The sequence below is a fragment of the Phodopus roborovskii genome, unplaced genomic scaffold (genome assembly GCF_943737965.1).
Source record: "Phodopus roborovskii unplaced genomic scaffold, PHOROB, whole genome shotgun sequence".
NCBI classification, from domain to species: Eukaryota; Metazoa; Chordata; class Mammalia; order Rodentia; family Cricetidae; genus Phodopus; species Phodopus roborovskii.
The window spans coordinates 9,102,207-9,210,565 of record NW_026126424.1 but is presented as its reverse complement, the minus strand read 5'-3'; the positions used below and the strand labels follow the sequence as shown (position 1 = coordinate 9,210,565).

Sequence of the window (108,359 nt, the reverse complement as noted above, 5' to 3'; positions counted from 1 at the left end):
GAAGTTCCAGAACATGGATAAATAGTTGTGCCAGTCAATGAGATTACTGTTGGGACAGGTACTGTTGTGATGTAAGAATGGCCTCCATGCTTAATAGATTTGAATACTGTTACTAGGGAATGGTACTACTTGGAAAGGATTAGGAAATAAGGCTTTGTGGGAGGAAGTGTATCACTGGTGGCAGTGTGGTGTGGGGGGCTTTGAGGTTTCAAAAGCCCAGCAAGGCCCAGTTTCTCTCTCTTCCTCTCCCTGTCCATCTTCTCTCCCTTGTAGAGGGCTCACAGTAATCACTGGAGAAACCAGGAATGTAAATCACATACAGCTGTCTCTCCAATGCAGGAGACATATACCTGTTTCCACCCAGAAGTCTGGATATTGTAATGATCTGGTGACCTTCACTGTCTGCAGGGCCAGGCCCCACCCAAGTTCCCCATAATGTTTATCCCAACTCTCCCTCTCTAGACCTTTTGCTCTGTTTCTCAGGCAATAGAACACATCCTTAGGGTAGCTATAACATGCATGTTATTGCCTGCTGACCTCTATGCTACCTCACAGACTACACCAGATTCTAGACCCTTATGCTAGGAGTCCATCTTCACGGTAGTGATCACAGGTATTTTTTGTTTTGTTGTTCTTGTTTTGCTTATTATTATTATTACTGTTTGTGTGTGTGCTCGCTCACATGCACTGGTGGGGATCATGTAGGAGTCTTTTCTCTCCTTCCACCACGTGAGTCCTGAGGATTGAAAGCAAGTCATCAAATTTGGCATCAAATGCCTTTACTATTTATGCCATGTTGACCTTCCTATCGTTTTGGTTTCTAAATTAAACCTTTAACCAATGGGCAGAATTTCATAGCTCTGTGACAGAGTCTAAAGCTCCATTGATGTTCTCAATCAGCTTTTCTAATTAGCTGCATGACCATTGCCTCTGTCTGTTATGTCTTTGTAGATATTTCTTGACATACTATAAGTAGAGAGGATTTACAGAAGTCAAAGGAGGGGAATAATTAAGGGTTAGAGATGTAAACGGGTGGTAAACACTTGATGAGAAATCTGGACACTAGTTTTGATTCTAAGAATTATCCAAAAGGGTCCCTGTAAGGGAGGACCGAATTGGTATATATTAATAGTTAGCACTTGGGTAAACCTTAGAAAATATCCCCCCTAAGAATGACAAATCAGTTGCATCAGACCCTGTGGTTTTATTATATTACAATGTTTTAAAAGAGATTGAAAAAAATATATTTGGGCAGGATTATTTTAGGTATAACAGGATACAACAAAATATAATTGAGTAAAAATTAAATATTAAACACCTTCCATTTTCAAGGCACTGTTTGAGGAATTGTAGATGGTGCCAAAATGGTAAATCCACCATCTCCCCATTGAAGAGCAGTCCTTATCTAAAAGGGAGGACAACTGACATAAAATGGATGTAAACCAGGCACTCCTGAATTCTTAGTACTCAGAAGGTTAAGGCAGGAATGTTACTGAAAAGGGTCTTGAGCATATTCTGCAACATGGTATCTGAAAGGGACCCCAAAAAAGTGGGACTTCCTCCTGGACCCCAGGTTAGGCACAAACAACAACCAGACACCTGTTTTCAGAGAGATACTTTATTAAGCAGGGAAGAAAGTTAAATCGGATGCTTTCTTACTCAGAAAACAGCAGCAAATGACTTTAACAGGTGCCATTATTAAGAAGGAAAAATGGATGTCAGTGTTAGAATGGGCTAGGATGCTGTGGTGAAGGAGATAGGGCATGGGGGGAGGGGGAAGGGAACAAGGTAAAGGGGGAAGGGGTATTTGGCCTGGAGGAACAGTCTCTGGACTGAGGGGAGACAGATGTGGCCCATAAGCAAATGGCAGTTTATAAAGGTAAAGGGGAAAATCCTGTGTTAGGATGATGTGTTTAATTTTAACTCGGCATGTTAATTAGGTGAACCAAAGGTGGCTTTTGATTGCTGGGCTTCAACACTTCAGTAGTTATCCTCAGGTGGATGTGATCAAGTAAAGGAATAAACCTCGGTGGCTAGCTTTAGGAATGTAATCTAATGGTTTTTAGCATGGCAGAGGAAATGGGAGAGAAGGGTAAGGCCTGCCAGAGCCACATGTTTGAGTGGGGCTAGTGTCCCTTCAATATCCAGGTTCTGTGGCTTGTGAACAAAGTATAGAACAAGACATAGAGTAGGGCTGCTAAGACATTTTAGCCAGGAAAGATGCTTGCCTCCCATGCATGGCAATCTAAGTTAGAGCTCTAGGATCTGTACAAAGAGGAAGGAAATAACTGATTCCACAAAGTTGTCTGTTATCTCCACACACGTGATGTGTCACGTACCCCTGCTATACATAGATGAATGAAATGTGGTAGTAGTATTAATAGTGGAAAAGTACATTTTTTAAATGCATAGTATCCACTCTACACAATAGGAGTAGACTCAAGCAGGCATGTATCTTAAGAGCCATCTTGTGCCTCCTAGTCCTAGGACTCTTTATAAAAGAGAAGGGAAGTTTCCCAGAAAGGGATGGACCTTCCTTGGCTGTTGTAGGTGGCTGGGTTTCTTTGTTTGTTGGCTGGGACAGTACAATGGATGACCTTTCTTCATTGTTGGCTCTCAGGTTTAACACACCTAGTCATGAGAGACTGAACCTGTGTTCCTGTCTAAAGAGGACAGGGGAATTCGAGGCCAGCCTAACTACATAGCAAAACTCTATTAAAAAAACAAACAAACAAAAACAAAAAACAGAACTAACAATACACATACATGAACAAGCAAGCAAATAACAAAATAAAAAAGAAAAACCAAACTGGCAAAAATCAAATCAATGTGTCAGACAAAAATATTAAGAATTTTTCAGTTTGAGTTAGATATAGAGAAACCTGCACACACACACACACACACACACACACACAATCAATCCAATATACTTTCACAAGTGGTTATTATAGAAATCAAAAGAATATTTAAAAAAGATAAGGGTGGGGGGAAAATCTATGCAAATCCCTCATTTCAACACCTTCTTTCCAAGAAAATCATGGCGTAGGAAGCACCTACAGATGAGTTAGTGTGAAGACTTTGTTTGCAGATGGCATGTTAGGCAAGATCAGTGTGAACTGCATCGAGGGAAACTATGAGGCACTTAAACTGGGTCCCAAAGGATGGGTAGGATTTAGACAGGAAATGGGAATCATTGCAGTTTAAATGAATGGGGTGCACTGAATTGAAGAGGCCCTGGGGCCAAGGCAGCTGACTGGGTTGGGGCTGAGTAGGAGAAGTTTAAAATAAATTGGTGGGTCCAGGAGGGGTAGAAGCGATTTGGGGGAAGCTTTTCTATAGACCAAGATGTTACCTGAGCTTTTGGTTGGTAGAGCCCAAGGGGCTGCTAATAGACCCCAATGGGTTTTTATTTATTAGTAACAGGATACTGTGATACAGAGGTCAGAGGCTTATTACATATACTCCCATGAAACACCTATGTAATTCTCACGCTTTACCTTCTCTGATCCTTTTGAAAATCCATGGTTGTAATTACAATGTCCACCCACTGTTTCAAAGATTAGAGCAAACAGCCCAGGATTATACAAAACCACCCACGCAACCATTCCTAATGCATAATAAGAAGGCTTACAGGCACTGGAGAGAGAATCCTACCGGAGCTGTCCAACCTTTTGACATTGCCACACAGCACTGTCGTCTAGAAAGTTCACACTGGAGAATCTCACGACCCGTTTAAAAAAAAAATCCCCACGAATGCTCATGTTTATTACAGACTATGAATTTTGCTGTGGGCACAGCTGGAACCAATTGATGGCCCTTCCTGAAGTTCACGGGAAAGCATCGTGACAATTCTCTTTCTAGCAACCGGAAAAACCGGTTCTGCACTCTGTGTGGCCGGGCAAGCTACGTGAGACATCGCACCTTCGCCCCACGAGCTCCGAGAGGCCCAACCAGGAAGCGCGGGCCGGGCACAGGGCGCCTGCGCGAGGTTTCGTATCGGGCCTCGGGAGTCCGCGCGTGTTCCCGGGGAAACGGAACGGGGCGGCGCGCGCGCGAGTTCCTAGGAGGGTGGGGCGCCTGCGCGTGGTGGGCGGGGCGGGGCAGGGCGCCTGCGCGGGGCCCGGGAGGCAGGGCGGGGCGCCTGAGGGGTAGGCGTGGCCGGCCGGAGTTGGTTGCTACACTGATGGGCGCTGGGTCTGAGAGTTAGTGTTTTCCTAGAGCCGCCATAGTGCAAGTGCGGAGGAGCCGAGCGGCTCTCAGTCCCTCGATCTGCAGCGCGAAGGAGATGGAGGTGAAGCAGGCGGCGAGCGGGACCGACGGTGTCCGCGAGCGGGGAGGCTCTTCCGGAGCTGCGAGGAGGGATCAGAGCCGAGAGGAGCGGCCTCAGTCCGGGACGAACGGGCTCCCGAAACACTCCTACTGGATGGATCTCTGGCTCTTCCTCCTTTTCGACCTGGTGCTGTTCATCTTCGTGTACCTCCTGCCCTGGTGAGTATCTCGAGGGCAGAATTGAAGTGCTCAGGCCCGGGCTGCCCCAGTCTCCCCGGGGAGGGGGCACAGCTGGAGTTGGGTGGCGGAGCCGGGTGAAAGCCTCCATGGTCTTCCTTTGCCCTCTTGCTGTCTTGAGTTCCTGAACCACCACGAAGGAACTAAAAGTTAACTTCTAGAAACTTTTATCTATTATTAGAATCCACGGTAAATAATTAGTAGGGTGTGACAGATTAGGTGTGACTATCTAGAAGTGATTTGGGTATTGTGTACGTGCTTAAAACACGTTTGGCTAAAAGGAGGCCATGTAAACGTAACATGCCCAAACATTGCCATAAAATTTATGCAGATACGTTTATTATCTTCCAAAGTATCCCCACTCCTACATCTGTCAAAGAATGGAGTATCAATAAGCTTCTTTGACCCTCTTTCTCTTTTTTCCCGACTTTGTGGCAGATTAGAAGGCAGATAGAAAGGGTTGGTGGTAAGGATGATAGCGTGGTCAAAGGACAGGATTTTTCTTTCTTTCTTTCTTTCTTTCTTTCTTTTTTTGACAACTTTTATTCAGCTATTTTTGGTAGATAGACACAGGCATTTCAAGAACAGCAATTTATTTCGTTCTGATTGTCACCTCTGGATACAAAATCCAAGACTTCATGGTCTAGGCCTTTCGTTTTTCCATATCCATGTAAATTATGTAGGGATGGGCATATTGTTAGCAATCAGTTTGGCATTAAATGTCAAAATAAGCAGATGAAGGAAATGTTAACCACTGTTTGGTTTTCACAGACTTTATTGCCCAGGCATCAAGAATGTGGCTTATGGAGTGAATCCTGAATACTACAGACTTGAATAAAGAGGATTTCCAGCAGCTGAATTTCAGATCTCTAACCTTTCCTTAAGCCCCGACCTCCCTAAAATAGTACCACGTATTCCAAGCCTGTTTTTAATGCTTGAATTAATGATTGTAGCTAAATTATATATATAATATATATACATATATGTATGTGTATATATATATTTAATAATGCCCTTCACTTAAATACTTAAGGGAAATTTATGTGGGATTTATTCATCCAGCAGGTATTGGGCCCCTCACCATTAACCAGCCAACATTTCGGACACAGTGGTCAGCAAAACAACATTCCTTTGTGAAGCTTACTTTCATGAATATTGTTGCTTTAAAATATGCTGTTTAAAAAGACTTATCGCCTATATTGGGTAGGTAGCATTTATTCAGAAAGGCCACAGCCCCAAAGTAGCCGCTATAAGTACTTTGTAAGCTGTTCCTTTTTGTTGGGTAATTAGAAATTGGTTACTGTTGGTTTTAGTGCTATTCAGTATATGAAAATTGCTTAAGATTTTTTTTGGGGGAGGGGTGCTTCTCCCTTATAATTAAGTCACAATATTCGGTAAACTGTTAGTCTTCAGGATATTGCTGCATTTGCCTGGATAATTTTTTGTAATTGAATCATCTGTATTAGAACACAGAATGGCACTGAGTTTACCAGACTGTGTGACCGGATTTGTACCACGTACTAACTTTCTCTAATAAATGTTTAGTTCTGTTATTGAATTTATTTTCACTGTCAGATTCTGTGGTGATAGAGAGGTTGATAGTCCTGACATAGCTTGCTGTGAGGTTACACATGTACTTCATTCTCTTGAGCCCTAAGCCAGCCCACTACAGCTATCAGATACTCTGAAAATTTATAATACAGAGACCTTAGTGTGGTTAATTTGGGGGTCACTTAGGGCTAAAGGATCCATGACAGTTGGTAAAACATTATTCCTGGGCATGCTTCTATTTCTGGAAGATAAACTAATATGCTGGAAAAATAGTAGATACTCTCCCATCCAGAACTTTTAGGACCTGAATGAAAAGAGAAGGCAGGTCCTCTCTGCTGTAACGTTTATGTGGATGCCATCCTGGGATGAATGAAGGCATTTAGATCTAGCACTCAGCACAGCTCTTCTCTAAGCAGGATGGGCCCCCGCTGTGACTGCTGAGCACTGAGTCTGTGACACTGAACTACCGCCTTTGAGATACTTTCTCTTGACTGTCGTGTTCACTGTAGCTGTACAGCTGTATTTAAACTCTTTCATGTTTTTTCTATAACGCCCCATCAGCCTGTCATTACTTCCCAGGCATGTGACCGTGTGCAAGGACATCAGCACGTATGCTCAGGCTTTCAGGCTCTGGCCAGTCTCCCTGCTCCTCTGTCCCTAAGGTTTGAACTTGTACTCAAGCTTTCCTAGGCTTCAAGCCTACAATGGGTAGATGACACTAATCATTTGAGCCAGTTTCTCACACTAAATTAATTACTATCTATCATCTGTCATACTCTTCAAGAACTCTGCCTGTAGCTGGCACATAAGAACAGCATGAAGGCTGAATCTCTTATAGATAAATTTTTTAGTAAACTATGATACTCACACTTTGGAAATTACTAGAAACTTGTAAATGGAATTTAAAAGGCATACTGCAAGTTTATTCAAGTTCCTTTGTAAATTCACACTTGGGTTTCTAAATATGAAATAGCTTCTGACAGTTCCACTTGAAGTAGCTTAAGACTTGGAAGAAGGTTTTAGGGAGATGCTAACCTCAAGTTATAAGATATAAAGACCTCCAAGAACCAGGCCACAAACACAAGAATACATTGGAGTTCTGTGACAATGTAGATCCTGTGCACCAGACCAAATATTTTCTATAAGGCTTCTTAGCAAAGAATGTATTTTGCTAATACATTTTGTTTTCAGAGACAAGGTCTCACCATGCAGCCCTATATACTGGACTAGCCTGGAGCTAGATTTGAAGGCCAGGCTTGTTTTGAATTCAGATTGATCCACCCACATCTTCCTCCTCAGTGCTAGGATTAAAGGTGTGGGCCAATATGCCTGGCTGATTTTTTTTTTTTTTTTAACACAATTTGAAGTAATTGGAAAACAAAATAATTTCATGACACATGAAAAATCACATGCAGTCTAGATTTGATATTGATAAAAGTTTATTGAAAAACAGCCACACTCATCCATTACAAATTGTTGACTGTTTTCAATCCAAAAAGCTGTGTAGTTGTTACAGAGAGTTATTGTCCACAGTCTAAATAATTTACATCTTGCCATCTATGAACAGCTGCCAATTTCTGTAGGAGCTGTGGTTCAGACTTTTCTGGTATTTAAATCTTAAGAACATTCTGGGCTTCTATTTTAGGATCTTTATTTTTTTATGTTTCCCAAAAAATGTGTAATGTGCAGAAGGGGATGCAGTTCATAAATGCAAAACAAAACAAAAATAAAAACTAGCTATATTAACTTAAAATTGAGTCTCTTAATTTTTTTTGAGCCAGAAGAAATTCATTTCACACGAAAATACCATATTCTGTAGATAACTATTTGAAACATGATTGCATTATTTAAGAAGTTACAACCTTATAACATGGAAACATTGATTAAAATAGGCATCAGAGAAGAAGAAATGCATACAATTGGCCAATGTGTACTGAATCTATTCTGTGTTGAATCAACAAATGGCTAGTTTAGTTTCTACTTCAGTCAGTATTATATAATGCAGAGGGTCTTAACTGAGTAAAGTGAGAAACGACATAACTGTTTGCAAACTCAACTGAGTTGAAAAGGCACATCTATGAAACTGCTGTAAAATACAGAAATTAGTTTAATGTTTCAAACAATACATTCCCAACAGGGAATATGGACTAAATAGAAAAATCTTAAACTTAAAAATCTGTTATAAGCTATTAAAAATAACTGAAGCTCTTTTCTAGGATTTCACAATGTTATAAAAGCAAGAATTATAAACATTGACATTTCAAATACAATTTTACAAACTTTACATTATTTACAAACACTTCATACCAAAAGCTGTTTTAAAAACAAGCTTTAAGGATCAATTTTATCTTGATATTCAAGTGTTTCTTAAGAAATACAAAGTAATGACCACCAACTATAACAGCTAGAAAAGAACAAAACAAAAACAAAATTTGGTGAAGAATTGATAACAGTGTGAATTGATAACAGACTTTTATAAGCAACTTTGAGTTTATCTAAAAGTACTTTTCTTAAACACGCTTTGGATTTAACTTATGGGACTCAGTGAACTACTGAGTTTATCAGTTTACTGAGTTTTAAAGTAATGATTACAAAACTTACCCGTTTAGACATAAAGACAAGTCATTTTGTAGTTCTCAATTCCCTGGAGTAGGCATTATGAAACTATTCTAAAGCCCAATTAGTTTATTGGTCTGTTACAAAATGAAATCATAATAATATAATTCAATTAACTTACTTTCAACATAATAATGAAAATTCCTTTCAATAAAACTCTACATGGTGGTAGTGCAGATAAAATTACTATTGAAGAGGAAAAATGAATAACATTTCATCAAGATTAAACCCTTATATAAAAGGCAAAAATTTAACCTAAGCACTGACAATCCTTAGCAATGTTTAAATAATAAAGCAGCAGTTCAGTTACAATAAGAAAGCCCAATGTTAATTTGTAACACTGGTCATTAGCAGCCCAAAGTAAATCAAACCAAAGGGAAGACCTTTCACATTTCATACAGAGCTAGAAAACAATTTAACAAGATAAAGAATATACTGCAATACTTTTACCTTTAACTTAGATGACCAAAATATTCTTTAGTACAAATTATAAGGACTAATTTATGTTAAATAGATATTCTAAAAAGTTCTAGGAATAAAGTTTTACATGACCTTGAGATTTTAATTAAAAAAAGTTGATCATTAAGGCAAATGCTTTCCAGATGATAACATAACAAATCCATGGTTATTTTAAGACACTTGAAGGATCACACGTTCTAGACTATCACAGAAGTCAAAAGCATGTGGGTATAGCCATCTTTGGTTACCCACTACAAAGTGCTCTGCAAAAAGCAAATACTGCTTTCCCTAGACAAACTGCATTTCTTAACTGGCAAAATGCAACAACCTACATATTAATACATGTTAGTATAATACTTACACATCTACCTGCTGCATAACAGGAGACATGGTGTTTGCTCAACTGTTATATACAGCAAATGAATTGTATACTCCCTTTCTTACTTTTCAAGGTATACCAAGACCACTCACAGGCAGTTTCTAAGATATTTAGTCAACTGGTCATCACAAAGTATGTAAGGTTAACCTAGTTAAAATTTTTCAAAATACCAGTTTTTCATATATCATTAGGTTTTGGTTAATCTGTATATTTTAAAAGGCCAGCTCATTTATCTTAAAATTGGTATCTTAAAATTTATATCTTTGTTTAGGAGGGCAGTGTGAACGAAGATGACCACTATGTAATGGATCCTTCTAAGTGCTCAGTCTGAGATAGTGGATTATTACAATGGCCACTGCTCTCTGGAAAACAAAGCTTGGGTCTTTGATGATATTTCAATCTGTATGTATCAGTCATACAACTATCAACTGAAAAATAGGTAGTTAATGAAATTGCTTCATTTGGGCACACGGAACTAGAGTATTGATCTGCTTGGCAAGGGGCACCAATTACGGCTTTTGAGTTCGCCTGAAAATGATCAGTTGCATAACTGGATGGGTAGTTGGTGGTGTGCTGCTTCACTTGAATAGTTTCCTTATCTCTTTCATGGACCATGTACAAGCGCCCTTCTAAGCCTGGTCCTGATGTGGTACTCAGACTGTGTTTTGGAAGATTGGAGAAATTAGCTGTAAGTCTGACATCAGGTGTAAATTCAGCTCTCTCTAACTGTGGCACACTGGTCATAGAATATTTCTTTGGCGGCAAAGGGGGTGGTGAACTGTGGCAATGAAGTTTTGGCACCCGAAAGCTATTAGCATTGCAGGCTGACTGAAGCGTATGTTCTCTGGATAGAGAGTTCTCAGAGTAATACTGTTCCATGAGGTTCTGCTGTGGCCAAAATAGGAGGGGTCCAGTTTCTGTCTTTAACTCCACAGGTCTCACATGTGAAGGCAATGAGGATGTTGAGACTGTTGCATTACTGCTGACTCTCTTTCCAGGCACAGAACCGTCATCAGTGTGAAGTGGCAAACCTGTTCCTTCAGAAATGTCTATATGACGCCACTCAGAAAACTTGGTCCCATCAGGTTTTTCTACTTTCTGTTCATTTGTCTGGTAGACATGCTCTCTTGCAATATGGTCCTTAAGTGTTTGGGGGTTGGCTGAAGGAAATGACCTGTCATTGGTTTCACCGATATGTGACCTGAAATTTGAAAATAAAAAAATAAAGCCAAATAACCACATAGGAAATCTATATATTTGTATTGTAGTTTAATTTTCCCAATTTGGTTTATAGTTTTACAACATAGCAGTAGAAATGGGGGCTATTTTGTAGTCATGAACATTTCAGTTTCTTTGATCCTGGATCTAGATGCCAGAGTTGTACATACGTGACTACCAGAAACATCTGTCACTTTAAGAACTACTGTCTTCATTTTGTATGACAGGGTTGTGGTGGTGGAGAGATTGAGCCCAGGGTCTGTACATGCTATCCATGCACTCTACCATAGCATTATATATCCAATCCACAAATCACATTCCTAGTAATTAGAAATATGATCTTAAAAACTCATTTCAAATTAAAAACACTGAAATTATATTAAATTACGATAAAATATACAGTATTAAGGGAAATAGTCCAAGCAAACAACTCCATACTTTGAAACATTTTCTACCAATATTATAGTGCTTATGGGCAGCAGAGGTAGAGATACTTAAATCATGATATAAGGCAGGGACATTGTACTAATCTTAACTTAATAAAGACTGTCTCGAGGTCATCAGCGATTTTAAAGTAAAGAGAAGTAACTTTCTATTGTAAAGGCATTTTTCTAGATCATTTGGGACTGAAACAGCAGAACGGCATGGCTCAGTAGATCAGCTATGATGAAGTCTCAGTCCCACTGCCTTGCGTACGGCATTTATCTAATTAGCAAATTTTGTGGTTTTGTTTTGTTGGTAAACACAGTATGTTACGATAAAGCATGAGGGAACCTTGTGTGGGGGACCTTGGCAGATTCCATGGCAGGCAAGGTTGACTAAGGTGGACAGACAAACATACCAGGCAGACAGAGCTTAGTGAGTTTTATTAGAAAGGGAAAGGTTGGGGGAGGGGGGGAGAGAAAAGAGGTAAAGAGACACAGTGACAGACAGAGGACAGAAGAAAAGAGGGAGACAGGGAAAGTCCTGTCCGTCTCAAGGAACAGGAACGGCAGGAAGAGAGAGGGGAAGAGAACGGGAAAGAGAAGAGAGCATAAGTGGCTGGGGATGGGGCAGGGGTCTGTCTTTTAAAGGGGCCCTTTGCAACTGCTTGGAACACTGGGCTGACCAGAGTCCTGCCTGAGTGCATTCTGCCAGGTGACAGGGGCAGGCCAGCATAATGCCTGAGTCCCTTACACAGTAGACCCTCCTTATTTATGGCTTTAGTTATCCAAGGTGAATCATTACATGAAAATTTCCTGCAATTATCAAGTCTGTTTTAGATTGTTTAAAACTCTGAGTAGCATGCCATTTAGGATATGCACCATCCTTTGTGCAGTCCACCCATGCTGTTTCTGAGTCCTAACCACTCCCCTAGAGCTATCAGATTGATGACTGTTGTATCCTATGCAGTGTGTGCTCACCTAATCCTGGTCTCTAAGTGCAAGCATAGTACAGATAGCAGCTCTGAGATGCCAAAGGAGGCACTTTCTTTAAGTTCTAGACTTAGGGAACCAGAGAATAGACTACTGTTTTAATATCAACAACAAGAACCCAACACCATAAGAAAGGAAAATGAAAGTCGGGCTGGTTTTGTTTATACTTCAAACTGCAAAAATTCAGTGTCTCAGGGTAAGTAACTTAGTGGAGTTGGAAAAGACATTAAGCATCTCAAGGTAAATATAAGACAAAGCAAAGGACATTGATACTACATATGTAGTAAAATAATAAGTATTGCAATGAACAGTTTGTAGACATTCTACCTTAGGTCTACATGATATTTAATAATACCAATAAAATAAGCATTGTAATGCCTTCAGATTAGAAATATACCTGTATGTCCTTCTGCCAGAGTTCCAATTACATGTGAATTTAGGAAATGAAATTCTCCTATTTCTAAATATCTATGGTTACCTTTTTATGAAATGGCTTTTTATTTGCAGATGTGATTCTGGGTGGAGCTCATGACATCTATCGCCTGCTTCCAAGTCTTGGGATTTTTTTCTAAAACCTGGGGTAGGAGTGGAGGGGGGCATAAAATTACTTAAATGATCTTATAAAACTCTATCCCATTCATGTTTATATTATGTAAGCTAAGAATATGCAATTATTTTACAAGAAAAAAAGTGCATTCTTCAAGACTTAAAATAAGACACTATCTGCTATGCACACATACACACACTTTTTTTTTTCCGTTTGTTTAGTGCATCCTTTTATACAAGACTACTTGTTGTTAGTATGCAGCAATCCCAGAGCAGTGTCATGTGTACTTGACCACTGCATGTCTTCTACTGAGAGATGTTACAGGGGAAATAACCTGCATCCGAAGACATGGTAATTCTAGGCAGGCCTACTGACATTTACAACTGCCTCCTTTATGCCATGAGATCAGAAGCAACTTTACTTACCCCATAGGAATGTTTACGGACATCAATTCAGTCAATATGGTGGTATGGTATTAAAACAGCACAAAGACAAACTCCTATTTGTCAAGGTATGCAGATCTATCTACTAAATTATTATCATCTTCGTGTAGAAAATAGACTTTACAAGGATACATAACTTGCTCAAGATTCTTTCGGTAGCAAATGCAAACCTAGACCTGTATAATTCAAGTCTATGCTTTTCTTATCCAGTGCTGGGGAGGCAAGCATTCTACCACATTCTTAAATCATGGTTCATATTTTGTCCTGTGTGACTTGACTTACCCTCAATGCTAACAATGACTCAAGTATTCTTGAATGTTAAAAGGCCTAAGAAAAATAACAATCTGATTTGTTATTTTTAAGTAACACTGTAAATTCCAAATTCATATGTTCCTGTTTAAAAAATATTTAGTATCTGGAAGCCAATATTGTAGCATGTTTAGAGTAAAGCATCTGGGTACCTTTTTATAGACTCACTGAAAAAAGCTCTTAATAGTTTCCACCCCTCTATCCAACTGACAGCTAAAAATTAGAAAGTGTGCGGTGAAAAGAGATAACACACCTACACTATTATAGCAGTTCCTCTAAGAACATCCTGGTTTCTGGTACAAACATTTGATGAACCAGAGAAGCTGAACACCAAGTGACTTTTCTTTTACTAAACACAGGAGATCTGAGGTGGATAGGAAAACACCAGTAAAATCACGAGGACAAAATTATAACCAAAACACAGAAGCAACTTTGGAATTTAATAAACTGCTCTGTGAGTCCCCTAACATCAACAGCTGGAACCTGTGCTGATAGCATGTTGTTCATTGCCTTGCACTTGTGGTTTTTAACAATTTTCAATGACGCACCGGAAGCTAGCTCAAGGTGACCTTGACTTCAAGTCTGAGGACGACTTTAGTCCCTGGGACCCACTTGGCAGAAGAAGAGAACTACCTCCCTCCCGGAAGCTCTCTGTGACTGCCACACGTGGCCAAGATGTGCATGCGTGCACACGTGCGTACACACACACACACACACCCCGCACGCATGCACACACATGCATACACACAGCACGCACACATACACACACACAATCACACACACGCAATCACATACTGGTAACATTTAATTAAGCTTTTAAATAAGATTTTGGAAAACTTGTATTTACTATGATCTTTTGTGTAACTTTGTAATATTCATGTTCATGGTGATATTAAAAAAGTTATATCAATATCTTAAAGATTTGATTAACTTAGCAAAGCATGTCACCCCCCCCACACACACACACACATAAATTGTAGAAATTACACTATCAGGCTCAAATAAAATACCCCTTGAGGGCTGGGCATTTCTAGAACAAACAACAAAATCTGACATTTTCCAACTTGGTATCTGTGTGAAGCTGGATTTTCTTTATTCAGGAAGAGACCATTAATATAACAGTCTGAGTGCAAACTCTGTAAGAACGCAGCTAGGCATTATTACAACCCACCTCCCTTTCACTGTCTGTTTTCAGAAGCACTCTTTTAAAAATCAAACGCTCCCCCACCCCATTATCTATGTTTGCTCTCATTCATCTTTCTGATGCTTGATCTTCTGCTCCAAAGAATTCTTGTTTACATTAGCATGTACTAGATTTTTCTCTAAGTGAATAAGTATTTTTACATTTCATTTCTCCACCATCAGCATAGGAAATGAAGAAATGTTGATATGATCCTTAGAAACAAAATCCTGTTGCAGATCAATCCTTTTTTTTAAGGTTATAAAGGTGCTATGAAACACAAAATATGCTACATTTCCTTTCCTGGTGGATTAAAAGGCCAGCCGTAACTATTCTGCAAACAATCCCCTTTCATACTGAAGAGATGAAGAGTTAGGGACTTAACCAATGCTATCACAAGCTTGCAGGAGAAGCACTGTCAGCAGACAGCCACCACTCTCCTCACTCCATGTGAGCTTGCATCTGTATATACATTAATATCTAAACCCAATCACCTCTCATGCTGATGAAACCAAGGCATTAGCTTAAACACCACAGAACATGACCATTCCTGATTGTTTGTTTGTTTGTTTGTAAGGTACAGCTTAGGCAGGCTTAGAACTCATGATGCTCCTGCCCCTGACTTCTCAACATACCCTGCCAGTATATGCCACACAATATTCTTAAAGAAGGTAATGCCACAGAAAATACCCAAATACCCAGGGTCACCAGTTCACTGTACAATTGAAAATTCTTGGGTTTTCTGTACTTTAGTTGATTTCTCCACCCATTGATCTGTTCCCCTTTATTCCCTGTTCTAATTTATTTGTACAACAGACCTATGAATTGAAGGCCACAAAGAAAGCAAAAGAAAACTGGAACTTAAGTTTACAAAATACTTTTAATCCCTAAATAGAACTTCTTGGTATATTATAAAACAAACCAACTTGATCATTCTAAAATCAACCGCAAAGTATAGTTAAGATAAATTTTAAAAAGATCAATACTTATGATCAGAAAGTTAAATTCTGAAAGTGACTTAAAGCTGTAGATCAGCATGATTTAATCATTTCACACTGATTAAAATTCATTTCACTTTGTGCCCAAGAAATACAAATATAATTTGTAAATATATATAATTCTATCCTTGTGCTAATTATTCACGCACTAAGCAGCAGGAGGCAGCAGAGGGCTTATAAACATATCTGAAAATTTAATATCACTGTGGCAAGCATTCAACCTAGTGGTTTGAGTTCAGAATTCCAACTAACTTAAAAATAGATGTGTTATTTCTCTCTGCTGCTGACACAGACATCCTCGTGTCTTTACAGGGAATTCTGGCTCCATGTTTTTCATAAGTCTGACAGTTCAATTTAACACCTGACACAGAAGAAACCTCAGTACTAAGGCAAGAGGCTTTAACTAATGTTAACTAATTCTGTAAGAACTCCACAACACAATATTCCAGCAGTTGAAATATACGCTTTGTCTGAAAAGATGGTTCGTGTTTAGAACAGATTCATGGAAAAATACACTTAAATAAGCCAAGACAGTACAATCTTCACACAATGTAGTGAGATTTAAAGACAAATAGTTCTCAAGTTACATACTTATTTCAACTTATAATTACAAATGCTAAGCATGCAAGAACAGGAATCTAAACATTGACTTATTTACAAATAAAATGTAATTAAATATTTCAGAAGAGTCAAGAAACTTTTAACTGTTTAAAAATATTTCTACCATATACTACAAAGATATTAAGATAAGTTAGTATCCTGCAAGCTGTGCTATGTGTACCTAAAATTTGTGATGTTATAAACTAAAACGGTAGAAGTCAGCACGTTCCTTTTTTACTGAGATTACATTTTAAAGGAAAAACAAATACTGTTATTTTGTTATAAATGAATTACAACACTAAAAGTTTTTTAAAATGCATAGATTATGTTTTCAAAGTTCAGGAAAGATTAAAAATTAAAAGTGGCACAAAGAATATACAAATGTGCGGTGATATCTTGTTTATACTCTAACAAATAAAGCTTGCCTGAAGAGCAGAAGGCAGAACCAGCCACTAACTAACTATAGAGTTCTGGAGGTCTGTACAGACAGAAGTGAGGTGACTGGGCGGGGAGAGGAATATAGGTGGGATGAGATAGAACTCTCCAGTCTGAAGTTTTCATAGAGGTAAGAACTCTGGTGGCTGGCTGTTCTGCTTCTCTGATCTTTTCAGTTTTCGCCCTTTAATGTCAGGCTCTGAGATTTTATTATTAAGACCTATTAGAATTTGATTAACACAAGTGCCCCTCAAATAATCTAATATTAACATTTAACACTCCTTTAAGCTCACAAAAATAAGTTACATATATTATGGTCATTTACTGCTAAATACCTCAATGCTATCCCCATCACACCACCGTTTCTATTACTCCTTTATCGCCTAACTAGTGACTCCTTGCAAAACCAAGCTGGGATTTGACGTTCTGTTTCTCTGTTCTCAAGCCCTCCATCTCTCTGGTCCTCTGTGCAGTGCCCTCTCTTTTCTTTTCTACTTTCTCAGCTACTGGGGATTGGACCTTTCAGCAGCTGCTCCATCCTGAGGCTTTGACTCCCACTATTTCTCTTACCCAGCTTCTTTGTTTTTGCTTTTTTTTTTTTTTTTTTTTGTATATTCTTGTTTTGCAGTTTCTAATTTTCCTGAATGATCTGTCCAAACATAAGTTACTCAATCCCATAAGTGATGATTACAAACCACAAAATTTTTCATGATTTCTAGACTTGGTTCTTCACTGAACAAGAAAACCTATTCATCAAGGTGATGAGCTCAACAAATTAAAAATTAACATTGTACCTCTTCCTTCACTTCCCCTCTTATTTTCCCATTTTAGTAAATGGTGTGTCTAGTTACGTTAAGCCCAAACATGCCTAAGTCATCTTCCTGGATATGGATAATAGTTAGTTCATGACTTTATATTTGTCTTTTAGGTTAAGGTAAAATGCCAATAATTTTCTCAGTGCTCGAAACTCACCCTCTACACTGCTACAAAAGAGCACAAAGCTGCAACCTGACTTAGGGCCTATTAATTCCTCTTGCAGTCATCTTAAATTTCTTTCATTCTTCATGTATGATCATTTCTTCTGACATCATACTTTTTGAATGTATTTCCTCTTACTGTATTGGAAAGAATTTGAAATCCCACTAGGAATTCAGAAGAGAAGCTAAAAATTTAAAATATCACCATGGCAACTTAAAGAATATCCTGTATTTGCAGCAGAACCCATCATATGGAGATATGACTACATAAAATCACTAGTAATAAAAAGCTGATGTCCTCTACTGGTCTTGATAGGCTCCCACACACATGTGGCAGATACAGACACACACAGGAACACATAAAAATAAATTAAAGAAAAGGAAAAGAAAAAAAAAGTGAACTGCCACAGGATTAGGCAATTGTCCTCTGGATATGCACTAAAAAAAGAACCTCGAGGATGTTCACAGCAACAGAGTTTACAATAGGTAAAGGGAGCAACAACTCAAATGTTCATCAACAGATGAATGGATAAGCGTCAAGAAAGTGAAGGTCTTGGACAGCAACACCAGGCATGCCGTCATGTATGGGGAAAACCCAGAAGGCCTCCGTCCTACACAAAAAAGTGCAGGCAACTCTGGAGTGCTGACAAGCAGGACAAAGAGTCTTGCCCAAGGAAGAGCACACCAGTTGGTTATCCAATACCAAACGGTCAGCTCTGAAAACATGCAAATAACATTCTAGACTCAACGGGCTGTATTTAAGTACTTAGGGATATATACATGAATACACACATACGTTTGTAAGAACAATTAATGAAAAAAAAAAGAGTCCATGAATTTGAAAAAGAACAGAGAAGGACACATGTGAGGGCTTGGAAGAAGGAGAGGGAAATGGGAAATGAAGCAGTTATATTATTATCTCAAAAAATCAAGAAAATGAAGTGTGTTACAACATGGATAACCCTTGGGGTCATTGTGATTAAAATAACCCAGACACAAAAGGATAAATGTATGCCTACCTACAAGAGGCACCAAGAACAGTCCAACTTGGTGACAAAACAAATAAAACCAGAATGACGATGAGCAGTTTAGCTTCCTGAGGGGAAAGGGAAGAGCTGTTTAGTGCATCAAAAGCTTAGGTTCTGATTAAAGTGGGTCGGGAGATGGAGGTAGTGATAGTTAGTGACAGAAACATAAGTTAGAATGGTAAGTTTTGTTAAGCACTCTCTACTGAAATAAAAGAAAAAAGTAATGTAACACACACTCATATTGAATGTGTAAACTCACTGCAAACAATGAAGTCTTCATCATCAAAATCTATGACCTTGTGTTTTTATAACCAGCAGGAAGCAAGGAGCATTTACTGAACTTGCAGTTATTGTTCATTTCACTGACTTCTGCTGTGATTTCTGGCCAACCTTTCACTGCTTCCTGTAATACTTGGTTAGCCTTTTAACAGATATTTAAAACAAGCCAGGCATTTTACTATGGGAAAGGAAAGTTACTTCCTCAATATAAAGTGTTTCCTCCTGATAGCATACATTTGATGAAAATAAAACAAATTAACAAATAATCATATTCAAGGCCTGTAACCTGGAAAATAATCTCTACAAAAACCTTAAGGAGGATAAGGGCTACAATGTTTTAACTGTGAAAAGTTACACCACTTTCTCTGAATTCTAAGACTTGAAAATATTTTCTTGTATCTCAAGAATGCAACCCCTTTTCTGCCCCCACATACCCTCAGGTTTGTTTGGCTTACAATCTATATATTTTTAGCAAATCGCCTGTAATAATGCCACACCATTAAATATTATTTCCAAGCTGAACCTTTTCGATGACAAGCATTAAGAAATACTTGTCAGTATTTCTTAGTTCCTATGGTATGATAACACCCACCGAACCCAGCGCTAGGCAGTGGTACATCTCCACTCTCCTCCATGCTCTCCCTGCAGGTATTTCACAGACCTAACTCAGCTCCAGGCAGGTATAAAACTCACATTCCCATTCCTAAAACTATGCCTGCTAATGAGGCCCCTTAGACAATGGGTGTGAGAGGAAATACATGGGCCACATCTAGTGTGACATTTGGAGAGCCCAAAGATGACTTTCCACGCTGTATGTTCCTTTCACTCCTACAATTACAATGCTGCTTGTATGAGGCCTTGACTGACACCTAGGAAACATCCCATATTGGCCTTCACTGCACAGGTATGAACAAGGTATAAACTTGTGACAAGACACTGAAATCCTGAAGCTATTACACTGTGAAAGTGTGATAGCGAATACTGGCACACTGACAGACTGGAATCACTTAGGAAATACATCTCTGGACACGAACACAAAGACTGGTGAGCTGAGGTGGGGAGCACCATTCCATGAAGTGCAGCCCTAGACTCAATATGAGCATCCATCTTTCGCTGCTTCCTGCCTGCAGATGCACTGTGCCTCAGCCACCTCAAGTGCCTGTGGTCGTGCCACCCTCGCCAGTATTATAGTTGGGAAGCTATAATACTCTCAAACTGTAAGCCAAGATAACTCATGTAGCTTTGTCAGGCATAACACACGAGTGTTAACGAGTGTTAAGGAACACAGTAAGCTAGAGCATCTGTCAGGACTGATGCTTCCCCTTTCTCACTGCCTGACGTAGCTATCCCATCCTTTAAAGGCCTGTGAGCATGAACTTCCCTTAGGGGAGGCAGCCCAGCTCTGCTTTGCCATTGGTGAGGCTCTCTGGTATCTTGGTCTCAGTTGTGGGTCACAATTTAAAGCAGGGGAACCCATCTACACTCTGGCCTCAGTTTTGCCATCTGAAGTTAGGGAGTGCAGACTTCAGCCCCCACCCTAGGTCATCCAACAAGGTCAGATAATCAGCAGAGAATCCAGTCCCCAACAGTACTCAGTACCCTCTACAGCTCTTTCTTATTTATACACTACATAGTCAACTGTGCCAGGCCACACTGGATCCTCACTGTTCATTTCCTCCATATTCCAACTGTCTCCTCCAAAAATTACAAGGCCCAGTGAAATGACCTAGATAAAATTCCTGACACAAATTCAAATGAACAATTTAAAATATGTTCATATAACTCAGATATATGAGTGGATAAACTGGATAAAATGAGGAAGTCAATTAAGAATATAAAAATAAAAATCAATAAGGAGATAGAAATACTGAAGTAAAAAAACTGAAATGATAGAAATGAAAAATACAATAGGTCAAATAAAAGGTTGGTAGAAGGCCTAGCCAATAGAACAGATCACATGGAAGACAGAACTTGAAGGCAAAAGATAAAAATAGGATCACTCAGTCAAAGTCAATGCTAAATTTTAAGAAAAAATATATAATTTATACATATATAATTATATATACATGTATATATTAGATAAACAGAAAATCTTTGGGATACCAGGAAAGGCAAAACTGATAAATTATGGGTATGGAAAGAGACTACAAAATATTTTCAATAAAATCACAAAAGAACATTTCCCAAATCTTGGGAAAGAGATTCCTAACCAGATACAAGAACATCATATAGACAGGACAAGAAAAGAAACCCCTATGCCATATAATTAAAACCCTAAATATATAGAACAAATAAAATATACTGAAAGCTGCAAATGATAAGGGCAAGCTACATATCAATGCAAGCCTAGCAGAATAATTGCCAACTTCTCAATGGACCCTAAAAAAACCAGAAGACCTGGAAATATGTAACTCAAATTCTGAAAAAGTCACCACTGCTACCCAACTTAATATACCTAGCAAAACTATCTATCCTAAATGAAGGAGAAAGGTAAATTTACCATTACAAAGGCAAAAGGAATTTATCACCCAAAGACTAGTCCTACAGAGGACACCAGAAGGATTTATTTCAGACAGAAAGGAAAGAGGCCCACAGAGAAAAACAAGAAGATGGTGGTTATACAAGAAAACAAACAAAAACCAAAGAATCCCCAAACCTATAAAATCAGAATGAAAGGAATCAATAAGCCACTATTCAATTCAATAAGCCACTCTTAATGGTCTCAATGTTCTAGGCAAAGACAGAATGTAGTAGATTGGATTAGGAAACAAAAGATTTCCTTTTGCTGCTTTCAAGAAATATACTTTGCCATCAAAGACAGTGTCTCAGGGTGAAAGGGCAGAAGAAGTTTTTTCAAGCAATAAGGACTGAAAAACAAGCTTGTATCCCTATTATAATAGATGCAAAAATAGACTTCAAAATCAAATCTAGTCACAAGGGACAGACACTTCAAAATCTGTGAAGAAAAACCCACCAAGGATATTATGATTTTAGATGTATGCACAAAACACTGGCATACCCAATTTCATAAGTGACACAAATTTATCCCAATGTGGTAATAGTTGCTGACTTCAATATCCAACTCTCATCATTACAGAGATCAGACAAAAACAGATCCCACCCAGGAAGAATTGAAAGCTGGAAGGAAGCCTGTTGGAAAGAGGGCTGCACTGGAGGAAAGGGGTACAAAAGAGAGGGAATAGGGAGGGAAATTGCCCGAATTCAGACAGTTAAGGGCACACGCCAATGTGGCCAAAGATCCATCAAATCAAAGCCTAAAATTCAAGCTGCTCCTGGGGAAGGAGGGCCAGGATTCAAAGATTTCCTCATCTAAAATGAAAAAGTAAACTCTAAAACTACTAACCCTGCAAAAACTGAAGGCATACGAAGGGTGTATCCAGGGCTAGTGAGGTGGCTTACTCAGTCGGCAGAGATGATTAGCATGAAACCCTGAAGACCTGAGTTTGACCCCTAGAACCTATAAGGTAGAAGAAGGGAACTAGCTCTGAAGCTGTCCTCTAACCTTCACATGCATGCAGGCACACACAAAGTCAATAAATATTAAAAAGATTTTTAAAGCATGTTTTACAAGGCTACAAACTTCAAAAGCATATTCAGCTAATAAAAGTGATAAAAACGTAAAATCAGTATTGGGGAGCAAATGTGAGAAGTACAGCATCAATAGACAGTATACATAAAAGTTTGATTTCTTTTTCCTATACATTACTGACACATGCACAAAATAACAAGAAAATGCACTTATTGCTACTATAAAGTTATTGTTTTTTCCTTCTATCAGGATGACCACAAACTTATGACCCTTATACCTTACTTAACTTCCTAAGTGCTGGGATTACAGGCATAAACCACCTCACTGAAGTCAAAATAATTATTTGGCCATATAGGGCTTTCTAGGGTATGCTGAAAACCCTATGTTATGTTAACTTGACACAAGCTAAAGTCATCTGGGAGGAGGAAACCTTGATTGAGAAAATGCCTCCATAGGATCAGGCTGTAGGCAAACCTGTACATTTTCTTAATTAGTGACTGAAGGGGGAGAACACAGTCCATCCTGATTGGTGCCATTCCTGGGATGGTGCCCTGGGTTCTGTAAGATAGCAGGCTGAACAAGCCATGGGGAGCAAGCCAATAAGCAGCTCCCCTCCATGGCCTCTGCATCAGCTCCTGCCTCCAGGTCCCTGCCTGAGTTCCTGTCCCGAGTCCCGACATCTTTAGATAATGAACAGTGCTATGGAAATGTAAACCAAATAAATCCTTTCCTCTCCAAGATGCTTTGGTTGTGGTGTTTCATCACAGCAAGAGAAACACTGACCAAGACATAAGGTATATCATAACAACGAACAGTAAGACACTGCAATTCACCCTTTACTGAAACCATTAAAACATTTAAGTACAATTTTTACCTTCTAAGTGGTCTTTGCTCTGATGAGATATACACTCCACACTGTTTATATTTAGATTGCTCATCTTAATCTGCTCACTGGAAAATAAAACACACATGCCAAGCACATCAGTTATTGTGGATTATCTTAGTTTATTTTAGGAAAAGTTCATACTGAACACAAACCTGTAAAATTCAAACAATCACCAAGGAGGATGGTGAGTGCCAAGGAGGCAGCGTGGAGGAAGAATGCTTATCTTAGCATGAAAAAATCAACACAATTAAATAAAATCATACATCTCGCTTGCCTAAATTCAATCTGAAATTTACATCAATTTCAAAGCAGGAAAAATCTCTAGAAAAAGACAGAGCCTGGAGAGATGGCTCTGAGTTGGGTTTCCAGCACCCCTGTGAGGCTCAGTCCGTAACTCCAGCTCCAGAGGATCTACTTTTGGCCTCCATGTGCATACAAATACATGGTATACATTCCCAAAAGCGCGTGCGCGCATGCACACGTGCGCACACAGAGCAAAATAAAATCTAAAAACACAACAACAAAACCCAAGAATACGAGGGAGAAACTGTTGGTCTGTGTATTACCTGAAGGCTTTACCACCAGTGGTCTCCATCACTGTCCCACTCCCATCTGTAACAGGTGAGTCCAAATTAGCAGATCCATTGCTGACATGATCACTGCTTTCATACCCAGACTCTGTCCGCTGCATCTGCCAGCTGTTTCCGGGACCTCTGCTCTCTGTGGTGCTCGTATTTTTCTCTGCTCCTTTTCCATTAGCTTCAAGGGAACTTCTGCTTCCTGCCTCCTTCATTTCATCTTCATATATGGTCATTAACCCTTTCTGCTTTGGGTTTGCTTTTGTCCAATTATTAAAACTTGGATCCTTGCTATACTTAGGTCTGTTACTGATGTCTGATTTATGCCTAGGACTATGTTGCTTTTTTTCACTTTCACTGAAAACACTATCAACATTTAAAGTTTCTCTCATGGGTTTCCAGCCGCGGTGGCGGCCTTTAGCCCTGCTACTGTAGCTGCTCCCTTTGTCCCTGGAATCCTGACTACTGTCTGTGTCATATCCAGTGCCACTGTCAGTCTTAGCTTTGCCAGTTGTTTTCTCTCCAGGAACGGGAGGATTCTGGGATTTGCTTGAGCTTAACAGTTTCCCAGAAGTGTGGCTCTCATGGAGAACACGGTCATGTTTACAGGGTCCTTTGCCTTGGCTATGGTAGAGATGGGGGTTCCCCTGTTGTCTAAAGCCATCCAGGGCAGGAGGTGATCCAGACTTGAAAGATGAGACGTCTTCATCAACCAAATCTTAAAAAGAATAGTAGGTAAGACACACATCAACCACCTCTCACAGCAGCTCAGTGATCACAAGCCAAACAACTTTTTGGAAAATGTTAAAGCAATGACATCTAAATAATAAAATTAAAATATATTACTTACTGGTTTAGGATTGAAAAGGGCATTATCAGGTGTGGTGCTACATACTTGTAATCTCCGCATCTGGGAGTTTGAGGCCAGCCTGGTTTATAGCGTGAAATCCTCTATCAAAAACCCAACCATTTACTACTTATTTACAAATAAGAACTATGTATAAAATTAAATAGACTATAAAAAATCCTATAAAGTAGATCATATAAGTTTTTGTTGTAAAAGAATTAAGCATTTTGTCTTACTTATAATTAACAAAAATCATAAACATTTCTCATGTCTGATGTTTGTAAAGATTTTCAAAGTGAGTTCAAGAATGAGACACACTGTCACTTGGCTTGAGAAGTAGGTACTATCTTAGTCTTCCAGAAGGACAACAGAGGGCACCTGTCCAACTAGAAACCAATACCAATACACTCGGATGCAGCATTCACCTTAGGAATGTCATGCCACACCTACACGCCAAAAAATATGTATGTATGTATGTATGTATGTATTTCACTGTAGCAAACCCTTAATCTCATCATTAAAAATACATGGGCCAAGTTATGTTATATCCACAAAAACACCATAAAAGCAAAAAAAAAAAAAAAAAAAAAAAAAAAAGAAAGAAAGAAAGAAAGAAAAAGGTTAACTCTACTACATTAATAACAAATAGGTGGGCACTGAGAAACCCTTTGTAGCTTCCTTAACTTTCTTTTTTCTTTTCAGTGCTGAGGACCAATTACAAAGCCTTGAACACATTAGTAGGCACATGTTCTACCAATGAGCTACTTCCTCCTATATGGCCTTCCTTCTTAGTATTGCATTTGCAAGTGAAAGTACATAGAACTAAAAAATAGCAAAACATAAACAGTAGTGTGTTGTGGTGGTTTGAGTGAGAATGGCCCCCTGGGCTCATACTTTTGACTGTTACTGGAACTGTTTGGGAAGGTTTAGCAGGAGTGGTCCTGTTGGAATAGGTGTGGTGGTCTTGGTGGAATAGGTATCATTATGAGTGGGCTTTGAGATTTCAAAAGCCCATGCCAGGCCCAGTTTTTCTCTCTCTCTGCTGCCTATGGATCAGGATCTATTCAGCTACTGCTCCAGCAACCATGACTATCTGCTTATCAAGATAATCACGGACTCACCCTCTGAAAGTATATGCAAGCCCCCAGGTAAATGCTTTTATTTGCCTTTCATGGCAATAAAGCACTAATATTGCAATTAAACAATAACTGGAATTTTTTTAATCTTTTAAATTTAGTAGAGAGGCATTCAAGAAATCAAACTGAGAAACATGTAAACATATAAAACTGTAATATGTAAATATACACAGTATACTATAAAACTACACTTTAAATAACATTTTTGCTGGTTCTTTTTAAAGTGAATTCTCTAAGAACATAACTTACCCCTGTGCTGGCCTATATCTTTCCTTTGTCCCTTAGATTCTAAATCTTTCCGTTGAGAAGAAAGTGCATTTTTCTGTTCAATGGCTTTCAGAGCACATTCTCTGGAAATGTTTTTCATCTTTTCTCTCTGATCATTGTTTAACTTAACTGTAAAAGAAAATATTCTTATAATCATATGCATCATTTTTCCAAGTTGTTCAACAATCTATACTTAAAAAAGTCACGGACCAGAGAGATGGGTCAGTGAACCAGGGCATTTGTTGCCAAGACTGACAACCTGAATTCAATCCCTGGAGCTCATAAGAAGGAAAGAGAGAAATAATTCCCCAAATTTGTCCTCTGATCTTCACACACACACTGTATCATACACATGCATATGTATGTACATAATGTATTCACATATGCGCACACACACAAATGTAATTTTTAAAAAGCAAAGTACATAAACTCATTTTTATACTTAACTAAATGTCCAGCATGATTTTTCTTGACATTGAAGAACCACGTATTCGTTAAATACATTTTTATATAGTCCCTAAAGCACGTGTAAAGAAAAAAGATGAAAACTGCCATTGAATAAAGAGGCAGAAAATATTTTCCATGTTCTAAGTATTCTTATTTATTTAAATCTCTGAGGTAGGTACCATAACTATCTCCAATTCATGTGAGATATAAAGCCTCACATAATTAGAAGCTGGTCAAAGTTTACAAAGCTTGTGTGAATTCATGTTATCTTATGCCGCAGTATAGACTATCTTGAATTAGTCAGTAGGATTATAACTCTCAGAGAAATGCACTCACAAAAGGACATACATCTACCTGCTATTTCCTTTTCATGGGTAAGGCAAGGCAAGGCCGGTTAGCCTTTCTGTTCAGTTCTCACCAGGAAATATGGGTTCGGTAACCAAGTAAGAAAAGAATACTCCACTGCTTACAAACAATGTTTACTGGGCAGTGCAAAGTCATACCTGGTCCTCTCCTCCCACTTGTCTGCATTTGGCTCCGAGTAAATGATGAAACAGTATCAGCTTGAAGTTTGTGATTTTCTCTTTGTTTTGCCTGACCACTAAATCCATTTTCCTTTGAATTATCTGGTTTGTAACTGACAGGCTTTTCACACCCTTAAAAAGACAGTTAAAAAACACATCATTCCTTTCCAGACATTTTTAAATACTCTAGATAAAATAATTAACACTAAAGGGCTGCTGTTGCTCAGGGATTGTATGCTTTGCTACTTTGGACTTTCTGGTTACTAAAACAATTACGATCTCAGAGTCATTCCCCCAACTAGCTTCTTCTGTGTTATGGGTGCATCCTGCTGGGTGATTCCTAAAGGTGTTTCTGAGGCTACAGACAGGGAAAGTTTCTTTGGAAAGAGCAACAAAATATAGCAGAATTATCCTGAATTTCAATTGACTGAAATTCAATTTTAAAATATTCCCAACATTACATTCAGCATTAAATATTAATTTACTTTAACAACAGGGAAATACCAAAAATAAAAAAAAAATACTTTTTAAAAGGAATTACCCATATTTTCTGCAACTGTTTTGTAATGTGACCAGTGGATAACCTGTTTGAGTGCATCCTCAGTCGACACTGCTGTACCATCTGGGTTTGCATAAAACAGCAGAAGTGGCTGTAGGTGGCATCGTATACACTTGGAGACCACATCTTTCCACCTGGTTCCAACCTTTAAAGAAAAATTGCAATTAACAAACCAATTTCTGAAGTGTGCGACACAAATAGGTAGAAACTAAATTAATTCACATTTCAAGACTGCTCAGCAGTCCACTATCATGAGCAATTTAATAACTTGCCCAAATAAAAAAAATTTACAGATTCTTATTTTTTAAAAACAGGCAAGGGCCAATGAGATGGCTCAGTGGTAAAAGACTCTTGCTGCTAACCCTGACTTGGGTTTTATCCGCAGGACCCTATGGTGGAGAGGGAGAGCTGACTCCCAACTGGCTCTCCTCTGAGCGCACACACATGCTGTGGCATGCGTGTTCCTCCTCCCCACATATACACAGTAAATAAATGTAAAGGGACATCAACAGGCAAAATGATACTTTCTTACTAAGATTCAATTATTAAATCTTATTCATATACACATCTCAACCTATACCTACTTGAACTCATAGCAATCTTATTTCAGCTTTGCAAGTGCTGGAATTATAGGTGTGAAACACTATGTCTGACCTAATCACTAATTTTAAGCAGCCTTTCAGATACATCATTGACTGACTTTTAACAAGCATACAAGGCAATTTAATAGAGAAATATAAAGGAATTTATAAAACAAATGGTGCTGGAAGCCTGGATAGCCCAAAGAGAAGCAAGTTCCACCCAAGAGCTATAAAAATAAACATCAGCTTCACCAAACAAAAGCAGAGAAGGAAAAAAAAAATGTAAAATGGTCTTCATCAACTTAAGTAATAATAATTATCTGTCTTGGAAAGATGTATCATCAGGAAATTGAAAATAGCCAGTTATAGTGGCACATGCCTTTAATCCTGGCACTCAGCAGGCCAAGGTAGGGGATCTCTTGGAGTTCAAGGCCAGCATGGTCTATATAAACTCCAGGCCAGTCTGTGCTACTTAATGAGATTCTGTTTCACTAAGAAATTAAAAATAAACATATAAATAATAAAACACTTGTGCACAGAACAAAAAATTCCTAGATCTCAATAAGAAGATATTCCAATCTGGGAGAAAACAACAACAACAACAAAAAAACTAGCAGAACATTTGAATAGACAACACACACACACACACAAACACAGAGCCAATAACCACATGGAAAGAATGCTCACACTATTATTAACCACAAGGGAAAACATTTAAACATTACAGTGAGGTATTTTATACACAGCATTCCAAGAGCTAGAATTACTAACACTACCTATCTGGAATACAGGGGAGGGTGTGGATGAGGGATTCTCATACACTGCTGGTAGAAACAAAATCAGTACAACTATGATGAAAATTAATAGGCAATTCCTTGTAACACTTAACACACATTTGCCATGTAACCCAGAATTTTACTCTGGGTATTATCTAAGAGCAATGGAAAAATATTCACACTACGATGAATTTTTTATTTATTATTATTTTTTTTTTTTTTAATTTTTTCGAGACAGTTTCTTTGTATAGCTCTGGCTGTCCTGGAACTCACTTTGTGGACCAGGCTGACATCACACTCATAGAGATTCGCTTGCCTCTGCCTCTGAGTGCTAGGATTAAAGACACATGCCACCACCACTCAGCTACATAATGATTAAACCACCACAGGTAAATGGAAAAACTGTAGAAGAGCTATCAAATGAAACATGATAAAAACGAACTGATATGAACAGAATGGGTGAATTTTAATGACATTTTACTGAGGGAAAGAAGACAGAATAGTAAATGCTCTAAGAACCCTTTATATAAATTATAGGAAGAATAAAAATAATATAGAGAAAGGACAGTGGTGTCATGCCATGGGCCTAAAAGGGTGTGAAAAGACTGATAGCAAGCGCCATGACAGAATTTTCCAGGGTGACAAAATGTTCTTTATACACTCAGAGAAAGGACAGCTTAGTGGCAGAGCACTTGCCTAAAACATGAGGCCCCTCAGTTCAAGCCTAGCAATGCTAAAACAAACAAACAAAACAAAGCAAAAAAAAAAAAAAAAAAACATTTAGAGTTGATTACATATAGTCTGGTTATAGCCAATTTAAAGCATGCATATTTCTTGAAATTCAACTTGCATACTTCAGTACATTTTAATATTTATAAAACAAACAACCCTCAAGGCTTTCTAGTAAATGGAAGCCTGAGTTGTTCCCGTGACTTGTTTACTTTCTTACTTGGCAATGTGATAAGCATGAACCAATCTGAAAGGAAAACCTCTGATGAGTAATACCTGATATTCCTCCAAATTTTGACAAATTAAGTCATGCAGGTAGCCAGTATTAACTCCAAAATGTCAAGATGGGATTCCTTCATAATTTTCTACTAAAGAAACACTACATATGCAAACTTACAAATATCAAATGTTTTCCATCAATTTTATGGAAGTAGATTAACATGCAAAACAATTATCCATTCTCATGTGAGTCAGGGTCTTTGCCATGCACAACATCATGTAACCTTGCTCTAACTCTTTCTGTCCTTGTACCTAGAAACCATGCATCTACTTTCTACAAGTTCTTTTTGTTTGTTTTCTTCAATTTCATATAAACAGTTACAGTATGTAGTCACTACATACAGCATCATCAATTTAGCATAATGCCTTTTGAGACTCATCTGAATTATTGCACTGATAGCTTATTCCTTTTATTAATTAGCATTATATATGCCATTGTTCTATGGCTGTATCATGCGTGCTTAGCCATTCACTTGTTATTGAATACTTGATTTTATTATTGGTTTTGTCTATTAGGAAAAAAGCTAACATGAACTGTCAAAGTCTTGTGTAGACATGTTTTTACTGGAGCAGAAGTGCTGGGTTATACAAAACATATATACTCAACTAAAAACACTTAACAGGCTGTTTTCTCAAGAAAACAGTTTCATTATCCTCAGACAAGAGATCTATCTGTTCCAAATCCTTGCTAATGCACGGTATGGTTTTAGTAACTCCTTCTGAGTTTAGTCATTATAATGGGTAAAGAGGGGCCTTCTGTGAATTGTATTTGTATTTGCCAGTGATGTAAGGAATATAATAGGGAACATTCATATACTTTTGCTCATCTTTTGCTCACTTTTTAAAAGAAAATTTGCTTATCTTGTTGAGTTTTTAAGATTTTCTTTTTTACTATTTTGAATGCAGGGCTGGGGCTAAAGCTCAGGGGCAGACCATTTGCCTAGGATGCATAAGCCATACAGGACTCAATCCCTTATACTTAAAACATATCAAATCATAAAAATACATTCTGGATACAGATTATATTGCATATGTCAGACAAATGTGTCTTCTCAGATCATTTCATTCTCCTAAGAATGTCTGACTAAAGGGCAAACGTTTTATTAAGTTTTGATGAAGCCCAATTTATCAGTGGGTTTTGTTTCATGACTTAAAAGTGTTCAGTGAACATTGTTATACGTTAAGATGAAAGCACAGAAAGTTCCACACCATTTGCTTATAACAACCTAACAACTTCTAATTCTAAAATCAGCCTGCTGACTAATAGAATTTTCAAAGCTAGTGAACTCTGAGAACAGTATTCACAAGATCAACATTTTCAACTGTGCCTGGTCTAAATCTCTTGTAGAACACTTTTAAAACATCAGATACCTGGCCCTCTACTAATTAGGGAAGACTTCTAGAGTCCAGTCGAGTGTTTATTCAAAAGCTATCACTAGGTAAGCAGACAGACCAGTGAGTAAAAGTACCTGTGCCGAGCTGACAATCTGAGTTTCCATCAGGGAGACCTCATGGTTGGAGGAGAGCACCAGTTCATGTAAACTGTCCTGACCTCCCCAGCATCACCTGCACACACAAGCATACATACAGGTACACACATACACAAGCACACATGCACACCGTGGCACACACACATAAGCACACATGCACATTGCAGCACACACGTACATATATACACAACAACAATGTAATTTCTAAACTACCAGGTATGACTTGTTACACCTATAATTCCAACACTCAGGCTAAGACAGGAGAATTGCTGTGAGTTTAAGGCTAGCTTGGGCTACATAGTAAATTCTAGATTATACTGGGCTGTAGAGTGAGACACTGTCTCAAAAAAGTAAATAATTTATCAAAAGATAGAACATATATGTAACTTCTCATCATATACACAAAATTTGAAAAACAATGCCTTGATCTGTCCCTATCCCAAAACTTACTATTCTAGAAATAGACAAAACTTAAGTTGCAAAATAAATTAAAATTTAAAAAATTGCTAACAGTAGCTTATGTCTACATTCACTATTCTAATAATTATACTAATATCTTATAATTGTTATGTATTTCTGTAGTGTAAAAGGTTACAAGGATTATTACAGTTAGTGAAGGTCTCACCTCTTTCACATGTGCATCATCAAAAAACACCCACTTGGAGCTCTTGGTATGAAAAGCAAAGGCACAATAGTGTCGGCTGGTGTAACAGATCATACCAACAAGGTGAAGTTCACTGTCTGTGGCATTTTCATCAGTAACCCTATAAAAAAGCTATTTAAAAAGATTAGTGTATATTTACTGTTGTCTCTTTAGAAAGAGAAATAATGAATCACATATCTGAATTACCATGAAAATATTTCACATGCAGATTGGCCTCAATCCACCACTATTACTGAAGGCACCACTGATACTGAACTGTGAACAGGGCACTTTTAGTTAGTTCACAGAACCTTTAAGTCCCGTAAGCTGAATTCACCATGCATTCGTGCAGTAACAATTTCTCTAGCAATAGACAAATGACACTTTACCTATACCCATGTGAGATGAGTTACACATTCTTGATTAGATAACACATTTGAAGAAACATTAAAGTATTACCTAAAGTATAATTACTTAAAATTTTAATTGAAGCAATAACAACCCCAAAGTAAATTAGAAGGTAGCAATTTTTAAAAGTAAGCATGATTCAGGGAGATCAACAAACAGATTAATTTTAAACCTTAGCCCCTTCCAAGATTAGTATTTATCATATTCATGTCATGGCATCAATCATCATTCCAGGGAGAAAGACACGAGATGGTTTAGTCTGTAACTCAAAGTTACTTCTGGTCTACAGAAAAAGACATTGCACTTAGTCTGACTTAAAATTATATTCATCGATATCAGTATTTCTTTTAAAAGATTTAGATTCTGATGAACAAAACTAAGTATATCATGATAGGGAAGCAGTTGAAAGAAATTTAAAAGCGACAGGGGAAGGAATGAAAGCAGTTGTGTGATACCCCAGGAAGGTAGAGATGTGTGGCTAGACTTCGAACAACATCTTCAGTTAAGTCAGAGTGCTCAGAATCCCAGACTAATCCAATTGTAACAATCTCTGGGCAATTCATTAAAACACGGCGAATTTTTATTTTTTGGCCACAGTTACTCTAGAGAAAAACAAATACAAAGGGCAAAATTTTAAATTAACAATTGCTCTGTATAGCTCATATTATATAATGAAAATCAAAGTGTATCTGAAACTTGTTTCTTCAGTTTACTAGAAATTGACTTCTAACCAGCTATTTGTCTTTACTGATTAAGCAAGAACTTATTTTTAACACATTAGGAATTTTTAGATGTATTAAAACAAATAGTCATCCTGAAAACAACAACAAAAACAGGAAGAAAAGCCTCAAGGTTGTTAGCAGCCAGATGTGGTGTTTGGGAGGCCGAGCCAGCCTGGACTATGGCATTACACTCTGTCTAAAACCAATGAAGTCATGCAAGAAAAAAATCATTGTCACATTTACTCAAAGTAACGACGACGACAACAACAATAACTTCTCTGCAGTCACGAAGTAAATTTTAGAACTTTGGAAGAATTCAGTCAACACATACTACTTTAAATTTTTAACAGAGAGGTAGGCAGATCTCTGTGAGTTTGAGCCAGCCTGAACTACTTAGTGAGGTTCAGGCCAGCCAGGGACAAAAGTCTGCCTCAAAAACAAAACAAAACAAAATAAAAAAGCTGGCGTGGGGGAAATAGGGCCTGTAGAGTTGGCTCAGTGGTTAAAAACACTTGTTCTTACAGAGGACCTAGGCTCAATTCTCCACACATACACATGGTGGTTCACAACCATTAGTAACTCAAGTCCCCAAGGATCAAATGCTCTCTCTTTTCTCCTCAGTGGGAACCAGGTGCACACATGGCAATATACATCCATGCAGACAAAACATACATATTAAAATAATTTTTTAAAATTAACAAAGCTAAGAAGTTTTTGCTTTGTCTTTATGGTGGTTCTTCTACACTGCCCAGGATGGTCACAGGCCTGTGACCTCAAGTTATCTAGCCTCAATCTCCCAAGCAGCTGGGACTGCAGATGTAGAGACAGTTAACGGAGTTTTTAAAGTAACAGTGCTAAGGTAAATAGCTCCTGTGATATAAAGTTATCTCCAATATCATTAAACAATGAAAAAATTTTATACATGTACAATTAGCATTAAATTACATGATAATTTCGGAATGCCTATTTTCATACCCTATACTCTAACTATACTTACAGGACACTTCCGATAGTCATCTGCTGTATTTGCTGCTTGCAACAACTCTGCAAACATCTCTGGCTTAAATCGTTCATGTCTTTCCATCATTCTTTCAACTTCATTGCTGGAAAAAAAAAAAAAGGTAGGAGTCTTAATCTAGCTTGGCCTATGTACTTACAACAGATCTATAAATTACACTCGAAAAAATTGAATTTTGATATATATTACTTTTCTGTCTGAAAACATAACCATATAGTGGAAAAAATTACTAAATTTGGAAGGTATATGAAATATTAAGACAAATATAGAATCCTATGAGATTTTAATACTTACTCACTTTTTGAGATGTCATCCTATCTAGCTCAGGCTAGCCTAAACTCACTGACATTCTCCCACCTAAGCCTCCCAAACCCTTGGATTACAGGTTAAGTGTCAACATGTCTAGCTATGCTTTTGTTTAGGACTTCCTGGATGAGGATAAAAGTTCTATGTGGAAGTAATTCTAATGTAAATATTTTGTTCTAATTAATAAGTAGAAATTTGAATTTAAATTCCACCAAACAAGCACAAAACTGAAGAAAAGTTTCTTGCTTTGGCCCAAAGTTCCCAGAGACAAAGCTAACCATTTTGGCTAAGAGATTCTGATCCTACCAGCAAAGTCACTAAGTGCTACACTTGTGCCTCTCAAATGGCTTTATTGGAGCTGGGACAAACATCTTCCTACGTGACTGGGTATGACCTAATGACCCCTTACCTTTGAAAACATCAAGGCATGTAATACTTCCAAACATCTCATTAAGTATTTAAAAAAAAAAAAAAAACTGTTAAAGCTCAAACACCATCACCATGTTCCATTCTAGATGTTCAAGTTCTACTTGATGGTAATATAGCTAACTGCTTTGTATATGCTTTATAGTTCCATGTTTTTAAAAAAAACATCCACAGTACCCCCCTAACACAATGGACAAGTATATTAGAACACACTCAGAGTCTGGTAAGCACTCAAATTGCATAAGCCACTTTGGAAATCAGTATGGCGGTTCCTCAGGAAAATGGGAATCAGTCTACCTCAAGATCCAGCAATTCCACTCTTAGGCATATCCCCAAAAGATGCATATTCATACAAGGACATCTGTTCAACTATGTTCATAGCAACATTATTTGTAATAGCCAGAACCTGGAAGCAACCTAAATGCCCCTCGACTGAAGAATGGATAGAGAAAATGTGGTACATTTACACAACGGAGTACTACTCAGCAGAAAAACACAATGGAATCCTGAAATTTGCAGGCAAATGGATGGAACTAGAAAAAACCATCCTGAGTGAGGTAACCCAGTCACAAAATGACAAACATGGTATGTACTCACTCATGTATACATTTCAGATATAGAGCAAAGGATCACCAACCCGCAATTCACACTGCCAGGAAAGCTAGGAAACAAGGAGGACCCTAAGAGAGACATACATGGTCTCCCAGAGAAGGGGAAAGGAACAAGATCTTTTGAGCAAATTGGGAGCATGGAGGGAGGGGGAGAGGGAGTTAGGAGAAAGACAAAAGGAGAAGAGGAGGGGAGAGGAGAACATAAGGAACAGGAAGATTGAGACGGGAAAAGAATAGAGGAGAGCAAGAAAAGAGATACCATAATAGGGGAAGCCATTATAGGTTTAAGGAGAAACCTGGCACTAGGGAAATGTCCAGAGATCTACAAGGATGAATACAACTATCAATCTAAGCAATAGTGGAAAGGCTACCTTAAATGCCCTTCCACGATAATGAGACTGACGACTACCTTAAACGCCATCCTAGAGCCTTCATCTAGTAGCTGATGGAAGCAGAAGCAGACACCCACAGCTAAACACTAGACAAACTTCTGGAATCCAGTTACAGAAAAGGAGGAGTGATGAGTAAAGGGGTCAAAAACAAGCTGGAGAAACCCACAGAATCAGCTGACCTGAACAAGAGGGAGCTCATGCACCCCAGTCTGATACCTGGGAAACCAGCATAGGACCAATACAGACCCCCCCCCCCCTGAATGTGGATGTTATTTAGGAGAACTAGGCAGTCTATGGGGCCTCTAGTAATGGGTCAGTATTTATCCCTAGTATACAAATGAACTTTGGGAGCCCATCCCACATAGAGGGATGCTCTCTCAGCCTAGACACACATGGGAGGACCTAGGCCCTGCTTCAAATGATATGACAAACTCTGAAGACTCCCCATGGAAGGCCTCACCCTCCCTGGGGAGCAGAAAGGGGATGGGCTGGGGTTTGGAGGGAGTGATAGGGTAGGAAGGGAGGGTGAGGGAACTGGGGTTGACACGTAAAACAACCTTGTTTCAAATTTAAATAAAAAAATAAATACATAAATAAAAATTTTATTTGCTTTGAAAAAAAGATGTGGGTTCTACCCCCTCCTACCAATCAGATTTAACAAATCAAGCTCATTAAATTGATAAAAGGCTTCCAAGTAACTTTGACTGACTGATGTTACATAAAGTCTAGCATAGATTTTGCATCTTATCTAGCTGTCCCATGGAGAAGGTGAGAGAAGGAGCCGGCAGACAGGCAGGCAGTAAGAATGGCAGAATTTTAAGGTGACTGTTAAGGACTCAAATACAAGAACCTATATAAGAGTTATATCCATGTTTTCCCTTTTTTCCTTTAGCCTAGCTTTTATCACTCTAATGGAGACAATGAAAGTGGTGGGAAACAAGGCAACACAAAGGGAACGTCTTCCTAAAGGTGAAGATATAATGTGCATGCCATTCACCAATGAGTATCTCATTTCAAGCTCATTTTCACAGTTCCAAAAATCTGCTATAAATAAAACTGTATATTTTATTTAACAATGCATTTAGTCTGGAATGCTCCAAAATCTGAAAATTTTTGAGTGCTAAAATCACGTTATGAATGATAAATTCTAAACCTAAGTTAATATAACAGGTCCACTTAAGATGAAGGTTCTCTATAAATACTTCATAAATTATCATCAGGTTATGGATATATGGTACGTAGTAAATGAATTCCATCTTTAGCCTTGGGTTGCACCCCCAAGATACTACATTACATATATGCAAATGGTCCAAACCAAAATTTGAAACTTTAGTCAAGCACTTCAGGCAAGCCATATTAAGCTAACTTCTAAACCTCTCGTGTGAAAACCCCTTTGATAGTGTCTCAAGGAGAAATGCACACTATATTGTAACTTTAGAGAGTAGATGTCACTGTGCTTACACATGTCTTAGACTCTGTTAAATGTGCTGAGAGGTCTTACCACAGGGCTGTTGTAGAAATGTACCGCACAAACTCGGTAAAGGGCAGAGGGTCTGAAGATGCTCCACAGCTGCGGCACACACACTAGGGCAAAAACACATGCTTACTCATCAAGCCCGAGACAGAGGTCTATATTTAATTAGATAGTTAAGATGTTTCACCTGTTCATACAGAGTCATAGCAAACTTCTGATGAGTGACACATGATTTAGACGTGCACATGTCAGCATCCCTGCTTGGCACCAGGTGAAAATGAATCCTCGCCAATATATTTTCCTAATTAAAAAATTAAAAGAATACAAATGAAATAAATTCCTGACCTTGTAGAACACTTTACCAAATATAACTACTTTTAACTCAACATTTCCATGTGTAAATGCAAGAAATGTCATAAATAATAGCTTTTCAATTTTTCTCTATAATCACTTCAAATGTTCAAGTATTCACCTTCTACAGTATTAGTTTAAAAAGTTAACAAAAGATACATGTAAGGTCTTATCTTAAATACCAATCACAATGATTGATATCTAGAATTCAGTATCAGAAATATTTCTTATATTCCAAGCATTCTCCTATTAAGTAAAATCAGTGATAGCCAATGAGCCCTAGGGATTCTCCTGCCTCTGCCTTCTTAGCTTTGGAATTACAAGTGTGTCAGCAATTTTATATAGAACTGAGACTCAAACTCAGGCCCTTAAGCTTGTTATGTAAACCAGCTTAGCTATGTTCCCAACCCTGATCACCTTTACTTATACCATAATTCAAGCAGTGTCCTTTGCAACAAATCTATGAAATTTCAAATGTATACTTGGATCAGTAAATGACAATCTTTTTGTTGTTGTTTAAGCATAAGTCTTTTTATTTGCTACATACCTACTCTTCAGACAGGGAGCCTCAACTTGTACTATTCTTACCTACCCACCCTCAGAACCTCTGACCCATGCCTAGTAAGACAGATTAGATTCCCCATTACAACTCAACTCCATTCACTTGGGCCAACTTTATCCATGTCCACTGCAAACATCTAGTCCTTCTCTAGGCAGATGCCAGGCTCCTGCACCAACTCCACTTATCCTTACTACACAAGGACCACCCACATCTGAAGTTTGCCTGAGGATCATGTAGCCAGGACCAGCCTTCCAGACCTCTACTCTTGGCCTTCCTCTTCACATAGGGATCCTAGACAACCATCGCCAAGTCCACCAGCATCCACTACCTGAAGAAAAGTCCTGAGCACCTTTCCTAGACTACTGAAGATTGACTGAGCATCCTATAACTGTACAGGTCTGCTGCTAGGTAGAAAATACACCTGAACTCATTAGCACAGTAAAAGACTTTGTAAACAGAACATCAATAACACAGGCATTAAGACAACAATTAGCAAATGGGACCTCAGGAAACTAAAGCATTTCTGTACTGCAAAAGGCACCATCGCTTGAATAAAGAGGCAGCCTACAGACTAGGGAAAAATCTTCACTGCTTGTGTGTTTATCTCATGTAAATATTCCATCTATTGGGCACACATATAGCTGTGGCTGGTCAGAAAGACATACAGAAATAATACTAGGATATCTTTCATTATTCAGACCGACACAGGAAAGCAATAGTTTCCTCAGCCACAAAGACAACAAACTTCAAGCAGGCTGGTTGCCCCTAGAGACAAATACATGAGGTCATTTTCCCAGGTGTTTTGCTGATTCAAGGTCAGAGCCCGAAGTAACTTTAGTAGACAAAACTCTCCACAGCAATGGACTTACTGCATGTATTCCCTACCACTCATGGTCCAGCTGACTGTTAAGTCTTGAATTCCAATGTCATTTTCTGTCTGAGAACTGTAACTATTTAGGCTACATGCATGGCCAAGCTTTACTCACTGGCCAGTCAATGTTGACACCCCTAGCCTAAGAGAAACTAGGTGACTTATCATGTTACGAGAATGGGTCAGGCCCTGAAAATGTAACATATTATTGTCCAGAGTTTGGCTAGAGAGAGAGAGAGAGAGAGAGAGAGAGAGAGAGAGAGAGAGAGAGAGAGAGAGAGAGAGAAGCTGGTGAGAGCTAATTAGGGAAGATGCTGTGTAGAGCAATGAGGAGACTTTGCAGAGCTAATTAGGGAGCTATGGATAGGAGCAGAGGAGATTTTCAGAGAGGATTTTTTTCAACATAAAGAGAAAATTACCACCAGAAAGCACCTGTGTTTCCTTATTTCTCCCCTCAGATAGGAAAAGTCTAGCCTTCAGTAAGAATTTTTCCTCAGTTCTCAGAAGACAACAAATGTCCGAGAAACACTTTTTTAAAATGTTCAACATTCCTAAGCTATCAGGGAAATACAAATTAATAACTACTTTGTGATTTCATCTCTCTCTGGTCAGAAAGGCAAAAACAAATAAATGGATAATAAATAAATGGATCATTACTACCCTGGATGTGGTTAAAGAACAACACTTATTCCTGTTGGAAGCACAAACTGGTGCAGTCACTATACAAATCAGTGTGAGAATTCCTCTCAAAGCCAAAAATAGATCTACAATCCAGCAATACCACTTGTGGGTATATATACCCACAGGTCTTTATATCCTACTCTAGAGATACTGTAGGACCCTAATTCCAGGGTCCTGATGGGCTGGTGGGAGAGTCCCACGACACAAACACCAAAACCAGGAGATGCAACAAGCAAGAGGTGTTTATTGAACGAGTGCACTCGGGTGACAGCAATCTGGGGGAAAGCTGCACACCCCCAAAGGGTTCAGGCTCCTTTTTATAGAGAAGACCATAAATCAGCATACATGCATGGGGCACAAGGTGATTGATTACAAAGTATGATCTCATGTTTGAGAGACCACCAGGTATGACCTGTTCTTATTCAAAGGATAAACCATAGAATGACTTGGAAAGTCCCCAGACTGTCCATTGGCCAGGAGTGACCCAGACAGGGCTGTTCATCTGGGACCATTTGTTCCAGGGTTGGGGGCCTATTTCCTTGTTGTGGGCTAAGACCTGTGAGAAACTTTTTTCATACTCTGGCTTTCTCTTGGCTGTAACTAGCCTTATTTAACAAGATCAGTCTAGCATATAACCACTAGCCCCATCACCATAGTAACCTTTCTTGTTCTCATAATTCCTGATTTTTTCCTCCCATGTCAATGTCCACTCTTTATGATTTTCTATATTCCGCTTGCAAGGATTATTCTCATGCCCCTTTCCTACATCCTTGCTCTGCAAACTAAAATCTTTCAATATTTGCCCAATCATGTTCACTGCTGCTCTACTCATTATAGGCAGAAAATGGAAACAGCCTAGATGTAAATCAACTGATGAATGATATTAAGAATGTGATCATTTAACAATGCAATATTATTCAGCTATCAAAAAAAATCAAAGTAAGAGGTAAATGAATGAACTGGAAACATCATTCTAAGTGAGGAACCATCCAGTGGCAGAAAGACAAACATCACATTTTTCTTACATCATTTACTCGAATAATAGAATATGACAAAATCAAAATGGTATGAACCTGGAAGCTTCATCCTTACTGGCTAGCTTTCAGTGCTGATAGGTGCTTTGCAAGCTGACTAAGGAGAAAGTGAACCTCACTCATAGCCAGCTGTAAGTCCTGTAAGTTACATTAATGACTGGCCTAACAAGACATGCCCACTGGTAAAACAATGGTATGAATTAAGGGAGTAACCAAGCACTTTTTGATTGGATTTAAGGTCTGCTACACAAGAGAAAACCATACCTGGCACCATTATCAGGCCAAGAACAAATGGCATGAGAGGTCACAGGCTGAAGGAAAGGACTTAGTACTATATATTATTCTATTAAATGGATGAACTGCTAAATGACTCTGTGGTGTGAATGGCAATGGTTCCCATAGATCATAACTTCAAATCTGGTACCCTGTTAGGAAAGAATTAGGAGGTGTGACATGGCTGGAGGAGGTGTGTCACTGGGGGTAGGCTTTGCGTGGTCTTCAAAAGCCCATGCCATTACAGGTTAGATCTTTGCTTTCTGTTTGTGCAGCAAGATTGGAAAGCTCTCAGCTACTGCTCCAGTGCCATGCCTGCCCACCTGCTACTATGCTCCCATCATTAGAAGTCACGGACTCGCCTTGTGAACTGTAAGTCCCAATAAACATTGCCTTGCTCGTGGTCTCTCTTCCCAGCAATAGAAAAGCAACTAACCAAGACAGATTCTTATGAGTTATTATACCACAGATCAATAATCTCTCAACTGTCATTTGAGAGGATCCTATTTGCAGTAGGTAGTGATTGACACAGAAACACACAACTGGCCCAAGTACCGAGAATAAGAGAGTGCCAAAAGCTCAGTCCTCAGAGAGGGTGTGTGTGTGTGTGTGTATCACACACTCATTCCTAAGGCTCATGGATCATTGATAGGTTGTCAAGACTGTAAGAGCCACAAACACTGGACAGTAATTACTAGGAAACATTGTCTTTTGGACACAGCAGGGCAGTTGCGCATATGAACTCAAGAGATTTTAATAGAATACACAAAACCTTCACAAACTGAAGCCACATCAAATCTCAGCAATGGGAAGGGGAGATGTGCACAGAAGTATCCTTACCCTGTAGCTTTCAGCAAGTAGCAGCTGCTAGGAGAGGGAGAGACAGTTTCCTCCAAGAGTGTAAAAGAACTACATACACAAATTGGTCTTGAAAGATTAAAAGCAAAATAGGACACAAACTTGGGTGGTTGATATATGCTAATGTAATATAAAATATTCTACATATAGTTTTATAAACTAACATGCAATAAAAAACATGTAATATACAATATCAAACGAAGAATGATTTAAATACAATCTTGAAGATGAACAACATATACATAGGCACTGACTAGCTCTGATATTTTTCACTTTATAATTTTTTAACTTCACATTCTATCTAAGCTCCTAACATTTGTCAGAGATACTTACAAAGCACTCAGCAGCGTCATCCATGAGGCCGAGCTGAAACCTCTGCTCATCCTTAAAGCTTTCCGCAAGAGCATGCCGGATATTATCCGAAGGCAGCGCTTTTTCTCGACTGTGTTGAAACTGGGCAAATATTGTCTAGAAATCAAAAGGACAGCAGTTGTCTAATGCCAACAACTTCACAAATACTTTCATGATTTCACAACATAGAGAAATTCAAAGCAACATATCCATGAATGAATACAGAACAGTTAAGTCCTGAAATTCCATACAAAGTTAATTATTCAGGAAGTGAGGAGATGGCTCAGTAAGCAGAACACCAGAAATCTGAGTGGGCATAGATGGCCTGCAAGCTATTTCAGTAAGCAGAAGGCAGAGATAGGGAGTCCCTGGAGAAAGCTGGCGAGCCTGACTCCCCAAAACAGAGCTCCACGTTCAGCTAGAAACCCTGCCTCAAGACAACATGGAGAGAGATGAAGGAAAACACCGGGCACCCAAAGTAACACTCTTCACCTCCATCTCCCAGCCGGGATTATAGGGAAATCCAAATTCAAGTCCTCATGCTAACACAACAAACTGGGCCACCCTCCCCTCCATAACAGACCTACTGTGAAGCCACCACAGCTCCCCTTACCTCTGAGGCCCATCTCTCACTGCTCCCAATGCTTCTGGTGCCCAGACTTCTTCGGAGTGCACTGAACATTTTCAACTTGCTTCTATGTCTACCTGGATCGTTCTTCTCCCACAGGCCCTTTACCAAACTCCAAAACCTCTTCTAAGTCTCAAGTCAAACCTCTTGGTGAGGTTTTTCAGGCTCCTTAATACTCGCAGCTCTTTCTCTGGTTAGTATTTCCTCCTCGGCCATTCATGTCCTTTTTATCACCTAACATACTCTCCATTTGGCATGCACATTGTTTCCTGCTCCATAAAAGGCTATAAAGGCTCCATGAGAATGGGGTTTTGTTGTTGTTTATGTTAACAGGATCTCACTATGTAGCTCAGGGCAGCCTTGAACTTGAAATTTACCTGCTTCCATATCCCAAGGGTGGGAAGAGCAGGGATTGTTACAAATTATGCTCACTGAACTAACCCAGGTTATGCTGACTGCATTAACCCAGTAATGAGAGCATCACCAAAAACTCAGTAATAGTAGAAAACACATTCATTAAAATGAATAAACAATGATTACAATACACAAATATTCTTCACAGTTTCATTACTCAAAATATTAATTTTTAATTATCCAACACAAAACTCAGAGATAAAATCTTGTTATATTTTAAGTATTCATCTTCAAAATTGTAAGTCACTTGACAATGAACTTCAGTCACAACCAAATTAAGCAGCCATCAAAATTAAAATTTTGGAGTAACAATAGTAATTGCTAAATAGTTACCTTCAATGCACAAAATATACAGGCATCTCCCTGACAAATATGTCCAGTCAGAACTCTCAAGCTTCTTCGGAATATATCTAATTGCCATAAAACCTAGAAAACAGATCTGAATGAAAAACAAACTAAGATTGTTCTCACTATGAAAAAAAATAAAACATTTTTGACATTTTAAAAGCAGCAAAATAGTAAATTACTTCTTCTTTAATCCCTATACATAAGTGGAACTTGCATAATCAAAGGAACAATGGGAAACAACTCTACACAGAAGAAATTCCTATTGATTCACATGAAAAGCCACAGCGGGCACAGAGCACAAAAAACAAAGTTCTCAGTTAAGGGTCTGGACAGACAGGAAGCATGGGACACTATGTGGGGAACTTGGCAGAGACATGAAAGAGGAAGAGGTTATAATACTCAGGAGCACCGGAAATCTGGGAAGGAAGTATAATTAGACTTTAAAGCGAGGATGTACTAAATAGTGGTCAGTGCGTCCTGCCAAGAAAAATGGTTGCTCAGGTATGTGTGTGGTCACACTAAATGAAGGAGTCCTATGGTAATTAGACATGGTAAAGTGGAAAGCAGGCACTTGCTACTAAGAGAAAGGCAGAGAGCCAAGTAGTCAATCCACTACCTAAAAGACAGTTTGTAAAACCTGAATGCTACACAGTGACATAAATAATACTACTTGCTTCACAGTTCTTGTAATGATTAAATATACAAAATATAAAGGGCATAGAGCAGGCCCTTGGTATACAAGCCATTATAGTGAAAAAGTTCATCAAGATTCCCTGTATCTTTCAGTAATTTTTTCAAGTAAAACCTAATTAAAACATCTAAATTCTCTTTAATAAAAATAAGATATTAGCAAAAGATTAGTAAAAACAAAATTAGTGCTTTGTGAAATACTTGGAAGCATTTAACTTTCTTACTTATTATCTCTTACATATCATAAAGTACAAGATTGATATCCATTTTCAAAGGACTCAACAAAGACAATGAAGATTAATGATAGCAAATTGTCTAATAACACAAGCTCTGAAGGCAAATGGCCTGAGTTCTGGCTCTGGCCCTACTGTTGAACAGCTCTTGAACTGTTTACTGGAGCATCTATCTCTGAGCATTGTAAAAGTTAACAAAATGGTGTATGTAATAGTCAGACAAGGACCTAATACATAGTAAGTACACAGCAAATGTTAGCTATTAAATAAACTTCACTTCTAACTCAAAGAATTTACCAGCACACTAACATGCCAACCATGTTTTAACTATGTTTTCTTGTCACATGAAAGTTTTAGATCAGTTAACAGGATACCTTCTAGACTCTGTTCAGAAAACCAATAATGTCTTTCAAGTTTTTTGGTTTTTTGTTTTGTTTTTAAGGAGTTTGAAAAGAAGTACCCTCAATGGATGGGCCTCCAACACTGTTGACAGAAGAGATTAATTAATGCCAATTTCAGTGCTGGACATAGATATCTCCCTACCACCAACTGGTCAGAGAACCCCTAGAGGCACCCTAAAACACATAGGCATAATGTCATTGCTTTTGGTTGCCTACCATAACTAGATAATAAGGCATTAACTGCTGAAGACACCACTCACTTCTACTGCAGGACACAGAGAAATCAACCTGACAGACTAGGAAACCCTCTCCCTCTTGGCTACCTTTCATAGTGCTGGAAGGTACTATGTAGGCTAAGGAGAGAAGAAAAGACATCAGATGTCTTACTGGACCCTTCTAGTTATGATATTGACCTGCCTGCCACATTGAGTGTACGGCATGACAGCTGTGAGAGTAACCAACTGTTTTCTGATTGTATACAAGGTCTGTTCTATTTCACGTCTGGTTCTGTAACATGTCAAAAGGCCATGACTAGGGATATCATAGGCCCTAGAGGAAGGAAAACTCATATTAAATGGTTACATTGTCAAATTAACTTCCAATATCTAAGTTTGTACCCAGAGATTAGTGTTGCTCCCAGAGAAGTGTCTTTTTTGCAGTGGGTAACAATTAATGCAGAGACTCATTATCTGGTCAGTGTACCAACTATAAACAGCCAATGCTATGCTGCCAGATGAAGAGAACTGTGAAATGCAGACTTCTACATATGACATGGTTTCTGCAAATCTCATCTCATAGTACCTGGGATTATCTGAAAGAACATCTACAAGATCAAGCTAATAAAAACTGTAGCATGAATAGAGAAAGAGCTACTGGAATCACACACCCCTGGCAAAGGAGCTATTGACAGCTGATGGCTATTGAGGAAGAATCACTTTTTGGGGGGGAAAAAGTGGCCTCTATTAGGTTGCTCATACCACAGTGAATGGCCCGAATCTATGTGCACATGGTCAGTACTATTTGAAGTAAGGGAGAGAGAGGGAGTGTATGATGATGATGATTGACGACATCAAACTGGGAGGGTGACGAGCTACAGGGTCCCAGAGAAACTGGAGGGGATGGGTATAATAAGAATACATTGTATACATACACAAAAATTTCAAAAAATATTAATTTTTTCTGTATTCAACAGTAGTAGAAAGCCTTTAAAAATCTTTATCATAAAATAATTTTAATTATAATTCACTCTTATCCTCATTCATAAAATTATGTCCTATCACCTTCTACAAAATCAGTCTCAGCTAACTGTTGAACTAGTTTTTAGTGGTATATACTCCTTTTTAATTTCTTACATGAAGTTATTTAACATGAATCCCAAAAAATTTATGCATTTTACATTTATGCAAACACCTTACATAACCCCAAAGTCCAAGTATATAATCATATAAGTTTAACAAAAGAATATACATTTTAAACATATTCCTCACTTTAAAACGCTATAAAAATACAATGAAAACTGAGAAATGGTGTATAAACTCATTCTCTGCCTTACACCGGACCCATTATGTTTTCATAGGTGCTTTTAAAATTGGTATGGCCTCACAAGATATATTCCTCAATTTATTTCTGAGAAAACTTTAAAAATAATCATGAAATTGATGATTAACAAGACATTTTCTGATAGAAAGTCTACTTGAGTAGTAGTTTTGTCATTGAGAACTGGCTTTGCAAATTAGCATGTAGCAACATGTGAGCACTGAGGCTGCTCAGAGCAAGAAGAGCAGAGTGATGCAGAGCCCTCACCAGGGATAATGTGAAACACCCAAATTAGAAGAAATCATCTCAGAGCTCATGGAAGGCCAGGATGACACCAGCTACCAGCGCCTATCCACCAACTGTCAAAGTAGAACTTAAAGTCACAAAGCGCTGGCTGAAGAAAAGAAGTGTCTGAAAATAAATTAATGTTAAGAGTAAACAAAATTCTCCCAGTCCAAGAAACCCAACCACCAAAATGATTAGACTGTTTTCAACTAAATTAATCTTGCCCCACAATAAAGTTCAAAATTATCTTTAGGAATCTTAAAATATCTATTAACTCCATAAAGTGAAACTTCTGTGACATCCAATAAAAATTAGTGGGCATTAAAGCAAAGCAAAAACAGAAAGAGGGAACAAAACCACACATAAAACAGAACTTCAAAATCAGTACACAAGCACAGGAAAACAATTTGTAGGCTAGAGGTTAAGACTGAACACATGATGATGAGACATGAAGACACATATCAAAAAATGTGCGACCAGGAAGATTGAGCCTGGTTAGGAATAGAAGATAGGAAAGAGGGAGAGAGAGAGAGAGAGAGAGAGATAGAACATAAAAGAGGGAGCCAATATTGGTTTAAAGATAAAATTGAACACAAAGAAAGGTCTAGAGAACTACAAGACTGCTCCCAACTAACAATTTGAGCTTCCGTGGAAAGGCTATCATAAATGCCCTTCCCGGAGAGTGAGATCAACAACTAACTTCTCCATGGAGCCCTCAAATAATGCCTGTTGGAAACAGGATCAAACACCCATACATAAACACTGAGTCGAACTAGAACTCAGATGCAGATGGAGATGACAAGACCAGGCAGCAGAAACACATAGAGACAACTTACATGAACAAGGAGGAGCTAACGGGCCACCAGACTGATAGCTAGGAAGCCAGCATGGGACTGATTCAGGCCCCCCTGAATATGGGTCTCAGCCAGAAGGACTGAGCAGTCTAAGGGACCTCAGACAGTGGAGCCAGGATATATCCCTGGTGCACAAAAGGACTTTGCAAACATATCCCCCATGGAGGGATAACTGCCTTAATCTAGAGACAGGAGAGAAGCCCTAGTCCCTACTTCACATGACCTGTCAGATCTACATGACCCCAACTGGATGGCATTCCCCTACATATGGAATTGGGGTGGGGGGATGGGAAGGGAGGGTGGTTAGAGTGCATGTGAGAGGGCAGAGAGGGTAAAAGGGAGGGAAGGAGGGAGGGAAGGAAAGAGGGAGGGAGGGATGGAGGGAGAGGGAACTGGGATCAACATGTAAAATAATAAATTAAATTTAAAAAAAAAATGCTTTGACTCCAAAATTTAAGTTCAAGGAGAAGTTACTGGGGAAAAGGATTTCTATTTTTGTTTCCAGAGAAAATGAAAAGATGTGGATTCCTTCCAGACTAATGTGGTTTGATCACGCCAGATCGCCTGAAACAGAGTACCAGGTGATCCTACATTCAAAACAGCTGGACAAAGCAGCCTTACAGACTACAGCCAGGATTTCTGCATCTTCTTCGAATCCCCCATGACAGCTCCCCTTACCAGCAGGAAGTAGTTTGGAAAGAACAACGCCCAAATTCCCAAATATTGTCTATAAATGTTTGTTTTCATTTAATTGGACTTTGTTATATAAAAAACAAATTACTTACTAATGAAAATCAATGTCTAAGAGAAAAAAATGCATATTAGACGCTACAACGACAAAGAACTTGCAGATACAGAAAGAGAAATCATACAGAGGAAGAAAAACCATGAAGAGCCCATGCTCGAGCTGTGTGTCACTCCCAACAACCATAGATGTAACTGGAAGCCTCCAAAGGAGGGGAGACAAGACAACTGCCTGAGTCAATAATAGCAAATGAGTTCCAAACTTACAAACTGACTGTTTCAAGAGACTCGGCAAACTCAATCACAAATGGCATAAGAAAACTATAGAGACACAATGTTTTAAACCAGGGATAAGAAAAACATCTTAAGATCGGCCAAAGGGAAGGGCACATGACATACAGAAAAGCAAAGATCAGAACAACTGGTTTTCAACAGAGACAATGAGCATACAGAAATAAACCTATCAGGAGGCCCTGGGAGGTCCATCTCACCTCCCCCAATTTGTGATACACTTAAGGCTGGTCTTGGAGTCCTTATCTTCCTGTCTCCACCTCAAACGAACTGAGATTAAAAGGCATGCACCACCACACCCATCTTCAATCTGTTAATCTTTCAAACAACGAAGTAGTTTTTTTTCAAACACACGAAAACTAAAATAATACATTACTAAAAGAATGTAAAAGTCCTTAAAGCAAAAAAAAAAAAAAAAAAAAAAAAAAAAAAATTCTACATTGAAAGGTGGTTCCATATCACTAGCAGGAAGTACCATAACCAAACACTATATAGAAAAATAGTCTTTATGGCAAAGCTCCATGGATGTCCATTTAAAAAGAAAATGTTACCAAGAGAATATTTCTACTTTTCTTGACTATGAACATTTCCATACTTGGAATTTGTTGCTGGAACATGTTTTTGTCTCTCTAACCCCCGCTCCATTACTCCCCACACACACATATTGTGGGAACTAAAGAAAAGGAAAAATGTAAAGTGGAAAACAGGAAAAGACCTGAATTGTCAGTTGGACCCAATGAAATCATCTGGTGCTTGGATTTCCTCAGAAATCCTGCCATTCAATAAGCATTTTCTTTTCTCTTAACAATACCAGCAGGACCTCTGAGCTAAGCGGAACACTACTGTGTAAGGTCCAAAGTGAACTAGAATCAATGCTTTCCTAATGCCTCTGGTTCCCTTTCCTGGGGGAGACATCTGCTCCAGGTGGAGAGCAACTGAGAACAGGGTGATTCAGAGGCTGGAGCAAGTGGCATATCACAGGTGTGTACATTCATTAAACAAACTGGATATGGCTCCATCTATCAATAGTGTTTAGAAGAAAACATCTGGAACTGATAAAAAGGCAAAACATTATGCAGAAGAAAGTGTTTAAAATAGCAAACTTTACACATTTATTGAAATAATTTAAAAAGGTATGAAATGGGGGTAATGGGATAGGAGGGGGATGGGAGGGAGAGGGAACTGGGATAGAAATATAAGAAAAAACAATAAATATATAAAAATAACAAATAAACAAATGATATTTTAAAAGGTATGAAATTATCTTTAGTTAATCTAAAACAGTGATATTCAAATTATAATTCTAGAGGCACTCTAAGGGTCACTGTGAGGTCAAGAGAGCTGAACTACTGAAGTAAAACAAATCTGCATTATTCCAACCTAAGAAGTTTGTTTCGTTTTATCCCATCTACTGGGACCTACACTAGACTTCTTTTTAAAAGAAGATACAGGGGAGTGTCAGCTAATTAAAACAAAAATGTCCATTTCAAATATTCTTAATAAGCATTATGAATAAAAATGTTCTTTATATCAGAACAAAACTATCATTCTTTGAAGAAATATTATTTCCAATTATTAGAAAACCCAAATGTTCAGTGACATTAGCTTGTGTCACATTAAAAGTGACATGAAGGTATTCCGAGACTGAGCAGCTCAGCTGGGAAAGTGCTTGTCATGAACACCTGATGATCTGAGTTCGGATCCCCTGGACTCATGCAGAAACCAGCTATGGTAGCATGTATGGAAGCCCAGTGCGGGGGGGGGGGGGGGGGGGAACACGTCGACGGACAGGCAGCTCCCTGAAGCGCAATCCATTCAGCCTAGCTGCAGTTCAGCGAGCGACCTTGCTTCAAAAACTGAAGCAAAGCAGAAAGCAGCTGAGGAATGACCCCGGATGCTAACTTCTGACCTTTATGCATGTACACACGTGTACCTGCATGCTCATGGATATATGAACTGGTATATACACCCCCAACACACACAGAGATCATTCCCATCAATGTGGAATTAAAAAAACCATTAAGCAATAGAGTCCCTTAAATGTGCTTTAAAGGCTGAGTAAGTAATTAGTGGTCTCACCTGTATAGCACTATTAAGAAAGCAGCTGTTTTGTCCTGGTTCATTTAACAAGCCTACAGTAGGGGCTAGGGACAGCAAACTTCCTGCCTGATAGGCTTTTCCAAGATTACCACTAGGCTTCCGTAAGAATTTTACCCAGGCCATTTTCATGCAACTTCTTTTGCATTAAAGCTAAGGAATATGCTTATGTGGTATTTTGAACAACAAAATGGGTGATATCTTGAGTTGTCCACTTAAATCCACTGCAATCCACGATAAAACTATATGCTTCCAAGTCCATATCTTCCCTGATGTTCTACATTTCTGAGAACTTTCAAAGTAAAAACAAAGTAAAATTTGAAGTTCTGAGTGCTAAAAAGCAAGTTATTTTAAACAAGGCCTTATAGGTTTTATAACTCTTAAATTTTATAAGTGGTACACATTGGTGAAAAATAATTTTAACTGCTAAAAATAATATGATGAATAGAGCATGTTCTTGAATGTGTAAGCCATTAATTCTGATGGGCTAGAAATATATACAGAAAGGTGCAGAGCTGGCATCTGCAGGGTTGCTCTGGGCATCTGTTTCCTTTGTGTTTCTCTATTAAAGCAGCTTTTCTCTCATCCAGGTGAATTTATCAAAGGTGACTCCTCATTTCATCAGCGTGACCTCAAAGAAAGTCTACAAAAAAAAGAGAAGAAATGTTCAAATAAAAGCTGATCAAAACTTTCTCACTCATTATTTCACACAATCACCAAATATAGAATAACGACTCATCATTGAAAGGATTAGGATAGCATTCTGAAATATGAAAACGAAAACATGTCATTCAGATTTTTTTAAGTTAGTAAGACATCAATTACTACCTTTCCCAAGACTGCAAGGCTCAGAGAAAGTTTCATAAGAAAAATATTCTTTAGAAAATAAATTATAACTGAGATGGCATTCTGTATTTGCCAGCAATACATTATTATATTAAACAAATATGTGTCTTATAAACAGACTTTTTCTAAGAAAGTTAGAGTTTATTGATACCATATCTTACAAACTAGGTAAACAAAATTTTCTAGTGTTCTTTTTTTCACAAATGTGTGCTCCTGTTTTAATGAATTTTTATATAAATTTTTATTTAAATTAGAAGCAATCTTATTTTACATATCAATCCCAGTTCCCTCTCCCTTCTATCCTCCCATTTCCCCCACAAACCCCCCATCCACCCCTCAGGGAGGGTGAGGCCTTCCATGGGGGATCATCAAAGTCTGTCACATCATCTGTGGTAGGGCCTATGCCCTCCACCTGTGTGTCTAGGCTGAGAGAGGGTCCCCCCATGAGGAATATGCTCCCGAAGTTCTTTAATGGACTTTAAAGGCTCAACTCCTGAATTAAAAACAAGTCCTCACTATCAACACTATCAACAAGAGTTCCTTCTTGCACTCCTTCATTTAACAAATACTTACCAAGTCGAGTACTGTACTGAGCACTGAACTAGCACAATGAAGAAGTTCAGACAATGCTTCATACAATGACAACACAGTGATTATAGAGTGCACTAGAAGAGCTATGTGTTAAGCATTAACTGGGGAGGGGTAAGAAGGCTTAAAATGTGTACCTAACATTTTAAGCAAGATGGTGAGAAATGACTAAGAAGCTCATGTCTACATCATGATTTGAATGAGAGGAAGCCACTTGAGGGGAAGACCCCATTTAATGTGGACAGCAACTTCAGGTGCTGAGCCTGGGTCATATCTGGTCTGGTGGACAAAGCAGCCCAAAGCGGCAGGAAAAATGCTAGAGAGGAACGCATGTGCAAAAGGACGATAAAGCGACCACATAGGATCTTAACAAATGCCGTGTTAAACCAGGTGAGAGTCACTGGATTCCGTCTTCACAGCACTTAGAAGACGGGAGATTAGGTCAGTATATGATCACTGATCAAATACCCATCCCGGTAACAAAGCACTAGAGAGTAAAGAAGAAAGACGGGAGTATGTAAAGAATTGGTCAACAGACCTTGTTTCCAGACCAGCTTATCAGCTGCCTGGTCTCAGATACCGTTTTCCCATCCCAGAGTCCAGGCTTGCTCACCTCACAGACGGGGCAACAGTAACTGTCCTGCTTAATGAGATTGAATATTTTTACAATTATAAACTATGTTAGATGTTTCCTCTATTTAACTCCATAGTTTTAACCTCCTCTTAAAGAGACCTAAATCACCCTGAAACATATCATGATACTGTTTTGTAATAAACTCAGCCATGTTTTCACAGCATTAAGGGAGCTCTTCATTGGTAGCTGTGGGAACTAAATGAGAATGGCCCCTACAGACTCACATGTTCAAATACTTGGTCCCCAGCTGGTAAAACTTCTTCCAATGGGGAAGAAGTAGGAGGTGTGGACTTGTTGAGAGAGATGTGTCACTGTGGGTGGCCTCTGAGGTTTCAAATGCCCATGTCATCCCCAGCTGCTCTCTCTGCCTCCTGCTAGTAGATCAAGGTGGGACCTCTCCCGGCTGTCCTGTCATGCCTGCCTATTCACACCCATGTGCCATCATGAAAGTGATGAACTCCCACCCTCTGGAACTATAAGCCCCAAATAAACCCCTCCTTCTATAAGCTGCACTGGTCGTGGTGTTTTATCACAGCAATAGAAAGTAACTAGTAAAGTGTGTGCACGCATTCGCATACCACTGTATAGGCAGAGGTCAATGGACAACCACTCGTCTTGGTCCGTGCTTTCTACCTTGCTCAAGACAGTCCCGTCATTGTTTTCCTGCTATGTAGGCCAGACTAGCTGGCCTGTGAGTGTCTGGGGATTCCCGTCTCTGCCTCTCAGCCTTCTGCAGGAGTGTGAGGATTAGACACTTGTGCTACATGTTCAACTTTTATGTAGGTTCTAGAGATTCAAACATGGATCCACACACTTGTACTGAAAGCAATTTTATCACTAAGCCATCTCTCCAGCCCATAAACGTCTGTTTTTAATGGAAAATCCTTTGAAAATTATATTTTTTCAACAAGCTTAATTGACACCAATTCTATACCATGAAGTAAGACATGTTTAAACATTATTCCCTTTTAAGAACTCAGGTTTGCGAATGGTACAAACACAGATTCTTTAAAATACTGTGATTTCCATTGCTATGTAAGATGTCAAACATGGCCAGTCCTCTCTGACTCAGTGGTTCTCAACCTGTGGGTCGTGACCCCTTTGGGAGTCAAATGACTCTTTCACAGGGGTCATCTAAGACCATTGGAAGACACAGATATTTACATTATGATTCATAATAGTACCCTAATTACAGTTCTGAAGTAACAATGAAATAATTTTATGTTTGGGGGGGATCACCACAATATATTAAAGGGTTGCAGCATTATGAAGGTTGAGAACCACTGGTCTAACCTATCCCTAAAGAATAGACAAAATTTAGTCACACTAATGAAAAACAGGGAGAAAGTCTGGAAATACCAAAAGTGACTGGCTCCTATAGAAGGAAGGAGACACAGCTAAGAGATGGAGAGAACCAAATACTACAGATCAACAATGACATCCAAGTTGTAATCTTCTTATTCCAGAGAATTCTGAACCCACACAATACAAAGAAAGGAAAGTATAGCAAGCCAGTGCCATCTGGAGGGTAAGGGAGATTTTACACCAACACAGTATTACAGCAAGGTCTGTTAGTGAAGTGGCAGTAAGAACTTACACAGCCCCTCTGTGCTGTCCTGACCCTATTACATAGATTGTTCTAGAATACCACTCCTGTGAGCAAACAACAAGAAGCTCCTTAGGATAGATTCTCAGACTTCATCACTCAAGCCCCTCCATCTCCTCTCTACTCCCTGAAATTAGCTCACACAAGTTAGAGATTTGCCACCTTGCTTCAACACAGACAAACTGGGCTGGCTTATGACTTGCTACTCCTTAGGTAACTAACTATTGCTGGACTCTAAGAAAATGAGGATACAGAGCTGGCTATCCTTCTTCCTCGTTGGGTTGCAGAGAGCATCCAGGTGGCATCTGTGGAGTGAAAACTTGCAGCGGTCATCTGTTTCATGTGTAAGTGAATTCTTCCCAAATAAACCTCACTTAACTTAATCTGAGTACAGTAAACTTCATTCCCACTTGATAGATGGGTCACCAGAACACTGAATGGAAGATATCTCTCAGCAGATATCAGAGAAGCTTCTCTTTGTAGTAGATGGGATTAATACAGAGGCTCACAAATGGCCAAGGTACAAAGAATAAAAGACCCAAATGCTCAGCCCTAAATGGAATAGATATATTGCACCCCCACCTCAAAGGCTTGGAGATCATTGTGGAGGAGATGGGAGAAAGTATGTAAGAAGCAGACACAGTCTGTGACATAAAGCAGTGTCTTCCGGACAGTGCAGGGCAGCTGTACACACTGTACAGTAATTGAGGCCACCCAAAACCTCTGCAAGCTCAAGCCATATCAAATCCACAATGGAGACGGCGTTGGGCAGGAAGTTCCACCCTTGGCTGAGGAGCTATTGACAACTGATAGAAAAAAACTGACTCCCTGTCCTAGAAACTAAGAATGTGGCCCCTGATAAGTAGATCACACTCCAAAGATAGGCCACACATCCAAGAATATTCGGGCAACACAGATTGGTCTCCATGGGTTTAAAAACAACAACACAAAGTTGGATGGGTGGGGAAAGGCGCAGATTTAGAAAGAGTTGGGAGGGTGTAGTATAAAACTCTCAAAGAACTACTAAAAATATTTTAAATTCTCATACAAAGCACTAAAAAGCAAAGCAAACACACACAGGTGTGTACACACACAACAAGCATGATTTAAAAGAAGCAAGAATGTACTTAAACTCTATCAATGATTCCTAGAAAGAAAAAGTAAATATTTCTAAAAAGAGGTTAAGAATTTCAGAGTTGAGGTGAGAGCAAGCAAAATGGGTGATTTAAAGTCCAAATATAACATGAAGAAAAAGAAAAGTGGAACAAAAAAATTGTCAGAAAGAGAATGACTCAAACTAAGTTTCTGCAAAAACTACTACATTAGACAAATCTTCATGAGGTTGATTAATGGAAAGGGAGATATAAAACCAATAGAATTGATAAAGGAGGAAAGAACATAGAAATGTAAGCATTGAAAACATTATAAAAGGATTTCTAAAAATAGCTCTAAAAATTCAAAGGTACAGATAACTGCACAGGAAAATATAAATTCCTAAAACTAATCTAAGCAAAAGTATAAAACAAAAAGACTAAGTAGTTGAGGAAAAAAATAGAAAAAGAGACAGGCATTCTCCCACTGACAGTGGTGCCAGAATTGGACTTAAAGTTAAATGTTAACCTAATTTTCAAAGAACCATTACTTCCCAATACTAAATTATCACAGGCCACAAGGAAGATAAACTACATTTGAATTAGCCCTTCATGTCCAAACATGGGCCCATATCACAAAGGAAACATAACCTTCATACAAAACATAGTAAGCCTCAGACCAATGTGACAGAAACTATAGCTGCTGGAAATCTATAAACAAAAATCTGTCAAAAGAGTGAAAGGTAGAGTTGATTCCAAACTGGAGTCTATGTCTATGCCTAAGTAAGTATTGGGTAGGCTACGTAGAAGAAGAGTAACACACTTTTCATAAGAGCCAAAAAGGGGAAATAGTCCAAATTTCTCCAAATGGATAAACAAAATGTGGTGTGGTCATACAATGGACTACAAATCACCACAAAAAAGGAATGAAATACTGGTAACATGCTACATGGATGAAAACTGTGGGTGAAAGATGTCAAACACAAAAGACCGCATATTGTGATTCCATTCACACAGTACAATAGCGGTTGCTTAGGACTGGGGAAGTAAGGGGAAGCTGTTGTGTTTGAGAAGGGAATGACAGTTAAGGAGTACAAGGTTGTTTTTCTCTTTTCTTGGGGGGTGATAAAATGTTCTAAAATCATAGTGATGGATATACACTTGTGTGAATAACTAAGGACTACTGGCAAGTACTTTAAATAGAGAATTATACTGTACATGAATTATATTTCAAAATGGAAAACCTACGCAGCAGGTCTGGCTTCCCCTGGTCTGCTTGGAAGGCTGGCCTCCGAGAACTCGAGAGGCTTACTACCCTAACTTACAAGAGTGAAGCTGCACATGACTACAGACAACATGGCTGGTCTCAAACACCCAGAATTTTGGTATAGTCTCAGTAGAGAAGGGCTACGTACCCACCCTCGAATATAAAACACAGCCTCTGGTGGGCTTCCTGGGAGACATTTGCACATCACTACAAATCCCTGCTAAAGAAAGGAGTGTACTGCATAAGCTCACAAGCAGGAGGCCTGAAACCTCACCTTACATGTGCTTACTTTGCTTTTTATCCTTTCTCTCCAACAAGACCTACAATGAATAAGCTTACACACTAGTTCTGAGTTCTGCTCTAAAATAGTTGAGAAAGAAAGCGCTCTCCAGTTTCTCTAACTCAGAGGCAAAATAACCCAGTTGGTAAGAGCTACCAGCCAGGCAAAAAATTTAAAAGTAGCATTGTTGATGGAATAAAACGGAAATGGTAGTTCTTTTATTGATTAAACACACATACACACACACAAATGCATGCACTTGCATGCCCATGCACGAATACTTACTATAATGCCCTCTGGCAATATATCTACCTGCCAACAAGCATTAAAATAAACCATAAAACATATTTCAGGGCTGCAGAGATGGCTTAGCAGTTAAGACACTAGCTACTTTTTCAGGAGCAGTTCTGTTCCCAGCACCTCAGTTAAGCAGTTCATAACTGCTTGTAACAGAAGCTCCAATGTGCCTAACTCCCTCTTCTGGTCTCCACAGGCACCAACACACAAATGTGACACATACACCCAACACATAAACACACCCCACAACAACAACAAAAACTTCAACACCTACCCCCAACCCCAACACTGCTATAGTTTTCTTACTCTTATTTTTCTCTTTTGCTTACACTGTGGTTTTAGTATTCAATAAGATAAAAAGTTTGGAAGACACTAGTATCAATTTATTCTCACTACCAGTATTTTTTAAATCTAGGATTTAAAAACTAGCCTGCTTTTCCATGTCATGGTTACTCAATAAAATTCATTCCCCTAATGTATAGCTGAGTGAGTTTTGACATGTAATCATTATCACAGCCACCTGTTTCTAACCCCCTGAAAGCTCTTTCAAACCTCTTCATAGTCATAACTTCTGCAAGTGTGGAAAGCAGAAGTAAAATAATGTGCAGACATATACATACATGCACAAACACAGGTACACATACTCACACACTTTACCCCCTACTCTCCAAAACATGAAGACAGGCACAATGCAATCCATTGATGTTCTGTTTTAGGACACAGATGATGACAGATTTTTTTTGGGGGGGGAGAACCCCTGAAAAGCAAAGAGGGCTTTCTTTTGGTGTGTGTGTGTGTGTGTGTGTGTGTGTGTGTGTGTGTGTGTGCGCGCGCGTGTATGCGTACATTTCATTCCTGCAGAGTAACCAGGATGTGGAGCTCACATGAGTGTGGGGAGCCTTTAGGACTAAAGAACAGAGTTTTAGTCCTACAAGGAAAAGAATCTGTCTGTTAGCAGATTCTCTCCTGAGGACTCTGTCAGCCCAAGCCTACCCATTTGACACTCTGACCTCAGCCTTGGGAAATGGAAGACAGAGACCTTGTAGAACCCATCTAGACTGCCTCGCTAAAAACTGTAAAAGAAGTAATAGAAATGATTTTAAGTTGCTAAAATTTTGGTAATTTGTTACACTAAAATAGAGAACTATGACACCCACTAAAACAAGCATGCATCTACTTTTTGTTCTCATCATTTTAGTTTTCTAGAATTCCATACAAATGAAATTGTATAATGGTTATTTCTTTTAAGTTATTAATATTAACTAAATATTTCTTAATGTTTATTGCTTTTGCATTTCATCAATTTACTGCACAATTCAGCTACTGTTCACTCCTTTTTATAACTAATGTTGTGAATTAATATGGCAAATTTTATATTTTTAGATTGTTTCAAACATAGTTATTGTAAATAAGCATAAATATTTGAGTACTTATCTTTTACAATCTGTTTCTCATTTGGGATGAATTTTCTTTTCCGTTATTTCTCTTGGGACTATAGTGAGTGGGATTACTGGTCTGTATGCTTATGTTTTATTTCATCAAAATAAAATCACCAAGGTGCACTGCAAACTTTCAAATAGCAGTTTTAAATTCCCAACACTGGCATTGGAAAGCTGTAGCTACACCAGATCTTCACCAACAATAGTTACCTCATTGTCTCTTATTAAAAGATAATGGGGTTTGTACTGCTACACTGTGGCTGGAACATGCATTTCTGAGACCAGTGACACTGAGCAGCTTTTCACATGCTTAGGTGCCTTCCTACCTTTCTTGGAAAAAGATGATGTTCACTCTTCTATTCATTATCTCACTGGGTTGTAAGCCTCATTGACCTTTAAGAATTCTTTCATTTTTGTCTCCATTCACTGCCCCCCCCACTTCTCCTGTGCTCTGGGGGACTTGTCCCTTCCCCCTTCTGTAAGGGACTTTTATATGAATCTCTTAGAATACACCTTGTATCCTAGTTCGTCTGCTGATGTGAATTATAGGCTGGTGATCATTTGATCTAGGTCTAAAATCCATATATGAGCGAGTACATACCATGTTCCTCTTTTTGTGACTGGGTTACCTCATTCAGGATGGTTTCTTCAAGTGCCTTCCACTTGCCTGCGAATTTCAAGATTCCATTATTTTTTTCTGTAGAGTAGTATTCCATTGTGTAGATGTGCCACATCTTTATCCATTCTTCAGTTGAGGGGCGTCTAGGTTGCTTCCAGGTTCTTGCTATTACAAATAATGTTGTTATGAGCATAGTTGAGCACATGTCTTTGTTGCATTGATGTGGATCATTTGGGTATATGCCTAAGAGAGGAATTGCCAGGTCCTGTGGTAAACTAATTCCCATTTTTCCTGAGGAACCACCATACTGATCTCCAAAATGGCTGTTCCCTTTCTCCACATCCTCTCCAGCATAAGTTGCCATTGGTGTTTCTATTATTAGCCATTCTGGCAGGAGTAAGATGGTATCTCAAAGTTGCTCTGATTTGCATTTCCCTGATAGCTAAGAATGTTGAGCACTTTCAGCCTTTTTGATTTCCTCTACTGAGAATTCTCTCTTCAGTTGTATACCCCATTTTTTAATAGAGTTATCTGGTGTTTTGTTGACTAGTTTCTTGAATTCTTTGTAGGACTGGTGAAAATCTTTTCCCAGTCTGTGGGCTGCCGTTTGGTCTTGTCCACTGTGTCCTTTGCCTTACAGAAGCTTCAAAGTTTGAAGAGGTCCCATTTATTAATTGTTGATCTCAGTGTCTGTGCTCCTGGGGTTATGTTCAGGAAGCGGTCTCCTATACCAATTTGTTCAAGGGTACCTCCTACTTTGTCTTCTAAGAGGTTCAGTGTGGCTGGATTGATGTTGAAGACTTTGATCCATTTGGACTTAAGTTTTGTGCATGAAGACAGACATGGGTCTATCTGCAGTCTTCTACACACCCTCATCCAATTGTGCCAGCACCATTTGTTGAAGATGCTGTCCTTGCCCCCATTGTATTCTTGTTTTAAATTCTGATGACATCTAACTTATCAAGTTTTAAGATTTTATACCTGTTTTTTGGGCTGCTTTAACAAAATACCTTTGTTTAGGTATTATAAATAATAGCCTATCTTTCAGTTTTGAAGGCTGGGCATACCAAGGTAACAGTGGCTGGTGAGGGCTTCCTTTCTTCTTCATTCACACACGGGAGAAGAGTTGAGCAAGGTTACTCTAGCCATGAAGGTTTTGCTTTCTGCCCCTGCCCCAAACCTTACCTGTTAACACTACTGCAGTGGGATTAGGTATCAATTTAGGGTTCACAAACATTCACATTACAGCAACTCTACTAATATACCTACATCCTACCCTCTAGCCTCACTTCTAGCTACATGACTTTCAGCTTTTCCCCATTCTAGCACACTGGCTCCTTGTCATTCTCAAACACCTATCAAGCAAACCCCCACTCTCCAGAGCCTTGACAGTGGTGTCGCTCTGCCTGGAAGATCCTTGTGGCTTAGCCTGCCCTCCTCTCTAAAGCCTCACCTTCTAAATGTAGACTACAATTATTTAAAGTTGCAAACCACCGTGATTTCCCCTGTACCTTCCTAACCACCCTGCTATTTTTACCTTGGAACTTCTTACCTACTAAAACATTGTATAATCGACCTACTGTGTGTCCTATTTACTTTTCCTCTCAGTTCTCTGAAAATGTGAAGCAAATCCCAAGCATCTTCAGTTTGGATGAATCTGAGGGAGAATGGAAAAATCCTAGGTAACAAGCACTCACAAAAGTGTTCCCAACAAAGATCATCTATCAGCATCCATGCCTATATGGCAGCACAATATAGCAAGGGAAATTTTATAGGGCTCGAGCGATTATCTAGGTTCGCGGAAGTTATTAGAAGAGAAGGGCTTCAGTGTACAGGTCAGGGAGTTTAGAAAAAGCCTAAGCGCAAAGTACTGACAAGCAAAGAATGGCTAGACTGACTCTTGACAAGGATGCAATCTGTGTTCTGATACTTACTTCATAAAATAACATGAGGATGCACCTAGCCAGAGAAAGTAATAGAACAGGTACCCAGCTATGGCCTGAAATACTTCCTAGTTTGCCTTAGCATCTCATCTGCTCAATCGTCATCTTAATCTTAAGATGACGGCTCACATTCAGCTTCAGGTTCTCTTAGGTACTCTGTTCTATAGCAACACAGTGCATCTCTCCAAATGTAATTCAAGGAGAAATAGCCTATCATCCTGGGTCAAATGAGACTCTACTTTAGCAGTGTGGTGTGTGTGGCTGGAAGTTGAAAGGAGAACAGGAAGAGAAGCAGAATCCTATAAAAGGGCTAAGAGAAAGAAACTAAACCACCACCCTTCCAACTTTAGAAACTCAATGAAAGGAGGGAGCAGCAAGAAATGAGGCTTAAAGAAGGACGAATTCAGGCCCTGGAGTGGTTGCTCATGCCTACTAACTAGCACACCACTCAGTGTTGTAAATTTTAAAAATGGCACACAAGAGAAAGATGCCATGGGACAGATTAAAGAGGGTTTTTTTTCCTGTTTGTTTTGTTTTAATTAGGGAAAGGATCCTAAGGGGGAAAGAGGAGTGAGGAGGCCTCTGGGGTCAGGCGCATTGGGAGAGAGCAAAGAGAGGCAGAGAGAGTGGGGGGGGGCAAGAGAGAGGGAAAGAGGATGGGAAGTGAGCAGGGCCTCTTTAAAAGGGAATGTAGTGAGTGTGCACAGGTGGTGCTCTTAGCGCTGCTGAGGGTGTATCCTGTCAGAACCCCAAGGGTAGGCCAGTACAGATGCCTAAATACTAACACTTAGGAGGTTAACACCTCCTGGGTTTGAGGCAGTTTTAGGCTACATGGTGAATTCCAGAACACATTGAACTATACAACAAGAACCTGTCTCAAGAAGCACTCCCCCAAAAAATATAAGAAAAAATTCTAACATGATTACTTTAACATTTTGTTAATATTTGAATCTCTATGCCCTAGTACATAGCCTATGTTGAAAAGGTTTACTGAGGAAAAACCTGCTAGCCCAGAAAAACTCAAAGGCTCAGTTAGAAACAATGTATCTTCAGGCTAGAGAGACGGCTGAGCAGTTAACACTGGCTGCTTTCCCAGAGACTCCTCATTCAGATTCCCAGCACCCACATGGCAGTTCACAACTGTCCCAGCTGATTTGACACCAGCTTTTGGCCTCTATGGGTTCCAGGAATAGATGGTGTACAGACATGCATACAGGCAAAAATACCCATACACAAGGAAAAAAAACAAAAAAACAAAAAACAACATAAACCCAACAATGTTTTTAAACTTTCTGCCACCTTTTTTTTTAAGCTGTTCAATTTGATAAAACTTCATACTATCAAAACTTATTTATATGACTGAAGTTGCAGTAGCTCTTTGGTCACAGCATTGGCCTACCATGATGATTTGGTTCAATCCCTAGCACTAAAAACAACACACACACACACACACACACACACACACACACACACACACACACTCCCCTTGCATATTCCCAGATTACAAAAACGGACATATGAGGCAGTTTGAGCCCCATAGACACTTCTAATGGCCTAATATAGTCTTCTCTGATAACATTTTTTTTAAAAGAAAAAGGCACATTTTAAAAAGCCGAAGTCACACAGTAAACCAATTATATTAAAATTCAATTCTAAGCCTTATATAGTGGTGTATACCTATCATCTCAGCACTTGGAAGGCTGAAGGAGAAGGACTATAAATCTGAGGTTAGCTAGGCTTCAAAGGAAAACAAAACAAAATAAAAAAACAAATAAATAATAAAATCATAGGCAAACACTAGATGTGTGAACATGGACCAATAGAGGATTGGTAAAGAATATGAATTAACTTGGAAAAGAATAGTACAAATGTGTTTGCCTTTCCTGTCTATATATGTAGTATATATAGTATTCCTATTATTAAAAAAGAACAATAACTTTCAGAGGTTAGGGTGTTATATCAAGTTACTTAAAATTTCAATAGCTTGTATGGATTTTTTACATATGACAGAGCAGTTACACCTATGTCTTGTTTCTATTATATATGTATATTCTAAACAAACACTTTAGAAATCATTTCTATACAAAGTTAATAATCCACCATGCCAATACATTTGTATTCTCACTACTAATTTCTGCTTTTCCAAGATGACACATGTCCTTCCTTAACGCAAGATCTCATGAAGAGCTTCATATCTTAGCACACTGTGTTCAAACTGTTTGAACATGCAATGTACAAGCTACTAAGCTTTCTGCAGATTGTCATTAGGGGCTATAATTAGGGCATACCTTATAGTTAAGGCTGTGAAATAACAAGTCTGCTGAGTATTTTAGTAACTCGATGCCTTTGCTAGTTAATGTAAGGAGATAAATGTATTTTCAGAAAGTTGTAGAGTCAAGCAACATTCATTCCTTCTACAACTAGAGTTCCAACAAGTCTTGTAATGGAAGCAACTGACTTTAGCGTCTAAAAGTGCACTATCACCCCTTCAAACAGGTTAAGTTTTTTTCATTCTCTTTGACCTGTTAAAACAAACTCCCAAGCCCTTGGACACCAAAACTGCATTTCTTGACACTACACAGTGAAAATAAACTTTGGACAGTAAACAATATAAAAAGTATCTTAAATAAGACAGAGTACATTCTGAAACTGGAAGGGCATTGTGGGCATTCTTTTTAAAGGGTAGGTATGAGTAGAAAATGTGTCCTACCACTAAAATGACAAAGTTTTATTTAGAGAAAAATGTGACGTCTGTATCTTTTAGAGAAAAATAGTAATGAACTGCTAGTGTCAAGTACCATGGGTTGGAGAGAACCTACTACTTTATGAATTTAAAACAAACAAAACATTCCTAAGGAAAAGGCTTGCTGGTGGGGGAGGGGCTCTTGTTTTTTACACTTTGAGAAAAAAAATACATAACTACCATTGGCTTGATTTACAAACCAAATAAATCGCTTTCATAACTGTATAGCCAGTAATCATAACCCTAAACAAATTGTCCAAAGGAGCTTATTTTATATCAGCCTTTAAAAGATAGGGCAAAAACCTTATTTGTCCTACTACAGCTCCCACCCATGGTTAAGTCTACTTCGAATTTTTCTGACAACAGCAGATAAATCACACATTACATTTGAGGATCGTCTTCATTTTTTTCTAATAATTTTTCTTCAAGAAGCTGAAGGATCGTCAGTATCGTCAGTAATCATAGACTTGAACACAACAGAAAATAAAACTGACAAGTTATCAATTTAGCCAATTCTTTCCATTATAACTTTGTCAGCACTTGCCACACCTAAATGTGAAAATTAGCATGCCTTTTCTCAAATGCTTCAGAGTGCCAACCAAAGAACTTAAGTTTACAGTCAATGTACCTCAAAAGTAGCCTTGAAAATATCGCGCGCGCGTGTGTATGTGTGTGTGTGGGGGGGGTTATATTTCCAGATATGGAAAACTGCGAACAGATAAGGACCTGCGGTTACGTTTTGCACGCTTGTGTCAGGTCCTGCACGGATAAAGCAAAGCTCTTGAGAATAACAAAACCTCCCAACAGGCTCAGATTGCAGGCTTTCAGATCCTCCCAGTTACACCTGTGCAGGCACTTCCTGTTCTCCCGCGCCGCCGACCAGTAGTTTGGGTAATTGTACCGTAAAGCGCCGTTTAGAGGCTAAACATTAACTTTGTCCATCTCTGTACTGAGAAACCACCACCCCAAGATTCTATCACGTCCAATCCAGTCTGCTCCCCCGAGGGGGGACGCCGATCATGCTGGAGCCCCGGAGAAGGCTGAGAGCCCTGGCGACAGCGGGGCTGGACCGTGAGGCACACGAGCTTGGACTGCACATCCCGACCCAGCCGGATCCCGCCGTCGGCCCGGGGCCACCCGGGGCAGCACGCCCGATCAGGCGAGCGGGGCCAGGCCGAGGGGGCTCCCGACACTCACCCCAAGCTCTACCTCCCGAGCGCCGCAGCCCAGCCTTCCAGTGCCGCGGGCCCGCCTCCGCCTCACGCCGACACCCACCACGTCGTGACAGCCGAGCAGACACGCACGGAGCCAGACGGCCGCGGCCGCTTTGAGCCGCCCGCCCGCGCAGAGCATGCGCGCACACCCCAGACCCAGGGGCCGGTCTGGCCGGTGACACCTGCGATCAACAGGTCTCCGGGCCCCGCCCCTGCCTCGCCGCGTCAGGGTGCCCCGCCCCCGCGCGCCGGCCCCGCCCCCCGCGCGGCGCGCCCCGCCCCGCCCCCGCACGTGAATTCCCAGCTTTCCTGCGGCTGATGCTCTGCTCCGTGTCTGCGGGGTTGTGTGGGGCGCGAGATCCCGCGAGAGCAGGGCTTGAGCCTTTATTTATTTATTTATTTATCGTCTTTTCTAGCCCCGTGGCTGGGGAGGCGCTCGGGGCGGGCGGGGAGGACAGACGTGGCGGGTCCTCGGGCGGCCGTGTGGCTCCAGGCCTGGGACTGTTCCCACGGCGGAGGCGGTGGAGCCGCAGTCCTCCGCCTCGGCTTGCGGTTTTGCGGCCCGGAACCGAGCCGCGGCCGGGTGGGAGCCCCGGGGGTCTCAGGGCTGCTGGCAGTCGGTGCGCTGTGTTTGCAGGTTGAATGGTTTCCATCGGCGCGAGTGCTATTTTTCCCTGGCCCGTGGCTTCGTGACCGTTAATAAAATGAAAGCCCTAACTCACCCGCGCGTTGACCCGGTTAATCTTGGTCAGAAAAATTTGGCAGTTTCGTTTCCGTGTTTTGGAACGGGTGTTAAGTTGCTAGCCGCTGCTGAGAACCAGGCTAGCCTTTGTATGAAAAACCTGTCCTAGGGGTCATGGTGAAACGGAAAAACAAAAGAAAGAAACAAATCCCCAAAACCCGTCTGGCCGCCAAGTGGATGTAGTTTTGAAAGCTATTTCCAAAGCTGGTAAGTGTTGGACATGGTGGTAAGAATAGACTTAGGTAAACTCAGAGGTGACTCTGAAGTACCTAAAGAAACAGGGTGAGGAAACCTTGGCAGTTGATGGGTGACAGGCGCTGATTTTCTTGTGCTTGAAACTGGATCACTGAGAATTTATTGAGCGTTTACCGCATAAGAGAAGTAAAATGGCACGAAGCTGTCCCCCACATTAAGTTTGCAGTGGGGGGAAAACCAGCTGCACCTACCTCTCTTGATGCACTTTAAACTTTTTCTTCCCCTGTGGGCCCTTTATTTGTAGAACTCCAAAGCTTAGGTCGCCTCCTCCGCATCATGGCCTTAACCTATTAGCTACATTATATACAAATACTCCCAGGTGTGTCTCTTCGTGTTGGAGCCTTCTAACAGTTGATTTGGATTTCACATGAGTGCTTTACATGTGTCCTAAAGTAGACTTGGACATCTCTCTCTTACCCTGATACCCTACTCATCTGTACCTGAAAGTAACGTCAGCCCTCTGCCATTTTCTTCATGCTGCCTACACTTGCCAAGTTGTGTGAACTCTTACCTCTAAGTATCTCTCAAACCCACCTGTTGTAACTCCCTGGTATCCTTCAGGTGACTGGTTCATCTTCTGACTCGTTTCACACTTCAACCTCTATTCTACCAGTAGCTTTTCTCACATGAAAATGTCCATGATACCTCATTCAGAGCGTTTCCAAACATCTTCCCTCCATTATCATCTACATTGTCTTTCATGATCTTACCCCAATACTGGCTCCCTCACCCGACATTTCTTCTCCTTCGTGCTAGTTATTCTAAAAATCCCACTATTCTGTCATCCTGTGAGGCCATCATGATCACCTCAGTCTCAACGAACACTTCCTCTCTTCCTTAGATCTTTTCATAGCTTCCTGAGACAAACTTGCCCCCTGATTACCCTTTTTGGACATATGTGTGTGTGTGTGTGTGTGTGTGTGTGTGTGTGTGTGTGTGTACCCTTTTTGGACATATTCCGTGTGTGTGTGTGTGTGTGTGTGTGTGTGTGTGTGTGTGTGTGTGTTTCCAGACAGGATTTCTCTATGTAGCCCTCACTGTCCTGGAACTCACTCTGTAGATCAGGGTGACCTCAAACTCACAGAGCTCTCTCTGCCTCTGCCTCTGCCTCCTGGGCGCTAGCATTAGTGTGTCCCACCACTGCCCAGCTAACACATTTCTATTATAGCAGTAATTTTTCTGATTCTCTTAAGTATTAACTGGCAGAACAACTGACATTCATTCTTAAGTCTGCTTGGGAAACAAGCAGACTACCCGTTTTTAATTTAGAGATTATGTGATGTCCTTCAGTTTGCACTGCTCAAGAATCTGACTAAATCCAGACTGTGCCCTTTTTGTCATAGTCTCAAACATGGTACAATTTTTAGTACACCCAAGTACTGACCTTTAAATGATAATGTTGTAGCAGTTCCTTATTTAAGCATCAAGAGAAAAGAGCCTGAAACAACACAAAAGAACAGGACATGGACCAAAGAAGATCTGAACTGTTTGCTCCCAGGGGGGGGGAAAAAAAATGTATAGTTAGGCAGGTCACAAAGTAGACTGTAGATGTACTGACTCTCAGAATGACTATTTCTAGTTGAGAGGTGTGTAGTGGGGGTTAGATTTCAATAGTCTCTGAATGAGCAGATCAAAATTATGAAGAACGATCCTTGCCTCATTAGTTAAGGGATCATAAAAGGAATAGCTTTGGTCTGTCAGAATAGATCACTCAGGTGAAGTCCAAGTGAACTGTACAGTTCCAGCATAACTATTATTGTGGATTGATTATAGCTCAGACTGAGGAATGCACTACCCTGTGGCTAGCTTCCTGCCATGTTGACTGGTAGGAGTAGCAACGTTCTGTCTTGAGGAGCTGGAATCCAGTAGTTCCTGGAAGTTACTAATAGTTATAGGTGTGGTAAGTCATGACACAACTGGGTGGAGTAGCCTGAAATGTGCCATCGAGATATAACAGCTAAAAGAATGACTCAAAATTAGATTCTAGACAGAATCCTTTTTTTCCTCTAAATGCATGCATGAAGAGGTCTGATAAGTAATTGTATATAACTAAGCCCTAGAGAGTAGGAACCATATTTTTTCACTGTAGCTTTAGGGCTTAACTGAGTACCTGGCAGCAGTGTATAAGAAAAGTTTAGTTGGTTTTGTTTTTCAGGATAGACAGCTGTTTGAACAAAAAATTAGAGCTCCTGGGGGTGTTTGAAGGAGGAGATGTGCCTGTTCAGAAAGCCGAGCTTTAGAACAGAAGTAGGGCCAGTGTAGGGTTGATGTAATGGGAAGCCCTTGTAAGTTCTTGGACCGTATGATTGGTTTGGAATATGATCAAGAATTATTGGGGAAGAAACTAAATCTAAGTAAGGAGAAAAGTTCCAGACCATGACTTAGGGATATAGGCCTCCTAGAGAAATCTAGTCAAATGTGACATAATCCTTTTCTGGATTTTCTCCAACTTCATCAGCTTTTCCTCCTCACTTTACAGTTTATTTTATTTATTGTCTACTTATTTTATTTTTGTGTGTGTGTGCACATTCTATATCGTGTGTGGAAGTCAGAGTACAACTTATGGAAATCTGTTTTTTCGTCCACCACATGTGGCTGGGTGTTGGTAGTACATGCTTTTAATCCCAGCACTTGGAAGGCAGAGGCGGGCAGATCTCCGTGAGTTCGAGACCAGCCTGGTCTACAGAGCTAGTTCCAGGACAGGCTCCAGAGCAATGTCTCAAACACAAACAAACAAACAAAACAAACAAGCAAACAAAAAGCCCTCCACCACCATGTGGGTCCTAGGAACTGACTTGGGTTATCAGGCTTGGGAGCAAGTGCCTTTACCTGATGAGCTCTCTTGCCACTCTCTCTGAATCTACTTTAAATGATGATATGCCTTAGTGTATGATCATCAGGTCCCATTCATCCTCGTGTTTTAAATCCACTTTTCACATAAGTCACCAATGTAGTCTATTTAGGGTGTATTCTTATTAGTTCTCAACTCAAAATGGTCCAATGGTTTACCATTTACATGAAATAAAATACAAAATTCTTGCAATGCCTACAAACCCCTGATTTCTTTATTTCCTAACAATATCTTGGTGTCTTCTGCTAGAATATACTTTTCATCCTTTATTTCCTATGTACATCTCAATTGGGATATTTGGATTTATTCCCTATGTCTTTCTCTCCTTTGGGACATTTAGCAATGGCTAGAGCAGTTTTGGTTGTGACGGTTGGAGGCAAGGATGCTACTAAAAAGCAAAGGGCAAGATAGCCTTCCACGGCAAATAATCATCCAGCCCCAAGTAAAATCTTCCTTCTTTTAATAACAGATTCTTTCCACTCAATCACAGGATGGGCATAATCCTAGGTGGAATTTCTGATAGACAAATAGTGGGTTGGTGATTCTGCCTCCTTTCTAGCAGTTTTCACGGAGTTTGCAAGAGGAGGCCTTTTCTCTGATTTCAAAGTAGTATAGACATGCACTGGACGCTACTGAAGCAATCTCTCTTGGTATTTGGTGTCACTAGCCTAAAAGAATAAGGAAGAGACCCTGAAAGTTATCTTTCCCCTTTCAAAGAAGTCAAGGGTTGAATATTTATTGGATGCCCAAGCCCTGAGGCTTTTTTTTTTTAATACACAAGAGGGTCAAATTCAACATCCACATCCCTGGCACCTTACCCAGCCTTCTTTCATTTTGACACCATTGTCTCTACACCCAGTTCCTCCTAAGATCTGCTATTCCCAGAAAATTTACTGACAAGACTCCAAGTGATTTAATCTGTGGCTGATTAGTTAGCTTAGCCAATTTCTTTCTTTCCCTTTTCCTTTCTTTTATTTTTGTTTGTTTGTTTTGTTTTTTGTTTTTCAAGACAGTTTCTCTGTACGCCTTTGGAGCCTGTCCTAGAACTGACTCTGTAGACCAGGCTGTCCTCAGACTCACATCGATCCTCCTGCCTCTGCTTCCCAAGTTCTGGCATTAAAGGCATGTGCCACCAATGCCCAGCTAGTTTAGTCAATTTCACACTCTGGCAGTCTGACTTTCTTATCCATAAGAACTGGGATGAGAAATAATATATTTGATATCATTTGATAATGCTCTAGATAAAAGTGATTATTCAGCACTACTCTGTATTATTACGGCCATTAGTGCTGTTGTTTTGATTACCAATACTATGTCACTGATCATGGACTACTACAAGAAGCTATGTGCTGTTTCCCAGCAATATGCCCTTTTCCAGACTCTCATTCAAATAAGGATCCGTTCCTTTCTAATCAAGGGAGGAAACCCATTGTCTCCTTTTCACAACTTTCCAACTCTTAAGATGTGCCTATTACAATGAATTGAAATCCACCTCCCAGTAATTTGTACCTACTGCCCTTACTTTTGTGGTTTACAGAAATGGAATTTTATCTTCGATTTCTCCTAAGACTCTACTTAATATTGGAAATACCTCTTGTGCTCTCAGGCTAAAAATTATCTCTTGCAGTTTTTGAAGGCCTAGTGAATAGTAAACTAATCCATGTTTTTAATTTGTTATACTTTACCTTATTCTACAGAATACTTGAAGTGGATTCTAGCTGAGCATATAAAATAGTGGTCAAATGTAAACAAAAAAAAAAAGTAGAGTAAAATGTAAAGAGTAGAGTAGAATGTAAAGTCTGACAACAAACAAAACAATAACACAGAAGCATGCATCTGCTGGTACCTAAAACTTCAGCTTGGCTTTGAAAACCACAAGTGATTAAGGTAATTAAGTGATAAGTAATGGCAAACATCTTTCTGTCCTTATCTAAAATGCACCCCCCACAAAGCAGATCTTATTCTAAGGAGGCTTGTACAGCAGGAGCTCTTATCTGTATTTACTGATAGTCGCCTTATTCACGCGTCCCTGGCAAGTGCAGTCCAGCATCATGTGCCCCCACATGACTGAATTCATAATGTGCTTTTGTTGTCAGAGAAAAATGTGCTCCCCAAAATAAAAGTAGATTTTTCAGGAGGTCTGATTGCAGTTTAGAGAAATTATTTCTCCCATTGTCTCACACAACTGAATTTTAACCAGAACAGCTCAACTAGGGTTCTCTTAAAATATTTTGTAACTATGATTTATTTGCTCTCCAACCTAAGGTTATATTCAAAATAATCCATTTTTGAAAACTTGATGACAATAAATGAATTTATAGGAAACTAAGTTTCTCAGATCATAATACCCAGGGTCATCATTAAGTGTTATGTGGAGTGAGAGCATACATCTTATTAGGTTTTCAAGTTTTATCCCATAACTAATAAAAGGGATCCTCTATTCTGTCTCAATTCAATTTTAGGGTGTTTGCTTGCTTCCTTGCTTGCTTGCTTGCTTGCTTGCTTGCTTGCATGCTTGCTTGGAGACATGGATGTATGTAGCTTACTGTCTTCCAAGCTTTGTAGCTGGGGATGGGATTGAATTCTTGATCCTGTTGCCTCCACCTTCCAGATGGGGCTACAGGTGCACATACCCATGGCCAGCTTCTTCCTACATTTTTGTATTGCCAAAATTAGTAGTAACTTCTTTATCTTCAGCAGCATCGAGGAGAAGAACACCACCGAAGGCCACGGGACTCCAAGGATTCTAGCTGGATCTGACCTGAAAGCCTTCCTTCCTAAGCACTAACTTCCATAATACCCGAAGATGCTATGCAAGCTGCCAAGGGAGAAAGCAATCAGCAGTCTACCTAGCCGACTCCTATGACCCACAGCACTGTCACACCGGTGGCAAGACTTCCCTATCTTGCAATAATTAACAGTGGTCTCATGAAACTGAAGGTCAATTCAACAAGAGAGAACTCATGGCTGTTACTTAGCCAAACCATACTGAACCAGAGACACCATGAATCAGTAAGGAGAACCTACTGCTGCCAGTTCATTAGACCAGCGTAATTCCTAACTGCATTCTGAAGGCTTTACCCATAGATGAGTGTAGTCCCGTCCCCTCCCCACCCCACCCCACCCCCGCATCAAAGAAGCTTCCCTGTGTAACAGACTATTACAGAAACACACAATTAGTCAAAATGCAGATATCAACTAATCATAGGTGCCAAGCCCCGACTGATACAGCTACACCACAGCTAGATTCAGAGAACATCAAGGAAGGGGGGGGGGGGCAAGAACATTGTAAGATGAGACTGTATCGCCTAGAAATGACAGAGAAGCTACACTCATGATACCTCAACAATATGGCTGCCTAAACAAAATCTGAAGAAGGATACCACCAATAACCTTGCTAACATGAGAGAGGGAAAAGCTCACAGGACCCTACTGTTAGACAAAGAACCATAGGCAACTCATGACTGCTGAGAGGAGAGAGGGGGTCAGTTTTTGTGGTAGAATATTATTTCAAGGTGTGTGACTTTTGTTTATGTTGTTGCGTTTGTTTAACCTCTGTGGAGCTGCCTTACTGTACCTGTCTAATATACCCGATGGTCCTAATAAAGGGCTGAATGGCAGCAACAAGGGGGCGGGGAGTGAGAGGAAGGCTGGTGGGCAGAGAGTACAAATAGAAGGCAGGTGAACGGAGGGAGAGAGGAAGAGCAACGAGAAAACGAGAGAGAGGAAGGAAGGAGACTTCAGGGGCCAGCCGCCCAGCCACACAGCCAGCCACAGAGTAAGAAGGAAAGTACGGTGTACAGAGTAGGAAAGATAAAAGCTCAGAGGGAAAAGATAGACGGGATAACTTAGATTGAGAAAAGCTGGCAAGCAACAAGCCAAGCTAAGGCCAGGCATTCATAACTAAGAGTAAGCCTCTGTGTGTGAGTTATTCGGGAGCTGGGTGGTGCCACCCCCCACCCCCCAAAAAACCTAAAGAGCAAAAAAAATCCAAAAGAGTAAAACATCTCACTACAGGTTTTTCCTGGAATGAACTCCCTGATCAGTTACTCTATGCAAAGTGGTCAGAACTAAAATCATATACACACAAGCTATACTAAACAGAGTTGGCAGGCTATGTGTACATAACAATAATAAAGGAAAAGAGGTCTGCTGTGGAATATTCCTTTATACTGTGCGAAGATGTGTCACTGTGATTGGGTTCATAAAAAGCTAAATGGCCAATAGCTAGGCAGGAGGTACAGGCGGGACTTCCAAGCAGAGAGAAAGGCAGAAGAGATGAATCTAGGGAGAGATATCAGAAGACACAGAGAGGGAATGGGGGATGCAAGACGGAAGGGAGGTAGAAAAGCTATGAGGCAAAACATAGGTTAATTTAAATGGGTCAATTTAAGTTCTAAGAGCTGGTGGGATAGGCCTAATAGGCCGAGCTTCCATAATTAATAAGTCTGTGTCATGATTTGGGGGCTGGCTGCCAAAGAGGTCATCAATCTGAGAGGCAGTGAGGGATATTGGCAGGGCTGGAGAATGGTAAGAGAAGGGGGTAAATGATGCCATTATATTTGAATCCATAAAGATGAATTTAAAATTTTTACATTTAAACACCATGATATTTGAAGATTTGCCAAACATTTTGCCACCTCTTGGTAACCTATAAAAGCCACATAGAAGCCAGTGCCAAATACAGACACAGGTCCATGCAATTGTGCAGGTGTATACAAAAGCGCACACACACACACACACACACACACACACACACACACACACACACACGTGCATATCTTGGACTGATTCACTCAAAATAATTTCTTACAAAATACAATAGAAAAAAGTAGCACAGCATCCTTTGCTTGGGTCACATTGGCTGGAATACAAAGGAAGTTGCCCTGGAGAGTGTAGTTCTTTGTATAGATGACAAAAATATTCAGGACACTACTGTTTCCAGGCTGAACTTCCTTGTTGAAATTCACAAGACTGGAAAAAAAATGGGTGTGGGGGAGGTTGAAGTCTTTCTTAATTTAATTAAATTGCTGGAGAATATTCAGTAATAGATATTTCAGATATTTACAGATATTTCTAATGGCAGAAATTTACTAGAGGGCTGAATTCATCATGAATTATTATTTATTTTGTTTCTTGTGTTTTGGTTTTTCGTTGTTAGTGTTGCTGTTTTGTTTTTGTTTTGTTTTTTGATGTGTCAGGGTCTCTCTCCTGGAACTTACTTTGTAGACTAGGCTGGCCTCAAACACAGATCTACTGGCTCTGGCTTCCTAGTGTGGGGATTAAAGGTGTGTGCCACCACACTCAGCTGTCTGAAGATCTTAAGTGCTTGTGTTCTTGAATCGCTAGTCTCCCTGTAAAATCAGCCCTCAACCTGAATTATATCAAGGAGAAGCACCAGCCAACTCCTCACAAGTAATATCCCTGGATACATTGTACACTTCAAAATCAAATTAAATAGCCTTCTATAGATTTTTCTTCTGCTAATATTTCAAATTGCTTTTTTAGCAGTTCTGGGTCAAATTCCTTTATGTTACTAATTATCAAGTTAGAATAATTTTAACGAAGTAGACACCATTTAAGTTAACAAATTTGGCATCCAAAATTCGAAGAGCTATGTCTTAGGGTTTCTGTTACTGTGAAGTGACACTGTGACCGTGACAACTGGTTACAGTTCAGAGGTTTACTCCATTATCATCACTTGGGGAAGCATGGCAGCACACATCCAGACATGTCACTGGAAAAGGAACTGAAAGATGTAACTGAGGATCAGCAGGAAGCAGGAAGAGAGAGTGACAGTGGGCCTGGCTTGAGCATCTGAAACCTCAAAGCCCGCCCCAGTGACAGGCTTCCTCAGCAAAGCCACCTGCTCCAACAAAGGCCACACCTCCTAATAGAGCCACTCCCTATGGGCCTATGGAGCCATTTTCACTCAAACCTCCACAAGCTACTAGCAGATTTCAGTTATTTTACACTACAATCTAGAGTATGAAAATGCTTTAATTATGACTCTACACACAGACATGTTTATTCTGATAGTCTATTCTGTTTCATTTTAAAAGCTGTGATCATTGTTAAGGTGGAAGCTTCACCCAAGTTGCTGGCATCCATATACCTAAAGAGTCTAATGATAGAAGCTTCACCCTAGTCCCTGTCATCCATATACCTGAAAAGTCTGGGATATTTTGGTGGAGGTTCCACCTAAGCCCCCTTCCCCATCTCCCTCCAAATCCTGCTGCATCTCCTAAAGCCTGCTAAGTGGTGGCCCCTCCCCCAGAGATACTCAAGACCACAGGGTATTTAAACAGCCTCTCAGAGGACAGATTTGTGGTTTTTACAGTTTTCCTGTTTCCTTTTGGGTGGTGGGGGCTGGAAGGGCATCAGGGAGCACTGTATCCACTAAAAGTGGGCTTTTCTAATTCAGTTTGATTTGGTCTGATTTGGATTGCTGCATCGGCGGAGAGGCTTATTACGGTGTAGAAACTTTTCATCTATAACCAAACAAATTAAGATCTAGACTCCTTTACAAATCACAGTAATTTGAAAGACATGGTCAACAGGGTTTTTTTGTTTGTTTGTTTGTTTGTTTTTGTTTTTTGCTATTGTTTTTTAAATAACCAAAGCAATGTTAACTCTTTTTTAATAATACTGAGTAGAAAATTTACAATACAAAATAGCAATTTATTCCTATCCGTTTAGAAAAATACTCATTGTGGTTCATGTATCAATCCATGTCCAATGTTTATAACAAAATACTTGAAGTAAGCCCCTATAGGGGAAAAATGTTTGTTTGTCTTTCTATCTAGGAAGCCAAAGGTAAGAATCAGGCAGTCCCTCCATTAATCCTCTGGTTGATGACATAATAATCGTGGGAGTAGGTTCAGAAGAGATCACATGACCAGAAGCTATAGAGATCCAGGACCCAGGCTTGCTCATATTGTACAGCCTGCTTTCTCTGGAACTGACATCGTATAAAGACTACATTAATCCCTTTGCAAGGAGGAACTCTTTAAGTCCTTATCACCCTCTGCTTGGCAGCATCTCTTAACTGTTCTACCCCCTGAACACTGACACAGTGGGGATCAATATTCCAGCATTTGAGACCATATTCTTATTTGGATTTCAGCTATGAACTCATTTGTCTGTTCACCGAAAGAGTGTCTCCTGTAGCTCAGGCTGGCCTCAAATTCAATGTAGCCAAAGGTAACCTTGAACTTGTGTTTCTCTTGCTTCAACATCTCCAGGGTTACGATGACAGGTGTGAGCCAGCTTTCTGGTTGCATAAACTCTTAAAAGTAGTGTTCTCATCGCCCTTTGCCACCATGTACCTCAGTTTTCCCTTTAAAATCATATTGCATTGAGAAGTCAGGATAAATTTGGATCTCACTTAACATATGAATCCAAACAGGAATATATGCCTTTAAATTCTAGGAAACATGGAACTGCACAATTTTAGTTTTGAATTTTGTTGCTTAGCTTTTAATGAATTCTTTTGAATGCTTACAAAGTGTGTTTAGTCACTTAGCTTGGAATGGATTCCCTTTGCTTGCTATATTGCCAGAGCCTACATCTTGCCTCTCAAAGAAAGAAAGCTACCTTTCTGTCCCTGCAGAAGGACAAATATCAACAAAAGCATTTTTTCTTAAGAAAGGAGTTATTCAAAGACATAAGCTTAAGAAAGAGGAGTCACAGCTGAACAATGATGTTGTGTCATTTTGCTCTCACATAAAAAAACAGAATGAGGAAATTCCAGAATGAGTAAGTCTGTTGGTAGAGCTGTGTGGCCTGGACTGAAGAGTTCAAGATGTTCTTTGCATAATTAAGACTGGGCATTGTGCTCACATTGGACTTCTAACTGGCTCCCTCTGCTTCCGGGAGCAATTGAAATGTTTATAAATGGATCTAGATGGAAAGTGTAATATCTGGATGCAATAAATGGTTTTTTTTGACTAGCACACTTGATTGCTAAGTCTTTTCATGAGTTGATTTCGGAGATGGCCAAGTGCTAACGTTGTGAGTGCTGGTGGGAATTCAAACTGGAGCAACCGTGTAGAAATCAGTGTGGAGATTTCTCAAAGAACTGGTAATAGGTCTGCAAGAGCCAGCTATGTACTCTTGAATACTCACCCAAAGGACCTTGCTACAGAGCTGCTTGCTCATTCATACTCAGAGCTATTCTATTCATAAGAGCTGGGACATGGAAGCAGCCTAGATGTCCATCAACTGATGAGTGCATAGTGAAAACGTGACACTTTCCATGCAATAGGTTATCATTCAGCTGTTAAGAACAGTGAAATTTGTAGGCAAATGATGACACCGTAACCAATCATCCTGAGTATGGTAACCCTGACCCAGAAAGACAAACATCAAATGCTTTCTCTCATGTGGGGCTAGTAGCCTTTAAACTTTAGATAAGTAGTTTTCATTTGTAAAACCCATAGAGATTAGGAAACTAATAAGGGGTCATGGGGGAAGAGGGAATATTTCTGGAAAGGGGATATAGAATATAGGAATATAAAGGGGGAAAGGAAAGATATAAAATGGGGTAGGTATTAGGAGGGTGGGGTGAAGGACGGAATATGAGGGGGGATAATTAATATTAAAGGCCTTCTTGAAAAAGCTATATGGAACCCTATTTTAGATAGGCAGAGTTTAAATGTAGCTCACTTTATAATGGGGGGGACAGTAGCACAGCTAAACATCATATTCTACCATACACTACTTGATACAACCCTCCTTTCAAGGCTCGGGATCATTGTGGATGTGGGGGATGAAGGGATTTTACCAGCCACAGGATGGATTTGAGGAAGCAGATTTTGCCCAACAGCAGGGCAGATGCACAAATGAACTCAGAAGGTGAAACAGTGTGTACAGGATGTACACGCAAGGCTCACTAAGAGGTCACATTGGCAACCCAAGGATGCTTCTTTCATAAAGTTGAGATTGTTTATAATACCTGCCACTCAGGAAAAATACTAAAACACATAACTGCCTCACGAAGCAACATATACAATCTGACATCCAGTAGTTCATCAACAAATGTTATTTTTATCATTTTGCTCTTTTGATTTTTATTTTTTCTATGTTTCATGTTTATAAATTCTGTGGAAAAATACCACAGTTTTGGTTTTCTCTTTCCTCTTCTAAAGAGACCATTATTTTTCTTTGGACTCTGAAAGATTTAGCTGTTATTCAGGTCAATGAAAAAAAAACTATTCATAATTCCTTTTGAATTTAAACTGCCTAGCAACCAGAGTGAAATTTTGGCATTTCTGATGCTGTCAGCTGTGCATGAATTCATGGATATTTCCAGGAATGGGAGAAGTATACTAGTGAACAGAGAGTTATTTCTTCATTCTCTACATAACCTTACAAAATCATCTACAATTCTCCAATTTGAAATAATTTATGATATTAGGGAATACTGTGTTATAACTGACATATTTAATTGCTGTGCTTTCAGGGGTGGACAGAAAAATGTCTGTGATCACATAAATTAGAAGTTGGGACACAACTAGAATGATGTGACTATTTTTCTGTACTTGGGCTTAAACCCAGCATCCCATGCATGTGGATAAGTGTTCCATATCCCCATCATTCCTAGACATCTTAAACAAACTAAAATGAGAAGAAATTGGTATGAACAAATTCCATATTGCATACTTTTTCATGCATATTTTAACTTATCTAATTTTTTTTAAAAAATTACTGTATTCAAACATCTTATGGTAGAAGTATGCTACATTACTTTGAGAACCCTCCTTACTCTTTAACTTTATTTCATTGTATTTATTTCACTGGTACTTGATTTCACTTTGACTAGGGATTAAATATTTGGCTAGTTCCAAAGAAAGTTGCCAATCAAATTTTATTCAATTGCTCATATATTTATTGTATGTTATTACTTTTCTAAAGTTTATATGGAAATATACCCCTAGTCAATACACTGTGAATGTGTTGTGGGATAATCTTTTGTACACTGTGAAGATATGTCTCTGCCAAGGCACCTTCTGATTGTTTAAAAAAAAAAAAAAAGAGCTGAATGGCCAGTAGTTAGGCAGGAGAGGAGAGGCAGGACTTCCAGAAGAGAGAGGAACTCTGGGAAGAATAGAGGCAGAATTTATCAGCCAGACATGAACGAAGTGGAGTGCACAATAATGAGCAGAGGTAAAGAGCCATGTGACAGAACATAGATTAATATAAACAGGTTGGGAACAAGCTTAACCTAAGGCCAAACTTTCATAATTAATAAGAAGTCTTCATGGCATTATTTGGGAGCTGGCAGTCTAAAGAAAGGCAAACAATAGTATTGAGATTTGGGGAACTTGAATTCTAAGAACACATTAGTCATTAAGACAGAAATAGTAGTATTTTGTTCTACTTCCTGGATCACCACCTCCTAGTCTTCTTAACAATACTAGACAAATTTGATTACCCATTCTAACTCAAGAATGTCAATGATTTACAACAAGTTAAGAAATACATAGGCATTTATAATTCTACTGATGGCTAAAGAGAAAATAAATCCAGATGTGCTATGCTGCCATGGAACCAGACAGGAAGTACCTACCCCTCTTGTGCAGCAATAATGTCTGTAGACCATCTCATATAACTCTCACCCTGCACTTAAAATCTGGAATTACCCCACATATCTTACTATATTTTGATTCCAGAGTCGATATAAGTTTTCTAAAATAATTTCATTGGAACAAAGAAAATTTTTGTCTGTTATTTTTCCATCTGAACCTTCACCATGAAAAGACTAGATTATTTAAAAGAAAAATAGATATGAAAATAAAGTTATGAATGAGTACAAGTGACTTAAAAGTTTTTTAAATAAGAATTTAATTGTTCAATTAAAATTAAATGCCATAAGATTAAGTTCACTTAACTGCTATTAAATGATAATAGTAATGAAGAATTTAGCAAGTAGGATAACGGCAGCTTTTATTTGCAGAGCTGGCCTGTCCAGCTTCCTTGTCACAGGTCATCTGATTCTGGCACAGTGGTGTCTTCTGTAGGTTCAGTTGTTATCACTACAGGAATATTTTCAGATATCCATCCCTTTGGAGTCCTGTTAAAGGACCGTCTGCCCGAAAGAGGATTGGCAAAGGCCATGAACCTGGGATCTGTTAGCAACAGTAGTTCAAAATCTGGAACTTTGAATTTAACCATTTTTGATGCTTTTTCAAAACCTCCAAATGGAGTGGCAACTCTGTGGGAATGAACAGAAAAGCAAATAATTAATAATCAATTATATTTGTCATAAAATGCATCAAACAATCTCATAATTTTATGGACCTGTTATTATGGACTCTAACTGGTATTTTTTAGTTTGAGGCCTCAGAAGCAAGCATTTTCATTGAAGGTCCATGTACTGGTTGCAAAACAGATAAATGACAAATTGCTGTGGGGTCCCTTTGTAGATAGTCTTAGTTTTGGATAAATTTGCTCCTGAGTCATTACAAGCCACCCTTGTTTGCCTCTGTGCTTGTGTGCCTGCTGTATCTAATGGCTGTGGCATTTCACTTCTATTTTCCCCTCGACTACCCCAGCCCACCGATCCTTCATTGGATTCCTGTGGTAGGGGTTGTTTCTATTACCATGCCGTACTTGGGGTATTTGTTTTGTTCGTGTATGTTTTAGAGACTTTCATTTGTTTGGGATCATCTATAGATTTCAAACTCTTTGAAGGTAAGAAATGTGTCCTATGTCCTAATGTGACATTAGAAATTTCAAAGTTTGCAGAAAGAGGTCATGAATTTGAAGGGGGAGCAGGGAGTGGTACATGGGAGAGTTTGGAAGGAGAAAAGGGAGGTGAGAAATGTCATAATTAAAACATAATCCCAAATAAACACATAAAAAGATTTCAAAGTTCCCCCGTTTATCTCGAATAAAAAAAAAAAAAAATCTAACCTCTACTACCATTGCATACAGAATCTCACATAAATTTTTAACTTGTTTTATGTTAGGTATTATTTGCTCATTCATTGCCAGGCCTAGTTCTAAATGAACAATATAGATAACACAGTTTCAGATCTCGCATGAAGAAGGAGGCATTAACACAAAAACAAACATCTAACAGTGATGAGATATGTAGCAGATTTAAATAGGATGAGGATGTGAATAACTGAGTGTTTTGTTTCTTTAGATTGAGTCATCACAAATATTTCCCTGGGGGAAAATGACATTTAAACTACCTTCTACAGATGAGAAGTTAACCACTAGAATCTGGCCAATTTGCAACAGCATGTTCCCTATAGAGAACAGTCAAGGGCAGATAAAATTTTGGAAATGTCAGGGAAAGGAGGAAGACACACCTTTCTAGATAAGCAGATGAAGGCAGGAGAGGCACATGGGCTGATTGTGTGGGAGTTTGTCTAAGCAGAAAATATAGGAGCTGAAGAGATAGATGGTTCAGTGGTTAATAGTGCTTACTCTTCCTGCAGACCAGAGTTTGGTTCCCAGCATCAGTACCCGAAGGACATAACCACTTGTACCACCAGCTCCAGGGCAGAGGATGTCCTCTTTTGGCTTCTGCACACACAGGCACACACACACGCACTCACGCACACACACACACGCAACTAAATCTTTTTAAAAAGTGGATTTCCTGTGAGTATGAAGAGAATCCAATGGATGGAAGCAATAGGACCTGGTTAAACTTTGTAATGGGGATTCTAGTTGCCAAGTGAACCGATTATAAGAAGCCAAGAGAGGCAACCCGTGATAAACTGTAGTTTGTATTCCAAGTGTTATCTGTGAAGATGGGAGACCAAGTGGTTTCAAGGTCCGTTTAGGAGGCAGATGGAGACAGCATCAGATAAAATACAGGAGCAATGGAAACATCAAGGGTACTCACGGGTTTAGAGTTTTAGCAACTAGCAGGTGCAAGGTTGAGCATTTTTTGGCTGGTGTGTGTGTGGGAACATGACTCGCCTCCTTCCTCCCTCCCCCACCCCTCTCTCTCTCTCTGGAGTTCTCTTGTTGTAACATATTCTCAACACTCCTTAAGTTTAAACTCACAACTTCTTGGAGATTCCCTTGCCTTGAGACCATGTTTTCACAGACTCCGCCTTCTGTCTATCTTTCTTTAGTCTTTGGTATTTGTTTATCTGTCTTTTATTATCTTGCTGAATTCCGGAAGGGTGTGCGTTGTAACTTATTACAATATGCTTGCACAGTGCATTCTACCGGAAGATCCCCACAGACATCAGACAATAGGAGTGGACAAAATGGTTATGTTTTTTCAGTGCAATGGGGAACACTTTTGAAAGACATGGGCAAGATTTAATTTTCTTTACATCTCTATCTCTCTGCTCTCTTTTGTGAATATCTTAAGTATAGCCTGTGTGCCTTCTATTAAAGAAATAATAGAGCTTTAATAGATACAGTGGCCACTACCAACTTGAATCATCAAATTTGAGTTGTTTAATTAGTTGTTCTAGTCTGCTAGAAGGAATGTTCTATTCAGTGTCCTTCCCATCTTCTCAGTCCAGGCATTGTAGTGTCCACACAGCTTCTTTGTCATGAGCTGCAGTTGGCCATTCGTTACTCTCATAACTTCACAGTTGGCCATTTAGATTTGCTCTCATTTCATTAGAAAAATCATGTAAAGGGCCCTCAACTGCTGGAAGAGGCATGCAACCAATAGCATGTCAAGAATCAGTCATTACATCTTTAACTAATTTGGTGGTTGGTGTTAATATAGTCTTGGAGATCAGGACATATAAGAGTTTGTTGGCCACATTTTGATTCAAAATATCTTTAGTGGTATGGGAAAACTTAATTGTGTTTATGTTTTCTGGAGAGGGATTTGAGGTCGAATCCATGGTCACACACATGTTTCACAAATCCACGGCCACTCATAAATAATCCCAGAAATATTTTGTTACTTTTAACTTTCCATAGAATTTGTCATAGTCTTTAAAATATTACTACATACCATAGAGAAAATAATTCTAAAAGCATTATAAAACTAAATTAGTTCAGAAACACTTGAAATTTTATATATTGATTTGAAAATTTTATCAAATGTCTAAAATAAAATCTTGTTTTAAAACACTCATTGGACACTCTGTCCATCACCTGCTTTTTTTTTAAACTCTGCAGTATTTGTTGTTTTGTAATAATATAATAATAGTAAGTTCCTAAAATTGAGCCTGTATCAATTTAAATTGAGCCCGGATTTATTAATCTATTAATTTTATTCACATATGTAACATCTGTTTCTCCTTGTGTGTTGGAGAGGGTTTTCTGTTTCTTCATTTTTTATGCTCAGGGTCAAAATCAAGAGTTTGTGTAATCTGGCAAAACACCTTATTCCTGCACCATGTTTCCATCCCTGCGTTCTTGTTTGTGAAGTGCTTCATATGTACGTATTCCTAGAAATAGCCTCAATCGTGTACCTTTTTAGTACTCTGTTATTTTTTTCTAGTAAGATTATACGCCTCCATTATTACATTAATCCACCTAAGAACGCTAAATAGCAATTATGAAAATCCATTGTTTCTCAGGATGTGCTAGAAGAATGTAAGTAGAAACCAAAGGCGTTGTCATTACTCTCAAAGAAACTGTAATCCCTTTAGAAGTCAGTCAACTCGTTTTCCTGTAGTAAAGGCACACTATACTGAATTGTGTTGGCCAAGTCTCCCAGAGTGTACAGGAAGCAGACACGACAACACAAAGAACAAGTGAGAGTTGATATTAAGGACATTCAAGCTTCCAGCAGAGTAAAAGAGTATTGAGATCATGATCGGAGTCAATGATTGATAGAATGTAACTTCCCTGAATGAAGGGAGAAGAAGCTGTAAGTCAGAAAGAGTTACCTCACTGAAAAGGGTTGTTGATGAGTCTGCTTAACTAGGGGAGGAGGAGGGAAGGGTGTTGTGACCCACATGTTGAGAACCAATATTCTAAGTTAGATTACTCAACATTACATAGATCAATTCATTACCCAATATAGAAATTTAATGAATGGCTACTAGGTTCCAGGTCATGGTGAAAAACAGGATAAAGTGGTATAACTTTTCACGGGTGTCTGTGTTACAGAGAAGGAAACTCGTGGAAAGGGAATGGATTGACCATGCAGGAGGTAATGAGAAGTGCCATGAAGAAAAATAAAACATGGTATTTATAGCATTGTGGAATCTAGTTACGGAGGAAGAGCACCATTTAAATCCACACAGAGATAGCACAGAGCCCTCTGTACTAACTTATTAATTATTTTAGACTGGAGAGAGATCTCAGTAGTAGAGTCCATGTCTGGCATGTGCAAGGGCATGGGATCAGTTTCCCACAGTAAGAACACAGAGAGAGGAAAGGGGGGAATGGGGAGGGGGAGAGAGAAGAAGAGAGAGGGAGCAAGAGGGAGAAAGTGAGTCTCCGCATAGGAGTAACACAGCCACTAAACCAAGCATGTCTGTCTCACATGGGTCCCTGCACAAAACACTCATTCCTGGGGCTTTAAGAGTGGTTACACACACCGGATAAAAGAGGCTAAAGTTGAACACTTTTGAAGTAAGCAGGATTTGGTGAAGTGATTTTATAGTTATTCTAGAAATAAATTTTTTTAAACTTTTAAAAAGCATTTTCTGAGTTAAGTTTCAAAGGGAGAGCTCCCCACTAGGCGACTTTCAGCTTAGGTTTGGCATTTAGTGTACTGTTTTCTTTCTTTTTAACCAATTGAAGTTTATTTTTTCCCAAGAAACCGTGAATAGTTTTCTTGCCTTACAAAGCACAATATCCCTTCCTTTCCGTCCGTCCATCTCTCAGCTCCCACTGTAGGTCCAGTGGAATCTGCTGCTTGGAAAACAGTTTTCTTTTCTTTTCTTTGGCATCTCTGAGATGACATCCTGTTGATCTGGGCTCCATTACCCTCTCCACAGACTTGAAGGAGTGTGCATTAGCATCCAGAGTGGCAGACTGCTGGTAGGATGTTTTAGGTCCATGGAAATACTTTCAAGCTTCGTTCCAATTAGTGGAGCAAAAATTTTCCAGTGAAAAGACGTCAAGTCTTCTTTTAAAATGGAATTGTATCTCTATAATTTCCATAAAACTAACTTCAGAAATAGGTCAATGGTTTCCATATCATGTTGGCTATGTAGTGAATAATAAGAGTGTATCTTTCTGATTCACAGGTTCATGCTTTCTTGTTTACTCTGATAGTATCATATTTGTAAAATTAAATAGCACTGCATGTATTGTGTACTTATAATAGTTTTTTCTATAAGATAAAATGTTTACATTGAAATTTAAAAAATAAATTATTCTACCAAATAGCAAGTGTGATATATTTTAAAGCACTTTAGTCATAAAAATATGTTCTACAGATGAGAACATTATGTTATGTATTGCACCAAAGATCATACAGCAATTAAAGCAAAGTCAGGACCTTCCTCTCCATCAGTTTACTTCCCATTTGTTCCATGGATTTGGATGTAGCATGAAGTTTGAATACATACAAAAGGAATATAAGAACAAAAAGATGTATACAAATCTTGATCATTTGGGGGGCCGTAAGTAATTATAATCATCCTTGGGAGTCACTTTTCTTTCAGTCATTATCACCGCTGCATCTTACTCTGTTAAAACACAATGACTATGCTAAGGACATGGGGGAACTAAACTGTGGGAGTTTACTTCTTGCAAGGACTTTAGGACTTGTGGAATCCCCCCCCCCCAGTGTCTTTTGCCATTGTTTTACAAAAGTGAAAAAGTTACATCAGAATAAAGTCTCAATGTAGTAGCATGTTGAATAATTTAGTAAACACAGGAGAAAAACAATGCTGCATTCTACTTTTGAAATGTGTGCATGAGAATTGACGAACTATTCTTCGTCAAATTATATTCTCAAAATCATTAGTAGTTTGAGCAAATAAAATTGTGTTGACCTACAATGTGAAAAGTACCCACTTTATACCTGGAAATTATTTGAACTTCTCTTTTTAAATGACTGGACTATATCTTGACTAGTTCAATAAAGGGCCTTTGTCACATTGAATTTATATAGGTAGAGATAATTACTGGAGTTACTTTGTCTATATGGGAGTTTCAAAATAAAAAGTTTATTGGGGTACAAAATAGACAAAGAAGCACTCACAAATCATAGATTAAGAGGCTGTGATATTATTAAAGTTATGTATTTTCTAGTTATTGTTCCTGGTGTATTTTATGCTGACTTTGTAGTCTGTACTCCTGCCACATTTACCTTCTAATTCTACTGATTGCCTGTAGCTCCTTTTGGATGTTTGGGGACATAATCACACCATCTGTGAATAATGGCGGCCTTGTTTATTATTCTTGTCTTATTGTCTAATATGGGTCAACAAATGTCTGTGTCTGAAAATGTGTATGTAACTCTTAAATTTAACTTTGACCTTTAAAGAATATTTTTAGTGGATGTCAAATTATAAATTGGTAGTGATATCATGATTTTAGGTGCTATTTCATGATTTCCTTTATTTTAATTAGGAAATCATCTTGCTTTTAATTCTTTGCAGAGATACTTTAATCCCAGGCCTCAGAACTTCCTTCCTGCCTTGCTCACACTTCTCAGCTTGAGTGGTGTTTCTTGAGGCTTCGTGTCTCCTGTCAAGTTTGAAGAGGTCTTGGCCATTAGTCCTTCCCAGTTGCTCTTACTTGTCCACAGGGTCCTGTTTCCACAGACTTTTATGGCTGCTGCTCATGCGCCCTCTGCTTCCTTTGCTCTGTGAATTCTTTTCTCCCCGCCACCTCCATGTTTCAGCTGGAACATCATTGTCCTGTGTCATATCACAGTCCTCTCTTCAGCTGTGTCTAGTGTCACTAAATCCATTTATTAAGCCAAACGTATCTCTGTCTCTCAAGATGATACATGTACAGACAAACATATTGAAATTTCTATAATATATATATCTATCCATCTCAGAATAGCCATACATATTAGGAACTACTGTAGAGCATTATATGTATCCCTGTTCAATCACAAACCCCCTTATCCCTAGAAATAGTCAACAACTTGAATTTTATAGTAATATAAACACCAAATAAATTTTAAACTAGAGGATATTATACTAAGACAATCTAAAATGACAAATACTATATGATTTCACTTATAAGAAATATTTAGAATAGCAAAACTCATAAGGACAATAAGAATGGTGGCTGTTAGAGACCAGGGAAGAAGGGTTTAGAAACCATTGTCTAACGGATATGGTTTGGTCTTCCAAGAATGTGAGCCTTGGGGATGGTGGTGGTAGTTACATATATTGTGAATGCAGTGAACACTACTGGTAAGTATGTTAACACGGTTCAAAATCAGGGGTTGGAAAGATGGCTCAGAAGTTAAGAGCATGCCCTGTCCTTACAGATGTCTAGGTTCCCAGCACTCAAATGGTGGCCCATGATGATCTCTAACTCCAGTTCTAGGGGACCTCACACCCTTTCCTGACCTCCATGGGCACCATGAACACACCTGGAGCATATACATTCATGCAAAACACTCATTCACATAAAATAAATCCACCTTTTAAAAAGTGGTTAAAGTTGTTCAATTTACATATACTATGTGTTTCGCCATAATAAAAAGTGGACAGAAACTTGGCAGTCATAAAAATGATTTGAGTCTAAAATTGTATCATCCAAAAGGACTGACTTGTCACGGCAGCTGTGTGACTAAAAGGAGGTGGCATTTGCCCAGCTTGACGCTGCTGACTGAAGTCACACTGAGTGTGCTGAAGCTGGTCTACTCTTTGCCTTTACTCCAAAGGGATGGGCTAACAATTTCTGTCTGAAAGCCGGGAGTAAACAGCAGGGCTTATCTGTGTGTCCGTGAAAGATCCTAATCTGTTCCCTCTGGTCCCACACTACCAACTGCTCAGTTCTGTTTTGCCTCTCAGCCTTTCATGTCTCACCAGTGAGCACCTCCCCCAGGAAAGTGCCATCAAATATTGGATTTAGGTTCTAAATTTTCTTTTATTATTACCCCCCCCCCGAGATTTTGGTCTTCAACACAATTGGCTATCTTCGTAGCTTTTCAGTCACTTAAAAAGAATTATTGTGCCTGCAAGACAGCTCATCAGGTAAAGGCCTTACAGTTCTGCCTGATGACCTGAGTTCAATTCCAAGGACTTACTTGGTAGGAGACAAGACCAGACCCCTGCAGGGTCTCCTCTGACCTCTGCATATGCACTGGGGCATGTGTGCTGCCTCCCCCACCACACAAACAAAATGGAGAAATAGAAATAAATCATAAGTAATGAATGGTAAAATTTTATGATTTCGTTATTAAGTTCTTTATACAGGCCTCAGTGAATTAAGCAGTTAAAACCTTCAGAGTATTAGTCATAGTGCAAAAATTAGTGTCTACTCAGACTTAGACCCATGTGCTTCCTCTTAGGTTATTTTCTTGAGATCAAAGCTGGTTTTCTACAGAGTCTTCGACTCCCTGTACAGTGGCAGTGAGCATGTCTGGGTTTCTCATGTCCACCCAGCCACGCTGGGTAATCGAGTTACCTGTTAAAGCTTCGGTAATCAGGCAGTTCTGCCTTCCCTTCGGGCTTGAAAAGTTTGGGATACAAAGCCTCCAGGAGCTCGGGGTCGCTGCCAATGGCCTGCTCCCAGGGTGACTGATAGTACTTGGGAACAGCAGTGGTGTTAAATCTTTCTGGAGGAATTTCCTTCAGGGGCCCAGAATATCCTTTGGGGATAGAGCAAAAGTGAATAAACAGTGAATAACGTTCACTTACTGAGAGCCACTTAACATCGTCCTGAAGCTAGTGTTCCTTGCTGGGTAAGTTTACCAGGAACCCTATGAGTCACCAGAAAGCTGTCTCCTGATCTCCACATGCACTCAGCAGAAGTCAGAGTCACACACACACACACACACACACACACACACACACGCACGCACATATCCTTTCTCACACACACACCAAATAATTAACAAATTCATTAATTAAAAAGGAATACCATGGATTGTCTGAAAGAATAGATAACTATTATAAATATTTTACATGGTTCTTTTAAACTTAAATTTTACTTTTGTCTTAAAATTATGAAGAAAATATATTTAATGAGAAAAGCAATACCACTTAAATGTCATTTAATGAATGTCAAGGTGTAGTATTTTTAAATGCATAGAGATTTTACTGTTCCATTTGAAGGTGGTTAGTTACCTGGTGCAATGTTCTCTGGATTTGGGGGGCTTCGTGGATCTGGGGTGTTGGGAGGAGTCGAGGGGGCTTGCTGTGAACCACCTTCCAGGTTGCTTCCATCAATTTTCCCATTCTGCATAGCAATATTGTGCTGTATTTGTTTAAAAGTGAAATTAATCACAGTAAGGGCACATGCAAGCTTCCATTTGTACATCAAGAAATTAAACATAATGCCACCATATTGTTTCTCAGAAACTCAGTAATTTACATATTATTTATTTTCAATTATTTAAATGATTATAAAGTATCACGAATTTATAATGAAGTTGAGCAGTTCAATGAAAACTTTTGTGTATGTCAGGCTATAATCCACTGGCCAAAACTTAAAACCAAAAGTAATTGAGCATTACTGTGTGCATGACATTGTAGAGCTTCCCCTCAGTTTATTTGATTTCTGTTCATAACATCACTGTGAGATATCTGCTTGATTTTTAAATCTTTACCAATCTAATAAAACAAAGCATATTGGTCAAACATTTGACCTAGAGATTCTTTTATAAAATAATGTTTTATTAACTCCGAGAATTCTATATATTTGCTCATATACATTCCCTCCCCAAACTCCTCCAATATCCTCCCTCCCCCAGTTCCTCAAATTTCATGTCTTCCCTTCCCCATTGAGTCCAGTATGTATTGGCCAACAATTCCCAGGTATGGGGCTTATGCTGGAATGTGGTCAACCAGTTGTCACACTGTAAAGACAATGATTTTTCCTCTCTCAGCAGCAAGAGCTCCTCAGTGGGGGTTGGGACCTCACGCCCGTGCTGGGGTTCTGTCTGGCTTGAACTTGCTCAGGTCTTGTATACACTGTCACAATTGCTGTGGGGGTTTATAGGTGCATCTGTCCTGTTGTGGTCTGGCAAACACCACCCACTACCCCTGTTGTTCATAACCATTCCTGAGACTTGAGAAGAGGGTTGTGATACAGGTGTATCATTTAGGCTGAGCACTCCCAAGTCTGTTATGCTCTGTATGTTGACTGTCTGGAGTCTCTTTGGTAATTGTTATCTACTGCAAGAAGAACCTTTCTGATGAAAGTTGAACAGTGCACTGACCTGTGGCTGAAGCAGTATGTCATTAGAAATCATTTTAATGGTATGTCTTTTAGCAGAATATACTAGTAGATTTTACCCCTAGAGTCCATGACATTTGTAGCCACAGGTCTTAACTCTATTCACAGTGTCATACTTAAATCCAGTGAAAAAGTGGTTGCTCACTCCCATAAAATTTCTGCCCCCATTGCACCAGTGGGAGTGTCTGGCTAGGCCAGTCATTAATGTAATTTGCAAGGCTCACAGAAGGCTGTGATTGGTTTGATTATCTCCTCTGGTAGCTTGCATAGCTCCCAGCACTATGAAAGCTAACCAGTAGGGATGCAGCTTCCAGTTGACTGCTAGCTAGATTGCCCCATGCTCTCTATGACTCCAGTATCTGATGTCTTCAGCAATAAGATCTCACTTTCAAGTTCTGGAGGGTAACCAATAGGCTATAACGTTTTAATGAGGGTTATGTGGCCCTCTTGATTGTTTATTATATTCACATCATATTTAAGCTTTAGATTCTTTAGAATGTAGAAAGGTTTTTAATTCTATGACACTTGAACAGCCATCATACATACCATGCTGGCAAACTGAAAAGCTACATGTATTCAACTACATGGCCTGAAAAGAAAGAACATGGGTTTTTTTTTTTTTTTTTTAAGAAAATAGAATTCTAATAAAGGAGACTTCTCACTTAAGTTATTAGTGAATTTGTTGAGGTCATAATTTAGGATTTACTGTATGGCAGGAAAATAGTACCTTTAAGAACTTTATTTTTGTTCTCATTTTCCTAGCTGTTGTGAATTAACCAGAAATGAACATATGTCAGAAAATATCTATTGAGTCCTTTGGGCATATGCCAAGGAGGGGTACGGCTGAGCCTTATGGCAGATCTATTTTATCTTGGTGGGAATTCATTATAGTGATGTCCACAGTGGCTGCACTGGTTTTCAGTCCCACCAACAGTGAGTAAAGGTTTTTCCCTCTCGCCACACCTTCATCAATATTTGTTATCAGTTTTTGTCTTGATCTTAGCTATACTGACTGGGTTAAGATGAAATATCAAAGTATTTTCAATTTACCTTTCCATGATTTCTAATGATGTTGAACACTTTTAAAGGTATTTCTTAGGAATTTTGATTTGTTCTTTTGAGAACTCTCTACTTCAGATCCATAAGCCACTTTTAACGGGGCCATTTGTTTTGAGTTCTTTAGATGTTCTTGGATCTTACTCCTATTTCAGATATATAGCTGACAAAGATTCTCTCCTGCTCTGTGGGTTTCCTCCCTACTCCACTGATCAATGTCTTCCAGTTGATGAGTGGATGTTGAAATGTGGCACACATACACAATGAAATACTAGTTGTAGAGAAAAATTAAATCACGAAATTTGCACTTAAATAATGAAACTATAAAATATTATACTGAGGGAGGTAACCCTCAGTTTGTCTAGAAAGACAAACACCCCGTTGGTAGATTGGTGGATCCTAGTTATGGATGTTTAGATGTGAGGGTATAACCTGGAGTAACCTCAGAAGCGGGACCTGATGGGGGAATGTCTTCTGTATATATGTCTCTCTTATTGGTTGATGAATAAAACGCTGTTTATCAATAGTGGCAGGAAGACAGACGGGACTAGGAGATGAGAATTCTGGGAAAGAGAGGCAGAGAGGTGCCTCGAGGAGATGTTATGTAGAGACTAGGAGGATAGGATGCACCAGGTTTTCTCTGGTAAAATAAGGACATGTAAAAATACATATATTAGCAGTTATAGGTTAATAATTGAGACAGAGATAGCCAATAAGAAGCCCTAGCCATCGGTCAACAGTTTTACAACTAATATAGTGTCCGTGTGTTTATTTGGGGGCAAAATAGCTGGAGGACCAGGCTGGCAAGAGAAACTCAACAGGGGCCACAAAGGAGGGTGGTTATTCTAGCGAGGGAAATAGTAGTACAGGAGGAGTACATTGGAAAAACAATGAGGAACTTTATCTGGGAAGGGGAAAGGTCAATAGAGAGGGAGAGAGGAGGGGGGACAAATAACACCAAGAATGTTCAGAAAGCTATAGGAAATAATATTATTTTATGTTTACCTAAAATTATATATAATATAAATTTTACATATATTATATATAGTTTAAATGAAATTAAACCACCTGGGGTAACAATGTTTTTTCCCAAAAGTCATAGGATATTTATCAAAACCTCCAGTGCCAGGTATGTGAAATGCCATTTTGAATTTTCTGTCAGGAGAGTCCAAGAGAACCCCCAAACAATGAAGGTGATGGATGTTGCCCTTGGTTGTCTCTCTGAAACTGAAGGGAAGGCACTAGTCGTGGTTAAGACACCACACAAGATTTGGAGGTTTAGAGCTGGATCTGACCTGGAAGTCTCCTCCCTGAGGACTGGTTCTCAATGTTCAGAAGGTGCTTCAGTCACAAACAGCACTCTGGGTTCTTTACACAAGGCTATCTTCATGCATATACTTGTCTGCTTTAAATCTAATGCTTTTTTTTTTTTTTAACAAAGCCTTATATTGTGTAAGTCTCCTATGAGTAGTTCCTGAACTTTTAAAGAGTAGATCATCAAATCAAGCTAATTTCATTTCACCATAACCTTTTTAGCATTGTGCTTATTTTCCGCTTTAGTCTGCATGTATATATCTTCCTTGTTTATTTTCCTTTCAAAGGTTATTTTATATTTAATTACATGGAGGTATGTCTGTGTATGGTTAGTGCATGTGAGTGTAGTTGCCTACAGAGGCCATAAGGGGTAGAATCTTCTGGAGTTGGGATTACAGGTGGTTGTAAGCTGTGATGTGGGTGTTGGGTACTAAATGTAGGCCCTCTGCAAGAGCAGGGAGTACTCTTGACTGCTGAGTCCACCCATCTTCCTCATTCTTTATCATATAGATGTTACCTTCTGCTCATTTCCCATCATGCAGTTGGAACACTGACGCTTCAACTTATGACATGACTCCAGTCTTTAGAAATTCTTTCTTATTTCAAACATTAATATCTTGGGCTTACCTCTTACATGTACCAGCACATTTCCAAGATCTAATCTCCTATATTCCATGCCCTTTCCTGTTCACCAATTTACTATTGCTACTTCATCTACTTAGAATGACCTCCCTCTGCTCATTGTCAAGCCAAATCCTAAATTCTCTAGGTCTATCTTCAATTTCCCTCTTCTTTCCCATGTAGATTACCAGAAATGCCACCACATCTGTATTATTTCAATACTTGAACTACATCTGTACCATTCTTTTATGAATCCTCTTATTTGTTCTTGTCAAACAGATTTTTGTTACCACCTTCATGGCATTGTGAGTCCCCCACCAGTTTGTAGATTTTAATGTCTAGTTAGGCAACATTATTCTTTTTCTATAGTTATACATAAGATTATTTTTATCCAGGTGTAGTGGCACATGCCTTTAATCTCAGCACTCATGAAAAAAGTGCAGGTGGATCTCTATGAGTTTGAAGCCAGTATGGTCTACATAGTGAGTTCCAGGTCAGCCAGGACTACACAGTGAAACTAAAAAGTTTTAAAGGCTAGTTTTAATAAATACTAAATATAAAGCATTTACATACATACATACTTGATGTTCTACAGTTTTAATTTAACATCTATCTCAAGTGTTTTACTTAATTTGCTGTATTATATTTTACCAACTTCAATTGTAAATAAAAAGGTTGTTGGGATAAATGTGGTAAGGTATAAAGTATAATGAATTAAGAATTGCCTTTTGTTAAGTTTCTAGAAGGTGCCTATGAAATGAAGTTCATCTGTGGGGACAGGTAATCCTACCCACATTCATTTTAGAGCCCATGATTCCAGCCTACTGGAAGCTTCTCCTGAGGTTTACAATGACCAGGAACATCAGCTCTGGTTAGTCATTAGCAGGAAGGGCCCAAGACTTCTATTATCATAGGTTAGTGTACAAACAAAGCCCTGTGATGCTCAGCTGATGACTGATTGTGACATAAGTCTTAAATTACAGTGTTCATCATCTGTACTTCCTGTCAGAAAGGTTGAAAAGACAAATGAAAAATGTGGTTTTGACTTTAGCAAGGCTAACCCTAAAGAAAATGAAACCAGAATAGGTTAAAAGTATGCAAATTAAAAACAAATATGCAATACACATTACATGATTTCTGCAGAAGTGATAAGAAAGATAGGGTTCTTTGTAAACTTTACATCAAACATAAATTGTTTTTAAACAATAATAAATATGTATTAACACTCCCAATATAGCTTAGTTAGTCTTACTAAAGAATTGTTTCTGTTTTGATATATTAGTGAATATATTTTGGGGAAAAATGGAATGTGACAGTCTAAAATCATGACAAACTGAAATAATTGTAAGGGAATAAAAATGTCTCAGTACATTTGCAAATGTGTAGTTTTTTCTTTTAGTTTTAAATTATATATTTTATTTTTTAAGATTATAATTACATCATTTTCCCTTTCCTTTCCTCCCTCCAAACTCTCCCATATATCCCTCCCTGCTTATGTCTTCTTTTTTCATTAATTGTGTGACACACACACACACTATCTATCTATCTATCTATCTATCTATCTATCTCTCTCTCTCTCTCTCTCTCTCTCTCTCTCTATATATATATATATATATATATATATATATATATATATATATAAAATCTTAAATACATAAATGCAGCCCACTCAGTCTGTGTAATGTTACTTGTATATATGTTTTCAGGGCTGACCATTTGGCATTAGGTAGCCAGTTGTCATGCTCTTCCCTGGCAGAATTGCCTCTTATAGTACAATTTCCTTTGGAAATTTTAGAGATTACAAAAAGTTCAATATTCATTTTCCATGACTTTTAGAAGAGAATTGTAATTATCATTAATTCTGCTTGCATTTTTACTTTATCTTGAATGCTTTTTTATTTCACAAACTCCTTCCTTCTGTCTCTCTCTCTCTCTCTCTCTCTCTCTCTCTCTCTCTCTCTCTCTCTCTCTCTCTCTCTCTCTCTCTCTCGGCCTTTTATCTAAGAAGTAAATAGTTTCATGAACCAGGACTCTGAAACTGGTTCGTATAGCAGCAATGATTCTTTTGAAGAACTCATCTGTTTGTTGTTGTTACTGTTTATTTCACACAAAGTATGTGAGACTTGAATTTGCCAGTGCCCCTTAAGAGTAGATTAAGCTCAAAACTGCATTTATATTTTTATTTAGTGGTGCATGTCTGTAATCCCAGTACTTGGGGATGGAGGTAGGAGAATCAGGAGTTCAAGGCCAGTCTTGACTTCATAGCTGGCTGAGGGCCAGTCTGGGATACATGAGACTGTCAAAACAAACAACAAACAAATAAAATAAATAATGATAGTTAATAGTAGAGATGATGGTATTGGTTATTGGGGACTTGATTCATGTTATTTATAAGAAATTCTAAAATTTAGCATAAAAAAAGAACTAGACAGCTAAGTATTTTTAATGTGTTTATAGCTCAATGGGTAGGGAACAGTAAAAGCTTTCTCCAGAAATGTAATCAATAATTAGGTTAATGGCTCATGATGCATTAAAAGGAGACTCTGGCCTGGGAACCAGTCACTGAGGGATTGGTCTTGTCTCCCCTATAAACAATGTGATTACTTTACTTACAAGTTTCTTTGTCTTTCTTAATTTCTTTTCTTATCTACAAAATATGGGGATTCAAATCCTCTCTAAGATACCATCTGACTGTACAACCTCTTTGTGACATGATTTTATTCTAAAATATGCCTGAGGAATATGAGGAAGGTGGCGTATGTGGTGCCACACTCACTTTGTCACAGAAGATGACAGTCACTGCCGTGTGGAACATTGTTAACATGGCAGGAATTTTTAAAATAATGCCTATTCCTGTCAGTCAATTCATACCTTTAGCAGGCATCTATTGAGTGCCTATTACATTGTAGATACTATGTTGGAAATTCAAAGGCAAGTAAATGTATCCTTTGTCTAGAGACAATAAAAGCACACAATACTAAAAGATAGAGTAATTACTGCCTTTACAATCATTATTAGGACTTACTACTCTGAATTATTTATCACCATTAATTACTTTAGTATGGTTGTTTGGGTTTCTATTAATCATTTAGTGTCCAATTTTCTTGGAATAGTATAATTCTCAAGTCATATCTTCATACATTTATTATAGCTGAAAACAGATATATAAGATTATTGTCAACAACTTGAGGTAGCCATGATGAGAAAATATGTTATGTTCATAAGGATACTTTTAATCCCATATACCTATTGTTCTCAACATGTGGGTTGCAACCTTGTCACAGGGTCACCTAAGGCCATTGGAAAATACAGATATCTGCATTACAATTCCTAATGGCAGAAAAATTACAGTTATGAAGTAGTAACAAAAATAATTTTATGGCTGGGGGGCCAGCACAACATGAAGAACTGTATTAAAGGGTCTCAGCATTAGGAAGGTTGAGAACCACTGTCATACACCTTCTTCAAAGCAGTAACTACACGGTTAGTGTTTGTAGTGTAAGTAGGAGTCATGAAAACAGACATTATTCATTTACTGAGATGTCTGAACTTGCAGATGATTTTGCAAGGCTTTCCTTAATCCCCCTATTTCATATTTCATAAAAGGTCTTCTTTGTTGTTATTCTTTGATGAATGCAGTTACATAATAAACCATCAGGTAAGTGCAGATTATTTTCAGCTTATACTGTATTAGCCACATTTTCTGAGAAGAGGGTATTGTGTATAATAATACGCTAAAATAACATATATTTACCCATGTTTTCGAGCAAAAAACTCCTTCATGTCTAACCGAATCCACTAGATTAAAACTAGAATTAAATTATAGTTATTGATTGATTGTAATTCCAGGGAATTACATGAACATGGGGCCTTGAACAAGCCAGGCAAGGATTCAAACATTGCATTAAATCCTCAGCTCTAAAAAATCTTAATTAAAGCCTGGCATGATGGCACGGGCCTTTAATCTCAGTTCTTGTGTAAAAGAGGTAGGCACATGAGTTCAAGGAAATAAGCAATAAAAGTAAATAAAGTCATTTTACCTTAACAACTGTTTTATTTTATGTTTATATTTTGTGAACTACCTTCTCTACAATTTCTCTCAAAGGCTGTTTGAATGAATATGATGATAACACATGTAAAATCTAAATTTTGTTAGTTTGAGAGAGGGTCTCACTATATAATCTTGGCTGGCTTGGAGCTCTTTATATAGGCCAGGCTAGCTTCGAACTTGTGAAGTGTCCTTCTACTTTTGCCTTCAGGATGCTAGGATTATAGATGTGTAACACCACACCACGCTGTAAAATATAATTTAAAATGTTAAGGTTTTGATGTTTCCTGCCCAAAGAGTTAGGTCCATGTGGGCTTTGTCATGATCATGTAGAATAAATACTTTGAGGCAAGACTGACAGAGTTTGCCATTCTCAGCATTTTTAGGGCCAGGATGTACTCAACAAAAACAACTCTTATCCTTGCTTTGTGGTCCTCTGTGTGCTTTGGGAGTGTGTCCACCACAAATATTTAACTGCAGGTGATAAGACTTGGAAACATCTAGTACCGCTTCTCTCCACTCACTCCCCATCTTCCTAGCAGAACAGGCCAGTTCCTCAGTGCCAAATCTACAGCTCACAATGTCCCTAATGAACAAAAAAGCATTCTCATATCATACATAATGCTTCATTTATTTAACTGCCTAAGCTATTCATCATCCTGAATAAAGAGGTCTAATAGAATCACCTGAAAGAAGATATGTAGAGCAACTTGTTTGGGAGCCTAGTAACACGTACCAACTTAGGTATGCTGTTAATTCATTTAGATACTCACGGTCCGGTTGTACCTACATTTATTTGTGCTTTAGTTTCATACTGGAAATTTTCAAAAGTATATTTGTCAGATCTTCTTTGACGCATCTTAAACAGTCTGGCACCACGATTACTGAAATGGGACAATTCTTCTATCATGATGTCTCTGGGGATACTGACTTTTTTGCCCAGGTTCATGCCATCTACATCTGTAAAATGATATTTACATTCATGAAAATCCAAAAGAAAGCATTTCAAAATACTTTGCTAAGTTCTATAATCTGTTTTCTGCCCTGCCTTTCGGTAAGTGACTGAAATGTGTTTCAGTGGGCTGGCTTTGGGGAACATCTTGAACTCACCATCTTGGCACTGTAGGATCACATATGTTGCTTATTTTATCTAGACCTCATGTCTCTAATGTTCAGCTAATAATAACGAGAACAATAATTATTGCAAAGAGTTGGTATCAAATATAGTTAAATTATATTTAAGTAAAATATTTCATATAAACTATTTAGCATGTTACCAGGAGCATAGAAAGAATAAATAAAAGTACACTGTCATACTCTTAGCACAATTTAGGCTTCCCATTTAGTGACTTTTCAAACAGAATTGCTTCATATCTATATTAATAAGCTTTGCTCTTCTCCCCACATTTCTATTAATCAACTTGAGCTTTGCCTGTTCCTTCCAACCCCACCATCTAGTCTTGGGTACCATTGATTCTTTATTTGGTACCAGCACGCATAAAGGAGGTAGGCAGGAGAAATGGTGGACATCTTTCCCAACCAGCTCAAATGCCACTTCTGTGAATTGCTGCACTAAAGGTTAAAATCACTGATGCTTCCGCTGTATCCAAAGTACCGAATCTCAATTCATTTATGGTTTGGATTTTCTCCCGGTTTTAATTTCTTATGTACCTTTTATTGCAAATATAGAAAAAAAATTGTCATGACTGTTATTTTTAGTTGTGAGTGTGGGTGCATGCCTGTAATCCCAGAAGCCATAAGTGGATGCAAGACGATTGTGAGTTCATGATCATATTGAGTTACATAGCAAGTTCGATGTCCACTATGTCATATACTGATATTCTGTCTCAAAACAAACAAACAATACAAAAGATTGCTATTTCCTATTTCTAATACTAAAGAGCTTTCCCATAAGTCAAGAGAGATGAAATTCTTTTACTTTCTTATTTTGTTTTGATTTTGTTTGGAGACAGATTTGCAGCCCGGGCTAGCTCCAACTCACGACGCTCCTGTGCCAGCCTTCTCAAGCTCTGGGTTTGTAGGTGTATTTCACCATGCCCAGAAGAAGCCATAGCTGATGTGACAAGTTAACTGTGAAATTAAGCTTTGAGGAGTGTGCACCAGAACACAGCAGTCCTCGATAGGATGACAGATAGAATGAGACAAACCAAGGGAGTAAATGCAGGGATTATGTCCTGGGTTTATGCAGAAGCTACTGGATGAGGCCTCACAGGCCATCTCTGATCTCTTTATTGTTTACCTAGCTGCCTTCTGTTATAGTCGAACAAAGACGTGCTAATTCCTACAACTGTTTTCTCTATATATTCTTGCTAATATAAGAAGAAAATTTGTGTTAAACATAGAATCACATCCAAATATGAGAGACGCTGACCCAGAAGGTCCAAGGTAAGGTGCTTGATAAATAAAGCACAGGGGAAATATAAGGAAAAAGAAAGATTTTGCCCTTAGCTACAGACTCCTTTTTAGCAACGTACTACAAGCTGCCACAAAGGACAAATGGGCACCCACCGCTACCAGAACTTACCAACCTTCAATGTCAGGGCATAGAAAGAAATTATCAGCAGACACAATCCAGTGTTGCCTTAAACTATATACCACAAGAACACAGACACAATAAACAACACAGAAAATGAATTAGCAACTCTCAAGTTCTTTCTTACCTTCCAATCTGTATTGTCCCAATGTTAATTTTCCCTTCCCACTCCACAGTGGCTCAAAGCAACTGAACATCTTCATGTTTGAGCTCAGAGGCATCCCTCAAAAAATAAAGTGATGCACTGGCACTCACATACAAGACTAATACACTTTCAGAGGTTCCACAAGCTCACAGTTACACAGGGGATACACCATTGTTAAAATTAAGTAATTATCCCACAGCTAAACACTGAGCTGAATTCCTGGAATCCAGTTGCAGAGATGGAGGAGTGATGAGCAAAGGGGCCAAGACCAGGATGGAGAAACCCACAGAACCAGCTGACCTGAACAAGGGGGAGCTCATGCATTCCAGTCTGATAGATGGGAAACCAGCATTGGACTGATCCAGACCCCCTGTATGTAGGTGTCAGTTAGGATGACTGGGCAGTCTATGGGGCCTCTGGGAGTGGATCTATATTTATCTTGAGTATACTAATGGACTTTGGGAGCCCATTCCACATAGAGGGATACTCTCTCAGCCTAGACACACATGGGAGGGCTTAGGCCCTGCTCTAAATGATATGACAGACTTTGAAGATCTCTCATGGAAGGCCTCACCTTCCCTGGGGAGCAGAAAGGGGATGGTATAAGGAGTTGGGAGGGAGCCAGGGGAGGAGGGGAGGAAGAGGGAACTGGGACTGACAGATAAAGAAGCTTGTTCCTAATTTAAATAAAAAATAAAACAAACAAAATTAAGTGATTAGTCAGGTGGGGTGATACAGGCTCAGCATCCCATATACATTCATTCATTCATACATACATACATACATACAGTGTTATGGATGTATCTCAGTGGCAAAGCACTTGCCTAACCTATGTGAGGCCATGTTCTATGCCCAGCAATGAATAAAAAGAACTTCTGGTGGTGCATAGTGCCATGTCCCTGTTATCCTGCATTCAGCTGACTGAGGCAGGAGGATCACAAATGGAAGGCCAGCCTGAGCTACAACAGTGAGACCATGGGCAAAACACAAGTGGAATATTTAGGCAAATCAGAGCAATAACTATCCAAAAGGCATCACTTTATAAGTTGCTAGATACTTTTGCTATTGCTGTATGGCCTTGAGGTTATTCATATCTATTGTAGCTACATGAAGAAAATCTGAAAATACTACAGTGCTTGCAATAGCATAGCTTTGTAAGTACCTATGTGGTATTGCACTGTTTCAAATTTCTTCCCACACTTCATTTAGTGCCTCAGGGAGCTTGACATTGGTCATGGTGAGATTATTTATAACACAAAGCATGGCAAAATACCAACCAAAGCATCCCATCCCTCAATGTCAGGGATATATTAGACAAAACCCTTTGCATAAACAAACAACAAGTTTTCCTTCCCCTCCCTCTGTGACCCCCAAATCTAGCAATCACTCTTATTACTCAAAATGTGCTTTGGACAGTGCTGTCTACCACTGCACACATGGCTTCTAAGCCCAGACCTTTAGTGTAACCCCAGCACGAGGTTTTAATAGCCTTTTTAACCTCAGTGCCCGAGAAATGATACACATCCTCACCCTCATGACTTAGAAGGCTGTGTTTGAGGCATTAGATCATCCATCAAAATAAAATTACTAGGCATACTTTCCCATTGCTGTCATTTATAGTGATATGGAATGGTATTCAGATCCAGGAATCCAATCCACTTACGAGCAATTGTAGAAAGACCAAAGAAAGATCTTTTAAAATTGCTTCCTCGTGCTTGTCAGGCAAGTTCAATCTTAATAAAGTATATAAAGCATGGGAGGAGAGTTGGTGGAGGCTGGTGTTACTTAGGTAGTCTTACTGATACAGAGACAGAAGGACTCCATCTACAAGTAATAGTTCATAAAAATCTATCTTTTATATAGTGTAAGCCATATATCACATAACATAAAACATCATAGTACAGCCTGTGATCTTGAAAAATGCTTGAAAATTTTTTCAATTAATGAAATTTTATTCATATTTTTTCTAAATGAAAATGAATTTGAAATCTATATGAGACCTGTTGTGTTCCTATTTCAGATATCCTTGTGTCACTTTGGGGGCATTTTTGTTATTTAATTTTTTGCTTGCTTTTGAGACAGGGTCCCACTGTATAGATCTGGCTAGCCTAGAACTTACTAGGTAGACCAGGCTCCCTTGAACTCACAGAGATCACCTGCCTCTTCCTTCCTAGTGCTGGGATTAAAGGTGTGCATCCCCACTGACAGCTTTCAATTTAAGTTTTAATACTACTTATAAAGCTTTCCATTAAGGTGTGATTAGCTGTGAAGTTTCATAAATATTTAGGAAAACATATTACCAGTGTTCTGAGTTGCACAACAGATCATGATCATCCAGTGTTGTCTGTAGGCTGCAGAACAGCCTGTCACGGTGATTGGCACTGTTAAGTTCAGGACCGTGATCAGTGTGAAATAGGATTCAGCTCCCTTCTTTTAAGGACCTTGGTAAGGTCAAGTGCATAGAAACTGAATCCTGCACTTGGGAGGCAGGCAGATCTCTGTGAGTTCGAGGCCAACCTCGTCTACAGAGCAAGTTCCAGGACAGGCTCCAAAGCAATACAGAGAAACCCTGTCTCAAAAAAAAAAAAAAAAAAAAAAAAAACCCTAACAAACAAACAAAAAACTCAAACCAAAAAACCAAAAACAAAAACCCAGAAAAACAAAAACAAAAAGAAAGGAAGGAAGGAACTGGATCCTCAATGGGTGGCTACACACCATTTTTCAAAATAAAATATGCTCTATTTTCCTTGAGATTATGATAGTACTAATAGGAAAAGTTAAAGAAAAATCACAAACCCCAAAACTGAATTGTTCTCCTGCCCCAAGTTTTGAGACATATTAGGCCTTTCTGGTGTTATCATTTTGATATTGAAATTTTTATTGACAGGAAAAGTAAAACTCGATCCTCACATATAATCCTTCATCTGAAATTCTAGGCCTTGTGCTCTATAATTTTTCGGAGAGTCCTTGCAATTTCTGTCTATACTATTATTCCTTTTGTTACTGATGGAGAAACAGGCACAGCCATCCCTGCCTTCAGGCAGCTCAACGGACAGCAACGTGGAATTTCTGAATTAGATGCTTGGCCGAAGCCATATCCACACAGCCCTCCATTCAGAATCGGGGCTTTCTGATTTCAGACCACAAAGCTAGACCCTTTCCTGAACTTACAAAAACCACCTGCCTGATTTTCTTCAGTATGCCCGGGCAAGCTCTATAAAGAGAAGGACAACATAAAGAGAAAGACAATAATCCCAAAAGCGTTTGACAACAAAGCCCTCGGAAGAGCTGCAGCAGGTCAAACAAGACAGACAGCGGAAGCAGCGCACCGCGAGCCCTTTCCTGTTAGGAGGCTCCCATTCTGTTGCTGGTAACACCTGTGTTTACAGTTAAGCAACATCTCAGTCCAAGTCTGTCTTGTGGTTGTATTAACTCCATTTCCTTTCCCAACCATACTCCAGTGTGCTTGTCCTTAATCTGTTCTAATGGCCGCATCACTTCCTTTATCACTTACCCTTATCCCTCTTTGTTTAGCCTTCAGGTTTGCAGTAAGTTATGGAGTGAGCAAGGATTACTGTTGGTGCTGGAAATCTGTTCAGATTCAAGGTAAACTGCACAGCGCTTGTGGGCACGGCACTGTCATGGACTGTCTTGTCCTCACAACTAAGCCATGTGTAGATGCAAACAAAAGATTTCTGTACTTTTTAGATGCTTGCAAACGTGGCTGACACGCTGTTGTGTGAAGCACTGAGGTTGTTGTTACAACAGTAACTCAAGACCATCCCAGCCTCTCCTGCCAGTAGGATGACAGTGCTCTATTATGGCGAGACTGATCTGGGTGGAGATGGTGGGTGATAGGAAATCCTTTATTTGTTTATTCTCTCTCTGTTTCTCTCTCTCTCTCTCTCTCTCTCTCTCTCTCTCTCTCTGTGTGTGTGTGTGTGTGTGTGTGTGTGTGTGTGATTCTGTGAATTTGTTCTTGCCTTCCTCCATGTGGATTCCAGAGATTGAATTCAGGTTTCAAGCCTGACACCAAGAGCCCCGCCTGCTGAGCCATCTGGCAGGCCCTAGATACTTTTATCAGCTCTTTGCTGGACATGTGATATACTCCCTTCTGGTGCATAATGGGACACCAACTTACAATGGGTCCATAAAGAGCAAGAACATGGGTGTCGTAAATGGAAACTAGGGATTTAAAAAACTCCCTCTATCCCGTTAACACTATAGTCTATATGGGAAGAATTTTTCACTAATTCTTGAAAGGCAAATTGTCTTTCTAATAGTGAGAGCGATCAAATGTGAAACTTTCCCTCTTATATGTCCCTACTCATCTCAAAGGGTCCCTGGCTTTAGTCTCAGCCCCACAAGAACTGCAGCTGGCTGAACATCATTCACTATTATTGTTTTTGGAGTGTGATAATAATAACAAATGGGTTATAATATTTAATGTTGCCCCTATGTGCAAGGATACTATTGAGTCTTAAAATTCAGATCAGAGCTCTAGCATATGCCATCTTAAACTATCCAGATGTTTTATAGCTGCAATATGCTTTAAAATATAAAGACTCATCTCCACCATAAGTGTTTCCCTGAAGTCTATATCTCGTTTCTTCATCCTTAGGAACGGTGACATCCCCTAGCTATAGTATTCTCTATTCTCCGCAACATACAAATAGTTAAGTTCCATGCAAGACTCCAGCAGAAAGAAAAGAAAGAAATTAAGCTTTTGTCCTGCTTCATAAGTTTCATACAAGACTCTAGCAGAAAGAAAAGGAAGAACTTAAGTATTTGTCCTGCTTCATAATATATAGTTTTTATCTTGGATGAGTCTGATTATCCAATTTATCTAGAATATTCAACATCATAAAGCCAGAGCCTGGGGCTCCTCCTACATGGTGAGCTCATCCAATGTTGGAGGAAAGGCCTTTACACGTTCAAGACTTCCTGGTAGGGAGGTTGTAGTGTTTCCCCATTGACATATAAGTGTGTTTTCTTAAAATAAAGCTTTCAATGGTTATACTTATAAAAAATTGTAAATATATGATTTTACTCTCATAGGTATAGGCAAGAAAATATAGAGTAGACTCTGACATGTTTATTTAGAATGAGATTATATTAAATGGATTTACTTATGATTATGATGTAATTAGATAGGGTCAGTTGTGTTCAGACAATTATGATGATGATGTAAAGGAAAATGATTTATTCAAAGCCTAGTTTTACAGCAAGAAATTTAGTCTCAAGCTTAAGTTATCATCTGATTTTTTGTTTTTGTTTTTGTTTTGTCATATTGACTAGGAAAGCCACAGAAACAATTTCAAGTAAATTACTCAAAGTAGGACACCCAAAGATACATGAAAATTTAAATTTAATTGATACAGTCTGGTAGGCCAGAATTATTCTCATTTTATTCTAAATGAATTTAGCATGAAAGTAAAGATGAGAAACAAGCAGAAGCCAGCACAGTGATTTAATAGCAAAGAGATTAAAGGCGAGCCGTACCCTTTCAACATGACTGTGGTATGTGGCCGGTATGTAAAACACTTTGATCGGTAGTTCAGCTTGCTTTATGGAAAGGATGAGGTGAAATACTACACTCGTCATGGTTTCCAGATGCCTCATCAGTTTCATGTGTCTAGATGTGAATATTGTCATGGTGCAGCGTTCCATTCTGCACAAAAATAAAGGGACACCCTGCAAATTCCACAAACATGTCTGGAATGGCTCAGATCAGTCCCAAAAGGGACCTGAATATTAAACTCAAAAGTTAACAGTATTTTTATTCATGAACAAAATGAATTTGTTTTTTAACAAGTAAATCACAAGGTCTCCCAGAATTATTTGCTAGGATTTAAAAAAGGGTGACAATATTATTTATTACTGGAATAATATCTTACATCTATCATATACTAAAAAGTAAGTTGGTTTTGACATTAGAAGGGCCCCAACTTTTTTCCCCAGAAAGCATAAGTAAAAGTAGATTTTGCATGCAATGTATGTTAGCAACTCAACTCTTAAATGCGAACACTAGTGTCAGCTTTAAACAGTGAATATGAACTCCTGGGCAATCAGTTGTTTTGTTTCGTTCTGAAAAGTTTTAGAAGGCTGATAGAACACAGTTTGAATTTTTTGACATAACACAAAGTAAAAGAAATCAAGACAGAACAAAAAATGCAGAGTTCTATGAAAGTCATCTATAAACAAACAAGACCCATAAGCATCATGCTAGCTGATAGCGCAAGTGGAGAGCACACACATCAGCTGTCAGCTCGCTTCATGCCTCCTGCAGCAGTTGTTCATCTGAAAATAGCTTTCAGATGAGAAAGGATGACTCCCAAGCATCCATTACCATAGGCTTTTCTACAGCACCCCGAGAACAGCACTTTGTTAAGGTGGATAGGACGTATTTAAGGGAGTGCACTCTAGGATGTTAGATTCAGAAGGGACAGGACCTATATTTCATGCCATGTTACATTAAGACCATGAAGAGGTTTCAGTGATACCGTTTCCATGGATTTCCTTTGTGATGGCTGATGCTTGCTGTTTCCTTTGCTTCACCATGGCACTGTGCGATAGCATGGTTTAGTTTTTTTTTTTTTTTTTTTTTTTTTTTTTTTTACTCCCTGTTGAAAACAAAGGGACACTATTGAGGCATATGTGAAGAATCCGTTATGATCATCCTTTCTACAAGAGAACACTTTTCTTCCTTAATAAGAGTTTATTATTACTTTTTACTGAATGACCATCGTATACTGCATGTCTGTCTACAGTGCACATATTTTTCATCAGCAACCCATGTCCCCATGAACAGAGGGGGACACAGTCTCAGACCCAATCCTCCAGTAAGTTGACCACTACCCACTGAGAAACAATGAAAGCAACAGCTTCCTTGCTCTTCCCTCTCTTTCCTACACTCCTTTTTTTCCATCAGCTAGTACTTCTATCCTGGCTGCAATCCCATCAGCATCAGAGGACATCACTTCCAGCAAACACTAAGGGTGAGGAAGAGGACGGACTCAGCCAGAACTCTGGTGGTAGCATTTCAAGTCAGCATCAACAGCCTCCCTTAAAAGCAAAGAATGGTCATTTATGAGTCACAACTCTGGACCTCTGGTGACCAACTGACTAATAAGACATTTTAGGAAACAATATACTCACCTTGCTGCTAGGCTGCGCTTTTCAGCAGGGGTGAATCCCAATTGCAGAGGAAAACACTGAAGGTGGAATATGATGGCACTTGGGCCTGATGGGTTTTATCCTTGAACCTGGAACGGCATGGTCCCTAGCTCTGACTCAAACGGGGGACTGAGCCTCTCTGAAGAGACTGGCATCCAGCTGACATCAACTGACTATATATAGCACCAAATACTTTAGCTACTCATATCTTCCTGGCAATAGGGAGGGACAGGGAGAGATTAGGTTCTCTCTATTGTGTTTCTGGCCCCTGAGATAGCTGAATGAAATCCTCATTCACTGGGCATGAAGAACATTTTTATTGAATACCTTCTGGTGGAAACCCAAATGGATTTTAAAACATTTTAAAGTTGGGGTTCTTATTCTATACCTTAATTGAGGTGACAAGATACATATATTAATTAGAGAAAAATTATGGATTATTCAAAAAATCAAAATGAACTATAGGGGCCCTGGAGAGATGACTCTGTGGTTAGGAGCACTCATTCTTGCAAAAGACCTGGATTAAGATCCCAATCACTCACATGGTGACTCACAGCCACCTGAAATCCAGCTTCAGAGAACCTGACACATTTTTTGGCCTCTATAGGTACTTACATGGACATGGACATGCACACATGCATGCACGTGCACACACACACACACACACACACA

General features: G+C 39.1%; 2 protein-coding genes across 3 annotated transcripts; both read right to left on the bottom strand.

The window, feature by feature from the left end:
- Positions 1 to 7,478: 7,478 nt before the first annotated feature.
- Usp53 (ubiquitin specific peptidase 53) lies at positions 7,479 to 65,869 on the bottom strand. The gene is made up of 16 exons (XM_051185567.1): positions 65,642 to 65,869; positions 51,074 to 51,734; positions 43,946 to 44,038; positions 42,553 to 42,687; positions 37,777 to 37,890; positions 37,617 to 37,699; positions 34,360 to 34,465; positions 33,096 to 33,242; positions 32,215 to 32,364; positions 27,717 to 27,879; positions 27,155 to 27,307; positions 26,187 to 26,333; positions 23,943 to 24,672; positions 23,365 to 23,441; positions 12,623 to 12,719; positions 7,479 to 10,712 (listed from the first exon to the last, which is right to left on the bottom strand). Exons 2-16 carry the CDS (start codon positions 51,221 to 51,223, stop codon positions 9,809 to 9,811), a joined length of 3,249 nt encoding a protein of 1,082 aa, XP_051041524.1. The 5' UTR covers positions 51,224 to 51,734; positions 65,642 to 65,869; the 3' UTR covers positions 7,479 to 9,808.
- A 14,501-nt stretch (positions 65,870 to 80,370) lies between these two features.
- Positions 80,371 to 107,124, bottom strand: Myoz2 (myozenin 2). 2 transcript variants are annotated; one of them, XM_051185566.1, is made up of 5 exons: positions 106,014 to 106,175; positions 98,603 to 98,772; positions 89,663 to 89,792; positions 89,001 to 89,184; positions 80,371 to 80,721 (listed from the first exon to the last, which is right to left on the bottom strand). In XM_051185566.1, exons 2-5 carry the CDS (start codon positions 98,759 to 98,761, stop codon positions 80,487 to 80,489), a joined length of 708 nt encoding a protein of 235 aa, XP_051041523.1. In that variant the 5' UTR covers positions 98,762 to 98,772; positions 106,014 to 106,175; the 3' UTR covers positions 80,371 to 80,486. The 2 variants fall into 2 exon arrangements, with proteins under 2 accessions (XP_051041523.1, XP_051041522.1); XM_051185565.1 differs by lacking the exon at positions 106,014 to 106,175 and adding an exon at positions 107,015 to 107,124 and having other exon boundaries at positions 80,373 to 80,721.
- Positions 107,125 to 108,359: the final 1,235 nt, after the last annotated feature.

Coding starts and splice junctions, on each gene's coding strand:
- Usp53 (XM_051185567.1), bottom strand. CDS start 51,223: ATGAAAATGGCCTGGGTAAAATTCTTACGGAAGCCTAGTGGTAATCTT. Junction 23,442..23,942: donor ACTGGTGGTAAAGCCTTCAG/GTAATACACAGA, acceptor TTTATTTTCCAG/TGAGCAGATTAAGATGAGCA. Junction 12,720..23,364: donor GAGCAAAGACCACTTAGAAG/GTAAAAATTGTA, acceptor CTCCTACCCCAG/GTTTTAGAAAAAAATCCCAA.
- Myoz2 (XM_051185565.1), bottom strand. CDS start 107,090: ATGCTATCGCACAGTGCCATGGTGAAGCAAAGGAAACAGCAAGCATCA. Junction 89,185..89,662: donor TCCAGAGAACATTGCACCAG/GTAACTAACCAC, acceptor CTATCCCCAAAG/GATATTCTGGGCCCCTGAAG. Junction 80,722..89,000: donor GATTACCGAAGCTTTAACAG/GTAACTCGATTA, acceptor TCATTCCCACAG/AGTTGCCACTCCATTTGGAG.